This window comes from Cibotium barometz, chromosome 31 (assembly GCF_041138505.1).
Source record: "Cibotium barometz isolate CiBa-2024 chromosome 31, ASM4113850v1, whole genome shotgun sequence".
NCBI classification, from domain to species: Eukaryota; Viridiplantae; Streptophyta; class Polypodiopsida; order Cyatheales; family Cibotiaceae; genus Cibotium; species Cibotium barometz.
Window position 1 is genome coordinate 10,255,352 of NC_141076.1, and position 144,179 is coordinate 10,399,530.

At 43.2% G+C, this 144,179-nt stretch overlaps 3 protein-coding genes and 1 pseudogene across 11 annotated transcripts; 2 read left to right on the plus strand and 2 right to left on the minus strand.

The window, feature by feature from the left end:
- Positions 1–11,370: 11,370 nt before the first annotated feature.
- LOC147620500 (uncharacterized) lies at positions 11,371–12,337 on the minus strand. Its single transcript, XM_086825324.1, has 2 exons — positions 11,709–12,337; positions 11,371–11,398 (listed from the first exon to the last, which is right to left on the minus strand). Exons 1-2 carry the CDS (start codon positions 12,335–12,337, stop codon positions 11,371–11,373), a joined length of 657 nt encoding a protein of 218 aa, XP_086681450.1.
- A 6,779-nt stretch (positions 12,338–19,116) lies between these two features.
- On the minus strand, positions 19,117–66,997 carry LOC147620501 (putative sulfur deprivation response regulator). Of its 5 annotated transcripts, XM_086824723.1 has the most exons (12): positions 62,959–63,120; positions 62,420–62,719; positions 32,943–33,160; positions 32,174–32,436; positions 31,468–31,711; positions 31,070–31,239; positions 25,842–25,953; positions 25,567–25,731; positions 22,422–22,547; positions 22,051–22,314; positions 19,943–20,056; positions 19,117–19,605 (listed from the first exon to the last, which is right to left on the minus strand). In XM_086824723.1, exons 2-12 carry the CDS (start codon positions 62,634–62,636, stop codon positions 19,462–19,464), a joined length of 2,037 nt encoding a protein of 678 aa, XP_086680849.1. In that variant the 5' UTR covers positions 62,637–62,719; positions 62,959–63,120; the 3' UTR covers positions 19,117–19,461. The 5 variants fall into 5 exon arrangements, with proteins under 5 accessions (XP_086680849.1, XP_086680850.1, XP_086680848.1 ...); XM_086824724.1 differs by lacking the exons at positions 62,420–62,719; positions 62,959–63,120 and adding an exon at positions 66,857–66,985; XM_086824722.1 differs by lacking the exon at positions 62,959–63,120 and having other exon boundaries at positions 62,420–62,757.
- A 12,572-nt stretch (positions 66,998–79,569) lies between these two features.
- LOC147620502 (alpha-galactosidase-like) lies at positions 79,570–109,203 on the plus strand. Of its 4 annotated transcripts, none has more exons than XR_015269941.1 (16): positions 79,570–79,952; positions 80,091–80,149; positions 80,284–80,340; positions 80,450–80,484; positions 82,934–83,037; positions 83,137–83,209; positions 105,392–105,450; positions 105,566–105,631; positions 105,794–105,877; positions 106,121–106,185; positions 106,275–106,357; positions 106,666–106,756; positions 106,824–106,882; positions 106,981–107,121; positions 107,635–107,864; positions 108,060–109,202. XR_015269941.1 is itself a non-coding variant. In XM_086824729.1 (16 exons), exons 1-16 carry the CDS (start codon positions 79,762–79,764, stop codon positions 108,064–108,066), a joined length of 1,242 nt encoding a protein of 413 aa, XP_086680855.1. In that variant the 5' UTR covers positions 79,570–79,761; the 3' UTR covers positions 108,067–109,203. The 4 variants fall into 4 exon arrangements, 3 of the variants coding, with proteins under 3 accessions (XP_086680855.1, XP_086680853.1, XP_086680854.1); XM_086824729.1 differs by having other exon boundaries at positions 107,635–107,702; positions 108,060–109,203; XM_086824727.1 differs by lacking the exon at positions 108,060–109,202 and having other exon boundaries at positions 107,635–107,924.
- LOC147620503 (uncharacterized) lies at positions 91,231–94,164 on the plus strand (annotated as a pseudogene). The gene is made up of 4 exons (XR_015269940.1): positions 91,231–92,729; positions 92,841–93,186; positions 93,292–93,453; positions 93,559–94,164. The product of XR_015269940.1 is annotated as an uncharacterized LOC147620503 (transcript).
- Positions 109,204–144,179: the final 34,976 nt, after the last annotated feature.

The window sequence follows — 144,179 nt, forward strand, 5'->3', positions numbered from 1 at the left end:
TTTTTGGGGTCTAATTTGATCATGTAAGAAGTCGAAATTAGTATTTTTGAGTGTTTTGAGAGCACCTAGATGCATCAAAACACCTAATTACATCAATTTCTTCATCAATTAGATGAATTTCTCTCTCTTTTACTTAATTTTGCATAATGAGAAGAGACATTAATTAAGAGTTTAATTAATCTCTAATTATATATTAATTTATACATTAATTGATGCACATAGCTTAGCAATTCCGTGCTCTATCTAATGATGTGCTCAATGGTGTGAATTAATTAGTGATTAGTAGTTAATTAGAGTCCTTAATTTATCTAAAAGGGGGACATGATTAATCTTTGATTAATTCCTAAACACTTTTTTACAGAACTCATTAAGGCTAATGAGCATTGAATGAGAAGATGCCAACAATGAGTTGTCAAATTGTTCATTTTGGGAGACATTTATGAAGGGTGTAGGGGTGTCATAAAAAGGTTAACTTTTTTTATTTCCACTTACCTTTTTGGGAAAATGCCCATATCTCTTTGATTTAAAAATTCAAAAAATATTCTCCAAAACAAGGAAATTCAAATTCAAAAAAAAAACGCGTGAGCCATATGTTTCATGTCTTAAGGCTTTCACGCCTTAAGACCTTCACATCTTAAGACCTTCACATCTTAAGACCTTCACGTCTTAAGCCGCGCACCTGAACTTTCACGCCTTAAGGTTTCATGGCCTAGGGGTTCACGCCCAAAAAAAAATAATCCGTGTGAGCCACGTGTTTCATGCCTTAAGACTTTCATGTCTTAAGCCCCGCACTTGAACTTTCACGCCTTAAGAATTCATGCCAAAAAAAAATTTAAATTTGATAAAATCCGTGAAATCCGTTTCACGCCGTGAACTGCACTCTGTTGTTTCACGACGTAAAAGGGGTCCGTCGCTCGACAAAAAAGAAAAGCCCTGTTTGGAGGCTCGTATCTCCTAAACCGTGAATTCGATAAAGGCTCTCTAATGCTCATTGAAAAGCTGGCATTGAGCTCTTCGAAATTGGTCTTGAGTGTCCAAGAGCAAAATTAATCGTTTTGGCCTCCAACCAATAGTCTCAACCCAGAAATTGAGGCAAAAAACGACCCTAAAAGCACTAAAAATCGCCCACGAAAACGATTGTGAACCATTTTTGGGCTACTTTTTGAAGGTCTAAATCCCCAAATACACCTTCCAATACCATTTGCCATGCCGACAACAAGCGTGTCATCGGGTTTTACACCCCCTGTCACATCAATCCCACTCGGGATTTGGTCCCTTACCTAGCACTCTCACAAGTCCTCAACCCTTTGAGAGCGTTGGGTACCAACCCTTTGCAACCCCCTAGATGCCCATACCTTGGATATACTAACTAATCTAGGAAGGGGGGTTTCCCAAGGATTGAGTGAGTCCTTACCCACATTAGCACTCACACGCGACCTCAGTGATTCATACAAAAATACAGCCGTACAGATTTCCAAAATCATGGGCAAATACGATGGAATGACTAATCATGTTCAATTCATACAAATGTTTGAACAACGATGCAAGGCCTTTGGAAATCCAAACTACCGCACCAAGGTACATGCGTTGAACCTATGCTTAGTGGAAAAGGCTAGTCGATGGTTCATCACACTGATGCCTGCGCGATCAAGACAAACTTCAGGACTTTGAGAACAGCCTTTATCCACAGCTTCTCAAGATAAGGTGATCGGTGGAGTGCAGCAAGAGAACTCTATTCAATTGAGCGTAAACCAAATGAAATCATTAGAGACTTTATCCTTCGGATAAAACTCTTGGACTCACGATATGAGGCATGGGAAAAATTAAACGATATGAGGCATGGGAAAAATTAAACGATTCTCAATTGAAGACATGTTTCATAATGGGCTTAAAAACTAACAACTTACAAAACTTCATCATTGTATCCAATCCGAAAACATTTGATCAATGTTGTAAAGAAGCGATACGGTTGGATGATAACATGATGGAAGATGATCACGATATTAGATGTTCCTCATCTAAACCAAGTGAAGCAATGGTTAAAGAAAAATTGATCTCAGATTTGTCATTCCTCCCTGAATTCTATGCAGCCTTGCTTAAAACTTACAAAACTGACATCTCTAGGAGGGGATAAAATCCTCCAAAACCGAATATCCTTAATGTCTCTCCAAGTGGTGAGTGAAATGACTTGTGTCCAGTGCAATCACTATAACCATCCCAATCCCCATTATTGTGCATACAAAGTGCCTATTTTTCTGTACTACATATATTGCAAAACCTTTGGTCATGACACTACCCACAGTGTTCCAATTCATCTACAATCAACTCAAAACCTCTATCTCCCATGCCTATTTTTCTGTACTGCATATATTGCAAAACCTTTGGTCATGACACTACCCAATGTCCTAATTCATCTATAATTAACTCAAAACTTTCATCTCTCCGGTGCACCAAACAGAAACAATCCAAAGGATAGAAACTGCTCAGGAAGCAATTAAGAAAACACTTCAATGTTTCTATTGTCGTGGACCGCATAAGGTGGCATATTGTACAGTTTGGAATACATCCATGCCCACAATAATTGACACCTTGCAAGCCATATGTGAACGATGTGGCATCGATCACATATTCCAAGATTGCCCAAGGTAAGTTACTTCCCTACTACAACCTGTCTCACAAAATACAACTCTTAACATCTTAAGTGTGCAAAACGGGCAATTGTCTACGGTACCTTTGAATGTGCTTACACGCTTACAAGCCAAGGCACGAGATACAGTAAAAAAGAATGCAAAAGAAAACACTTCAAAATGGATAGAAGAACATGCTTTAAAGCAGAAACTAAAAGAGAAAGCAAAACCTTCTAAACCCAAGAAAAACAAAGGGGCAACAAATTGTCGACACCAAGGTTGAATTAAAGAACATGGAAAAGGAGCCTGTTTGAGGACATAAACCGAAACGAGCCAAAAGCTACACATGATGACCTCACAGGTTACCACTCAAATTGTCAACACCAAGGTTGAATTAAAGGACATGGAAAAGGAGCCTGTTTGAGGACATAAACCCAAACGAGCCAAAAGCTACATATGATGCGGAAGCATCCACCTCACAGGTTACCACTCAAACCACAAAACCCATGGGTAAGACAGAGAAAAAAAAAAAGCAAAAAAGAAAGTTCATTCTCATCGCATGGGCAAACATAATGAAATCCTCACGATCCAAAGAAAGTCAGAAGATGAAACAAGTTCTAGTACGTCACCAAGTGAGAATGAAACAAGTTCTAATTTGTCACTCAGTGCACCAAATAGACCAATTAAGAAACTAGAACCCGTACACTCATGATCACGTGTGCGCTCTTGCCGCACGTGTCGGAGCTAGGGACTAAGACAACCATATTCCAAGGTTAACTAAAGACATCATGCATTCCCAAGAATTTCTAAAATAAGGTTAAACTCAATTAATGATTTACACTAACACCTTAGGCAACTTCAAAAACTAAGTAGTGCTTGACAAATTCCATGTGGTCATGCATTATAGTTCATGCAATTAATTGAACAGTAAAAATGAAAGAGAGTGGGCATGGAAGAATTACACCTGTATTTTGGAGATCTCCTTGATTCGATGAGAAATGCCCGCAATTTGATGTAGATATCCATGTATGAACATTACGGCAGTCCCAGGACTATGGAAGCAAACCCACCTCAAACTTTTCAACCTGTACAATTAACTAACAAGCGCTATACCTCGAGAGGCACATCACTGGGAAAAAATAAGGACTCGTTTAAGGATAGAAAACTAGAAACAACTTGAAAACACTAACCTACCTACTAGTCACCACACTAATACTGAGGATCAAGGTAAGAGGATGTTGTAGAGTCTTGGCTGTAGCCCTAAGGCTAAGCCTCTATCCGTATCATCCAAATAAATAAAATCAGCCTCGGTAGTGCCATGAGTCTCATCCATCCATTCATCGTCAGATATATCTTCTTCGTCCTCCCATCCACATAGACTCGTCAAGAACGTAACTATGCGAGGATAGTCATCATGTGAAAAAGTAAAGACTTGGGCTATCAGGAATACGTCCTCTACACGGAGTAGGGGTCAGTCGTGGTCAATAGGCGAATTAGCCATTCTAATTCCTCAACATTTCCCTCGCTGGCTAGTACATCTATATGACCCAATTCGATTTTAATTACAGGATAGCACATGTGAAATATCTGAGAAAGGTACAGATGATACCTCTCACCAAAGGTGGGAGTGGATGAAGTGTGTGATGCTCGTGCATCTACCATATCTGCAAACACAGATATAGCATGAGTAGGTTCATAAAGACACGTCAATCTTGTTTCTAATTGTGTGCGGATAACTCTCCTCTCTATGTGCTCTTGCTCTTTTTACTATATTTTTCTTTTCTTTTCTTTTCTTTTTTGTGTATGAAGCTATAAATATACATTCCCTCAAATTTGGAAGTTACATGGTCAAGGGAGAAGGTTAGGGAGGAAGCAATAGAATGTCAAACGTGAGTACATGCTCCCCCCTTCCTTGGGTAGATCATTTTTTTTGCAATGATGTTGTAGCCCCTTGGAACCAATTTGTCCAGTGGGTTATAGGTGGTGATGTGGGCAGATAGCTTTTTATGACCCTTGTGGCCACATCAAGTTGTAGAGATGGTAGTGTACGCTCCCATGAACGAACGGAGGATATGGCTTCCGATGATACATTTACAAGGGGAGACGTAGACTCATTGGTTTCTTGGTGGGTATTGACAAGGGTAAGTGTAGAGCGTGCAGAAACTTCTATATCAACGTGTGAATGGCATGAGGAGCTAGAAGCTTCCTGTGACTCCCCCCTCCCTGAGCTAGGGTGGTATCGATCGATATCATTTGGGAATCCAAACTAGCTCTGGAATAAGTGGTGTGGAGTACTCCGTTACCTTTCCCTTACCACGGTCTTGAATTGTCATTGGGGTGGAAACATTTGGCTTACAATATTTTACAGGCGATGCAGAGGAATTCAGCTTATGTTTAGGGACCCAAATCTGGTCATTCCCTTCGTAGTACCCTTGGGCTGCTAATAATATTTTAGGAATCCAACGCAATGTTACCTTGCCTTTTCTAGGGCGGGTAGCTGCTTTCCTACTACAAGGCTTCTTGTCTAAACGAGATTGAGCACTAGAGGTAGCCGTTAACGAAGCTTTTGGGACCCATTTGTATGTACTCTTTGGTAAAGTAAGCGGAGCCTTGGGGATCACACTGCCTGTCTCCACTCTTGGCATTGAAGCGTTAGAGGGGTGGCAAACAATAAAAGATGGTGTAGCCACTTGACTTTGTGATTTTTCCTTATCTAGCATTTTGTCCAGAGTTGATGGCTTAGGCGCGCGACCCTGAGTGGTCAGGCTGAGTGCTGGTTCTTGCGTTGTAACTCGCCTGGTTGCCCAATCAATATTGCACTTGGTGGCTAACATCCATTTGCGCCCTAAGTTTACAGTTTCCTCCATGGTACCAGCAAGCATAACCAAAAAGCTTTGAACCACCACTCCTAGTAGATTCTTCTCACCTTTTCACAGGTTCTCTCACAGTTACACATTCTCTTTTACAGCCTCTAGGCAAGGGCTTGTTCTCGCACACACTCTATTCACTTGTATATTTCAACACCTCCCCTCAAGTGAATACTCCTAGCACACCTGGACCCTATACCAAGTTTCCCTCTTACTTGATAGTCCGCGACCAGTGCCTCAAGTCCCTAAACTCATAGTCCTTGACACTCTCTCTCTCTATGTGTCCAAGGCTACTACAAGTGCCTGCGACCTTGACTAAAGTGCTCACACATACATCTACCACGTGGCCTACATCATCGGTGGCTCAGCGGTGGTTTTACTCTGTTGGGGCAGGTTACATCTCTCTCTCTCTCTCTCTCTCTCTCTCTCTCTCTCTCTCTCTCTCTCTCTCTCTCTCTCTCTCTCTCTCAGAAAAGATGATTTGACTCCTCTTCCTTAGGATCCTCCATGAAGTTTACCGATGTCGTTCCTTCTCCACTGGGTTTGCTGTAGCAGTCTCTTGCCATGTGTCCTGGCTTTCCATAGTTGTGGCAAGTGAAGGTCCTTCCTCCTACTCTGCCTCTTCCTTGTCCTCGTCCTCGAGAGAATCCTCCTCGGATGAAGAATGCTTTTTCTTCTCCTGCTGTTGAGTCGAGCCATTTCTTCTCTTTGCCTCTGCTCTCTTGCTCTAGTAGAGCTCCTTCTATCTCGTGTAGCTTCAATTCAGGTACATTCTTTAGTGTTGCTACAATGTTTTCATATTCACCTTTGTCCACACTCTTCAGAAGCACTGCTAGTGCCTCATCATCTTCTACCTTTTTGCCAATAGCTGCCAGTTGTTGCTTAATGCTTTTATATCTGTTCAAGTGTGTGATTAAAGGTTCACTTTCCTTCATATCCAATTTGTAGAATTGCATTAACAGATTTATCTTTGAATTTTTAGCTTGTGTGCCAAATAATTTATTTTCATCCCATGCATCTTTTGCCCATTGTATCCCTGTGATGTGATGAATGATTTCATCATTTAAACTGAGTGCAATAAGTCCCAATGGTTTTTCATTCCTCCTCTTCCACTCATTTTCCCCTCTCACCTCTGGGCATTCATCTCTTCCCTCAACTAGCCCCCACAGATTTTTCCTCATGAGCAGATACATGGTTTTTGTCTGCCATGTGTAAAACTGCTCCCCATTAAATTTGGCTATCTCTTGTGCTGTACTCATGATGATGTGAAGGGGATCTTACCTCTTGATCCAATTTCAAGATTCAAGGGCAGTGTCTACCCTTTTACAACTCAATCTGGTGTTTAGGAGATGATTACAACAACAGATTTATCAGCATAAAATCACCAGAAATTACATTAAATCAAGGGTAACCAATTTGTACGAAATGGTTGGAGTATCAAACCATCTCCGAATTGCAATCTGAAGTTATAGGGATCTGTATCAAATACCTAATGGTTAATTTGAACCCTCAATTGTACCAAAATATAGTGATTAGCATTGATTAATCATTGATTAGCAAATTAATCCTCTGTTTTGTATACAAAAAACAGAGTATGCGGGGAGCCCAGATCTGAGGCCTTAGAGTTCAAATGAGCTCAAATCCTTTCAAGGCCATCAATAGCAATTAGTCTAGTAGAGGATTAAGCTAAGAAACACAAGATTTGACCAAACATTGAATGCTTAATCTCTGTTTTACCAAAGTCACTTGCAGATTTGATGAAGAGCTTGGATCTCACTGTAGACTTGATCAAATCAAATTCTGACTTCACCAACTTGTAGAGCATGCTTGAAAACCCCCGGGCTAAGAGGAATTAGGCCCATTTGATTCGATAAAGTAAAAATCACTGATTTGCTGCAGAAAAATGATACCCACTAATCAACGAAAATTGATTGCGTTTCTTGGTGGTTTGCACTTCTGATTAGCTTGGCTGGAGCATGAGTGAGTTAGCTATGTTGGGCTAGAAGGGTTTGAGCTAATTTGATGTGTGTAAGGAGATAGAGCTCCTCCACCGATTGGGGGTACAGAGGGTTAGTTGAAAATAACTAAAAAAATTTGATTATTTCTTAATTATCTACTAATCCTAATTAACTAGATAATGGACTCATAAACTTGATGGATTCTAGGCTTGGCTCTGATACCATGTTAAAATTATAGCAATGTGATGAGCTATGGTGGATTAAATGCTAGAATCAACATCATTAACAAAGTGATTAGATGATAATTAAGATGTGATTAGTGAGTAATTAACTAATAGCTTAATGTAGGCATGGATAATCAAAAACCAGCAAATTCTCATTAGGCCAATGCCTCAATTTATAGTGTTTACATCCAAGCATCAAATCCCACTAATTTCTCCTTGATTCACTCCACCTCTTTTGCTTGATTCTCTCCACCTCTCCCAAAATATCTCCACACTTCCTAAATCTTCTCATGCTACCCTTTATTCTCTCCCAGTAGATTCTTCTCACCTTTTCACAGGTTCTCTCACATTTACACATTCTCTTTTACAGCCTCTAGCCAAGGGCTTGTTCCCACACATACCCTATTCACTTGTATATTTCAACAGCTCTTTGGGTGGAAAACCATTAACCAAGAAGTTAACAATCTTCTCACTCCATTCAGGCATTGTCTCCACCATGAACAAGGAAGTGTCAGGTAAGTCATCATCAACTCCCGTAGGAGCTTCACCATTAGGTATGCAAGACAAATGATCAGCCATGACATGTTTTTTGCTAGGTCTCACAACAATAGTGAAATCAAACTCAAGAAGAATCAACCATCGTGTGATTCTTCCCGTGGAGCATGGTTTATTCACCATATACAACAATGCTTGATGATCCACATAGAAAACAAACTTGGTGGCAAGAAGGTAATAACTAAATTTCTTTACTGCATATATCATTGCCAACCCTTCTCGCTCCGTAGTAGTGGTGTAGTTCATTTTAACATCGTTCAACTGGCGAGACTAGCAAAGCTAATGGGGTAGTCTAGTTTATGTTCTCCAGGTTGAGTTAGTATACACACCCAATAGCAAAGTTTGATGCATCAATATGCACATGGAAGATTAAATCCTAGTCAGGCATTTGCAAGATTGGAGCACTCGCCCAGGGCCTTCTTTAATAACTCATATGCATGGTCACAATCTTCGGTCCAAATAAACTCGATGAGAAGCTTGTACAATGGCCAACCACTGGAAAGTTGAGATCCTGCGTGCCTGTCGACTAGCCCAGAGCCTGGTCCAAAAATCCTCCAGGAACTCCTGTGAAAGTCTCTGTAGCCGCCAATACTCCGATGCAGCTAGAGAGACCATCCTCCTTGCTATCAAAATGTCACTCCAACTGAACAGTATACTGGAAAAAGGTGATCTTTGTGGCCTCAGGGGATGCATAAGGATCATGCCACTCGTACTTGCCAAGGGGCGCGCTGCATATGCCCATATGCGCCACATCTACAGGGTCTGGGTCAATATGCCACTTCCGAGAAGCGGCGGCCACTACCCGTATCCTCTGAAAAATGCACTCTGCAACCAAAGGCGACTCCACCTCCACTCTCTGAAGTCTGCCCTCATCCTGGATCTCATAGTAGAGGCATCTACCATCCTCAATGCAAGCTCTGACAGCAATCAGGATCTCCAACTGTGTAAAGGCTCCCATCCACCGTGGGGCCACTGGCTCAAGAGGCATGAACCACTCCTCTGTGAGTGCCTCCTGAATGTCATCCCTCATAATCAGCCCCCCTCTGAAGTGACTCAGCCTCTCCACCTGGATCTCCTCTGGGAGGCTGCAGAAGGCCTCTCCACCTGGATCTCCTCTCCACCTGGGAGGCTGCAGAAGGCCTGCCAGTCTCCAAAACTACGTGTTGGGCCTGCCGCCAATGGTCCCCAGGCTAGACGAGGCCGAGAACCCAGCATATGACCTTGCACTGTGCGAACCGCTGGGCTCCAGATGAGCGGCTGTCTGGCCCGCTCCTCATCACAAGAAGAAGGTCTTTGAGAGAGTCCCGGTCTCTCAGCAACTCCCAAGCTCGTAGGATGCTCAAGGCAAATCTATCTTCCCATCCTCTACTAAGGCCTGTCCTCCTCGTCTCTATGAAGATCCATCGTATCTCTGGTGCCCAAGTGCCCTCTGCTGGGGGAGCCCGAGCCTGCAGCCTGCAAAAGAAGCTCTTTCCAAGGCTCAGCGCCTGGAAGCAACCCCCGAACAATAAGCTTCCCCAATAAGGCTCTACTCTGATCAACTGGATCTATTATGCCCAAGCCCCCTTGGGGGCCAGCGGAAGTGTAATAATTGCCCAAGCGACCTTAGCCCGGGCTGGCTGACCATCCTGCCCAGACCAAAGAAAGTTCTTGATCAGCCTTTGTACCTGGCTGACGCAAGAGCTCGAGAAGATCCAGCAAGATGTGATGTACCACATGGTCGCTAAAAGCACTTGATTTGCCACCACCACCCTCCCAGCCAAGGATAGCCGAGCTGTACTCCAATACAAAAGCTTCTTCCGAATGCTCAGAAGAAGCGGGGCAATCTGCTGCTCAGGTGACAAATCTAGTCCAATCTGGCATCCCAAATACCGCACTACTGTGCCAGGAGGAATCCATCTAAAACCCGGGTCTGGGCTCCATGCCGGAGTGGGAGCGCTACTGATCCAAAAGGCCACTGTCTTGCGCCAATTGATCAATGCTCCCGAAGCTGCACTAAAAACCTGAAGCGACTGCTCTGCCCTCTGAAGATTGGCCTCCTGGCCGTGCAAAAATAAACCCGTGTCATCAGCAAACTCAGCATCGAGCAGGTCCTCCACCCGGACTGGGAGCTGGAGTCCTCTCAAACCAACCTCCTCTGCCGTCAGATACATGCTCATAGCCTCAGCAAAGAAGAGAAAAAGAAACGGGGCGAGAGGACACCCCTGACGAACTGATCTGGTCAACTCAAAACTCGGCCCCCGTCCTCCTGCCATTAGCACCTGGCTACGAGCTGTGGAATATAGAGCCGCCACTCCTCGAATCCAAACTGGCTCAAAGCCCAAGCGAAGCATAGTGCCCTCTAAGAAACTCCAATCGACTCGATCGTATGCCTTCTCAAAATCGAGAAGCATCACGACCAGGTCCTCACTGAGAAATCTAGCTCGGGCTGTCTCGCCTCCCAGAAGGTGAAAATGTTGTCAAGGATACTATGCTCCTTGACGAATCCTGTCTGGGTAGCATGAATCAACTCCCCCAGGAAGGGCTGGATCCTCAAACTCAAGGCCTTTGCTAAGACCTTGTAGACAGTATTGAGGATCGTAATAGGTCTCCAATGCCGAATATCATCTGATACTCCCTCCCCCTTGGGGATAAGAAAGATCAAGCCCTCTGAAAAGCTCTGTGGCATCACCCCAGTGTCCAAAACATACTGAAAGCCCCTGCGGAGGCCTGGCACCCAATAGCACATAAAAAAGGCAGGCGTCAATCCGTCCTCCCCAGGGCAACTATGGCGCAGAAGGACCCTCAAGGCCTCAGCAAGCTCAACCTCTGAAAGAGGCTCACCCAGAACTATACGCATACGATCTGTGACCCTCCTCTGCACATGGGCCCACACAGTCTGTCTGCAAGCATCCCGAGCCTCAGTGGTGGGGCTGGCTCCGCTGAAAGCAGGTCTCTGTAGAACTCAGTGGCAATGGCTCTGATCTCCCCGGGCTCAGTGGCTACCGATCCGTCCTGCCTCCTGAGCTGGCGGACTCCTGCTCGAGCATGGCGAGGTCCAGTGATCTCAAAAAACTCCCCAGTCACTCTATCACCAAGCTGCGTCCACTGAGAGGCCTGGCGACGATAGTAGAACTCATGTCTCAACCGACGCTCCCGCTCACGTGTCTCTCCCAACCGTGTCAAGGCTGCAGCATGCAAAAAAGAGCTGAGCTCGATGAGTCCCTGGGCACACTGGCCTCTGCTGCATCCTGGTCAGAGCTCTGGCTATCATGCCATATCCTCTCAATGTCCTCAGCGAGACTAGGATCTGTAAGTACCCTCTCTGGGATCCTCAACTGCAAGCTGGTCTCCCGTGTCCTCTCCTCAAGTGTCAAAATAACTGGCGCATGGTCTAAAAAAGAGGTGCCAGCAAGAATGCCAACGGAGCCCCCTCGCTCCCCTAACCTGTCGCCCACATAGAAGCGATCAATCCGTGATAGATTAGTCCCTCCCTGCCGGCGATCTGCCGACAGAGAGAAACTAAGACTGTCGTGAGAGCGGGAGAAAGCCTCATGCTGCCATGCATCAGTGATCCTCAGTGTCATGCAAAATCGCTCCCAAGCTGCAAGCTCCGTGCCGTGCACTATAACATGACTGCCTCCCACCCTATCGGCTGGGTCCTCAAGCATGTTGAAGTCTCCCCCAACACACCAATGTGCGGCCTCTGGCAATGCATTCATAACCTGGGTCCATAACTCTGCTCTGGCACTAGCATGGTTGGGTGCATAAACATTGAGCACGCCAAAGAGCTCATCATGCATCCTCAGAATGACATACTGTGCTCTACCAGGCACAATGATCCCGCGATCCACAATGGCCTGCCGCCATACATCCGCAATGACCATACATACTCCTCCCTGCCCACCCAAGGGACCAAACCCTGCGGACCAAAAGGGTTCCCATCTACTAATCATCACAGAACCGTATCTCCGGATCCTGCTCTCACCCAAATGGTGCTCCTGCATCATCAAAATATCAATACTGCCCCCAACCAGGCATCTCTGTAGCTCCTGCCTCAAGCAACCACGATAACGTATATAGTGTGCGTCGCCAAGGCCCTGTACATTCCATGAGATGATCCTCATGGATGGCCTGCTGAGGTGGAGGCTGTCTCAGCCGTACGGCGGGCCTTCGCAAGCGGCTTGGATGGAGAATAGTCCCCATCCAAGCGGCTGCGAATCTGCCCACCCGGTGTGCTGCAAGAATCCAAGCGGCTTGGATGGAGAATAGTCCCCATCCAAGCGGCTTGGATGGAGAATAGTCCCCATCCAAGTGGCTGCGAATCTGCCCACCCGGTGTGCTGCAAGAATCTCGGACCAGGCGCCAGTGGTGGCTGTGTCCCATGGCGACTGCCTCCCGCTCAGACAAAGCAACCTCGTGTATGCATACATATCCAGGGTCGCGTGCTAAGTCTGCCACTATGCGAACCACCAAATGTCGAATCCCAGAGGCATCCACACTCCCGGGATCAAAGAAAAAATGAGCCAACTCCCATAGTTGGCCTATCACGTCTGTCACCTCCAGATCGCTCACATGGTGAGAAAACTCAACTGCCTGAGTCTTCAAAGTGCTAAGAGCGAGATCCATAGTCCACTCCCGGTCGCTAGGGCCACAGAGAGGGAATGAGAAGGCCACCGCTGAATCAAGTGCCTCCTCCCTTCGGGCCGGAGGTATCACTACATGAACTCTGATGGGTGCTGGCTCATGGGGGCCCTCCGCTCCAAAAAGCCGTGTGAAGGAATAATCAAAAGCCTCCGAGCGCTATCTAGTGTCGAGACGACTCAGCCGACTGCGGATAGAGGATATCCGTGAAGCCCGAATCGGCATGGTAAGTCTCCTCTGCGGAGCTCGAGCAAGGTCGATGCTCAGTGTGTCCACCGGTGAGCGCCAAGGAACTGCCAGGGCCTCCCGGGAAGCTGAGGCGCGCAGGGGTGGAGGAGGGGGGGGAGAAGGGGGTGGAGAAGGAGCCGCTACCAAAACCAGAGCGAGGACGGGAGGAGGCGAAGGTGGAAGCGAGGCGGGAGGGGGGGAGGGGGGAGGGGGGGTGGGGGCGAAGGAGGGGGTGCTGGCATCTCCTGGTCCTCAGTCGGCGCTGGGGTCTCCTCCTGTAGGGGAGCAAAGTTGTTCCTCACGGGAACCCAGTGATGCTGAGACTGTGGCTGCTGCTACATCGGTCTCTGGGCGTGCTGCTAGGGCTGTCTCCCTCGACGGCGCCCCTGTCCAGGCTGCCATTCCGAGGTCTCTGTGGGCTCAGCAGGTGTCCCGGAGGCTGCCTGCCGAGCCGCATCTGTGGGCGGGCCATCGGGGGCTGCTGCGGTGAAGGTCGGGGTCTCTTGCGAGGGCAGGCCTTGGCCAGGTGGCCGACCTGCCTGCAGATAAAGCACTGGTTCGGGAGCCCCGAAAACCCCACTCTCTGATCAATCCATCCCCCCTTTATCCTAAGTAGCTGAATGACCTTCAGAAGGGAGGAGATGTCCGGAACCAAAACTCTGACCGAAGGTAGCCCAGCTGCTCTGGCCACCACTGAAGCTGCTGCTGTGGGGCCAGTCTCAAGCACCGAACCTACCAATGCTCCTAGCCTAGAAAGGAGCGAAAGGTACTCACGACGGAGTCCAGGGAAGCAAACTGTAACATGGAAAAGGCGCTCTCCCTGCTCAATCGCTGCTGGGTCAAAGCCATGCTGCCAAGGTCTGAAGAATGCCTGAGCACCCCTGATGTCAAGGGGACTCATGGCTAGGACCTTGGCCACGCTCTGGGCTGTCTCGAACTCAATTTGGTAGTGTCCACGGCCTAGTAGCTGAACGTCCAGGATCTTGCCCACATCTGCAAGAAGGCGGGCCTGGAGAAGATCCCGGATCTCCCCTCTGCTGGGGCGAGTGCCGACTATACGGCAAATGGTGGAATGTGCTTGGAGGCATTCCACCTCTGCGGGGGGCGAGGCTCGCTTCCTCTTCTGGCGAAAGAGAAAGCCTGATGGGGGTATCCTCAGGGGGGGCGGGCGAGGGGGCTGCGGGAGAGTCCCTCTGAGGTGGGGCGAGAGGAGCCTCCATTAGAGTCTGAAGCTATGTCGAAGGGAAATTCCCACCATATTGAAATTCAAATATTTAAATGAGGAAAGTGTAATTCCTAGTGTAAAGGAATTAATGGAGATTTTTATTTAAATTTTAAGAGAAAATTTAGTTGAATTTATCTTTTTGCATAGATAAGTTTAAATAATGAAAGAGGAATTTCCACCATATTGGAATTCAAATATTTAAATGAGAAAAGTGAAATTTTTAGCTTAAGAAAATCAATGGATATTTTTATGTAATTTTTAAGAAGAATTTTAAATAGATTTAATTTATGGTAAAAGAGGAATTCCCATGATAATTGGATTGCACTCAATAAAATGAGAAAAAGAGGGATTTCAAGTTTATTCCAAAAAAAATAGGTATGATATTTAATCAAAAAGAAGAATCTTTATGATAATTAAGAAAAGATGGATTTAAATTAAATTTCAGTGTCAAAAGATGAATTTCCACCATAATTCTACCTAATGAATTAAGGTTGAGAAATTATGTGATAGAAAGAATATCTTTGGATATTTTAATTGGTAAAATCACTCAATGGATATTTACTCAAAACTAGATGTTTATCTGAAGGGAATCCTTGTAGAACTAAACCGAATGAATTTGGTTAGACTACGAGAGGGACGGACAGTAAACCTACTTGTCCATCTCTCGATCTGAATCAAGTAAAAACTTTGTGACCAATTCCAGTTCTAATCACAAAGAATAGACTACCGGAACTAAACTAGTTTTTCCTGACCGAACTCACCATGAATCTAGTTGGACAATCAGACTGAATGATGAGTAGATTACCCTGATGAGAGATCAAGGATCCTCATTATGAAACTGGGAATTATGGAAAAAGGATTTTTGGAACCAATCTCAAATTGGAATTTTACTTGTATTGAAACCTCTGTTTTTTTTTTATTCAAAGGAGTATTTTATGCCAGAATGCTGGAGGAAGCATTTAGCTTATGTTTTTCTAAGAGGAGGTTCGTTGGAACAGCTGGCAGGGAGTCGTCAAAGGACGTCGCTCGCGGCAAAGCCTGCCGAGGTCTTGACCAGCCTCAGTATAGTTAAAATGGTGCGCTTCCCGGTACGATGGACGAGGACCGACGATGCGATCCCTGAGTGAAGTGCTAGGACACCTAAGGAGGATCCTAGAGGGTTCTGACCAGGCGATGCACGGACTCGCGGTTGCTAGGACACCCATGCGTACGTCGAGGAAGATTTCGGATGGACTAAAAGGAAAGATTTTCGAGAACCAAATTTTGATACTGGATCTCATTGGTTGGCCAGGTGGTCCTCAACGGAGAGTCCAGAGGATATTATTGTAATACAATGGACTCGGAATTTTGAAAAATGATGATCAGAAATATTATGATTTCTATTGAAGGATTGTTTTAAAGCCAGTCGAATCTGTTATAAATGGTATTTTCATATTAGGTGTGTACGTGGTATGCCTACCATAATTTTTTGCATGAATCGCCGGCTTGGGGACTGGGAACTCTTTTCCTCGGTACCCGGGCAAAAACACAACCAAATCTTTATAAAGGAATCCCACCAATACAGTGGTCAGGTGGTTGGCTAACCCATGGGCCGGATGGGGTTAGGTTGGATCGGAGGATTCCTGAGAAACAACTAGATACGATTAGTTACGTTAATTAGTTTAAATCCTGAGAAGACCTTGTTCTGTGGGAGGGTGTGACTTCAGGTTCGGTCAGATCAGTTTATCTAGTTAAGACTTTGACTCGTTAGAGTAATTCCTCCGTTAGAAGATTTTTTTCCTTGGCGGAATCGCCCATGCCTTCCGGGTGAGGGGAGTCTTCCAGGCCCGGTCTCGGAGGGACCGCCCGGGCTAGCCTCTCGTCCCGGACATCCGCGGGCGAGGCCCCGAGTGTGGATCCCCGCCCCGTGAGGGAGGCCGGCGCCGCTTCCGCCACCGGGGCAGGGCACCGCGGGGGGTAGGGACCCCACAAAACACATGTAGATATGTAGAGAGTAAAATGGTATTATTATAGAGACAAATGATAGTATTTCATATCATTCAAATACAACCTAGGATGTCAATTGAAACAATTGAGGGGGTCACCATGATATTCTACACCTTCTAAGAGGCAATTGCATGAATTGAAAAGGTCTCCATGATACCCTTTTCAATTGGATGAATTGAAAAGGTCTCCATGATAGCTTGCAACTTTGAGGCAAGAAAATTTCCAATGAACAGTGACTGAACTCATTTAAAATTTTGGCTACAACCACAAGTAGTAGTGCAAGATTTGTAGATTTTTAAATTTCTAAATTTTGGTTTCCCTTCTTTGCAGTAGGATTTGTAATGCTTCTCCATAGGCGAATCCTCTTCTATCCTGCTTACTAGAATTAGAGAAGTATTATCTATTTGAGAGAGAGACAAAAAGAGAGCCTTTCTAGACAACTTTATGCTTTGCTATGGTAAGCGGCTGCCTGTACACAAAACAAACAACTATAGCAAGCTTCAAGTCGAAAGCCCCAAAAGGCACCACTAATCCTTCCATGAGGAATGTAATGCTTTGTGCCAAAAAAAAAAAGAAATCATAATCACCCAATGCCAACCACACATGGGAGTTTCTTACAAAGCAAGCATGAATTGCTGGATCTCTACAACAATAACTCCAAAGACTATTACCACACATGAGAGTTTCTTATAAAGTATCCTATTAGACATAAGAAATGAGTTTCTTACAAAACAAGCGTGAATTGCTTGACATTCTCTACAACAATAACTCCAAAGACTCTTATATACCACTTTTTGGAAAGGAAATCCTCCTCCCCCCTTAATGACCCTACTATTTGTTGGCAAGCCTACATAACTAAACTATTCAATGTCACTAAGTGTATCTTCTTTACTAGTGAGTTAGTTATTTGTGTTGCCCATAGACTTAAAAAATGGTAAGGCATAAAAGGTATAAACTTCTTCTAGCTTATCTAGGTGCTTTCAACCACCATGTATTTGTATTTTCAATCTTTTGACTGTATACTTATTTTTTTCATAGTTAATATAGAAAAGTTTTTAAAGAAAAAAATATATATTTTAAGTTTGGAAGTTGCTTAAAAAGTGCACTTTCTAGAACCAACTCTCTCTCATTCTTCTTTGTGGGGGGTGAGTTGTAAGGCAAAAACAAGCTAGCCTTTATGCCGTCCTCATGGCATATTGGCTAGCTCATCAAACCTCAATTCATGCCCACCTGGATTGGAATCTTGGTTTGCCTCAAAGGGTTCTTGGCATAGTTGCTATGACATCAAAATAGCCTTCTTCTTCTTCTTCTTCTTCTTCTTCTCCTTCTCTCTCTCTCTCTCTCTCTCTCTCTCTCTCTCTCTCTCTCTCTCTCATCTACCCTCCTCGCCCTTGCCTCTCGCCTCTGCTCATTCACGCCAGGCCATGGCGGTTACCTCAGATAGGGGGCCCGCCTTGTCATACGTGATGCTACAGATGCAGGTGGTACAAACGACCTAGCCCTACCAGCGATCCACGATGCCAAAGAAGTCGTACGCTCGTGCCCTGATAACACTGACCAAAACCCTAACCAGTCAAAGCTCGAGCTCATGGGAGGTGTTCCTCCTAACACAAATCAATAAGTTGCGAGAGGAGAATGGCAAGCTGAAGGATCAGCTCACTGAAATTGAAACCCGACTGGCCTCCCTTGGAGGCAAGCCTGACCCAATTCAAGCAATTCAAGAGCAGATTCATGCAGCCAAAGGCAGAGTTCATTGAAGCTACAGAAGGTATGGAGCAACATCTTACCGCCGTAGATATCATGTCAACCATCAAGGAAGAAGAACTCCGAGAAAGTATTGCTGAGCATCTCCGAGTAGGTGGACTCCCGGAGGGTTGGGACGAGCAAGAAGTCAGAGAGCAAACGGAAATTGATGAACATGAATACATCTCAGACATGGAGATTATGAGGAGGCGACTCCGTAAGGCCCTCCCCCTCATTGATATAGGCAACCCATGGACCATTGTCAAGAAAGGGAAACATGCCATTGCAAAATATCACAACAAACAGGACAAGATCCAAGTTCTCCGACAGTCCAAATCATTGCAGGGCACTCGGCTCTGGTTAGCTGACGAACTCACTCCCCTACAGCTTAAAAACAAAAGTGCAGAACTCGCCAAAGTCCGAGCAGCCTGCCAAGCTAGAAAGTGGGCAGTCTACCGCGATGGAAGGGCAATAATCGAGGACTTCCATAAGCCTAAACCCAATTGACTAGCATTCTAATGTGCCATCGGCATTTTTTGTATCACAGATAGTTGTTTATCATCCTAGGGTTTTCATTAATCTTTTACTTGTGCCTAAGTGCACCCCGAAGTGCATTGTAATGACTGTGAGGTACTGGTTTTTGGTCCCATATGCCTTCAAGGCATTCCGTGGACGTTAATATGACTTTCTTTCTTTCTTTCTTTCTCCCGCCCGCCCCCCCCCCCCCCCCCCCCCCCCCCCCCAATTCAAACATTGTCTTGTTCAATGATTTCTGTAGTATACTCTAATACATATTATCTGTAACATATATACATACATTTATATATAATAAAATTATGCATCTCAAATGCATCTTGATTGAGTATCACAATGTAATATGCATATTGTTTTTATCCATACTCATAAAAACACACAAAGTAATAACAAACATTTAAAAGCTTAAATTGATTAAAGGTGTGAAGATCGAGAATCTTGGGTCTATCTTGCAAGGCTTTAATGAAGTAATTGTCAAGTTGAGTATCCCTTTAATCATGTCATGCCTTTCGGTTCATTTTCTTTCAGATGCTTCAATAGCTCATCTCCATTTTGGTTAGAGAAAGTGTTTGTTTTGATGACTCCTTTGCTCAAGAAAGGGCAATTCTTCCATTCTCTGATAAAGCTTTTCCTCGACTGTAGCACATCTGAAGGCCATCAAAGTATGAATAATGTGACCCTGAATGCAACAGATGTGACGGATGAACGTTACAAGCAACTAAGACCTACCTTTCGCGAAGGCAGGCCAAAAAAGAAACCTACCCTATGTCCCTTCACACCTCTAAAACGGGATCTGTGATTGCCATTATCCTTTTCCAGTTGTATAACCATAATCGCCAGAGCGCACGTGCATTCATCCATGCACACCATCAACCCAGTAACATTGTCAAATCAAAAAGATGAAGCCATAATCACTGCAGAACTGCTCATCCCCGCTTTGTTATGAGCAGAAGGTTCCATTTCCTCATCATGAGGCCTGGCTTCACTGCTTGTCTCTGGAGAAGAATGCTTCCTGTAATTTAAACTGTTCCAGTTCTGGAACAAGAACACAAAACCGTATCACACAGAACTCATCTTCATGATTACAGCAGAATGAGGAAGATTTTGGAATTTCATAACCAACCACGGCTGGTTACACAGTGTGAACCCATCATGACACCCATGAGTCTTGGACAGGCAATCTTGCCTGTCCAAGCCCTGGCCCATGCCAGTGTAACCAGCCTCAGTAAACAATGTCATGCTCTACAAGAACAAAAAAAAAGGAAATGCATTACTTTTCATCACTGGAGATTTCAAACCACAGCGACGGTCGATGGCAACATTCAGAAAGAAGCACAAACATTGAGAAAGACAACATTAGCAAACTGCTCACCAGTCTAGCAATAAGAGGGGTGGCACAAATCATCATGATGAAAAGGATAATCCACCATAACCACCACCATTCGAGTGTGATCGTAACACCAACTGTGACAAAAAGCAGCACAATCTGACAATCACAAAGTTTAAAGTCCAACTTTTTGATTTCAAAATCTCTCTCTCTCTCTCTTGAACACACACAAGATACGGCTTCCTCTCCCGATTCTAACTATTACCATGATATACATCCTACCTATTCTTTCTACAGTCTTGTTTGACACTGAAACTGTACCCAGTCTGAATGCTAGTGTCACCCACTCCCACCTCCCCTGAGAGGCAACAAACGTGCCCCCAAGTGTCTCCAAGTGGTGGATTATGGATTCTTCAGGTGTCTCCAAGTTAAGACGAGCGACTTCGTCGAGGTGGTAGCACCTCTTCGTGTCTATGTGGTCGTGCATCACTCCAAACCCAGCAAGTATGATGTTGGAGCGCTTGGAAGAGGGTCTCATTTGCCTGATGGTGGTGACCACCCTCCGATCATCCTCTTAGGGACAGCCTTTAAGATCCTCACCAAGGCGATCAGTCCCTGCCTCCAAACTCACCTCCGTACTCTGATCCCATACATGTTTTATCTGAGATTGGAGTATCTTGGATAACATCTTCACTTTTTGGGAGGCTATTGTGACCACCAGGCTCGGAGGAGAGGACATGGAAGTACTGCTGCTAGACCTAGAGAAGGCCTACGACAGGGTGGATTGGGTCTTCTTAAGGGGGACTATCATTCGCCTGGGCTTCTCCGCCTCTTGGATTCAGGGGGTATCCACCCTCTATTCTAGAGCTCAACAGCCAGGTTCTTACTCAGGGGGCACACAGCGAGACCTTTTCCATCTCCCCCCCACCCCACGGCTTGAGGTTGTATGAGCACGTGCTAAGGCACCTTCTCCCATGCAAGACGTCACCACCTGACCAGAGATTGTTGCAGATCAATCTCTGAATCTGCCTGGTGAAAAGTCCAGCAAGAGGTAATGTACCACGTGGTGGCCAACAGAACCCAGTTCACCCTCCCTGCTACTGTGGAAATATCAAGGCCCACGTGGCAACCCAAAGAGCGTCCTGCTGCACCTGGTGGAATCCATCGGAACTCGTCAACCAGATGCGAAGTTGGGCTGGGTGTTCTGTTGACCCAGAAACCACATGAGTTGTGCTTGTTGATCCTCAGCAGGCTCGCCTTCCCGGCATGAGAGGGACCTCCATCATGACCCTGGCATCGTCCTCGACATCGACACAACCATTCCCCCAAACAGGCTCCTTCCCAAGACTGAAAGGAGTCCTATTATTATTATTAAAGATGGAATGAGAGAATCCACCCGAGATCAACAGACTCCAAGTTAGGAGCAGTGAAAGGTGAGTAGTTGAAAAAAGGTATTCCCCAAGAGCAAGACATAGCCATGAACAGCCGGAATAGTCACCTTTTTAGATGTTGCATTAATGCAGATAGGATCGGAGCCAAAAGTCTAGATCCCAGTTTATCAGCCTCAGATGATTCAAAGCAAACAAGAGGCTGGCTGCAAATCTGTCCTCAAATGCAGGGCTAAAAGACACGAGCCCACATCCCCATGAAGATCCATCTCATACTCTGGGGCCAAGGGCCTCCCAAAATCGGGGTGCGGGCAGAGATCCTAGCCAGGAGGATGTCCTTTTAGGGCTCTCCGCCCGGAAGAAGGCCACGGACTATCAACTTGCCCAAAAAGGCGCGGCTCTGAATGGAGGGGTCGATGATGCCGAGGGCCCCCCTGCATCGTGGCTGAATGTTCACTCTCCAAGCCACCTTGGCCCAGGCGGGCCTAGCCCACAGAAAGTTGTGGATCAACCACTGAACACTGCAAGCTGATCCTAGATTAGACAGGATCAAACTTGTGTATCCAATACTAGTGGCACCCTCCAGGGAAGGGGAGGGGGAGGAGGGAATGATTCAACTCTGGCCCCAAGTGCTGTGTCTAGGCCAAGTGTATTGTGCATTCTTTTATAACTTTACATCTATCCATGCATTCTTTCTTCCCTAAATGCAAAATTTTGAGCAAATATCTGACCATTAGAAAAGTGCAAGAAAAGTTTGTCGCTAACCTGCAATGGTCCTCCATATACAATGTAATCCATAAATCTATAACCTCCAGGCCCATATACCATGAGGTTTGTCGGACACCCCGTTGGAGTCATCAATCCAGCAGATGCAGCCAGCATCAATGTATATGCAAATGGACGGAAATCCAAATTTCCAGCCTGTGCTGCTGAGAGTGCTACCGGAAACATGATGGTGACTGCTGCATTGTTCGTGATAGCCAAGGAGAAGAGGGTTGTAGCAATATAGGTCCACGTAATCAGACCAAACTGTAGCATTGATAGAGAAATAAAAACAAATAGGGTTCACTTTCTAGTTGAAAAAAGCATTTGAAACGGATAGATACTCAATCACACAAGATGGTACCCTGCTATACCTGAGATTTGCCTGCTAGGCCCATAAGAGCTCTAGCAACCAGGTCTGCCGCTCCACTCTGTACCATGGCCTCAGATATTCCAAAAGCGGCCGCTATCATGATTAGAACCGGCAACTCCACTGACTTCTGCAAGTTTTAAGCACAGGATTAAAGCCCAGAGGCATCATTGAAATAAAAATGTATGATATCACGTCAGTGCACACAAGATGGTCTTTATTTTTAGTCTTTACATTTACACGAGGTGTACTGCTCATTAGCTGCTGATGGATCGGACTTACAGGATATCAATAAATAAGCTAACAAAACATGTAAAATAGACTTAATTTTTATTACTCTCCACACACAGGTGATATGGAGGTTTTCTTAGAAAAGTGTGTGTGTGGTCACCTGCTGTGGAGCGTAGTGGTGAGGGGGAAGATGATATGGAGGTCTTCTTAGAAATGTCTCTGGGTGTGTGTGTGTGTGTTTCTACTGTTTTTAGCTTTCTTCCTTGGATGACTTCTCTCTAAAGTACATACTCCCCATGTATACTGTTTCTTGGTAATAGAAAACTGGTTTTTACAAAAAAAAAAAAAAAAGTGTGTGTGTGGCCACCTGCCGTGTAGCGTAGTGGTGAGGGGGCAGGTGATATGAAGATTTTCTTAGCAAAGAGTGCGTGTGTGGTCACTGGCCATGTAGTATAGTGGTGAGGGGATTGGGAGTCCCGAGTAGGATTTGTTGAGCTTAATCCCTGCTCGCTTCCGCTGGGGTGCAACATTGCAAGAGGTGGGGTGAGGGCCCGCTCGTGGGTACATGGGTATAAGTGTGTACCTGTCCCACAAAAGAATAGTTTGTGTGTGTGTGTGTGTACATACATAAATAGACCGGTGGGAGGAAACCACAACTTAAAATGCCCCATCTACGGAGCTCCAAGAGCTGTGCTATTATATCTGAGCAAGAAGGGGAAAAAAAATGGGCATGTTTTCAAGGGGACAAGACAGCAAGACTAGCAGGTTGAGCAATAGTCACAAGAAACATTTTAATGTTTTTTTTTGTTTTGAGGCTTTTTAGGTTTCATGTCGAAATGCCGGAACCTTGGTCACAAGGAGCGGGTTGAGCAATAGTCACAAGAAACATTTTAATGTTTTTTTTTTTTGTTTTGAGGCTTTTTAGGTTTCGTGTCGAAATGCCAGAACCTTGGTCACGAGGAACATTTTGAGATTTTTTTTTTTCCCTAAGGTTTTTTAGGTTTCGTGTAGAAATGTTGTATCCTTCTAGAAAAAACCAGTATGTTTCAAAAAAGCAGAATATTACTAAATTTTTAAAATATATAAATCTTTTAGAAACCATTACACACATATAGATGACCAAGAAACAAATCAAAAAACAATAAATATAGAAGTTCGAATTCTTGTTTTTGCAAAAAAGAGACTTCTATTAAGTAAGAAAGAATCAAGGAGATCCTCAGCATAGAGTGTAAGATAGCTGCAGTCAATCAGGGGGCGGTGATGCCAAGAAAGTGCTGTGGGAGTCGATGAGAAGAAGATCCCCTAATCCCACTCTCTCATGAAGATAGTGCGCTTCGCTTGCGTTGATCTGGACGATCCTATTTACAAGCCCAAGTGGCCATATGATATCTCCCCAAATAGTACAGATGCACTGGTTTTCATAAATCAATCCCCTCTATGCATCTGGCTTTCCAGATCTGCCAGGTTGTGATGCTTGTGATAATCTCCCAAGTGGTGTCAAGCCTTCCAAAGGGTGATGTCACACGTGTAGTGTGACCGAGGAATATCCATAGTGTGCAATTCTCAGCTAGTCCTTTATCAATCATAATGGCAGTGTCATGGTCCCTGCCCTCAAAGAAAATCTGTGGTCCAAACTGAGCAAGCCATGCAATAGAGCCCCATGTCTCTTAGATAATGCCTCTCCTCAATCTGCTTATAAGGTGAGCTATTAAGCTCCAGATCCTCTGAGCAACTACAATCTGGTATTCCATACAGTGTAACTGAAGAAAGGCACTCAATCCACTCCCACTCACTAGGATCCCAATGAAGAAATTTGATGGGGCATCCACCATACAGCCCAAGGCACAAAGATCCTTGAGTCACAGACTCAAGAAGGGGTCAATAGACCAATGCTTCCCTAAGCAACCACTACTCTCATAGGATGGCTAAGTAATGCATCTCATCTATCTCCATCCTGGCAAGATAGAGTAGAGTAGTCTCCCTCCTCCTCCTGGTCCGGCATGGCTGGTATCTGTGATGTTACACCTATCTTGGAGAAAGCACCGGGCCATCCAGGGTGATACTCAGCATGGAATGTGCCAAGTAAGCAACTCATAAGGGATAGCTACATCAATCTTCTCAATCCTCCTGTGACTTCCTTTGAGATGCTAAGTGAAGCCCTCTCTTTGATCCATAGGAAGAATATTAAGAATCTTCCAAATAGAAGCTTGAAACATAGAAACTTCAAATCATAGACTTCTAGACTCCAAGATGCAAGTAGAATCTCTTAAACTTTGGCAAGGCACTGTGGGAAATTATGAGATTTAGGGGGAGGTCTAAAAATTTTGGAGAGATGGGAGATGGTATAATGCGTTGAAATTAGAGAACTGAAGAATGAAGAAGCAAAGGAAGAAAAGGAAGTGAAACAGAAGGCAAAGCGCGAAAAGGATGAAGAAAGAAAGAGAAGTAGAAGAAAGGAGGAGAAGAGGAACAAAAGAAGAGAGGAAGAAGGGAAGAGCGAGGAGATAGGCTGTGGCAGTCATGGGCTGCATGAAACAGGCTGCATACAGGGGGATGAACAGGCTGAAATGAGTTGAAAACAGCTGTATGAAAAGGAAAAAAAAGGGGGTAAAAAAGAATAACAATGACCTCAAAATTTCAGATAATTTTTTTACCCAGAGGTTTCAGAAATGCTTCAGGCCCCAGGATAGAAACGTTTCACAGGTTTCTAACCCACAAAATGCTTTTTTTTCCCATGAGTTGACCTTAGCTGTCATAATTTTAGCTTTCATCCATGAGTTTCTTTGGAGCTTCATTGTTCCAGCCAAAAAATTTGAGTTTGGGGCTCTTAAATCAACTGTTTTTCATGGGGGCAAGTTCTCAACTCATGTTAAGAAAGTAGAGGGATAGTGCAGGAGAGGGCTAGTGCGGGAGCAAACCATGGCATCTTTAGGAGAGAGGCATTTTGTAAGAAGAAGTCCAGCTGCCGAGAACAATGCTGCCGTAATCAGCTCAACTCCAAGCCCACTCGCAACAACCATCAGCAGAACAAAAGCCGCTGCTATACCAGCCTTTTGCCTTTGAACAGGCTCAAAACCTGGAAGCTGCATAAAATATATCTTCAGAATCTGTTACTGCAGGTTGGCAAATTAAATCCAATCACTGGGTTCATGCCAATTTTCTTAAGGCATTCTAAGCTCTTCCCATTGGCTACCTGAGAAACCAATGCAAATGTAGAATTATTCCTGTGTTTAGACACAAACTCTGAGCCATCTGCCACCATCAGTAGGCAATCACCAGCTTCGAGCTCAGTATCCCCAACGGCCCTATGCATCCATTTGAAAATAAAGCTTCAAAAAACATGTCTTTTTATATTTAGTTAATGCCATGTCTTAAATGATGTAAGACTCAAGCATGTGCTGCTCAGTTGAATGTTGAGATGCAGCCATGCATGCGTGTGTGCGTGCACGTGTGTGTGTGTGTTGATGTATTTCTAACATTGTGGATATGGATGAAAACGGCTGATTTGGAGTCAATGTTTTCAGCTGTGGAACTAAACAAGGCACTAAAGGCGCTTGGTAAATGGAAGACTTCAGGATGGGATGGATTAACTTTGCAGCTCTAGCCTATGTTTGAAGAATCACTTTTTCTTATGATCAATGAGGCTTGGAATTCGGGCATCATTCCTTCTGCTTGGCAGGAGGGATTGATAAGATTGGTGCCAAAAAAGGATTTGTGTCAAAACTTTATGACTGGCGACCTATTACCTTGATGCTAGTAATCTATAAATCGATTACTAAAATGATCACTATCGACTCAAAAACATTTTGAATAGGAGTATCCAACCAACGCAATATGGTTTTGTGCCTCGTAGACAAATAACACGTAACATTGCTAATGTCTATGTTGACATAGAATATGCAAAGTATACGAAGGAGCATGTGCTCTTATGTTTGCAGATTGATATTGCTAAGGCTTTTGAAACAGTCCAATGGGATTACATTGTAGAAGTTATGCCAAAATTGGGCTTCAGTCCAAAAATGCAAAACATAATGGCTATATCGAGATAGCACTACCAGATGCATTTTGGGAAAAGGCTTATCCTCTCCATGGGTTTTGGGTAGATCTGTTCAACAAGGCTGCACTCTCAGTGCCTTGCTCTATGCTATTGCTATCCATCCCTTCTTGACATATATGGATAAGCTTAGTAGCTTACCGAGATTGGCAGATTACATGGGCTTCATCTCCCTAATGGTCGCCATTTAGTTGCTCAAGCATATGTTGATGACTCTTTCTTTTTTCCTTAGAATATGCAATCAGATCTGCAATGTCTCATGAACACTTTGCATATGTTTCGATTGGCAACAGGTGTTTTTATCAATTTTAAAAAATCAAAACTGTTGCCTCTCAATGAAGTTCAATGGCACAGCATTCTATGGCCTGGGCGAATCATATCACCTACACAACATGTCAAACATTTGGAATATCATGTGCGATGGAATCTTTCACTTCGTGTTGGGTGTTGCAAAAACTCATGATTAAATTGGAATATTGGAAACTCTCTACTTGGCCACTTCATGTCAGATTGAGAATAGTTCAATTGATTTTGATAGCATACATTCAGTTCTGGCATGGTCTAAAAACCAAATCTCTGGTTTATGACAAAAAGTATTGAACTCTTTTGGAAAAATTCTCAATATAAGAAGGCCTTGCGACTCCTGAAGTATGCTTGCCGAAAATGAAAGGAGGGCTTAATATTCCAACTTTTATTGCGCAGCAACAACCCTGGACACTTATGCTTGCAGCTCTTTGCTTTGATGCAAATACAGATGCATTTGGCAAATGGCACCTAACTCACTGGGAACTTTTATTTGGCTATGTGGAGGGTAAAATTTCTCGATGCCCTTATGTCTCTCGTCTCCTTGCAGACTCGAAGCTTGTTCTACAATATATTCAGTGGTCAGGTAGACCTCCTAAGATTGGCAATACTTTGAGACAAGAAAATATCTTTTGGAGCCATGCATTCCCTACTCCTTTAGCTCTCTGTTCCCCTCGGCAAGCTTACTTTCTTTCTACAAAAGGCATTCGGGTTTGCCAAGATGTTGTTGATGCTAAAGGAAATGTTTTGTCCTTTCCTCGAGCTCAAAGCCGTTCGCACTTGGGTATGCACTACAGACCTTTATGGCGTATGTTACGGGAACAATTGCAGCCTATATGTTGTTGATGCTGAAGGAAATGTTTTGTCCTTCCTTGAGCTCAAAGCCGTTCGCACTTGGGTATACACTACAACAGACCTTTATGGCGTATGTTACAAGAACAATTGCAACCTTTTACTCCTCTTAAAGTTGTTCCAGATGGTGAAAGAACGGAGGATTGGATTTTCCATAGGAGAGATCCTAGACCTTATCCTGGATTCTCTTTCCCTCAGGTTTCGGCTGCTTTCATCTAGAGGTTGATTATTCCTGCGTCTTGGTTTGTCAATCGAGTTAATAAGATTTGGCTCCTCACTGAGACAACTCGTTGGTGGAAACAGTGTGACATGTGAGGGATTTGACCGTCGTAAACACAACCTTAGGCTAACTAAACTGCACTTAATGATGCTTAAGAAAGACAGATAGTGTCGATGCAATGCAATGCAGCTATATTAGATGAATGGGTTACAATGAGATCTAAATAGATCTATGATGCTGTCCTAGATGAATATCCTTCTCGGGATGAGAGGAATAGGCTGCATGCTGATGCTAAGGACTGTTCCTTGCTCCAACGCTGAGGTCCACCCTTCAATGCCAGCTTCCCTCTATGTAGGAGATAGGAATGATGAACTATATGCTGAATATGCTGCCTATGTGCTGAATATGCTGATATGTTGGATGAACTGCTGTCCCACTAACTTTCCCTTGTCTCCTGGAAAGGAAACGCTGAAGGGATGGCTTTGGAACTGATGCGATGCTGAACTAATGCTGAAACGCAGATGCTCTCCTTGTTGCCTGGGAAGGAAACGCTAAGGAGATGGATGAGTTTGCTGAACTGAGATGCTGGTATGCGTTGAACTGAGATGCGATGATGTATGCTGAAAACACTGATGATTCATGGAATACATGCCTGACTAATACTTATGATACATACCTAACTAATACTTAGATGTCTTGATTAATGCTTGATGATGCCATGCCACTTGTACACCTGATGGGTGTGCACGTGACATTCCCCTCTGCTAAATTGTTGCTGGGTGGTATACCTGGCAACCTTTTGACTCCTCTAGTGATCCTGCTCCACTGAACCACTGCCCCCTTCTGACTTCTTGTGCCAGGATTGTCGATTGTAGGAGTTGAATCCTTTGAGCCAAAGACTTATCTACTGCAGGAACTGAATGGCAAATGCTGCTAAAATTGCTTGGAAATACCTGTGTCACCCCTGACCTGTCTGTGGAAACTTTTCACCTACCATCTCTGTCGTTCCTAAGGCTCTAAACCTCCTGAGGCGATGTTGGAGCCAACTTCCGTCTTCTCCTGTGGAAGAGAACCCCCTGTTTACTGCCAGTTGAAGCCCAAAACTTATGTACTCCTTTGATGAAGGATGTCATTCTTCCCCAGAGAATTCAAGAGCAAACATGTATGCCTCGCAGATGCAAGACTGACTGCTAAAATGACTGCTATGCAAGCCATATGCAACCCTATATGCTGTGCAAGAATGTAGATGGATGGGTTGCTAATGCATACCTAAGGGAAAATCCCTAAGGGTGGCCTGCAAGATTTTGAGAACTGGGTTTAACTGTGCGGAAGCAATTAACATGATGTCTGACTGAATGACTGATGGAATGAAAATGATCTTAGAGTGGTTACCCTGTAACGCTCTGATACCAATGTGACATGTGAGGGATTTGACCGTCATAAACACAACCTTAGGCTAACTAAACTGCACTTAATGATTCTTAAGAAAGACAGATAGTGTCAATGCAATGCAATGCAGCTATATTAGATGAATGGGTTACAATGAGATCTAAATAGATCTATGATGCTGTCCTAGATGAATATCCTTCTCGGGATGAGAGAAATAGGCTGAATGCTGATGCTGAGGACTGTTCCTTGCTCCAATGCTCAGGTCCACCCTTCGATGCCGGCTTCCTTCTATGTAGGAGATAGGAATGATGAACTATATGCTGAATATGCTACCTATGTGCTGAATATGCTGATATGTTGGATGAACTGCTGTCCCACTAACTTTCCCTCGTCTCCTGGGAAGGAAACGCTGAAGGGATGGCTTTGGAACTGATGCGATGCTGAAACACAGATGCTCTCCTTGTTGCCTAGGAAGGAAACGCTGAGGAGATGGATGCGTTTGCTGAACTGAGATGCTGGTATGCGCTGAATTGAGATGCAATGATGTATGCTGAAAACGCTGATGATTCATGGACTGAATGGATGCGCCCCTATTTATGTGTGTGCATGATGCTGGTCGGCCAGCCTTACTGCAGTCGGCCAACTCCTGAATGCTCATGACTGGCCATAAATGCCATAAATAACAGTCGGCTGGTTATAAATGCTGTCGGCTGGTGCTAAAATGCTGTCGGCTGAGGCTAACACTGCTGACCTGATGTAGCTAAATGCCTTACAATGCTCATGAGACTAAAGTGCTGATGTTGGTGATGAAACACCCCCATATACATGCTCATGCTGATACATGCCTGCCTAATACTTAGATGTCCTTATTAATGCTTGATGATGCCATGCCACTTGTACACCTGATGGGTGTGCACGTGACAAACAGAACCTAAAGAAAATTTGGCATAGTAAATTGCCACTCAAATGTAGATTGTTTTTATGGTGATGCTTGTTGGGAGTGCTCCCAGTTGGAGAACTTCTTGAAAAAAGACACATAGCTGCACCGAAATGTCCTTCTCGCCCTTGCATAAAGGAAACAGTGATGCATCTTCTTTGGTCTTGTCCGTAGACCAAAAGTTTCCTTTGCTAAATTTCTCATTTTCTTCGGCTCAGATTTCCAGGGTATTCCTTCTCCAGATTTTTATGGCTCTTTGGCAGGTGACCTTGTACATTGGATCATGCTCGGTCCATTCTAATTATTGGGCTTTATGGACAATTTGGCATGCAAGAAATCACTTGGTTTTTCATTCCAAAAGGATTGAACACTATCCTTACTATCATCAAGCCTTGCGTCAGTCTTTGTTTGATTCCATCCACCTGGATCTGATAGATGATGGCCAGTTGGCTTTGTTTTTTCAATGCTTTTAGCTTCTATGACTGCTTTTTAAGAAGTTTGCTTCTTTTTTGAGGACTTCTTCCTTTGTACAGTGAAGCAATAGAACATAGCCTTTTACAAAAGAGAAGTTTGTGTGTGTTGATGTACCATATAAACAATACATATTATACACATAAGTGTAACTGTGTCTAGTCTTAAAGGGACAGTTAAGAGAACATTATTAACCTATCCAGCTGGGCACCATGCCTATGGATGGCAACAACAGCAGCTCTGTATCGTGAACAGAACTGCAGGTCTGAAACCTTTTTCTGCACCATTGATGACTTGCTTGCAACCACGGCCTCCACGAGATACTGATTCTTCTTCAATCGGTTTAGATCAACTTGGCCTTGGCCCTGCCAAAATCAAAGGACTCCCTCGTCATGCAAAACAACACATAAAGCCGGATAACCTTTGCGAGAAACATGTCTGAATGGAAGAGTAAAAAATTCCCATATGGGTTTTAGCATGGCAAAAACAAGTCTGGTATGGCCACCCCAGAACCCAGGGAGCTTAATTACAATTTTGTTGACTGATTACAGATAAAGAGAGCCCAAATGGATACTTAAAAAAAGGAAAAATACTTCATCTTCTGAAAGAGCCAAGCCATCAAGTTGCGTGAGAGCAAGAACCGCATCTATAACTCCTGTAAAGTAAAGGCGATCTTTTGATAATATTACTAGATCTCCATTAAGATTGGAGATTATGTTTCCTTCTCTTTCAATCTGCACTAAGTTTAGTCCTGGCATTCTCTTCAATCCTGACTGCTCGATTGTTTTTCTATTTAGAGAGGAAACCGATCTCACAACCAATGCAATGTTATAGTCCCTGTAAGACATGACATGTTGAAAATATACTATGTTAGGGCCTTCACACAACTGTCCGCCAACTGCGGATGGACAAGCTACGAACGGGCTTGATTGCATGTCCATAAGCAGTCCCCCCTGCTCACCCTTGCCATCAAATGATCTTAGAGCCAAGGATAGGCAGCGTATCGCTGTAAAGACCCTTATATTGCAGCATTTCCCACGTGCTATTGGAGTGTATTCCTACAGAGATTTGTTATTGATACCACTGCTATAGACATATCCAGTGGATTTAATCATTGTTAATTAAAATATAGATAACTAGATATTAAGTTCTTATGGTACTTCTCACTACACCCACAAGATGGTCAATTCTACATTAGAACTGTAGGGACACCGACACACACTTTGCTGACTGGTGTTGATGCTCGTGGGTTAGTGCTACATCAATACAATAGGACATGCATGCATATGCTTTTCTGACCTGGCATTGATGCTTGTGGGTTGAATTGCAAGACGATCCGGTAGAAGCTTTCCAGAGATAGCCAGGATATAGAGAATGCCAGCAACTGTTACGGGCACACCGACCACCCCTATTTCAAAAAGGTGCATCCGTAGCTGCGGAATCTTTTTTGCAGCAAGTGACACAACAACAAGATTTGTGCCCGTTCCAATCAATGTGAGCGTGCCTCCTAAAAGAGCTGCATAGCTCAAAGGCAGCAGCAACTTTGATGGTGCCAGGTTGACCTGCACAACTAGCACTTGAGTTAGTGAAACACAAAATGTGAGTGCCCTACAGAAACTTAAATTGGATAAACATATAGGCCCTCCTTGCATGCCCACCATATAGGCAGGCATGAGTGGAATGGACGAGTGGGCCCTCTACGATGCTTATGACAAGCCCTCTGGCTGGTGCAGGTTCAACTGTGCAAAAGAAGAATTAGGGTAGCACTAGGTTTCTTTGATGCAGTTTTGGCATGTGCTGATCAGGTAGCCCAGAATCATAGACAAACGATGTCATTATTGGTTCATTTTCCCCTTTTCTTGTTCATTTGCACTCAACCTATCACTTCCCCGTCCATGAAACTCCATGCTGCCGGGCATCCACCTCAGATTGGGGTGGGACAGGCACTTGTGGATGTGTGTATTTGTTATGCCTGCCCATCCCACACAACAATGGCTCCTGGTTGGCAGGCAACCATGTGTGTATCCCCCCTAAGAGAGAAAAGACTGGAGGAAGAATAGCTCCTTACCCTGCGTGAAAATTCCACTATGGGAGGTATCATCATTGCCACCAAAGGAATGTTGGCTAGAAAAGCACTGAAGATAGCCACTGGTACAGTGAATTTCAGAAGTATCCAAACAACGCTATTGTCGCTTTTCCTGGAAGGTCGGCCGGGCCTATGTTCCGCATTTCGAGCTTGAAACATGAACTTTGAAACATATTCCAATCCTCCAGAGAGCTCTATTCCTGTAAAGAAACATACGAGGTAAATTTACCCCATTAATAAACTAAATTTACAAACTCCCATCCTCTCTCTCTCTCTCTCTCTCTCTCTCTCTCTCTCTCTCTCTCTCTCTCTCTCTCTCTCTCTCTCTCTCTCTTTATTTTTCATTTTCTGGGGTTTTTTATCCAGACATTGTATCAGATCCACCATGATGTAACTTTTGGTCTCATAGGTCATTATGGCCTTTTGAAGACGTTAATATAACATTTCATTTCATTTCATTTCTCTCTCTCTCTCTCTCTCTCTCTCTCTCTCTCTCTCTCTCTCGCGCGCCTGTCTCTGCTCCGTTCCCTCCCCCTCGCTTGCGCCTGCTCTCTCCCGTCACGCATGCCTGCTTGCCTGCTCTCTCTCCCTCGCATGCATGAGCCCCGCCTGAGCCTCACCTAACTGCCACTTTCTGCTGCTCGCGTGCCTGAGCCCCGCCTGAGCCTCACCACGCTGGGCCTGGTGTAGGGCACCACCAGGCCATAGCGGTCACCTCCATGCTGTGTCCTGCCCTGTAACAAGACTGCAGTAGGTTGGGAGAGCCAGGCCAACAAACGCTGGCCATCACCACAATGCCGAAGAAACTCACCTACGCAAGTGCCCTCGCCACACCGACCAAGCCATTGACCAGTCACAGCTCGAGCTTGTGGGAGGTGTTTCTCTTAGCAAAGATCAACAAGCTACGAGAAGAAAACGAAGCCTTGAAGAAGCAGCTCAGCAAAGTTGAGGCCAGGGTGGCCACTTTCGAGGGCAAGCCTGACCCAGTTCAAGAAGTTCAGGAGCAGATCCAAGAAGCCAAGGAGTTCATTGACGCCACCAAAGGTATGCAACAACATGTGAACTTAGATGTTATTTCCACCATCAAGGAAGAAAAACTTCCAAGTGTCGGTTGCCCGAGACATTCGGGTAGGGGGGCTCCCACAGGGTTGGGACAAGCAAGAGGTAAGAGGAGAATCAGCAGGGTTCTCCCCGCCATTGACATAGGCAATCCATATCTCATTACCCCGAAAGGGGGACAGGCCGTCCTATGCTATGAAACCAAGAAGGACAAGATCAAGGTTTTGCGACAATCCAAGGCACTCCAAGGCACCAAGCTGTGGCTAGCAGACGAGCTTACACCTATGCAGCTCAAAAACAAAACTGCAGAACTTGCTAAATTTCAAGAAGCCCACCAAGCTGGAAAGTGGGTTGTCTACCGTGAAGGAAGAGCAATAATTGAAGACTTCCGGAAGCCTAAACCCCATTAATTGGGTCTCTCCTACGTACCACAAGCATTTCATATTACACATGGTAGTTGACCATTAGCTTTTTTTTTATTTTCAATGTTCGCGCTTATGCGCACTTGCACCTAAGTGCACCCCAAAGTGGATTGTAATGATTGTGATGTCATGTCTTTTGGTCCCATATGCCTTCAAGGCATTCCGCGGACGTTAATATGACTTTCTTTCTCTTTCTTTTTCTCTCTCTCTCTCTCTCTCTCTCTCTCTCTCTCTCTCTCTCTCTCTCTCTCACTGAAACTCTAAAGGGGGAGCGAGCACAGTGGACTACTTGATGGGATCTCCTTCATTGATACCTGATGTGCGGGGTTTCACGATTTCCAGTAGGCCCATTGGCATAGCAGCCGATCATGCATACCTGAGTTTCACACTAGTAGGTAGATCCCTGAGAGATGGGCCAGCCACTCATCTACCTAGGTACCCGAGATATCACTTTACACGTGAGACAGTTGGGGTTTACCGAGATGCAGTATCTGATGGCTTGTTTGCTTTAGACCCACATAGCCCTCTGGACGAGATCCTGAGAGCATTGGCAAGTGTACTACATGCATCCGCCTCATATGCGTTTCCCTGCACTATGATCCCTTCCACCCACCCCCGCAGCATTGCCACACAGAACAGTTGGTATGATGATGAGTGTCGTGAGACACGAGCACAGCTACAGCATGAGATTGCCATTGGGTCTCACACGCATAGACAGGCCAAGATGATCTTTCAGCGCCTTGTGCAGAGGAAGAAACGAGCCTATCTCGCTAAGCTAGAGGAGGAGATCTACCAACTCTTCCTGGGGAAGGACAGCAAGAGAGCATGGAAGATGTTTCAGGAGAGACAGCCTGGTACTCCGATTACTGCACCTGAGGCATGGCATACTTATGCTAGAGAGCTATATGATGCACCAGGACAGCCCCCCACCCCCCCTCCACTGGGAGCTAGACCGGCTAGCAGCACCTTTTTTACTATGCGGATGGTGCTAGATGCGATAGACAGGTTACAGAATGGAAAGGCACAGGATCATGATGGGCTAGTTGGAGAGCACTTCTCATATGCACGAGACACTTTGGCTCCGCTCATCGTACATGTGTTTAATCGTGCCATTTGTGAGGGTTTCCGGACAAGCTAGACAGAGCATATCATTGTACCACTCTTTAAGAGTGGGGACCCCATGGTACCAGGCAACTACAGGACGATCATGATTGGTCATTACTTGGCCAAAATATATGGCTCTATATTGGAGTCGGAGCTGAGTCGATGGGCAGAGAGGCATGGTCATCAAGCACATGGACAGGCTGGCTTCAAGAGAGGATTTACTACCTTGGATCACATACTGACACTTTGGGCACTTATTGAAGAGGGCAGGGCACAGAAGAGAAGGATATATTGCTTCTTTGTGGACTTCCGCAAAGCCTTCGATACCGTACCATGTGCCAAGCTTATGCACGGATTGCATGACATTGAGGTACCCGAGGATATGCAGTGGGGGATATATGCTTTGTATGAGTCTGTGACAGGAGAGTCCGAGCTCCAGGCGGACTATCTAATAGGGTGACCAGCACGATAGGGGTGAAGCAGGGATGCCCACTATCTCCCACCCTCTTTGGACTGTACATTGATGCGGTCTCTGATTATGTAGACAGATTGGGAGGCCCAGGGGTATGCCTGGCAGGGGTGTTGATACCCATCTTGTTATATGCTGATGATATTGTTCTAATCTCAGACTCTCCGGAGGGATTACAGAGACACCTGGATGCATTACAAGCTTTCTGTGCGGATAGAGATCTTACAGTGAACCTTGGGAAAACCAAGGTTATGGTGTTTAACACCACACAGGCATGGGTGACGAGATCAGAGCCTCAGTTCACTTTCCGAGGGGAGCCGGTAGAGTACGTCACGTCATATGTCTACTTGGGAGTTACTTTCACAAGACCGCGTTTCTCCCTAAAGGAGGCAACAGCAGCTAGATTAGCTCAAGGGCATGCAGCCTTGGGGGCACTTGAGAGGCAGTGTGCACACATACAGTTTCAGGAGCCACGCATCAAATTGTGGCTATTTGATACGCTTGTCACACCGACCCTCCTGTACGGAGCTCCAATTTGGGGGCCCAATATACATCACAGATCTCAGAGAGGGACAGATGAGGGATGGAGGCAAATGGAGAGACCACTGATTATGATGATTGCCCACATGATTCGGAGCAAATCATCAGTACCACATGAGATTGTTCGGGCTGAGCTGGGTGCCCCACCAGTAGTAACCGAGGCCCTATTCCAGGCAGTTACCTTTTTACAGCGGCTATGGGAGCTCCCTCAGCAGAGGTACTCCCGATTGGCATTGACCTCATCCATACAGTTGGATGAGGATGGAGATACTCATTGCCGGTACGCTCAGATGAGATCATGGTTTGACCTACATGGTTTACGGATAGAGGCACTACCACCCTTTCAGTACAGTCTGGATTGTCCATTTTTGGATCTCACTTGCTCAGAGCAAAACCGCGTGATCAGGATGGATATCATCAGAGAGGACATGGACTAGCCCCCTTGAGCCCTTAGGCAGCCATTTTCTACACCTCTCACCAGATGATTTTATCACCCGCCCGGCGTACATGGATGTACACCTATCACATGGGATACGTTGTGCCATTAGACAGATCCGGACCTCATCACACCAGCTGCGGATTGAGACAGGGCGATATGTGCATCAGATCTTGGATGACCGCATTTGTCAGCTATGCTACCAAGAGGTAGAGACAAAGGAACACTACATTTGCCGATGTACAGTCTATTATGAGATCCGAGGGAGATATCACTGCCTCTTCCGAGAGGGTTTTGGGCTGTTACGCAAGGTCATGGAGTTTGAGGATCAGAGATGCCTGGGATTGTTTCTACTTGAGCTCAGGAGACACAGAGAGACCCTCTTGGCAAACAGGAGGCCGAGCCATGATGTACCTAGACAGAGGACCCTGACAAATTTCTTCGGCACACCAGCACCAGCAACCCAGCCCACACACCTCCTGATACCTCCTCCATTGGGCCATTAGGGCACCGACCACGCTCCCAGGGAGTCACCCCTGATAGAGCAGTTATCTTATGTCGTGCTCGTTGGCCACGTCCACCAGTTCCCGACCACGGCATCCTCACCATTGGCAGATCAGAACCATTATTGCTCGGCATCGGAGGCGCCTACGTCGCTTCTACGACCTCTCCATTCCAGACAACCCCATGGCGGGGATATTTGATCTAAGGAGAGGGCAACACTTCAACTGATCAGCATACATGGATCTACCTGATATACATTTTTCAGTATTTTCCAGTATTTTCTACCCAGTATCATCTCGGAGTCTTATAGTTCTGTTCTTATAACTGTAGGACAATCAATTTATTGTACTTTTTAGTCTCATTTAGTTGTTCTCTTTGATGAGACACCAACTTCAGATGTACTCTCAGTTTTGATCTCATAGGCCATTATGGACTCTTAGAGACGTTAATATATCATTTCATTTCTCTCTCTCAGGATGGAACATCATCTTCTACATACAGCAGGAACGGTGAGGGGATCACGAGGAGTAGCCGTTTTATTCAGGACATACTTACAACCCATGGTTAGCATAGTCAGAAGGGATGAGAAGTCCCATTACATGTGCGTTTGGTTGCAGATTACAGCCTCGAGATGCATCTATGAGGCGGCATGCTATTTCACCCTGGATTCATCACAATATGCCCTACAAGACTTTGGAGCCTTGAAGCTCACATGGTGTGCTAGAGTCGGAGACTAGTGTGATAGCGACTCAAAGTGAGTGTGAGAGTAAAAAGCGCAAGAATGATTGGCACAAGTGCTTCTTTGATTAAGTTGAAATGAAAGTACAAGGGTCCTTTTTATAGGCTTGACTCAGCTAACTTAGAAGGCCTAAATCATAGGAGAGAATATCTACCTAAGAGGTGTTGACATCACTGCTTAGCTAAAGGCACACTTACCCGACAGGGTTTACTTTCTTGTTATTTAGGAGGAACACATACACACACATAAAGGGCAGACACTCGACGGACTACAGCGGACACAAGGCGGACTACGAAACCCAACAGACCCCCCTTTGGAGTCAAGGAGGTCTTATGTGGGTAGCCTTCATATCCATGATGATTTGGGCTCACGATTGTACCCGTGATACAAAGATCACAGTGTACCAACACCTGGAACTCTCATGTCAGGCGTGATAGGAGCTTAATCACACATGAAATCCCTCAGCTCCCAAAACTAGTCCCCTCTTACTCTATACAAAGAGTAGTTTGACATCATAGTGGAAACACACAGAGGCTAACAAAGAAATACACATTTTGGGTGGACTGCCCGTGCAGAGGACCCATTATTAACCTGAACAGAAAAACATAAATGAAGGGGAAATTACAAGGCATACTTGTCCTCATCATCGAGGTCGAGTTCTTTGATTGTAGCAAATAAAGCATTCTGTGTTGCGGATGTGGAAGCTTCTAGAACAACTTCAGATTCTTCATCATCCTCTGCAACCAGGTTGAAATGGTCCTTTTCCTGTTCCTGTGTCATGTTTTTAAAACACGTCCTCCGTGTGACCAAGCTTTCTGCAAAATGTGCATTTTACGGCCTTGCCTTTGCCCTTGCTCTTCGAAAAAGTGGTTTTAGAGAGGAAAGATTTCTCTAAATCAAGCACAACCACTTCTTCTTCCTGAAGTCTCCTATCTTCATCGATGAGGATAGTTACCATACTTTCGTATGGCATTTCATGGGACACTTGAAGTGAAGAAAGCGTTTCTTTGTACTTCTTGATTTCTTCTAAGCTAGAGAACAGCACAACTTTCTTGTCGTCATTGTCGAGATGTGAATTTAATGCACCAAGTTGTTGCAAGAGAGAGCCGATGTTGCTAAGATGTTCTTGAAGAGTTTGATGCTCTTTCATTTTTAGATTGTAGTATTTTTGTTTGAGAAAAACTTTAGACTTATTAATGTTGTTACCAAATAGATTCTCAAGCTTATCCCATACCTCTTTTGCTTTTTTGTCCAAATCAAGATGATGGATAAGATTATTGACAACTGATGTGAGAAAGTGCCTTGTCATTACGCTCCTTCCAGGACTTTACTGGAGGTGACCATAGTGTGCCTTCGGGTTTTTCTTCATTTTCATTGACAATCCCCTAGACCCCATCTCGCATGAGAAGAAGTCTTATCTTTGTCTGCCAAGTAGGGAAATTTGTTCCAGAGAATTTTTGTAGAGAAAAAAGCTTTTCCAAAGATTTGGAAGAATCCACTAGTGCTTAATGGATAGGATGAACTGAACTGCACTTGCTTACAAGTTGATTCCTAGAGCTGACTCCGAAAGAGGATTCTGACGGCTGACTCCAACAGCTGAGTCCAACATCTAATTCGGATGGCTAACTCTGACAGGTGACTCCGACGGCTGACTCAGACATCTAATTCAGACGGCTGACTCTGCAAGTCGGAAGCTGACGTGCCATCAGCAAGTCGGAAGCTGACGTGGCATCTGCAGGTCAGAAACTGACGTGGTTTCCATATGTCGGAAGCTGCAACCCAAATGTCGAACTCCGAAGGCCGAAGGCAGAATGCCGAATGCCGAATGCCGAATGAGGTTGATGCTGATGCCAATGCGCTTGATCTCAGGCGCCGAGCTGAATTGTGTGCTGCAGCACGGGCAGCAATGCAAAGCATAGCTGACGTAGCAGTTGTGCAACGGCAACACAAAGCAATACGGCTGTAGATCTGAGATGGCACAGATCTGCACAACTGGGAGATGGCGTTAGTGGTGGAAGCACCACCCAGAGATTTGGATAGCAGCAAACCAGATCACTAGAGGTTGTAGATGATGCGGAAGGCAGGAGATGGCCGATTTGTGCAAAAGCTCTGCACAGGAGGTCCAAGATGGCAGCCATTATCGACGCTCGCTGAAGCTCCCGCCCACCTCTCCCTGCTCCCGCTGTTGCACTGCGCCCTTCACCTTCCCGGCCTATTCGCCCCCTCGTTTCCTCCTCGCTTCCTCCTTCTCCGCCTTCCCTGCATTGCCCGCCGCCAGCATTGTCCCCCGCCTTCTTTTGACCCCCGCCGCCTGTCGTTTAGCCCCCCCGTCTACATCCGCTGATGCGCCCCCCCATTCCGCCTGTCTTCGCTGCTGCCCATAGCTTTGCTCGCCGCCCTCCTCTCCCCTTACGCCGCCTTCCTCCTCTCTGCAGCGCCTTTTCCCCCCCCCCTTCGCCAGTTGGTTTTTTTTCCGCCAGTTATTCCCCCCCCCCCCCCCCCCCTTCGCTGCTGCCCATAGCTTTGCTCGCCGCCCTCCTCTCCCCTTACGCCTCCCCCCCCTTGTCTTTGCGCCTTCCTCCTCTCTGCAGCGTTTTTTTTTTTTTTTAATCTCTTTCGCCTCTTCCCCCCCCCTCCCTCCTTTTCTTGCTTCCGCCCCCTGGGGGTTTTGATTTCTTTTTTCGCTCCGTATTCCGCCTCTCTGTGTGCAACTCGTTTCCAGCAGGTTCCCGCCTTCGCCGCAGCTTCAGACTCTGATGGAGGCTCCTCCCGCCCCGCCTCAGAGGGACTCATCAGCAGCCCCCTCGCCCGCCCCTGAGGTCACCCCCATCAGGCTTTCTCTTTCGCCGGAAGAGGAAGCGAGCCTCACCGCAGAGGTGGAACGCCTCCAGGCTCATTCCACCATCTGCCGTATAGTCGGCACTCGCCCCAGCAAAGGGGAGATCAGGGATCTTCTTCAGGCTCGCCTTCTTGCAGATGTGGGCAAGATCCTGGATGTACAGCTCCTGGGCCGGGGCCATTATCAGATCGAGTTCGAGGCCGCCCAGAGCGTTGCCAAGGTCCTTGCCATGAGTCCTCTGGACATCAGGGGAGCTCGGGCTTTCTTCAGACCTTGGCAGCATGGATTTGACCCAGCAGCGGCGGAGCAGGGAGAGCGCCTCTTCCATATTACAGTTTGTTTCCCTGGTCTCCGCCGGGAGTATCTTCCGCTCCTCTCCAGGCTCGGAGCATTGGTGGGCTCGGTACTAGAGACGGGCCCCTCAGCAGCTTCAGTGGTGGCCAGAGCAGCTGGGCTACCTTCGGTCAGAGTGTTGGTGTCTGACATCTCCTCCCTTCCTAAGGTCATTCAGCTACCTAGGATAGGGGAGGGGTGGATAGATCAGAGAGTGGAGTTCTCGGGGCTCCCGAACCAGTGCTTCATTTGCAGGCAGGTCGGTCATCTGGCCAAGGCCTACCCTCGCAAGAGACCTCGACCTTCACCACAGCAACAGGCTACTGATGGCCCGCCCACAGATTCGGCTCGACAGGCTGCCTCAGGGACGCCTGCTCCGGCCACAGAGACCTCGGAGTGGCAGCCTGGACAGGGGCGCCGCCGAGGGAGACAGCCACAGCAGCACGCCCAGAGACCGCTGCAGCAGCAGCCACAGTCTCAGCCTCACTGGGTTCCCGTGAGGAACAGCTTTGCTCCCCTTCAGGAGGAGACCCCTGCAGCGACCGAGGACCAGGAGATGCCAGCTCCCCCTCCTTCACCCCCCCCACCCCCGTCCCCTCCCACCGCCTCGCCTCCTCCCGCCCCCGCTCCGGTTTCGGCAGCGGCTCCCTCTCCACCTCCTTCGCCTCCCCCTCTTCCCCCTCCGCCCGCCTCACCTTCCCGGGAGACCCTGGCAGTTCCCTGGCGCTCACCTGCAGTCCGGAGAGCGCTGAGCACTGACCTCGCTCGAGCATCATAGAGGAGACCTATGCCGATTAGGGCCTCACGGATTTCATCTATCCGCAGTCGGCTGAGTCGCCTTGGCATTAGACAGCGCTCGGAGGCCTTTGATTATTCCTTTACACGGCTTTTTGGAGCAGAGGGCCCCCATGAGCCAGCGCCCATTCGAGTCCATGTAGTGATACCTCCGGCCCGCGGGGAGGAGGCACTAGACTCAGCGGTGGCCTTCTCGTTCCCTCTATGTGGACCTTGTGATCGGGAGTGGACTCTAGAGCTCGCTCTCAGCACTTTGAAGACTCAGGCAGTTGAGTTTTCTCACCACATGAGTGATCTGGAGGTGACAGATGTGATAGGCCGACTTTGGGAGTTGGCTCATTTTTTCTTGGATCCCAGGAGTGTGGATACCTCAGGGATTCGGCATTTGGTCGTGCGCATAGTGGCAGACTTGGCACGCGAGCCTGGATACGTGAGTATACACGAGGTTTCTCTGTCAGAGCAGGAGGCAGTCGCTATGGGCCACAGCCACTGGCGCCTGATCCGGGATTCCTGCATTACACCGGGTGGGCAGATTCGCAGCCGTTCGGATGGGGACTACTCTCCATCCAAGCCGCTTGCGAAGGCCCGCCGCACGGCTGAGACAGCATCCACCTCAGTAGGGCATCCATGAGGATCATCTCATGGAATGTACAGGGCCTTGGCAGAGCACACTTTATACGCTATCGAGGTTGCTTGAGGCAGGAGCTTCAGAGATGCCTGGTTGGTGGCAGCATTGACATTTTGATGATGCAGGAGCACCACTTGGGTGAGAGCAGGATCCGGAGATATGGTTCGGTGATGCCTGGTAGATGGGACACTTTTTGGTCTGCAGGGTTTGGTCCTTTGGGTGGACAGGGAGGAGTATGCATGGTTATTGCAGATGTATGGCGGCAGGCCATTGTGGATCGAGGGATCATTGTGCCTGGTAGAGCATAGTATGTCATTCTGAGGAAGCATGATGAGCTATTGGGTGTGCTCAACATCTATGCGCCCAATCATGCTAGTGCCAGAGCAGAGTTCTGGACTCAGGTTACAGATGCATTGCCAGAGGCCGCACATTGGTGTGTTGGGGGAGACTTCAACATGCTTGAGGACCCGGCAGATAGGGTGGGAGGCAGTCATGTTACAGTGCACGGCACGGAGCTTGCAGCTTGGGACCGGTTTTGCATGTCACTGAGGATCACTGATGCATGGCAGCATGGGGCTTTCTCCCGGTCTCAGGACAGTCTTAGTTTCTCTCGGTCGGATCGCCGGCAGGGAGGGACTAATCTATCACGGATTGATCGCTTTTATGTGGGCGATTGGTTAGGGGAGCGAGGGGGCTCCGTTGGCATTCTCGCTGGCACCTCATTTTCAGATCATGCGCCAGTTATATTGACATTGGAGGAGGGGACGCGGGAGCCCAGCTTGCAGTTGAGGATCCCAGAGAGGGTACTTGCAGATCCTAGTCTCGCTGAGGATATTGAGAGGATCTGGCATGCTAGTCAGTGCTCTGACCAGGATGCAGCGGGCCAGTGTGCCCAGGGACTCACTGATCTTAGCTCTTTTCTGCACGCTGCAGCTTTGACACGACTGGGAGAGATTCGCGAGCGGGAGCAACGGCTGAGACGCAGGCTTGCTTCGCTACAGCGCCTTCAGGAGCAGCAGCCTGCATGTGAGTGGGTGGCGTCCCAGTTGAGCCAGGCACGCCAGGAGGTTAGAGAGGTAGAGGAGCAGAGACATGAGTTTTACTATCGTCGTCAGGCCTCTCAGTGGACGCAGCTTGGTGATAGAGTGACTGGGGAGTTTTTTGAGATCACTGGACCCCGGCATGCGCGAGCAGGAGTCCGCCAGCTTGGTAGACCGGATGGATCGGTAGCTACTGAGCTCGGGGAGATCAGAGCCATTGCCACTGCTTTTTATAGTGACCTGCTTTCAGCGGAGCCAGCCACTGAGGATCGAGATGTTTGCAGACAGACTGTGTGGGCCCATGTGCAGAGGAGGGTCACAGACCATATGCGTACAGTTCTAGGTGCGCCTCTGTCAGAGATTGAGCTTGCCGAGGCCTTGAGGGTCCTGCCGCGACATAGTTGCCCAGGGGAGGACGGACTGACGCCGGCCTTTTTTATGCGCTATTGGGACCTTTTGGGGCCATGCCTCCGCAGGGGCTTTCAGCATGTTTTGGACACTGGGGTGATGCCGCAGAGCTTTTCAGAGGGCTTGATCTATCTTATCCCCAAGGGGGAGGGAGTATCAGATGACATTCGGCATTGGAGGCCTATTACGATCCTCAATATTGTCTACAAGGTCTTAGCAAAGGCCTTGAGTTTGAGGATCCAGCCCTTTCTGGGGGAGTTGATTCATGCTACTCAGACAGGATTTGTCAAGGAGCGCAGTATCCTTGACAACATCTTTACTTTCTGGGAGGCGACGGCCCGAGCTAGATTTCTTGGCGAGGACTTGGTCGTGATGCTTCTCGATTTTGAGAAGGCATACGATAGAGTTGATTGGGGATTCTTAGAGGGCACTATGCTTCGCCTGGGCTTTGAGCCAGGATGGATCAGAGGGGTGGCAGCTTTGTATTCCACAGCTCGCAGCCAGGTGCTGATTGCAGGAGGACGGGGGCCGAGTTTTGAGCTGACCAGATCAGTCCGTCAGGGGTGTCCTCTCACCCCTTTCCTTGTTCTCTTCTTTGCGGAGGCTATGAGTATGTATTTGACGGCAGAGGAGGTTGGTTTGAGAGAACTTCAGCTCCCAGTCCGGGGGGAGGATTTGCTTGATGCTGAGTTTGCAGACAACACGGGCTTATTTTTGCATGGCCAAGAGGCCAATCTTATTCGGGCTGAGCAGTCGCTCCAGGTTTTTAGTGCAGCTTCGGGAGCATTGATCAATTGGCGCAAGACAGTGGCCTTTTGGATCAGTAGTGCTCCCACTCCGGCATGGAGCCCGGACCTCGGTTTTAGATGGATTCCTCCAGGCACAGCAGTGCGGTATTTGGGATGCCAGATTGGCCTCGATTTGTCACCTGAGCAGCAGATTGCCCCGCTTCTTCTGAGCATTCGGAAGAAGCTATTGTATTGGAGTACAGCTCGACTATCCTTGGCTAGGAGGGTGGTGGTGGCAAATCAAGTGCTGTTAGCGACCATGTGGTACATTACGTCTTGCTGGATTTTCTCGAGCTCTTGCATCAGCCAGGTACAGAGGCTGATCAGGAACTTTCTGTGGTCTGGGCGGGACGGTCAGCCAGCTCGGGCAAAGGTTGCATGGGCAGTTATTTCACTTCCGCTGGCTCAGGGCGGTTTGGGCATTATAGATCCAGTCGATCAGAGTAGAGCCTTATTGGGGAAGCTTATTGTTCGGGGGTTACTTCCAGGCGCTGAGCCTTGGAAAGAGCTCCTCTTGCAGCGACTGCAGGCTCGGGCGCCCCCTGCAGGGGGTACTTGGGCACCAGAGATTCGCTGGATCTTCATAGAGATGAGGAGGACAGGCCTCAGTAGAGGATGGGAGGACAGATTTGCTTTGAGTATCCTGAGAGCTTGGGAGCTGCTGAGACCGGGGCTCTCTCAGCGGCCTCCTTCTTGTGTTGAGGAGCGGGCCAGGCAGCCGCTCATCTGGAGCCCAGCGGTTCGTACGGAGCAGGGTCATATGCTGGGTTCTCGGCCTCGTCTAGCCTGGGGACCTTTAGCGGCAGGCCCAGCTTGTAGTTTTGGAGACTGGCAGGCTTTCTGCAGTCTACCAAAGGAGATCCAGGTGGAGAGGCTGAGTCACTTCAGAGGGGGGTTGATTATGAGGGATGATATTCAGGAGGCACTTACAGAGGAGTGGTTCACACCTCTCGAGCCAGTGGCCCCACGGTGGATGGGAGCCTTTACGCAGTTGGAGATCCTGATTGCTGTCAGAGCTAGCACTGAGGATGGCAGATGCCTCTACTATGAGATTCAGGATGAGGGCAGACTCCAGAGAGTGGAGGTGGAGTCGCCTTTGGTTGCAGAGTGCACCTTCCAGAGGATTCGGGTAGTGGCTGCCGCTTCTCGGAAGTGGCATATTGACCCCGACCCTGCTGATGTGCTCCCGGATTGGCGCATATGGGCATATGCAGCGTGCCCCTTGGCCCGGCTCTACAGTGGGACCCCGGGGAGTACAAGTGGCATGATCCTTATGCATCCCTTGAGGCCACAGAGATCACCTTTTTCCAGTATACTGTTCGGCTGGGACGGCATATTTTGACGGCGAGGAGGACGGTTTCTCCAGCGGCAGCGGGGCATTGGCGATTGCAGGGACTCTCACAGGAGTTCCTGGAGGATTTCTGGGCTCGGCTCTGGGCTAGTCGGCAGGCCCGCAGGATCTCGGCTTTTCAGTGGCTGGTCGCCCACAGGGGCTCAGCAGTTGGCACTTGGCTTGTTTACAGCGGTCTTCCGACGGCCTGCGTCCGATGCGGCCACCCTATGGAGACACAGAGACATTGCCTTTGGGACTGCCCTCAGGCACAGCAGATTTGGCTGCGGATACTGCGTATTCTGGCCCCCCTCTCTCCAGAGGGTATGTTTACGTGGGGTGCCGCTGCTTGGTCGACTTCGTCAGGGCCTGCTATGGGCTATGAGATGGAGCAGGGCAGTCAGGCCATCAGATTTATTAGGGGCCAGCCTCGCCTGGTTCCGGCACCGGATTTCTCGTCCGCCAGCTGGACACAGGAGAGGGATTTACGATGGGAGCTCCTCAGCAGCCTCACCATCTGGTTCACCTGGAGGGCCCGGTGCTTTACGGCCTTTGAGGGGAGATTAGAGCCACCAGCAGAGACTGTTCGGGGGATTTGGCAGGAGTTGATCCACACCCTGCGAGGACAGTACGACCGCATCCGCCGGGGAGACTCGGATGAGGCGATCTTACGGCGCCAGGCCTTTCACACCACTTGGCGCTGTGGCCCGTTCTACACCTTACACACGGGATCCCCCCGTTGGCACTACAGGCCACCTGTTTGGCTCTTCCCCCCCCCCTATTGTATGATTTAGCCGCTCAGTTTTTTATACTGATGCTTGTATTTTGCAGCACCTAGGGAGAGTCTCCCGGGCTGCCATGATGTATTCACTGCTCTTCTCTCTCTTAGGAGCAGGAGAGATCTTTTGTAGCCCTTCGGGCGTTTTTATATAACTAATGAAAGGATCTTTTCTCGGGGAAAAAAAAAAAAAAAAAGGAGGTCCAAGATGGCGAGGCTAGGAGATTGACGGCCAGAAGAGCATGAGTGCTCACAGAGGTGGCTCAATGCGCTGATGGAGCTGCAGGTGAATAGCACAAAATGGCACCCATAGGTAAACAATGCGCACAAGGTGCAAGGCCAGGGTAGTTGCTACGCGTGATGGGCGGAGCTCACACGCGGTTTTGATGCGGGAAAAGGGGCAGGTTAATGTGCTTACACCATCAGTACAGGCAACATGCAACAGGAAACCTAGGGTGGGAAATACCATGTTGGAGCCTTGGAGCTCACATGGTGTGCAAGAGTTGGAGACTGTGCAAAGTGTGATATCGACTCAAAGTGAGTGTGTGAGAGTTAAAAGCACAAGAATGATTGGCATGAGTACTTCTTTGATTAAGTTGAAATGAAAGTACGAGGGCCCTTTTTATAGGCTTGGCTGAGCCTTATCTTCGGCTAAATTAAAGGCCTAAATCATAGGAGAGAATATCTACCTAAGAGGTGCTGACACATCACTGCTTAGCGAAAGGCACACTTTCTCAACAAGGTTTACTTTCTTGTTATTTAGGAGGAACACATACACACACATAAAGAGAGGACACTCGACAGACTACAACAGACACAAGGTGGACTACGAAACCCAACAAAGATAAAAGGGAATCTCCGTACACAAAATTCTTTGAGGATATCACTAAACTCTTGGGACTGGGCAAGGTCCTCTTACTTGGGGACTTCAATGCTAGGACCAAGAGTGAGCAGATACATATGTATGATTTTGAGGACCCCATCAGGTTGCAGGTGATAAGACCAACCGGCACCTTACTTGCCGCCACAAGAAAGGAGCATATTGTCATAAACAACATGAGGACTTGTACCAACTCTTCCTAAGTGGGAATTTTGAGGCAGCATGGCATAGGATCTGGGAACAACACTTACCCACCCCCATCATAGACCCACACATCTAGTACTCATTATACCTCCCCTCCCACATCCACCTCACACGCGTCCCACCACATCCACCTTCTTCACAGGAGACATGGTGGTGAAGGCTATACGCAAGCTTCAGAACAACCGATCAGGATCACGAGGGGCGTATTTTTGAGCACCTCTCTTATGCAAACGACACCTTGGCACCCCTCCTAGCCCATATGTTTAATAGGACCCTCTCAGAGGGCTTTCCCCCCACTTGGTCGTCACAAACTATTGCGCCTATTCATAAGGTGGGAGACCCCATGGATCCTAATAGCTACAGAACCATCATGATCGGCCATATCTTGGCCAAGTGAAACCGGCCCTCAGAAATCTGACCGGCGGTGAAACAAACACTCGCACAAAAAACACTTCAACACCATTGAGGACCTAGAAAAGGAAAACAAACAAGGGGAGCTAGAGTGCTCCTGCAAACAGCACACGGACACTGATTGGCCCCAAAACGCAGTGGCGCCCCTTGCGGTATTTCTTTAATTGATTATAAGAGCTTTGATTACAATAAGGCTGGGAACTCAGCCGTCACAGTAGAACTCTTGAAGCCTGCAAATACCCTGCATCATGGCTTCATATCCACTCGGCATCCACAAACAAGTCCAGCCATTGTTCACATCAAGAGACTCTCACACATTGAGTCCTACATACAGAAGCTTTCTCCCATGATCAGGGCTGCCACAACCATCCATAGCCTCTCACCCTATGAACAGCATCACACCCTGACACATCCAGTGCTTCTGCATCACAACACAGACTCCCAAACTGTCTCTCAAAAGAGAACGCGCATCATAGCACAGCATACCATACAGTCGACACACCTGTACCAACCTTCTCTACCTTCCAAGGGTACTATCCATCTCTGTGATGGATTCCCTGTCCTCTGCCCAATCAGTAGCAAGGCTGTACCAAACATGTGTCCATTCCTGTACCTTCTGCCTGCATGTGACCTATCTCCTGGAGAAACCCAAATACATGTTTCCTCGAGAAACCATGGACTTGTTTCCACTTGAAACCAAAGACCTGTATCCCATAAACTATAGGCCTGTTTCCATGAGAAACCCACAGAGACACCATCCAAACACGGTGCCAAAACCAAGGCTGTTTACCATAGAAAAACTCTGTGCTTTTTCCATAACAAAGAGAGAGAGAGAGAGAAAGGAGCCTCTTGGCGGTCAGGTCGCCCAAGACGTGACGTATGTGTGCAAATGTCCAGAGCAGCAAATCTCCAAGTTCTTCCATTTCCACGTGCTAGAGAGAAAGAGAGAGATGCCTCAGCCCTGCACCAACAGACACACACACACACTCTCTAAAAACAGCCCCTAAAATCCAGTCTCCACGATGCCAATCCCCTCCTCTCACGAAGGGCTTCTCTGTATCCTCCAAGCTGCACCTGCCCGACCAGCCCCCTCTGCAGACCTGCCCTCTGCTGTCCAGCTGGACCCAACGCTCCCTGCTCAGCCCTCTTGTTTTCTGCAGCCAGTCGCCTGCCTTCCCAAGAGAAAAGCTCTTGTGGCACTGTAGCAGTAGCTGGCTCTAGTATGAGAGAGAAAGTGTCCACGTGCTGCTCAGCCCTGTGCGCCTGCAGTCCAGCCCATCCAGCAGTCAATTGCAAAGAGAGAGAGAAAGCCTGCGTGCTGCAGTCCAGCACACGCGCCAGCCTTCCCTGCGTGGGAGCGAGAGAGAGAAGTCCCACCTTGCGCTTGCAGCCCCGTGTCGCCAAAAAGCACACCCGTGTAGATGCAGCCGGCGCCTCCCAAAAAAAATGCATGGGCCCCCCATAATAGCATATGGGCCACATAAAAGGTGTTCTTTTATTTTTAATGCTTTTAAAGCTTTGTCCCCTCTAACCCTTTGTCCCCTTGGATTATGTGAAAGGACTTTAATTATTTGGCCCCAAACTAGTGTCGTTCACACTGTCCACCATATCCCCGTGCACACCTGCATACTGTCCAGAGAAAAACACAGGGTCGTAACACCAAGCTCTATGGATCTATACTTAAGTCTGAGCTCAGCACACTGGCAGAGAGAGATGGATACAGGGCATAAGGGCAGGCAAGATTCAGGAGCACCTTCTCCATGCTAGATCACATATTCACGCTTCATGCTATCATCGAGCATGCCAAAGCAAATGGCCACCGACTATACTGCTGCTTTGTGGACTTCCGCAAAGCTTTTGATACAGTGCCTTGGGCCCATCTCCTACAACGCTTTACAACATCTCGAGGTCCCGTCTAACATGTGCCTTGTATGAGTCAGTTATTGGTAGGGTGAGATGCCCGGGAGGACTCTCTGAGAAGGTCTCTAGCACCATCGGAGTGAAACAAGGATGTGCACCATCTCCGACCCTCTTTGGACTTCATTGACAAAGCCGGAGGTGGAGCAGCCTCTCTAGGTGCACCATCTCCGACCCTCTTTGGACTTCATTGACAAAGCCAGAGGTGGAGGAGCCTCTCTAGGTGGCATTCTTGTTTCCATCCTTTTATATGCTGATGATATTATACTCATTGTAGATTCTTAGGAAGGGCTACAAAAGCACATGGATGCTTTATAGGATTTTTGCACACAGAGGGGGCTCTCAGTCAACCTTAAGAAAACCAAGGTTATGGTATTCCACACCTTCTACCCAGTTGCAGGCCATACAGAGATCACTTACATGGGTAGCAGGGTTGAGGTGGTGCACTCATATGTAATCTCGGAGCTACCTTCACTAGTCCACGCTTCTCTATGAGACAGGCAGCAAAGGATAGAGTCACTAGAGTTTTTGAACCCTAGCCCTATTGGAGAGGCAGTGTTTCTAGGCACATTTTTAGGCACTGAGGACGAAGGGATGGCTTTTTGACACCCTAGTCACCCCGGCACTTATGTATGCAGCTCCCCTCTAGGCACTAGATTTATCCCCAGCAGATTGGCAGTGCATGGAGCGTCCTCAAATCATGATATAATCACGGATGATACACAACAAACCATTTGTCCCCACCAAATCATCCAGGCAGAGTTTGTTGCGGCTCCTATGTTGATGGAGGCCCTGTTCTAGACAGTCACTTATATACAGAGGGTGAGGGAGATGGATCCACTTCGACTCCCCTGCTTGCACTACAGCCACCACAGCAGATAGTAGCCAAAGGGGAGCATTCATCTTGGTATGGCACAATACTCACTTGGTTTCAGGCACATGGACTACAGATGGACTGAAACCCTCCATTTCAATATGATCCAGATTCCCATACATTAGGCTTACACATGAGGACAGGAACCCGGTGATCCAATACAATCTACTGGGACCATGCACACATAACACATGGATCACATTGGTAAGCTCATGCCTAACAAGATGCAGTACTACATATATCGTTTCGTGAGATTCACAGCAAATGGTTTCATACAGAGACCAGTTATCTCGATGTCTTCATGTCCCATGCTATGAGGATAGCCATTGGCCAGCTTAGGGTATCATCCCATATACTGAGGATAGAGACTGGCAGAGCTAAGCCGATACCCAGAAAGGACAGGACATGTAGATTCTATCAAACAGGGGTTGAGTTGGAGGAGCACCATGTTTGACTACTATGAGATCAAAGGGAGATTTCATTGTCTATTCAAAGCGAGCTTTGGACCCTTATCGCGGATTATGGAGTACCCATTTTAAGTTGCTTATGAATACAACTAGGGCTTGCTCCATACAAAATGCCTCATGGCCTCATCTTTAAATAGATGAGCTAGTGGACCTTAAGTCCATTCACACTTACATCCTTCTCTTCCCCTTCTACATAACCTTAGTCTCTTAATACCCCCCCTCAATACCAACTATGAAAGAATGGAATAGGTGGTATTGGACATAGGATGCCTTTATAACATTAGGCGTACAAGGTTTGGAATATAGGTGTGGTTATCTAGGATTTACAAATATGTTCCTAGAGCCTTAGAGGCTAATACAATGATGCTATCTAAGTCTTTATTTGTTGTCGATGAAGATGTACACCTCAATGATGGTGCACCCCACTCTTTGTGTTTGCTTGACTTCTTGTAGATGACATGCTTTAGACATACATGCCATTGCTGACTTGGACTCTTCCTACTAGAGCTCAGCCGACAAAGAGAGTCACTACTCAGAGATCCTCACCCCCAACACTCCTCTCAGCTTACCATCACCAGTTCTTTCCAACCTAGAGGGGTGGATAGGGAGGCATCAGAGCCCACCACAGTGGATATAGGAGCCTATACCACAATGCCTCCTCGCACCAGGCCCATGGGAGTTACATCAGATCGAGCACGCACACTACAGAGTGTTGGTAATCATGGAGCTTGAGCTGCTAGCCTATGGGGGCTGATAAGGAAACACAGCTAAAGCTAAAGCATAGATAGTGAAAGCTTAAAGAGAAAGAAAGAAAGAAAGAAAGATATATTAACGTCTCCTAAAGGCCGAAATGGCCCATGAGACCAAAACAAGGTACAACTGATGATGATGATGATGATGCCTCATCATAACAAATCTGAAAGAAAGAATGAAAATAGTAACATCCTAAGAGAGCTAAGAGCTGAAAGCTGAACTGCTGAATCGTCACGGTAACTCCTCCGGTGGCGGGCAATGATGGCTCGAATCTGCCCGGTGGTGAGGGAGTCGTGGGCGCGATCCTCGTGGTCGTGGGCATCTTGCTCTACGGATGGCAATGGCTCTGTCCAGGGTGACTCCTCTGGAGGGTGGTCTGCCAGGTAGGCCTGTAGATGGGGGAGTAGAGGTTGGTGGGGTTACAGTGCTCGCTCTGAAAAAATCTGTGAGGGCTCTCTATCTAAGCGGCTATGGTCCCACTACCCTCCTGTCCCTCAATAGGCTCTCTCTGTGGTGTCTAAGCTCAAGTATGAAGAGCCCTAAGCACCTTTGGTCCTTAAAGTCCATGATCCGACGCAAAGGTCCAAAGCCTTCACGGAACAGGCAGTGGTACCTCCCTCGGATCTACCTCCTGATGGCAAAGCTGGCAAATGTGGTCCTCTAGTGATATATCCTCATATCGACCTGTCTCTATCCTCAGCCAGAGTGTGAAGAGGTGCGAATCTGTCCAATAGCACTCCGAATACCATGTGAGAGGTGTGTGTCCATGTAAGCATGGCGTATAATAAACCCGTCCGAAGAGAGGTGTAGAAAATGACTATGGTAGTGTGCCATTTTCGTGCCCAACGGCTGTGGGGGCCTGACCCATGTCCTCTCTGTATCTAGTCTCACAATGTCCATCCTGATTACCCGATTCAGCTCTGAACGGCTGAGATCTAAGAACGGGCAGTGCATTCAAGTGTCTCTGTAGTCCCTCAGGAGTGTCTGAGATAAGCACAATGTCATCTGCATATAGTAGGATGGGTATCAACACCCCAGCTAGGCTTGCCCCTAGGCCCCCCTGGGCCACCCAATCTATCCACATAGTCTGAGACCTCATCAATGTATAGCCCAAAGAGCGTGGGTGAAAACGGGCAGCCCTGCTTCACCCCAATAGTATTGTTCACTGCATCCGACAAGCCCCCTAGGGCACGTACTCTGCCTATCACTGACTCAAAGTGTATACTCCCCACTGCATCTCCTCAGGGACACCAATATCCTGTAGTCTCCTCATAAGCCTGGCACGTGGTACCATATCAAATGCTTTGCGGAAGTCCACAAAACAACAATATATCCTCCGTCCTTGTGCTCGTCCCTCCTCAATAAGAGCTCTGAGGGTGAGTATATGATCCAGTGTGGTGTATCCCCTCCTAAAACCAGCCTATCCAATTGCTCTCTGTCCCTGCCTCTCTGTCCCTGCCTCTCTGCCCACTGGCTCATCTCATGCTCCGAGATGGATCCGTATATCTTAGCCAGATAATGGCCAATCATGATCGTACGATAGTTACTGGGCATCATGGGATCCCCGCTCTTAAGCAACGGCACAATAGTGTTATCTGTCCAACTAGCTGGGAAACCTTCACACGTAGCTCTATTAAACATGTGTACAAGGATCGGTGCCAGAGTATCCCGTGCATATGAGAAATGTTCAGCTGCTAGACCTTCATGATCTTGCGCCCTCCCTATGTGTAGTCTATCAATTGCATCTAGCACCATCCGCAAAGTGAAGAAAACGCAATGATCCGGTCGAGTTGATGGTGGGCACGGAATGGGAGGCTGTCCACGTACATCATATAGGGACATCGCATACTCGTGCCAAGTCTCAGGTGCCGTGATCGGGGTAGGTGGCTGCCTCTCCTGGAACATTTTCCAAGCCCTCTTACTATCCTGACTCAAGAATAATTGGTACAACTCTGCCTCGAGCTTTGCCAGGTAATCCCGCTTCTTCTTTCGCACAAAGCGTCGGAAGAGCGTCCTGGCCTGTCTGTGTGTACGTGCCCCAAGGGCGACATCTCTCTGGAGCTGAGCTTGAGTCTCTCGGCATTCGTCATCATACCAGCTATTCTGCGGAATAGTACTGCTCAAGGGCTTAGAGGCAACTATAGTATATGGGAAAGCATAAGCTGCCGAGATATGTAGTACCTCTGTAAAGCCTCTCGTAAGCTCCTCTAAAGGGCTATCTGGGTCAAGAGTGAAAAGGCCATCGTAGACTGCACTGCAATAAACTCCAGCAGTCTCGTGTAAAATGGTATCTAGGGTGGCGAGAGAGAGGTAATGGCGATAACCGTCTTTGGTTCCTGCATACCACTATGAAGCATAAGTATGCATGATCTGCCCCCATCCCAATCGGCCTGTCAAAAATACAGAAACTCTAGATATCTGGCATCAAAGTAGGGGATCCCATCAAGTAGTCCACTGTACCAGCGCCCTTCTTGTTATTCCAGCATGTAAAAGCACCCAAACCGGGCCATCGTGACAAACCATTATAAATAAGCAACCCATGAGCACTCCCCAAAGCCAAGAGATGTGTCCCATACTCTGTGATCTCACCCATATCCTGTGATGTCCTCTGTATGCCCACTTCATCCGCTTCAAGCTCTCTATATAAAGGCTCCTCTGTGTCATAAAGTGTTGATTGCTCATTGCCCGTACGAGCATTGAAGTCCCCCACCAAAAGAATGTCTCCCACGTTAGCAAAGCATATGATGTCCTCATACAATGGGAAATAAGGTGACTCACCCTACTGTGCATATCTTGATTAGGCAGGAGGAAAATAGCATGCGGCAATACATGTCCTGTAGCCTCTCTGTGTGAACTCTAATCCACATATATCGTGCATCTGCGTCTCTATGTACTACATGAACCATATCCCGAAGCTCCTCTCTAAATAACACAGCCACTCCGCCTGATCCTCTAGTACTACCTGGTGTACGTGGGTGGGGGTGATAAACCGACTCTCATGTATGTCCGCGCACTGTTGGGAGGCGACTCCCTGCACACTAATGGGTCTCCGTATAGAAGACAATGTCTCTATCTCTGAATGTGTCTTCGAAGTATCCTGCATCTAGACGTAGAGATCCATTACAATTCCATACTGTCATCTTTAGGGTCCCATGGGCCGCGCACCGTCATGTGGATCGGCGCTCTGTAATAATCACCCTACCGTCCCTGTACACTGCCCACTTCCCTTCCTTCTGTGCTTCATATACCCGAGGCATATGCTCTTTTTTGTGTGCTACTTGTGTTGGCGTTAGATCCTCATCCAGATAAATCTTCTCTCCCTTGAGAGCCATCCTTTTTGATAAGAAGGCCCTCTTCGATACCATGTCTCAGAACTTCAAGATCAATGCTCGTGTCTTTGTAGCATCCTTGCCTGCATCCACTATGGGGAGCTCAGATACTCCCATTTTAGTGCCAAGATCTTTTGCATCCTCTTTGGAGGAGCTTTTCTCATTCCATCCAGTAACTCACACATGTAAAGCCCTGGCACGTCTCTTAGCCTCCTCCTCCAGAGTGGCATTCATTACCTTGACTTTATCAACTGACGCACCCTTGTGTTTCTTCACTACATCAATCCATTTGGTAACAATAGTACACAAAGTCTAGTCTTTCTTTGCATACAAGTAGCTTGGAGTGATGTCTGCTTTAGGGTCCGGTGCTGCTGCTGTTGCTATTCCAGTGTTGCGCATCCGTCAACCTGCCTTCACTGAAGGCAAGATAGATGAGACAAATTACACTCTTTGGAAGTTCAAAATCAATGCCATCCTTGATTCCTATGAGTTATTGGAGACCGTTCTAGGAACGGCCGGTGGAAACCATTGACCCCAGCGATAACACAAGAATGATTCCACCAGATGCTGCTCTTCTTCGGGCATGGAAGCGGCACAATGCAGATGCACTTTGTGCCATTGTTACTAGTGTAAGTGATTTTGTTCTTACTTTGATTCAACACACAACCAAGGCGTCCATGGCTTGGACCATACTGAGAAATCAGTATGACACCCGGAATCAGACCAGGATTCAAAACCTGGAGAATCAACTTGCTGCTAAAAAGTTTGCGGAAGTGTTTATCTCTCAGATCAAAAATCCGCGAGACCAGATGGCTATTGTGGGAATCATAAAGACCAGCGAAGAGTTTGCTCGGAGATGCATCCAAATTCTACCGCCGAAGTATGATAGCTTGGTTACGGCACTAAACACCCAAGTTAGAGTACCACCTCTTTCTTTTGAAAAATGTAGTGCTATGCTATTTGAGGAGGAGATGCCGTTCAAGACCCGTGACGGTGGTGACACCGCATTCACAGCCAATGCAAAAGGCAAAGGTGGGACTACTTCTGAAGACAAGAAGAAGAAGCCTAAGAAGAAGCAGTTTTCTAGTACGTGCTACTACTGTGACAAGAAGGGTCTCGCCGTCAAAGACTGCAGAAAGAAGCAAGCTGATGAGAAGAAGGGTACCATGAAGACTTCATGGAAGGGAAAGGAGTCAACCAACAACGCCCAAGCTGAGTTGGAACTCTGGGTCTCCATAGAAGAGGTGTGCTCATCTGCTCAGGCTCCAGTTGTTAACTGTTCATGGATTTTGGATAGTGGGACATCCTGACATATGACCATCAAAAAGGATTGGTATAGTTCCTAGCAACCTTTACAGGAATCTATCAGTGTTATTGTTAGTAATAATGCTAAATGTCCAGCCGAAGAGTCTGGAAACATCTCATTTGTGGCAGCTACAGGTGAAGAAAAGATGTTGTCTGATGTGCTCTATGTGCCTTAAATAAAGAGAAACCTTCTCTCAGTTACTGCAATAACAGATCGTGGCCTTGAAGTACGCTTCAAGAAAACACGAGCAGAGATTCTAGATGTTGATGGAAAGACAGTTGGCAAAGCTATGAAGAATAAAAATTTGTATAAGCTGAGTGCTCTTACAACTATTGCAGACAAAGGCACAAGCAAACTTTGGCATGAGCGATTTGGTCACATCGGATTTGCTGTGCTAAAGGAGATGCAGAAAATGGGGATGGTGGAAAATTTACCTACATTTACAGAATTGCAAAAACTATGTGAAGCTTGTATGATGGGCAAGCAATAACGGAAGGCATTTCCACAAGAGAGCAGCAATCGGGCAAAGTCTCCTCTAGAGCTGGTACTTGCTGATCTTTGTGGTAAGATGTCTATTGCTGCATTAGGGGGATCTTCTTACTTTATCCTGTTAGTCGACGATTATAGTAGGAAGATATGGATTTATTTCATCCATGATAAGGCTGAAGCTTTTGGCAAGTTTAAACAATGGCAAGAATTTGTGGAGAATGAGACAGGACAAAAGGTGAAGAAACTCCGGACGGATTGAGGAGGAGAATTCACTTCAAGTGAATTCAATGAATATTGCAAGGAGCATGGCATCAAGCGCCAACTCACTGCTCCACATACTTCTCAACAAAATGGAGTTGTGGAATGCCGCAACCGCACCGTCGTGGAAATGGCAAGGTGGATAATGAAAGGGAAAGAGTTACCATACTCACTCTAGGCTAAAGTAGTCAACACTGCAGTTTACATTCTTAACAAATCCTACACAAAGATGCTCAAAGGGATCACACCATATGAGGCCTATTCGGGTAAGAAGCCTTCCTGTTCTCATTTTTGAACATTCAGTTGTGAATGTTACATGCATATACCAAATGCAAATAGAACTAAGCTTCCTACCAAAAGCAAGAAATGTATCTGCCTTGGATACAGTACAGAGTCGAAGGCATATCGACTATTTGATCCAAAGGTTAAGAAGATAATGGTTAGCCGAGATGTGGTGTTTGTGGAGCATCCACTTTCAATGGAGGACAGGGATTCGTCCACTTTATCATCAAATGGAGAAATAATCCACCATGTGCTCAGCCCAAGCACCGGAAAACTAAAGGAGGAGGAGTTTTCGCATGATGAAGACTCTCAGAAATCACACCAGCCTGCCCCTGCACCTAAAGGACAGTCACTTCCTACGTGGGTAAGGCAGCTCTTTGATGATCGCAACTCCCCACCTGATGTTGCAAAAACTTCAGCAGATGGCTTACAAAGATCAAAGAGAATAGAGGAGCAAAGAAGGTCTTCTGAACACATTGTCAATATGGCCTTGATGGCTGAGATAATGGATTTAGTGAAGAAGTCCACGAACGTAGAAGAAGCTTTTGGCAGATCCAAAATGGAAGGCACCAATGCAGTCCGAGTATGACAGCATCATCCAAAACAACACTTGGGAGCTGGTTGATCAGCCACCAAAATGAAAGGTAATTGGCACCAAGTGGGTGTAGAAAGCTAAGTATAAATCTGATGGTTCATTGGAGAAATATAAAGCTAGGCTAGTTGCACAAGTTTTTTCACAGGTTGAAGGTTTTGATGTCAGTGAAACCTTTGCCCCAATAGCTCGAATGACCACTGTTCGCACAGTACTTGCCTTGGCTGCTAATAAGAAGTGGCCAGTTTGTCAAATGGATGTAAAATCAGCTTTTCTGAATGGACATCTCAAGGAGGAGGTGTATGTCACTTAACCACCAGGGTTTGAGCTGCCCGAATCAAAAAATAAGGTTTGCAGGAAGGCTTTATACGGGCTGAAACAAGTCCCAAGGACATGGTGCCAACAAAGAGATACTTTTTTAAAAAATATTGGTTTTTCTAGAAGTGCATCTGATGCTAACTTGTATGTACACAAAAAGGATGGCAAATATGTAATAGTTGCTCTCTATGTGAACGACTTGATTATCACTAGCAGCCATGAAGACTTGATTCAGCAAACACAAGAAAGGCTTGTTGGCTCTGAGTTTGAGATGACAGACTTGGGACTCTTGCATTATTTTTTGGGAATCGAGGTTTGAGTCTGACAAGATCTTCATTTCTCAGCAGAAGTATGCAACAGAGATCTTAAAGGCATTTCGTATGACAGACTGCAAGCCAATAAGTACACCGATGGAGGTAAACTCTAAGCTTTCTTCTTCTGAGGACACTTCACCTTTGGTTGACATCAACATGTACAGGAAGCTCGTTGGGAGTTTAATTTTCTTGTGCAATACTAGACCATACATTTGCTATACAATTGGTGTGTTGACCAAGTTCTCCAACAAACCAAGAAAAAGTCATTGGAATGCAACAATGCGTGTGCTCAACTGAGTACATCAAAGATACCATTGAGTATGGAATTACATACATGTATGGTGACTCCTTAGTGGGATATTATGACTATGATTGGGCTGGAGATTGTGGCACCAAAAAGTCAATTTCTCGATATTGCTTCTCACTTGGATCCGTGTGTTCTCTTGGATTAGTAAGAAGCAACCCATAGTGGCACTTTCTTCAACTGAAGCAGAGTACAAGGCCGCTTGTTTTGCTACCTGTGAGGCCGTATGGTTGAGGAGAATTCTAGCAGATATGGGAGTTCCAGCTTTCTTGTGAAAGTAATTCTTCTCATTGTGGTTGTTTTTGCCACAATGTTTGCAAGGGTCCTTCCTGTAACAATCCTTCTCTGCATGGTTATTTCTACCACAAATAGAACATTTTTTACCTGAGAAGTTCTTCTTTGTGAAGAAAGAGCTGTCCCCTTCCGCTTTGTTCTTCATCTTCTTCTCCTCTTCCTTGAAGGAGGTTATGACCCCTTCTAAGGTAAGACTGAACCAGTTCTTCAATGTGGTGATGAGATTTCTATAGAGATCATCTGGCATTGATTTGATTAGAATGGCTACGGCCACATCTTTCTCCACGTCAGCTTTGAGAGTAGCAAGTTGGTTCATGAGGAACTTCATTCACATGCACGTCGACGCTCTCATGTGGTTTTGGAGGATAAGTCCAAAGAAATCTATCTACATTGAAACTTTAGAGTTCTTACCCCGAGCTCCGAAGTGCTTATCCAGCATTTCATAGGCCTCTTTGGATGTCATGAGATCTGCTACATGATGGATAAAATTGTTAGAGAGGCCAAGGGCTATTAGGCCAAAGACTCTTAGATCCCTTAGTTTCCAAACCTTTTGGCCTGCATCTTCATCTTCAAGCATCTTATGTTCACCCTCGATAAAAGGCCAAAGACCTCTCATGAGACTGAATTTCAGTTTTGTTTGTCATGTGTGAAAGTTTTCTCCATCAAACTTCTCAATGAGCATATGGGAAGCCATATTTGGCAAAATGACGCGAAGGTCTTAACAAAGGATGGAATCCAATGTTAATGTCTAGTCCCTTATAGAGAATGCCCAAAAATTAGGGTCTCCAAAAATTAGGGTTTTTGGAATTAGGTTTCAAAATTTAGGATTTTTGAATAATGATACTTTAAAAGGCTATAGCAACATTTTAATGCAAGGAATGCACCTTCAATTTTGAAAATTTATGAAGTATTAGGGTTCAATGATCTGATTTAGCAGAAGAAGAGAAATGCCCAAATTGCTCTGTTGAAATGATGAAAAGCCCCAAATGTACCTTTAGCAATGAAATTTGTACTTGCTTTGTACCTTTTTAATGATTCTTGTTGAATGTTGAGTTTGCAGGTATAGAAACTTGCGTGGACAACTCTTCTTGCTTGCGTGGACTACTCTGATTCTTTGTGCAGGTTCTTCTCAGGCAGCAGGGGCTGTAGCACACCAGCAGGTACGGACAGCTTCACGGGCTGCAACCTCGTCCCAGCTTCTCCTCGGTCTTGCAGATCTAGGGGTCCTCCTCACCCCCTTGCCGATGCTGGACATCCATTATGGACCCCTACTACACATTCATGGATAGCTCTCTCTCCACACTCACATCCCCGTATCCTCTACACCCACTTTGTATCCGCGATGATGAGGATGGCACTCTCCATGATGAGGATGACGATGACGATCCATACATATCTACATTTACCTAGGGATTAGTGTTAGTTTTTTTTGTTATGTTGTTTTTTTTTTCCATGATGAGATTCCATGGACACATTGTACACCTTTTGTCTCATAGACCCATTGGGTCTTTTGCAAGACATTAATATATCTTCTTCTTCTTCCTCTTCTCTCTAAAACACACACATAAGTGAATGTATCTGATGCTGGGCATCGTAGCTCTACTGATTGTTGATAGAATTTTTCATTTTCGAGTGATTCCTTTTGCTAGACCAGAGATTTGGTTTAAGACCTTCATAATCTTCATGTTATGTATTTGGTCTTTTTTACCACACAAAATTAGTGAAGAGTTCCTTTGATGAAAAAGGAACTTCAAATTATATGCAAGTCATGTAATTCAAGAAAGTAAATGTGCATATACATGCATGCATGTGTGCTGTGTATATATATGCATGCATGTGTAGCTTAAATAACAATAATTCATATTATTACATATAAAAGTATTTATAATTATACTATCGTTTTACAATATATTTTCAATGTCTGAGTGTGTCAGTGTGTTATATATCACACACACACGTGTATGTATGATGTATGCATGTGCATCAATACACATTTTTAATGCAATAACAATTATTAGCATGTTGAACTAAAGGTTATATAAATTACATAACGTGATATGTTTCACCAACTATGTTACATACACACCCCACACACACACACACACACACATACCGCATATAGGTATGTATGTCTATGTATGCACGTTATTTATTTTGAATTTACATGTATTATCTACAATATATATATGGATAATAACAAGTGTTGTCCCTAATTGCTTGAAAGAGAGACTTGTTCTGAAGAACAAAGCACCTGCCTTTAGCAACGATGAACAGAACGGCAATGGCAAGGACAGCTGTATCGTTGAAGCCATGCAGGGCTTCTTCTAGATCAAGAATACCAAGAGGTAGGAAAAGTATAAGTGTCCCCATCATGACCAGATACGGAGGGGCAAGCTCTGCTACAAGTGCCACTAGCATGAGCATTATTAATGCCAATGTCACCCATCCTTCCCATCCAACATCGGTAACCATGGTGCATGGGTAGGCCTTTTACAGAACAGCTTCTTTTTTTGCTAATGAAAAGCTGCAATAACCATATCCATAACAAAGCCTATCTGTAAAAAAACACAATATTATTTAATATTAGTTTCCTTTCCACACCACATGAATTGACACGCTCATGCACATGCCAGTTCAATCCCCCATGCACCCCCCGCACCAACCCCCCCCCCTCCCCCCCCCCCCCCCCCCCCTACACGCCTTCCTCCCCACTTCCTTCCCTGTGGGGAGGGTTTGTAACTTTGTACAAACTTTTGGTTTTATGGGTAGAAAACGTACACTACTGGATTCTTACATGTTTGAAATGTGTTTTGTAATCAATAATTCTAACCAGTCTGGGCCGTCTCTTGTTGATGGATGTGCTTTGGCATGCACTAGGGACTCCAACTCCATCTCTTCAACCCTCCTCCTATCCGTCACCCTGACATGCTAGATTCCCATCTGGCTCTCTCTGAAAGTGAGCAGCGTCTTTGGAATTCAACATGTACTCTTTGTTAAATTTGCAGGTCTGAATTGTGTTCCTTTGCTGGCTGATTTGGACTGGATTTGAATTGCAATGGGGGGCTAGTATTTGCTATTTCACTGGGCTGAAGGGCTGAATGAAGAATGTTGGAGAAATGGGAGAGGGGATGTCATGCTCGTTACCCTGCTGCCAGCTGTAGGGCCCAGGCGTCCCAAGTGAGAATCGCTGATTTCTGCCCAATCTTGGCTGTAGGGCAATGCCAGCACTGATTTTCTCATCATGAGCATGCATCCCATGTGAAATTCCAATCTGCTTTTTTTCTCCATGAAATTAGTTGAAATAAAAACAGCGCTCATAAGCGAGCTACAACCCTCTGAGGAGGTCAAGAATACAATGCTAAAAAAAGAGCCGCTATCAAAGCGAGGCCTCCTTGGGAAAGAGGGGAGGGGAAAGCCTCTTTGGGGGAAAACAAAAGAGGCTGCTGCCCCCACAGACAGGGCAAGGACCCGGGGAAAGCGGCTGTGGCTACAAGCGCCAACTAGGCAGCAAAGGGTTCCCCATAAGAGGTTGCAGGCTCTAATCGAGTCCCCCTCAGCTCGCAAGTTTTTCAGAGGGGGTTTGCATGAGCAGTAGTGAAAGTCCGTTCAGACACGGGGAGGCAGATGCACATCTCCAAGTAAGACCACTCGGCACTAGCTTGGCTCCGGGAGACTGTAGGATAATCGCCCTCACAATGTGGGTATCTAAAAGTCTCCTGCTATGCTGCAAACATGATGTGGAAAAAAGGCAAAGAGGTAGGCCACTTACGCCTCCACATCATACAAGCCATCCCGCTCTGTGTACCTAGAGCAATCAAGCACCATCCTCACCTCTGGCCAGGCCTGGTTGAGGGTGTCCATGAGGTGTAGGTTGCCAACACACTGGGAGAATCCAATGACCTCATCCTGGACAAAGGTAGCCACTGACAATCTCCCACTTCCATGCTCAGTGAAAAAAAGGCCCCAAACTCATGCTCAATGGGGCGGGAGTGATCCACACAACCATATAGACACGAAGAGGGGCTACAACCTTGGCATCAACCAGGAGACACCAGAAAAAAGAAGGCCCCAAAATCATGCTCAGTGGGACGGGAGTGAATCACAACCATATAGAAACACAGAGGACCTTGACATAGGAGCACCAGAAGAATGCATAGTCCAGTGGGTGCCCCATGATCCAGGGGGTAGCACAGGCTACCTCCACAAGTGTGTTATAAATAGATTGTTTGAATTACTTCTATGTTGAGAGGACTTACGTAAATTGATCAGATCACTTGAGGCACTGCCCTTCATAGTTGTTGTGGCCTACAGTAACTTACGTCATTTCCCCGCACATTGAACTCTTGTTGTGCCATAGGCTACCTCCACAAGTGTGTTATAAATAGATTGTTTGAATTACTTCTATGTTGAGAGGACTTACGTAAATTGATCAGATCACTTGAGGCACTGCCCTTCATAGTTGTTGTGGCCTACAGTAACTTACGTCATTTCCCCGCACATTGAACTCTTGTTGTGCCATCTTTAGAAAGGGCTCTTATTTCCTTATCCATTTACTGCAACGAACATGCAAGTCATGCACATCTGTCACAATCTCATTCTAAGTTTGCTTCAGAGAGAACTTTAATGGTTGGATGAGTAACACATAGATGGTGACCTACAAGGAGTGGAGTTGTAGAGCTTAAATCTCGGTCTCTCTTTTTTAAAGAAAGTAAGAAAGGAGGTGATATACACAAGCAGTGAGGCTTTACACTTGGCCTTTGTGTTGCTTATCAGCATGTTGCCTTTTGTCATGCATCCATTGTTTGTGGAGTTGGAGCATGAGTCAACCACTTTTGTGGGGGTGCCAGGGGAAGGAGGGGAAAGGGGGTCTTTGGAGCTGATCCGTCTTGCCAGTTGTTGATCGGTGCTGGTGATGGCAGGCCAGTCCTACTTTCTGTGAGGCTTGAATGGATGTGCACCTATGAACTTGCTTGTGTACAGAGGCAGCTACCGGATTCCTTGGGTGCTACTTATTGTTGCTTTAAGTGCTGGTCAGAATGTCCCCTTCAGCAGAGCATTTTGCAATGCTGAGATGATCACCAAGAGATGATTTCATTCTTCTCTGTGATATTGGCATTGTGAGCCAAGTGCAGAGGTGGTGAAGAAGGACCAGACTGTTGAGCGCTGGCTGAGTGCTCATGCTGTGGTATGGAAGTTTGTGGCAAAGTGATAGATGAGGAATGTGCAAGCACATTTCCCCCCCTTTAAATTTGATACTTTCCAGGTTTGGCAAGTTGCTAATGATGTCACTCCACCCCTGCCAAGCATCGACTGTGCTGAGTCCTGACTGCTTTACTCTCAATTTCCTCCTTCATAATAATACACTCCCCCCTCCCCCTGCCAAATTGAAACCTTGGAGCCATGTATTCTCACCTAGACAAGCTGCACAAGCTTACCACAGCTAACAAAGGAGCCGCCCTGGCCCTGGCCCCTGGCATGTCACTTCCTGGTTGTGGCCTATTGCTGTTTGCTTCTTATCCAATGGCTGACAAAATCTTACTGCAAGCGGAGATTACAACATGCAGCTAATCCCTAACGATCCAGTAGAACAAGTAGAAGGTAGTAGATTTAAAGGTTACCCCTGGGTGCCTCTAACTGCAACAAATAAGAATGTGAAACACAATACAACTTCCTCTGGGTATGCAAAAGAGTTACACACTTCTCTGCATCCTTCTAATAATTGTGCTTTGATTATGCATGATGGAATGATATTTTTGGCACACAAGAACAGTAGACACATCAGCACATTCAGAACAGATCACATGGCATGCTTGCTCATCCAGTAACTGTCAAGTCTGCTGACAGATCAATACAAGGTTAAGCAACATGTCTATGAATCACTCCACCCAAAGACTAAAGGCATAAAGTAACAGTCTTGTGTCTGGCATTTGGAAAAGTAATTTCGTGTCATCGTTTTTGTTCATCCAGTAGCCACCTGCAGCCCTTCTGCCTATTGCTGGCATGTTGTAAAGAGAGATGGTGTACCAGACATCCATTCCATCATAAACTGACATGTTGTGCAGGGTGTTGCTCTACTGAGATACCATGACATCATGGAAATGTTATGGGTCTGCTTCCCTTCTGCCTAAATCCGTCATGTCGTACAAAGAGCTGCTGTACCCAACGTCCATTCCATCATAAATGGACATGTTGTGCAGGACATTGCTACTGAGAGACGATGATGTCATTAAAAAGGTCATGGTTCTTCCCATCGAGACATGGCGACCAGTGGTTACCTGTAGAATGGTCATCCACATGACCATTTTGTAGACCGTCTATGGTCTCCGCCTTCAAGGATCTCCATTTTCCATGTGGGTTCTAAAATCTCCAGGGGCATCCCAAAAGGCAGTCTTTCAATCAGCCCACATCCCAATATATTGGATAAGCCACATACCGTGCCCTGCATTCCCGAAATGACTAGATACCAATGAAGGATCAAGGGCTATTGTGTCAGAAAAATAATCGGACGGACCAGATCTTCTCTCTGTCATCCTTATGAGCATAAGCTTGTCGTACAAAATCACCCAAAGAAAGCGTAACGTAAACTCTCGCTGAAACGTGTCTAGGTTTGATTCGCAAGCCTGCTTCTATCACTTTGTGAAGCAATCAATCCCAGCTGTTAAAAATGTGCAGATAAATTCAAAAAAATTTACATGCAAGATCGGGAAAGGGCTTCGTATCTGGACGATTTTGCACCTTTGAGAGGGAGTGAACGGGAAAGGGCTTCGCATCTGCACGCACGATAGCTTCGATGGCATCTTCTTCTGCTGCTGTGATGAGCTCGCGGATTGAAGAGATGTCATTTTATGCGTCGGTTGGCAAAGGGTTGTAAGTAATATAATCATAATAATAATTAAACTCTCTTTTTTTTTAACAAATTCTATCAAACCAATTAGAATTTTAAATTAGTTTACCCACACAAGGAGATGTCTCATTTAGAAGTTTGTAGACAAATATCATCTATATTTGTTGAAGGCTCTTTTAGCCTTTACCTTAGTCTCCTAGAGGAATATTTTAATGGATTAAACCATTAAATATCATATATATTTGTTGAAGGTCCGTTGGAAAGATTATGTTAGTTTTAACTCTGCTGGAGTTTTTAAGAGCCTTTACCTTAGTCTCCTCTAGGAATATTTTTTGTTATTTAATGGATTAAACCATTTATTTTAGCATACCATGCATGATAGAGGGTTCAAAAAATTGGACCCTATTCCTCCCGTCAAGGCCTTGTCATTTGAATTAGGCACTCTTATTGGACTTGGACTCATCCTTGGCCACATATTAATCCAGTTGGACTTGCCACATAACACCTTTCCTTGACACTGACCAAGGCACACCCTTTTTCCCTAGAAATGACGAATTGGTTCTTGGCCACATCACATTGTTCCCCCCATAACTCCATCCTCCTTGGTGACATGTCAATCCAGCTAGACTTGCCACATAACACCTTTCCCCGACACTGACCAAGGCACACCTTTTTTCCCTAGGAATGATGAATTCAATCAATATAATCATAATAATAATCAAACTCTCTTTTTTTATAAACAAATTCAATCAAACCAATTAGAATTTTAAATTAGTTTGAGATGTCTCATATAGAAGAAAAAGAAAAGAGTAAGAGAGAGAGAGAGAGAGAGAGAGAGAGAGAGAGAGAGAGAGAGAGAGAGAGATTTGTAGACAAATATCATCTACTAGTAATCAACCCGCGCATTGTTGCGGTATGTAAAAGACATTAAGAAGCAAAACGCAAGAATGGAAGCCGCAATACAAAGGGTCAAATCGAAGGGATTTTTTCCTCTTATTTTTTATAAATCTATGATTTCTTTTTTCTCTCCTCTCCTTGGGCCTTGGTTGTCCATGGTTAATATTTAATAGATATTTGTTGAAGGCTCTTTGGAAAGATTATGTTATTTTTAACTATGCTAGAGTTTTTAAAGAGCCTTTACCTTAGTCTCCTCCAGGAATATTTTTTTGCTATTTAATGGATTAAACCATTAAATATCATCTATATTTGTTGAAGGTTCTTTGGAAAGATTATGTTACTTTTAACTGTGCTAGATTTTTTAAAGAGCCTTTACCTTAGTCTCCTCCATGAATATTTTTTGCTATTTAACGAATTAAACCATTTATTTTAGCATACCATGCATGATAGAGAGTTCAAAAAATTGGACTCTATACCTCCCATCAAGGTCTTGTCATTTGAATTAGGCACTCTTATTGGACTTAGACTCATCCTTGGCCACATGTTAATCCAGCTGGACTTGCAACATAGCACCCTTCCCCGACACTAACCAAGGCACACCTTTTTCCCCTCGAAATGAGAAATTGATTCTTGGGCACATCACATTGTTCCCCCCATAATTGGCCAAATAACTCCCAACTCCTTGGCCACATTTCAATCCAACTAGACTTGCCAGATAACACCTTTCCCCGACATTAACCAAGGTACACCTATTTTCCCTAGAAATGACGAATTCGTTCTTGGCCACATCACACTCTTCCTCCCATAATTGGCCAACTCCCAATATATATTTATCATGTGTTCTTTATTATTACCTTGCTTTTCCACACCCAAGTTTAGTAAGAATAAAGAAGGCAGTGGTGGTGAACTTGGCTAAGCATTTATAATGTACTAAAATTGGCACAATTACAAATCTCCTCACAAACTTAGCAAGCCACATAGGTGTGATGATAGCTTTACAACATGCAAACATAAGAAAGTCATTTAGCATTCAATGCATATAAATATATCGGTACCCAATTAACTCAGTTTGTTGGAAAAGGCACTTACAAGTTGGCCATGATGATGTCTTGTCTCATTTGGCATTTGCAATTGCATTGTGGGGAGATAGCATATCTCTGTATATATGTACCGTTCATTGGAGTTTTTATTGCCCTTGTGTTCGCCATTTCATTATATCTTTTCATTTTCCAAACTCAAGCTCTTGTTATCATGTTGTTTGCTATTCTCTATAAAACCTATGCATTAATCCTTAGCATTTCTATCACTTTACATAATCCAATTGATCTATGTGAAGATAATTTAATCAAATGTTTTTTCTAACAAGGTAATGGATCGACACTAGCTCCCCTTCTTTTTTAATCCTTCTTGCCTCAAAATATTTATTTTTTCTTGCTTGTGCCTTTGACAAATTTTGTGATTTATAGCTTTTGAATCAATAGTTGTATCTCTAGGTAAATATGGTCATACCACCCTATAGCAGCATGGTATCTGCCCTACATTTTTAGTATTGGTATTCTAGGAGTAAATCTTAGATTTCTCTTATATAAAGCCCAAAATGGTAATAGTTTTGTTCAATGTTGAATTAATGTTCTCTATGTATGAACCACCTCTACTGAGGTGAAGATGCTCCTTCAGAGGAAGTTGAAATGAAGGACTTGGCTGAATTAATGTTCTCTATGTATGAACCACATGTTGAGGTGAAGATGCCCTTCAGAGGAAGTCTGAAATGAAGGATTTGGGTGAGCTACGATACTTCTTAGGTATAGATGTGGTTAGATCACATGATGGGATTTGGATTTTGCATAGGTAGTATGCTTTGGACATGTTGTCCAAGTCTAGGGGATGACAGGTTGTAAGCCAATCTCCATGCCATTGGAGCATAACACAAAATTGGTTATAGATATAGGTGACCTTTTGGAGGACCCTATATGCTACGCCATCTCCACAACACTACAATTCTTACACTCTCCAACACCATTTTGTTACAGATTATGAGCTATTGTTATCAAATCTCTCTTGATCACCTGCTCTTTCCAATAGGCGTTAAAATCTCTTTATGTGAATTCTCCTTCTCGATTTGTTCGAAACTTCCTTATTCTATTTCTATCTCATTCTCTACCAAGCTATGCCATATTTTAAATTTTCTAAAAGCTTCAACCGTAAACCCAAGAAAATACACTCACATCTTTCTACTAAAGCTATCAATCAATAATGTAAATGATTTATGCAAATGAGATTCCTTATACATAGAGCTCGTGTGCATATAGCTATCATACAGAAGAGAGCTATTATGCATGAGAGCTCTTACACTCTATGTAAATGATTTATGCAAATGAGAGTCCTTATACATAGAGCTCGCATGCATAGAGCTATCATGCATAAGAGAGCTACTATGCATAAGAGAGCTACTATGCATAGACCTCTCTTGCATTGTGAGAGCTCTTATGCTCTTATGAAAAACTCCTGTGCTACAAGGTGTGCGGCATTGTGAGAGCTCTTATGCTCTTATGAAAATCTCCCATAGCACCCTAGGGTGCACCAAGGTTGTGTGGCATTAAAAAAGAGCATTGGATTTACAGCTTAATTCAAGAGAATGGAGGTCCCTTATGCAATAAACAAAACGGCGGTGAGGACCTACACGAAACAAAGGTAAAAAAATAAGAGAATATTATTTGCATACACTTGTTCATGTGAGAGCTCTCATGCATATAGATCTCCATGCATGACATCCCTTCTTACACTCTTTACAAATGAGAGCTTTCATGCAAAAAAGCTCTCAAGAAATGAGATCTCTCATGCATATAGATCTCCATGCATGAGAGCCCTTACACTATTTGCAAATGAGAGCTTTCATGCAAAAAAGCACTCAAGAAATGAGAGCTTTCATGCATATAGAGCTCTTATGCATAGATCTCTTATTCTCTTTTCAAAAACTCCCATAGCACCTACATTTGCAACATATAAAGAAAAGGAGCATTGGGCTTAGAGCTTACGGGGCTAGAGAATGGGGAGCGAGTAGGGATGGTGAGGATCTTCGAAGCACATTGAGGACCTTGGAGAGTAGCAAAGATAACAAAACAAGAGAATATTATTTGCATACTCTTATGCATGTGAGAGCTTGCTCTTATGCATAGAGAGCTCTCATGCATATAAATCTCATGCATGAGAGCTCTTACACTCTATGAAAATGAGAACTCTCATGCAAAAGAGCTCTTATGCATGGAGAGCTATCATATAAATAGAGCTCTCATATAGATTTCTCATGCATAGAGCTCTTGCACCTAGATCTAGAGCATTCTCATGCATAAAGCTCTCTTGCATTGTAAAATCTCTCATGCATATAGACCTCATGCATGAGAGCTTTTACACTTTATGCAAATGAGAGCTCTAGAGTTCTCTTGCATTGTGAGAGATCTATGCAACATGGAAATTAAAAAAAACTCCCATAGTGCATGAGGGTGAACCATTAATAGAAAGTTTTTAGGGTTAAGATCATACTTCAAGGGAAGGGCAAGGTGTTGGGAACAAAAACAAAAGCTATGTTAATAGCTCTATGCACAAGCTTTTTCATAGCTAACAGAATATGGCTATATGCACAAGCTATATACATAGATCTAAATGGATATGACTCTATGCAAATATATCTATGCATAAGCTAAAGGAATAGAGCTTTGCACACTTTCTATGTAATGTATTATTGTTTGAATGAATGTCAACAATGTTTCTTGACCAAAGGTGTGAATTTTTGTAATCAAGAAAACCTTTAGTTAAGCTTAAGGGTTTGATTGATCTCAGGTCTCACGATTAGGTCTAGGGTTAAACAGCTTAAAACATGTGAGTCAATAATGTGATGAGTTAACTAAGCTATGGTGAGAAACTCTCTAATAATAAGAACAATAATATAAATAATAGAGGTATACACTTTTAAAAAACTTCTGAAAGGATGAGGGACATGCTAGATAAAGCCTTTTTTTCAGTTTAAGTGAAAAAGGAGATGTCTTGACCTTGGATGTCTTTTTCTCCATAAATCTACAAAAGAAAACGATTTTATAACTAAGAATTATTGAAATCTTAGTCCTAGTAGCTAGTCTTTAGAATTATTAAAATCTTAGTCCTTATAGCTAGTCTTTATAAATCTAAAGAATGATTGTTAACATTACTCCAAAACGTGCGACAACGTCTTTAAGCCATATATTTTATACCGTGCAATGCGCTTTTTTATGTAAAATGTATGGGAAATCTCTGAGCTTTTATGACATGTAAATTTGCCAAAAGATAGTAAAAAATAAACCTTACGACTTATGTAATGCCGGTAATGTGCATTTATACTAGGAAATTAGCCTAGATTAACTTATTGAGCCCCCTAATATTATATGGGCAGCCGGGCATTCTATAAATGAGCCTTGTATATTCAACATTTTGACTAATGAGAAAACACACAATCCCATTCTCACAATTGAGTTTAAGCCTTTGTGCTCTTGTGGTTGAAGTAGCTTGTATTCTTTTTCTTCTTCTTGTTGCATGCATGCTTAGGGATTGTGTGGGTGAGTGATAGTGCTTATGTATGTTCTCTTTTCCCCTTCTCCCTACTCTCTCATTCTCTCACTTATTGTGGCATCAAAGTGGAGGTTGAGATTTCCATAGCTCTCTCTTTGCTCCCCCACCCATTTGTAAAGCTCCTTTATGGTGACAATGAAGGAGATCCCTAGCTCTTCAAAAGAGAGAGTTACTCTATCAAGAGTGGCTTGAGGTGCAAACCGGTAAGACCCTTGCATTCTCTTCTCCTTCTCTCTATGTTTTAAGGCTCAAGTGTTCTCAAAATTAGTGAACATATTTGGTGATGCTATCAAAGGAAGTACCTTTGCTTAGGAGTCCCTTGCTATACTTTGCTTAGGAGTCCCTTGCTATACTTTGCATTTGGAGTATTGACATAGCCTAGTTGGAGTGCAAATCCACCGATATCACTTTTGTTTGTTTGTTGTTTATGCTTTATTTTGCCCACCTTGATGCAATGTAGCATGGAGAAATCCTTTGAGCTCGAGTTGCATCATTACAAGCAAGTGTTCGATTCAATTTTCTTCAATTTTGGTTAGTTCCTTCTTGTATTTACAATTTTTTGAGTTTTGTCCATTTTAGGACTGAATCTCGCCATTAATCTTTATAAAAAAACCATTAGGTTGTAGTGTGTACATCATTAGATAGGATAGGGAATACTATCATATCAAAGATCCAAAAATATACACCATTAAGGAGAAATCAGAGGGCAAAATCTAGATTTTTAGACCAAAGCGTAGAAAATTGCTCTCTAGTTTGCCTGTGTACATGCTTGATTAGGCCTACATATGCATGTTCACAGGTGGAAATGCACATTCCTAAGTCTAACAAGGGGATTTGCACAATATTCTCATTAAGAGAATGGACACCAATATACTATCAGACCTATATAAATCACAAAATTGATGCCCAAGTTCACTGGGACTAGAGACCCCATTATGCACTTGAAAGTGTTTAATCAAATAAGCAACACATGTGGTCAGCTTAATGACCTTGTATGGGTAAGTTCCTTTGGCCTTACTATGGAAAGAAAGGCAAGTCAGTGGTTTTGATCTTCAAAACAACCTGATGATGTGATAAGGCTATCTTTGACACCTTGAAGACTACTTTCATAATTGGGTACTCCCACCATGGAACCTAATGGAACCTAGTTGATCAACTTTACCATGTCAAACAGTAAGAAAAAAATCCATCGGAGACTACATCAACAAGGTGAGATACCTCCACTCTTGATGCTCTGGCAATGACAAATTACCATTTGAGAAATGGGGCATTGACACCAATTAGTCCAGCAACATGAGGTACTCAAGTGCGATTTATCATCATACTCAAGCCTGCACTCCACAAAGGCTAATGCGAGGGCAATAGCCAAATTCTTTCACAAAAATATAATTACTAGATTTGGATGTCCAGTCGAACTAGTAAGTGACTAAGGGACTCACTTTAGCAATGATGTAATCAAGTTCATGGTAATGTATCACAAATTCTCACCCTACTACCCCCAAGCCAATTTCAGCATTGTCCTGAGATGAAGACAATGCTGGAAGCCTCACACAATGACTGGGAACAAAAGTTACTAGCTGCTCTTTGGGCTTATAGAACAGCCTACAAGCCACATGACACCTTTCAACTTGACATATAGAATAAATGTTGTCATGCCATGGAATTCTTAGTACCAAGCATAAGAATTTTCGTCAAGGAAAGGTTGACAAGAAATGTATTGATAGATTGATTATTTGAGCTTAAATGCTTGGAAGAAACCATATTGCATGCCATCTATGAAATGATAGTCAAAAAGCTGAGGTACATATGAAAAGCTCAAAGACAAAGATATTGAAGTTGGAGACATGGTTCTCACGGACAAACACACAAAAAACAAAAGCACAAGCTAAAGTATAAAGGGATGGGACCGTTCCTTATGTGCGAACTCACCCTGCAAGGATCAGCAATGCATTGAAACACTCAGCGGTGTGGAAATGCAAAGATTCTTCAACAGTAGCAAACTTAGATGCTACTATGTTCCTTTAACTGCCTTGAAGGCCATTCATCACAAAAGAAAGAGGAGAAAAATAAAGAAGCCATACTAAAACATGAGGCCTAGTGAGAAGCTAAGGCTAGAAAAGAAAAGTTACACAACCACCACATTTACGTTAACATGGCCCAAGTCGTTGACTTAGAAGGGAAGGATTGGGAGGTGGAGGTTGCTAGTATCTTCTAAGTCATTGACTTAGAAAAGGAGGACTAGGAGGTGAAGCCCGCCAATCTCTAGCTAGGCGTAGGACCACAAAGACTAGCCTAGAACACAAGCTCGCCCTCATCGACATGGGTGCCAGCCATAACCTAATTTCCCATGCAACTTGGTGTATGCTATAACCAACAACCGCGTTGTAAAAGTGAGAATTGGAAGGAGTAGACACATTCAAAACCTCATGCATAGGATCGTTCACTTTTACAACCGCATTGTAAAAGTGAGAATTGGAAGGAGTAGACACATTCAAAACCTCATGCATAGGATCGTTCACTTTTATGTTTCACATTGGGAATACCCCCTTAGAAAGGAAGTTCTATGTTATGCCTGTAGGTACCATGCGTGAAGAAGTGCTCCTCGGAGAAGGATGGATGGCTCGCAAACTGTTACCTTGCAACTAGCCGTTGGATAGACAATTGTCCTAATGATAGATGAGGAGCACATTTCTTATCAATCTTCAATACCATAATACCATTCTCCCATCAAAGAAGTCCTCCAACCCATCGAGCATCCAAAGGCTTGACACACTCCCCAGCCATGTGGCTTAAAAAGAGGGCTTTTCTATACTTGACTGTAGGGGTAAGTAACCAAGCTCCAATAAAAGCTCTACCTAAATATGATCAACGAGTATGACAAAAGAAAAAGAACTCTGGCAGCCTAGGGTAGCATAGTCAAAGAAAACCCGTCAAATAAGGCAACCCAGACAAAAATGCACTACCCAAGGATGGTGGGTGCCCGCTGACACCCTCCTAGTGGCCCAAGGGTATTATGAAGGTAACAAAAGCATTTGGGTCCCTAAGGTCACACCATTGGTTCCCTCAACCTTCTTAGTCACAAAAAGAACCAAGGAGAGCAACCCAAGGCTACCAACCACACAAAAATCCCAGGTGCAACCCTAGTAAAGGGTAAGGAATAAATTGATCAATTCATGAAGCCCCATGACCATCTCTAAACATACCTGGGACATGATATTCCTTCTACCTCAAACTCAGAAGCACATGATGCAGTTGAAGGCCCTACACCACCCTGCAAAACGGGCCTCCCTCTCAAGCCTCACTAAGTGGGCCAAAAACAAGTACCTCACCCTTGCTAGATGAGGAGGGATACCCATTAAAGAAACTCATGAAAAATGTCAAATAAATTTGAGAAAAGAGTCGAGAAAAGAAGTTGAGAAGGGGCCAAGAAGAAAGTAGAATCAAAAGAAAGCAGAGAGAAGGGGAGTTATGAAGGAGAATCTCCAAGGAAGCTAATACATTCTATAAAAATGGTTCTCTAATCATTGACCTTCTAGGTACATTTCAAGGGATGGGGGGGCATGGTGGGTGAAAGCTTGGTCCATGGTATGGCACATTGCCCTAATTTTCTAGTGATTAGAACACCACTAAGTAAGGCACTCTATCATTCCAAAAAAGAAAAAAACCTTGTATAAGATATGCACACACATTCACATCTACGCATGCACGTTCACATATACACATGCACATTCACATCTTTGCATTCACATTCGGAGTTGAGAATGTACGTATGCTGTTCTGCATATGCACATTCCCAAGAATAGTCTGTGAATGTACATACCCACATCATATGTGCATTGCCAGCAGGTAAAAGCCATAAATATAGAGAGCCCTCCTCTCATTTTCTACTATTCACTCTCCAGCTAGCCAAACTATTGCTAAATTTATCAAGAATCCTCTCTGCCTCTCCTGGCCTTCTACCTCCTCCACTATTCTTATGGTGACTACGAAAGGGGCCTTTCAGTCCTCTTCAGATACTGTGCTCCTCACACCACCGAGAAGAGTAAGGCCACCAAGGTCACCAAGCTGCTAATTGAGACTTCTCCCCACTAGGAGTGGAGTTACTTCATGAAGTCTTCCCGTCCACATGATTCATAGCCACATCCAGTCTAACAAGAAGGTGGAGCACAACCTCACCTACCACACTTAGGAGTGCAACCAGATTACTAGGAGACCAAAAGTCATGGAGCACCTACACAGACTTGGTGGGATGGCACCTCTTCATGCTTGGGGCCTTGACCTCAGTACTTGTTTTAGACTCATCTCCTCTTATGATACCCACCTCAGTGCTGGAGTGCTCCTCTTATGTTAGCATGACCACAGGGACAAGTACCGCCTAAGACTTCAAAGAGCTAGCACAATTTAGAGGCCCCTCCCATATATCCGTCCTTGCTCAGACAATATCAAGAAGTGCCAGGTGTGCAGTTCACTTCGAGGAGGGTAGTCGATTATCTACTACACAACAAGACCAGAATAATAATGAAACCAACAGGTGGATCCAGGATGGAAATCACAACTCAAGTGAAAGCTTCTCCCAAACCATAGTACACTCTTAAGGCCGCCTTCCAAATTTTCCCATTGCCTTCTTTTCTATGATTCATAATATTGATGGGTACATGATCAATTTTATGGCGCGACAAAAGGTGTAGGTGGATGCGGTCCAACGATCACTCCTCTTGGCGCATGCCACCATTATCCAGCTGGAAACTCAAAAAGACGCTACCATTGCCCTCAATGATAGGCTGTAAATGCAAGCCCTTGAAGTTGACTCCTGAATCACTCGTCTATACAATGAGAGTTGGAGGTACTATAGATCAAAGTGGAGGAGGCCAAAGTAGCCAAAGCGCAGACATAGGAGGAACTCACCTTGGCTTCAGTGAGCTGAGTCCATGACACACAACATGCAACAACTTGTGGACGAGGTCCATGACCAAATGTCTGATCATCGCAAGGAATTTTGGAGGGTCGTCGATGCAAATAAAATGACCATTAGTCAACTTGAGCAACACATTACAGAGCTGAAGGCTAGGCCCCAACATGAGCAAGTTGTCTTTGCAATCGAGAGGAAGGTGACAACCTGATGGATGTGGCTACTGACCTTCCCAACCTCGCCATCTCTCCCCAACCACACCCTCTAGCCTCCTCAAACTACGGCATCAGATCCTCTTGCTCAACCTCCTCCAACACAACATCTTCATCAACGAGGAGGTTCCCACCACCAACTTTTCCACAATCCTCTCCAAAATCCCTTATGCCTCCCATACCACCCTCGCCATGCTCTTCTTCCAAAATGCCATCTCCCTTACCGAGCCCTCCACCATCTTTCAATTCCCTCACCACGTCCTTTACAATCCTGGTGCTGCAGAGTCCTCACCTTCTCCAACCACCTAGATGAGGGTGGCTTCATTGACCTTTTTCTTCCCACTGAGTAATGCATGTACCCCACTTCCACTGACATCATGCAGGGCCATGCATCACAACTGTGGCATGAGCTATGGTGGATGAGGCCTCTCGCCATCTCACTGCTTCCATTGACATCATCAGCAAGGCCATTCAGTGGATGCACACACACGGCTGGCGAAGTTTATCACCATCTCACCGCAAAGGCCAGCAGTGCCTATGCACCCAGCGACATCCTTGTCTTGTACCATAAGAATTTGGAAATAGTTACAATTGATGCGCACCAGTAAGCGTGCCACCTATTTGACACGATGCATGTGGCCTACCCCTAAGACATCTCCGAGGAAGAATACATATAGGCACTCGAATTTTATCAATCCATGAAGCCAACACTCGAGGTCAAGGAAGAGGAAGAGGACATCACAAACACTACCAAGGACAAAGATAATGATGATGCATCTAATAGCAAAAACAAGTACGAAGAAGGCCCCTCAATAGGATCAACGGTAAGTGGCCTTAGAAGGGCCTAGGGAAGCTTCCCTAGGCCCTTAGCTTCCCTAGGCCCTTCAACATTAGGCCCCCAATAGGATTGACGGCCCGGTAAATGGCCTTGGGTAAGCTTCCCTAGGCCCTTCAACATCAAAGCCCCTCTTCAGTTTCCCCTGCTTTAGGAACTTCTGCCAAAGGTAAGGAGAAAGAACATGCCTTGACACCCCTTCCCTTGGACCAACCCTCTACATTAGCTCTCCCTCTCCTTGCCTTCACCTCACCACCTACTACCACTCCTCCTTGGATTTCCCCACTTGCATCTCTAGCACCGCTATCACCCCTCTCATCTCCCAAGTTGCCCTCTCATGTTCTCACTCACACTGTGACATTTAGGTGGAGGTTGAGCTTTCCATAGCTCTCTCTTGCCTACTCTCTCATGCTCTTACTCACACTGTGACATTGAAGTGGAGGCTGAGCTTTCCATCTCTTTCTCTCTCTCTCTCTCTCTCTCTCTCTCTCTCTCTCTTCTCTCTGTCTCTTTGCTCCCCACCCATTTGCAAAGCTCCTTTGTGGTGGTGACAATGAAGGAGGCAAGGTTGAGGACCCTAGCTTTCCACAAGAGAGAGTTTCTCTACTAAGAGTGACTTGAGGTGCAAATTGGTAAGGCCCTTGCATTCTCTTCTCCTTCTCTCTATCTTGCGAGGCTCAAGTGTTCTCAATTAGCGGTGAACAAGGATTTTTCTCTAGCTTGTGCTTGTTATTTATTCAAGGTGCAAGTTGCATTGATTGACAAGTATACACACTTTATGTGAATCTTGGGAGACATTGCTTGTTTATGCATGCATGCATGAGTCACACCCATGTTCAAGCATTTCAATCGTTTTTTACATTGGTTTTTTTCCCCGATTTTCCCGTGCACATGAATACATGATACCCCTCTCTATACATACCCTTGAGCTGAGAAACACTCTCTAGCACTCTACACCTAGGTGTGATCTTGTAGAAAATCCTTGCACACACTAAGAATTTGAAAATGGAGGGGGGTGAGCGAGGTAGTGAGTGAGTCACGTGCACACTGTCAATGCTCTACTCATACTAAAGGAATCGCCCAAGTGTGAGAAAACTCACGTCCTTTTGGAGTAGTGGGTTGGGTGACTTTTGCAGGCGGGGAAATTTTCTTTGAGTCACCCGATGTTGCAGTCGCCGTAAGCAACCCAGACGATACCTTCATCTTGCCAGCATTAGCAAGCTTCTTATTAATAATACACTACACAACACCTTCGAATTTCTTACATTAGAGCAGCATACCTTCCACCAAGCTTAATTAATATGACCAATAATCATGCTCTCTTTGCTCGCTTAGTTGTACTGGTGATTTGCTTAATCAATACCCAAGCCATAGTCATGCAGGCTGCTAGCTTGCCAGATTTTGCGAGCTCTGCAAGCACCGCTAATAATTCTATCCTACTGCAAACACGCAATTTGATCGACAATGGCCTCGGCGAGACACCTCCAATGGGGTAGTAATTAATACTCTCTACTAATCTCAATTACATCTCCAAAGGGCTTGCTAATCTGGATTTTTTTAACATCTTGATTAACAATGTGTTTATGATCTCTTCTGCTAACAAGTCTATTTTTGTTGTTTTGCTGCTAAGGTGGAATAGCTGGAATCACTACAATTGCCACATCACAGAGAGCATCATCCGCAGCACAGGCATAAACTTAATTTGTGTCAATGTCTTCATTAATGTTTTCTGCACAACAGGGTCAAGCATCAATCTGATAACTTGATTAATAACTAATTAATCACTTGATTAACAACTAATCCTTCTTTCGTGTGCGGAGCAGCTGATGCAATGGTTTCCACTGGCCTCTCTGCTTTGGGTTACCAATATATTAACATTGGTGATTAGCATCCCTTGAACATTAATTTATAGTAGTGATTGTTTAAAGCCTGTGTGATTAATTAACTCAGATTTCATGTATGTTTGTTGTTGTTATGGATCCATCGCAGATGATTGCTGGGCGGAGATGAGGCGAGACAAATGGGTAAGTTTCTATAACATTTCCTGCGTTTTGAAGTTAGAAGTAGTGCTCCTCTCTCGAAGGTGTATAATACTCTTAACTCCAAAATGTGGGTTTATTACTAATATAATTTGATTAAATCTAGAATGTATAATTTCTATCATTATTATATTAAAAAGTTAAAATTTTTTGTTAACGTTAAATTTCAAATCCTACTCTTCATGCATATTAATTAATTGATTTTCTTTGTTTTTACTCATTGTACGCCTCGCATCCAACCAAAGATTTTTTTAATAAAATGAGACAATTTTATAGACAAGCTTGATGTACTCTTCAACTTTACATTTAGATTTTTGAATATGGATTCACATTGATGGGCTTCCCTAGCTATCGAAAATTGAAGGGGACACTTGAAAACAGTTGTTTTTTGCCTTTTTAGGTAATACCTTTTCGGTAGGTGTTTATAAAAAATGTTAAGTATATATTTTTCATAGGTGTTCAGAAATTTTACAAGTATTTTACGACTGATTCACCCAAAACAGATAAAACGAGCATAAAAAACGCAACTTTGTTTGAAGCTCCATATCACATGACTTAGGGTTGTTACACACAGGCGGGGGCTAGGCCAGGGGGGAATCTCTACAAAAAGAGGAGATCTCCCTTGCCCATTCTCATGGAGGGGGGAGTCCCCTCTTGTCGATCTCCGCACCTAGCCAAGAAAAGGGGGGAAGAATCCCTTCAGTCTGTAAACACCCTTATTGTTCACCGCCCAAGAAACCTCCTACTATCACCTTGAAAGGGTTACTAGGTGTTGAAATCCTACATAGCAACTATGCTTAAGGGTTTATCAACTATTCTTCAAAAAGGCTTAATAGGTTATATTATATTCCATAATTAGACTTAGAGATTGGCGTGGATCATAATGGTGGAGTAGCTTTCGACAATGCCTTTGTGTTGTCGCCCATAAAAAATCCACTTTTCTTTAATGTATGAGATCTTAGTCGGGGGTGTAGGTAGTCAAATATACAAGATATCATGTGAGTCTTTGATGGTAAAGAAAAAGGATCCATTTATAGGGAAAAATTTCATGCTAATGGGCTTTGAGACAACCCTCTAGATACATGTGATATACATAAAATTTGAACTTTGAACCACCCAATATCTTATAGAGACGGCTTTTGTAGATATGAAGTTGATAAAGTTGCCACTTTTGTCAAAATTTCCTCTTTTTTCATTGAAAGCTCTCATGTGTATTTGACTCCATGCAAAGAAAATCCCTTTTTGTTAAGTGGACACATCAAGGCCACTTTTTCATTAGACTTTTACTTTTTTCTCGTCGTAAAAGATAAATTTCATAAGGCTATGTAAATGTGTGACACATCAAGGCCACTTTTTCATTAGACTTTTACTTTTTCCTCGTAAAAGATAAATTTCATAAGGCTATGTAAATGTGTTTCTTTACAAATTTCACTAATCCCAAGCAACGAGTTCTCACTTGGGCATGACTTGATGGTAGCAATAATGGATCCACCATTGAAATAGTATTGATACTTTTACTATTTCTAAACTCTTATAAATAATACAAGCTCAGAACTCTAAGTTAAATTATGTTCACTTTGGCATTTTTTTCAACATCTATGTACTTGCATTCTGGCATGAGTGCCATAAAAAAAAAAACCCACCCATCTCAAGTTTTGTGCTTTGTAATTATACTCATGGCATGAGAGCCATGCTAGAGAAAAATGAAAAGTGACCTAGTGGCTAATATCAAGACAATCTTAAGCTATTTTTTGAGAATATTTGTCAAATTTAAAGTATTTGGTTTTACTTTTCAAATAGTGAAATATTTATTAAACTCGTCAAGACTTGTAAGGGAGGGCTAAACTGTTTGCTTTTGTTAAATAAGGTAAGGTAATGAGTTAACTAGTGTATTATTTCATAGTCATTTTTAGAAGTCTATTTAACTACTTTTATTGATGAATGAGAGAAGGGATGATAGAAAGAGAAAAAACAAAGATATCAAAATCATATTTTTGAAAAACAATGTAATATAATGTTTGTAGATATGGAGAGAATTCTAATAGGTTGCCATGCCCTTCCTTTTGCAAAGGTTTTTTGTTTTTCGAGCCGGGGTGAGGTTTGTTGTCCAGGCAGGACAATAAAACACTGGGAAGAAGGGGGTTGGGCTTTGAAATTTGAATAAATAGCCCCCGAGGAAAGCACTCGAGAGTCCTAAAAGGGACTGGGTGCGTAGAGAGTCTTCCGTGTGCAAGCGATGGCACTTGTGTGTGTGTGTTGTTCTTTCAAATTTCGAGCCAACTAAAAAAAAACAAAAATAAAATTCGATTTTGTAAAAAAAAATAAAAATTGAAATCCTTGTTCTATAGAGCACGGGTAAAAAATAAATAAAATAAAATTTGATTTTGTGTTTTAAAAAACAATTTGAAATCCTTGGTGGGCTCAAAAATGGCAGGGGTCGCTGGTAGCTCGGAACTCAACGTTCCCCTCCGGAATCAAAGCACTGTCGGATTACGTGCATGCCAAGGGCCTCAAGCTCGGGATCTACTCCGACGCCGGGTAAAAATCAGTCACTCTCTTTCTAAATAATAATTTTGTTTAAAAAAAAAAGCAAAATAAATTCCTCATTATCTCTGTTTTCCCCCCCTTTCTCCTCAGCACCCGTACCTGTCAAGGACAACCCGGCTCTCTCTTCTATGAAGCACAAGACGCATCCACATTCGCTGCTTGGGTACTTAACCTAAACCCACCCACCCACCCATACATACATTCATATCTACATGCGTTTCGTTACATGCATGTGGCATCACATACATTCATATACACACGTGTTTCCTTGCATTCTATCTGGCATCACATCTCTGTTTGCATGTCTGCATGCACACATTCATATGCAAGTGTGTTTCGTTACATTGTATGTGGCATCGCATCTACGTTTGCATGTATGCATGCACATGTGCCTATGGAGAGATGAGTTGACATCATAGCCAAGCCAGTGGATCATATATGATCCACATTATTGGCAACAAAATGTAATTCATGATGAGGAGTATAACCATAGTTATCAAAACGGCTCCTATTCAAATGTATGATTACAACAATTCTAAAATTCAATACTAATTAATACGCCATGCCATCAGGGCACATCATGCACATGAATAGACTTATACACAAGGAGAAGAGCCACTCTAGAAGTAGTTACTGAATAGGTTGTCAATATAGATGAATACACCATGTCATCATGCTATTCCGCACGTGTAGAGTTTTCATTATAAAATGCCGTGTTGATGCAACTTTGAGTAAAACATGTAGTTCAATGTCAATAAAGTAGCATCCCCATCATATCCAATCTAAAGATAGGATCAAAGGAAAGAAATGAGGATGGAGCCAAGTACAATAATGAGATTTGAACCATGGAAACTCCCTTGTATTTTTCAATGTGTGTGCGTTGGTAGGTGCACTCTGTATTTAGGGCTTCTTTTGTAATCTACGCGGTGCCTTGTGGTGATGGGTGTACAATGATGCTCCTTGGTATCTGTGCTATTGTGTGTGAGGTTGGGCTGGACTCCAAGAGGCACACAAGGGCTTAATGCCCGTGTCTGAGCTCAGATATGGATGTACAAGGCTTTGTTGCAAACATAGTCACAAAAAAACCCGTTTCGTCATTTTGAATCCTACGAAATGTTTCAAAGAAAAACGTTTGTAAAAAACCTTGAAACCTCTTGGTCAGGAAGTTTCGAGAATTTAAAAAAACACATTTTTAAAACAACTTTTTGTTTTTTTGCTTTTTTTTCCTCGAGTAGATCCTTTTGTGGTAGCAACGTGGTGCCATGTGCCCTCTCCTCTTCCCCTCCTTCCTTCTCCTCCTCTTCTCCTTCCTCCCTTCTTCCATTTCCTCTCCTTCTTTTTCTTAGTCTTCTCTTCCTCCTCTCCTTTTTCCTTCTTCCTCCTCTTCTTTTTTCCTTTTCACCTCTTGTGCTCCCATCTCTTTTTCTTCACAATCCCAATTCCTTTCTTCTTCATCTTCTTAATCCCATAATTACAATCCCACATTCTACAATTCCTTGCCGAAACAAAAATGACAATACTTGGAATGTGTGGGATAACACCATATTCTAGTCGTTTCTGAAAGATATATATACATAAGGGGTTGCATTATGTGACATTGTGGTAACTATGGCTAGAACCTTCATTTGGTATTGTGGTGTGTGTGTGTTTATATTTCACTTGCGGGTGTACACACTCATTATTGAATGGGCGGACACCTTATAAATAGGGTGTCTTATTCATTTATGAGTGTGGCTGTGTCCACACAAGAGTGTGGGCAAGTGGTGGGTGCATTCACCCACCACTTGGCATTCACCCACCTTGGGTGAGGTGCATATCCACCTTTCCTACGTTAGGGGTCTCCAATGCCTTGCTCAAGGAGGTGAGGGCATCATCTGTGTAAAGGAGACAGCTGGCATGGTCATCACTAAACCATGCCCAGCACTCTACCAGTGCGACTGTGTTCCACCACTTTCTGAACTAATTTGCTCGTCGGCCATCCTGTTTGCTGGTTGCCTGTTGTTCCTCCAGCATAGCTGCCCCTCAGCACTGCTACTTGTATAGCTGTCCTGCCACTGCAGCGCTGTTCTCAGCCGCTTTCTGTGACACACCTCACCTGTAGGTGCATGTCGCTGGCCCTAGGGCACACCTGGCTGGCTTGTAGGAGCCAGGCAGCATAGGCAGGCATCAGGAGCAGTTGAGCAGCAGGCATAGCAAAGGTTGGTCTGAGCATGCTAGTGCCCAGAGGTATCAGCTGTTATAGTGTTGATGCAACAGTTCTAGAAGCTGTGGGTTTCTGTTTGATTCCTTATTTGGTAGGGATATGTGGGGCTTTTGGAAGCCAGGGATGGTGGTCCATATGCGGAGTTTGACAGGTGGTTGGAGTTTAGATCAGGAGTGTTCTCTACAAGAGGCAGTTTTGCCAAATTTTGGACATGAGGTTGCTCTATAATTGAAGGAGTAGTCTAAGGAAGAGGCTTCTTACGAACTAGAGAATGAGTGTGAAGGAGAGGCATGTGTGCGCATATCAACTTTTTTCATTTCTCGGGTTGAGTACACAGGAAGGGGGCTTCATTGCATTAGGCCGAGCCTCGAACATAGGAAGTTTTCGGCTAGGTTATTGAGAGAGAGGAGAGTCTTCATAGTTGCCGTCTACACTAGGGAATCTTTGCCTTCAAGGGCAGTTTCTTCAGCTTCTAGGCTAGTACACGAGGATTCTTGTCACGTGTTGTTTGCATTGGGTGGAGTATCTTTAGTGTCTAATGTCATGGAGGCACCATGGGAGGACATATCTTCATCTTGGAAGTATATGTGAGTTGGTGTGTCTGATTTCTTGGAGACTGGAGATTGTATTGGCAACAACTAGAGTTTTTGCTTCGATGCATGAGAGGAGCTATTACTTGGAGTATATTCCATAGAGATGGTGGTCTAGATATACAGGTGCCGAGTAGTACTAGAGGATACAGATTTGGTGCAGCTCTTGTAGGAAGTTTTATTCCTTCTTCCATTGGAGCTGGTGCAAACCGGTATTGTGATCCATTTGAGTCGATGCATTAGTGGTTGGAGTGTGGATAGTGGAGTTTGGAGTTTTGCCAGGCCTTTCGTTCTTCCCATGGGCTAGGTGTGCAGTGTCTCTTCATGTTACATTGGTATTAGAGCGTCAGGTTTTGATGGAAGAAAGGCTGTAAATTTTTTTCTCTCTCATGAGAACGTGGCGATCCATTGCGAAGAACCCTACCATCATTAGCATCTTCATTCAGGATTGCATTTTTTTCATTAAGGTTGTGTTTTGCAAATTCTGTACCAAATAGCTCTTGTGTGTGCAAGGGGCGCTCAACCAAAGGGCAAGAAAGAGGGTCAAACACACCAAGTAGAGGGTGGACAGAGCAAGCAAGCAAGGCGGCTTGTTGGTGCTTCAAATCAGCTAGACAAGGGTGGAAGAAGGTGCATGAGCGGGTATAGTAGTGGCAAAGGCTAGATCTGGGAGAGCATAAGGGCAGCTTGTAACATGCGTTGCAAAATCATGTTTGCTAAGAAAAGAAGATTAATGCTAATAATCCTATGTTCAGCTACCAGCAAAGACACAGAAGTGAAGGAGAGATAGACCTAATCTATTGTATATTACCAACACATGCTATATATACAATGATCTTGCTAATTCACAGATTCGTGCAAATGATCTTGCTGATTCACAGCTTCATGATGCATAACAAAGATCCGTGCAGCCCGTTACTTGCAATCGGACAAGAGAAGCTCCTAGTGATCCACCACTATTTCCTTGCTACCTTGTAGACTCTGACAAATGGATCCTCTTGATCTTTGAATGATGATTCTAATGAATGCCTAATGATCCTATTTATAGAAAAAAGGTATGAATTCGTAATCAAGTCGGTTTTGCCTATTTTTGCCACAAAACATCGTCCAAAAAGTCATATTTTGTGTCCAAACTATGCCCCAAAGGTGTCCCAACCATTGGGCCATGTCTTGGACACTTTCGGGAGCATGTAGGGTTGCAAAATCCGCTCTAAATCTGCCCATATATTTGCTAATATCGTGCTAAGCTTGGAGCACTAGGGTAATCCATACACCTTGGCTCCAATTCTGTTCCGGTCCAATTGAAGAATCCACTTCATATCCATCAGCTTGATTTCCAAGCTCTTTGAGAGTTGACTTGGTCTTCAAATCTTCTGCCTCACATGTAGTCTCATCCTCCTCTTCATAGGATTTGGAAAGACTCACTAGAAACTCCTCAGAAAATGTCGAGCTAACCTCATCCTCGTTCACATAGGATTCAGAAAGATGTACCTGCTCTAGAATCTTCTCTTCGGGTTGTGGCTCTAGCTTTGGTTCGGCTCTGGACAACTTGAGAGCTTGAGAGCTTGAGAGATGTGTCGCAAGAAGCCCGCTTAAGGAAAATATATAGGCGTCCCCAAAAGCTAACTTTAGCTTTTGCTTTTGTGTGTGTGTGTGTGTGTGTTTTTTTTTTTGCTTTCGTTTTTTTTGCTAAACCTTAGTAAAGGGTTTAAAAACCCAAGTCTTGCTTTATAAGTGTTTTTTTTCTTTTTTTTAAAAAGAAAACAGAATATATATATATATATATACATTCCAACCTTTCTCAATCCTAGAAAGATTAACTAAGGGATTAATTAAACTCTTCTTATTGTTTACTCTCTTGAATTTAGAAAATTATGTAGATTAGGGTTCCATAAATCTAATTTGGATTAATTTAAGTGAAATAAAGAATGAAAAAAATGAGAAATGGTCAGCCATACAAAGGAGGTTATGGTAAAATTTTCTAAAATTTTGTGAAAAAGAAAGTTTTATTTTATGTTATTCCAAAAGAGTTATTTCCACCATTTTTGCATCTAAAAGAAATATTCTAATTACTCCATGTACATATATATATATATATATATATATATATATATATATATATATATATATATATATTCTGTTTTTTTTTTTAAAAAAAGAAAAAAAACACTTATAAAGCAAGACTTGGGTTTAAATATATATATATATATATATATATTCTGTTTTCTTTTAAAAAAAAAGAAAAAAAACACTTATAAAGCAAGACTTGGGTTTTTAAACCCTTTACTAAGGTTTAGCAAAAAAAACGAAAGCAAGGCGTGGGTTTTGTTTTTTGTTTTTTTTTCCCAAAAAAAAACAAAAGCTAAAAAAAGCTTACGCAGGTATGCTTTCGCTTCTTCTTCTTTTTTTCTGTCACCCGCTTGTAATTAGCGCCGCTTGCCTGCGTGGACTTCCTGCGCACGTGCCTGCGTGTACCCACCTGCCCACGCAGACGTTTGGCTGCTTGCGCCTGCACACATACCCGGTGGCCTGTGCGTGGAGATGATCGATTTCGCCTGGTTGCGCATACAGCCCGTGTGCCAGACCCTCCTGTCCACGTGCGCCCGCCTGTGCTGACTGCGCCCGACTACCTATGTGCAAGATCCACCTGCCCACGTGCGCCAGCCTGTGTGTACCAGCCCGCCAACGACGACTGCAGATGACCACCTGCCCTGGCTGCGCATACAAGCGCTACACAGCTACAGCCGGCGACCCTCTCTCTCTCTCTCTCTTACAAAAACACAACCAACTGGCTTTTTCTTTTTTCTCTCTTGAAACTGTTTACACATTTGAAAACACATCTAGCCCTTCTTCTTGCTAGGCAAACCAACCCATACAAGACCAACCCTTCTTCACAGATTCCCACGATGAAAAAGCAACATACTGAATCTGAAAAAACAGCAGTATGCACAGAAAAAATTGCAATCTTCTCGAACTCATACCTTTTCTTCGACCTCTTTCTCTCTACCTACCGACTTGCTCGTTCACGAGGCTTGCTCTGATACCACTATTAAATCCCCATAGGATCTCCTCGTAGAACACTCCCAGTACAAGACTAGAAACTTGCAAACAAACCAAACAAACAAGACGGGGGTGCAGGCCTGACTCACCTCCCAACCTCAACTGCCGTGGGCAAGCCCACAAGACTTGGCTGTCCCCACCGAGCCACGAGCTGAGCTAACTAGATGGACGTACCGACCAATCTCTACCTCGTGACGTCCCATACCGCCACGAAGCTACCCTCGTGGGCCTCGAGACTGCTACCAGCCTCGGCTGCATGAAGCAGGTGCACGCTAGATCCAGGCTCCTAACCATAGAGCTCTCACAAAAACACACGAGACTCTATATGACTAATGACAAACCTTGGCCACCCTTTTATAGGCTCTTGGTCGGTCATCGGGCGTCCACACTTGGGCGCCCGCCCGTTAGTCTATCGCTAACTCAGCTCGCCAATCAGCTTGCCTAGCTCCAAGCTTCCCCAACCGTGCGTGTAGTATACGGTAGATACACACTGTGCACATGACAATGAGACTATGCAGAGTCAGTGGAGACAGGAGATGAAGAACGATACAAAAGGAAACAAGAACGCCAAGCCCAATACGAACAAATCATTGCCGAGTATAGGCAACAACTCATAAAAGAGGACCTTCGGCACATCAAGTAAAGCTTCAAGAAGAGGCGTGTCAAGCCATCTTCTATACGAGCAAAGTTGGGCACAACATAAGGAAATATGGGCACAATTCATGGCAACATCAACAAAGACCAAGGAGGAATCACCTCAGGTTGTGAAGCAACCCAAGACTAAAAGCGTTTCTAAGACCAAAATTCTTGGGAGACCTGATCACACAAAGAGGTGTTTCCAAGGAGGTGCCATTACCCAGGATGCAATGTGCAAGATCAATTTTTTCTCTCACCTTGCTTTCTTCAAGATTTCGACCCAAGAATCCGAGTTGGAGCCCCTTATCGAACATGAAGACCTGTCGGCTACGGAAGGCACCGATGCTAATCTTTTCGACGATTATGTGTCAAAATCAAATTTCCAAGAGTTTAAAGTTGCTCTCGAAGCTTCTTCCTCGAAACGTCAAGCACAAATCGCCGTGCAAATGCAGGCTTTATAGAACTCCCATCTCTTTGTTGACCACTACCCTATCTACTCTTTCGGGTATGGATACCTTGGCATCTGCTTTAGGCCCCAATATTACTCCGAAACAGTTTGGGGGCGAGCAAAAGCAGCGTACCAAGGAGATAGTGGACACTTGGCTACATAAGTCCATTTTCAGTTCCATCCATATGATGATGGGAAAAAGATCCAATTAGCAGTAGGTTTTCTCTGAGGCAAAGCTTTGCTTTGGTGAAAGGAACTCAATCCTAAACCAACGACTTGGGCACAGTTCGAAGACGTCTTCAAGAAAGAATTCCTCAAGAAAGAGGATGACTATGATGTTGTTGCCCGGTTTACTACTTTGACCATGACCTCGCAAAACCTCACTTATGAGGTCTATCTCCAGAAATTTAGGGACTTGTAGATGAAAGCTATGAAGATGGATCCCACAACTCTTTTGGGTTTTTTCGTAGCCGGTTTACTTGACTCATACCGTTTACAGGTTAAAAACAACAAATGCAAAACTTTGGACGAGGCCATTCATTCCACTCGTATCTATGATGATACAATGGTCTCTTCCAAGTCTAAATCCGTTATCGAGCAGGGGAACAAGCACAAAAGGAAGTTCTCTGTACCAATGGCTAGCACGACTAAAGGAAAGTCTTCGGACCAACCTTCGAAGAATTCAACTTCGACACCATCGAAGAAGAAACGTCTCCTTAAGGCTTTGAAGCTCAAGAAGGAGGGACGTTGCTTCATCTGCGAAGAAAAAGGACATATACGTAATGAGTGCCCGAAGCAAAAGGGTGCAAAGACTAACGCAGGACCCAAGCCAAAGGCAGCTAACCAGCTGTCTTTGACAGGTACGTCAGTTACTGTACTTTCTCGCCCTAGTACATGTTCTGATTGTCTGTTCAACACCAAAGTTTTTGGCTTGCATGATCTTCTCCAAGGTTGATTCCGTACGTACGTACGGATCCGTACAGTACGGTACAGCCGTACGGTACGGTACAGTACCGTACTGTACGGATCCGTACGGTTTTTTTTAAAAAAAAATAAATAAATAAGTGGCGTGGCGTGGCGAAACGTGTGTGGCGACCATGCGCTTGCGGATAAGCGACCAGATTTTGGGCATTAAGCGAAAAATTTTTTGGATCCATGTGAATACTTGCACAATCGTGTGTACCTGCAAAACTCTGCAGAGTAGCTTCTTCGCTCTTCTTCGCTCTCTCTCACGCCCAGGCTTCATCATGCCGCGCAAGACCAACCCGAACTGGGCAATCCACACCAATGTCTTGAGGGTTGTTAACACCCCTTCTCAGCAAGGGTCAGGTACTCGGCTATGGGCATGCAAGTATTGCGGGGAGCAGTACACTAGCACCATAACTCGCGTCATCAAGCACATGACAGGTATCGGGTGCACCAATCAATGTGGTCCATGTGATAAAATACCACAAGCTGTGAGGGACCAATTGATTGCGGAGAATTGTCCTGCAATGGGTGGTGCAAGCAGTGTTAGAGGTGGTGAAAGTACACAAGATGCTCTCCATGATGCTTTTATTGGAGATGTTACAGGTTCAGGTACAGTAGATGAGGGTGAAAGTCTTTCGGCTTCAGCCCAATCCACCACAGGCAGGAAGAGGGCACGTATTGCTGATGATGAGGACCTCCTGCCACAAGATGCGAGAGGTACAGGGGAGGCATCAAAGCAATCCACTCTGCGTTCTTGTATCTCATCACAAGCTTGGGTAAAAGAGCGGCAAAGGGTGGCAGAAATGGAGATTTGTCGCACTCTTATTGAGTGTAATATATCCTTCAATGTGTTAAGGACAGACCAATGGAAAAGAATGGTGAAAGCAATTGCGCAGGTAGGGCCTACTGAGACATGGACAGGTCTTCAGTATACGAAGATGCGTACATCCATGTTGGATGAGCAGAAGGCCTTGATAGACAAGGCGCTCACACCTGTGAAAGCAGGTTGGCAGGAGTTTGGATGCACTATTATTTCAGATGGGTGGGCAGACATTCGCAAGAGGCACATAATCAATATCCTTGTGTCATCTTGCTTGGGCACCTATTTCTTGCGTGCCGTGGATGCAGGGAGAGCAGGCGACAGGATCACAGGGGAGTTCATTTATGACCACATTCGACAGGCTATCCTTGAGGTTGGGGAGGACAATGTTGTGCAGGTGGTGACCGACAACGCCTCTAACTGCAAGGCAATGGGTCAAATGGTCGAGGCAGAGTTTCCACATATAGTGTGGACTCCATGTGCTGCCCATTGTCTTGATTTACTTATGGAAGACATTGGGAAGCTTGTTTGGGTGCAGCCCATTGTTGCAGATGCTGTAAAGATCACCACCTTCTTCCGCAAGAAGCATCAGGCTCTTGCCATCTTTCGGAGCCATAGCCCTTTGGATATGGTGAGACCATCCAAGACCAGGTTTGCCTACATGTTCTTGGTCTTGGATAGGCTCTACAAGATAAGAGATTCACTATCATCAACAGTTGTGGATCCAAGGTGGCGACAGATGCATAATTCAGAGGATGAGCGTACAAAATACTTGCAGAGGCGGATCCTGGATGATGATTTTTGGCAGCAAGTTCATAGCCTTTCAGTTGCACTTAAGCCCGTGTATGTCCTTCTCCAACTTACAGACATGGTGGGCTCAACTTTGGGGCTGGTCTTTCATTTGTTTATGCAAATGAAAGACCATGTTGCTCAGTGCTCCATGATGACTGCTCAACGGTAAGCAATAGTTCTAATTTCTTCCTCTTTCTTTGATTTTTATGACTTCTCGATTCTCGATTCTCTTAGCACTATAACCTAAGACATGTATGTTCAATCTCTCATTTTCAGCCGAGGTGAGATCCTGGACATTGTAGACAAACGGTGGACATTCATGAGCCGTCCCATCCATGCGATGGCTGCCATGCTCCATCCTCTCTACAGGTCGCCAGAGCTATGGAATAATACTGCTTTGAGCATGAAGCAGTCAGAGTATGTGGGAAGGATGTTCTCAGAGGAGGAGCAACTTCAGATTGATAGAGAGTTCACCACTTACATGAGTGGTATTGGTGCTTCATTTGCGAGACGTGTGTCATTGAGGAAGGAAGCCATGAAATTCCCTTTGACATGGTGGCACTCTTATGGAAGGGTTGGTCTTCCCAACCTTTCACGAGTTGCTCTTCGTGTTCTATCTCAGGTAACTTGTAATTAATCTCTAAAGTATAATCTTCGGAAATGAAGATTGATGTTTTAGCATTGAAAGATTTACAAATTTGCTCGCATTGCACTCATTTTTGCACAGGATTGCTCGGCTGGAGCATGTGAGCGGAACTGGAGCTCATACTCCCTTATACACACTAAGATTCGGAATCGCCTTAGTACTTCTCAATTAGAGAAGTTGGTGTATTGCAGAGCTAACATGAGGCTCGTGCGAAGCTACCATGCTTTGGGGTCACCGAAGCAGGTATACATTGAAATTTGGACTCAATAAGAACTTAGAAGTAGAAATTTTTTTGTAGTTCAATGGATGTCCATTGTCCAATATGCAATTTGTGGCATGTTTAAACAGGTTGATCCAACACTACTCAAAATGGTAGATGAACCCAGCCCGGAGCTTGTGGATCGGCAGATTAGAGATGAGCAAGAGGAGATTTTGAGAGCTTTACATAGAGAGCTTGAGAGCGTGGATCGTTGTGTAACCCGCTCACGTGCACGATCTCTCAGCATTCCTCTACGCCCGGCAGCTCCAGATCCAGGCTCTGCGAGACGAGAGAGCATTCGCAGGGGAAAGCTTCCAGTTCGTCGCACCCAGCAGAGGCGTGCAAATGAGGCTGTCGAACTCATTCACACTCAGATTCCCGAGGCACATGATGAGGATGCACTGGAGCTTGTTGCTCTACTGAGCCAGAGTTCGATGAAGAGGGCAATGGTATCAATGATGGAGGCATGCTCTCTTCAGAAGACTCATCATCTTCATCTGATGATGAGATTTGAGACTCTTGCGTCTAGACTCTAGAGTCTAGACAACTGTGTAGTGTTTCATTGTTTTGCTTTTTGCACTTGTGGACCAGGACATGTGCTGGCAGCTGTAGACATGATATTTGTACTCTCTTTTATTATCTATGACTTTCATGGTTCTTGCTTATATCACTATGACTGTTTAATGTTAACATGAGGTATTGTGTAATGGGCTTGGTAACTGATAATTGATTTAAACTTTAAGTAATGAGGTTCAGTCTCTTTATTTTAAGTATTTTGGTTGCTATGTCTACAAAATATTCAGGTTTCTAGGACTGTTTACAAATGGTACGTACTGTTTACGTACCTTAAAATTTGTTCCGTACAGAAGTACGTTCCGTACGTACTGATACCGTACCGTACACTACGTACCTTACCACCTTGATCTTCTCCGAGTTTATGGAGAAATCAATGGCCATAGAATCCACATTCTTCTAGACCCTGGCAGCTCACACAACTTTGTTAATTACAAACTTATGCAGAAATTGGGTCTTGACACAACACCCAACGATCATACCTATGAGGTACGCCTACTTGCGGGTCGGCAAGTATGGGATTGAAAGGTGGAGACACTACCGATCCGGATTTAGGACTACAAAGATACTCTGAAATGCTATATTTATGCATCTAGAACATGTAGAGTTGTTATTAGGGATTGAGTGGTTTAAGACTCTTTAAGTCCAGATAGATTGGTCTAGTCATATTTTTTCTTTTAAACATAGGAACACCCAGTAGACTTAAGGAAGTACTGGGTGGAATAGACCAGTTAGTTAGTCCTCAAGAAATCATTGATGTCGAGGACATGACATTTGTTCCACACAACCTGAAAAGAATCTTGGATTTCGTGAAAGAAAATTGCGTAATACGCTTATCACGGAATACAAGATCAAGTGGAAGGATCGTGTTGAGGAGGACGCTACATGGGAGACATTGACTACTCTTCAGAGAGATTACCCTGGCTTTTTAGTGAGCTCATGAGTGAGCTCTTAGAGGAAGGGGAGTATGTCATGTGCACAGTGTGTATCTATCGTGTACTACACGCACACAAGACTAGCTTCGAGGTTGGGGAAGCTTGGAGCTAGGCAGGCTGATTGGCGAGCTGAGTTAGGGATAGACTAACGGGCGGGCACCCAAGTATGGACGGGCGGGTGTCCAAGTGTGGACACCCGATGACCGGCCAAGAGCCTATAAAAGGGTGGCCAAGGTTAGTCATTAGTCATATAGAGTCTCGCGTGTTTTTGTGAGAGCTCTATTGCTTCATGCACCCGAGGCCGGCAGCAGTCTCGAGGCCCGCGAGGGTAGCTTCGTGGCGGTATGGGACATCACGAGGTAGAGATTGGTCGGTACGTCCATCTAGTTAGCTCAACTTGTGGCTCGGTGGGGACAGCCAAGTCGTGTGAGCTTGCCCACGGCTGTCGAGGTTGGGAGGTGAGTCAGACCTACACCCCCGTCTTGTTTGTTTGGTTTGTTTGCAGGTTTCGAGTCTTGTACCAGGAGCGTTCTATGAGGAGATCCTATGGGGATTTGACACTCATACTCATGCTATAACTCTTCTTTTCAAGCATCATGGCTCTCCATCGAAGTCGAGGGAGCAGCAAAAAGAAGTCTTTTCCTACCTAGGTTAGACCTAGGCTGAGTCTTGTGCAATTTCTACGGTACATGCAACCTATGCTACATGCCAAAATAGAATGAAACCCTAAAAACAGAAACCCTAATTTACTCTCCACATTGAATCTAGGACTAAAAACACTATTGCTAGGACTAAACTCATGCAAAATATGAAAACCCTAATTTTGGCTTGCAAACCCTAAAACACAAACCCTAATTTAGCGTGCACAAAACGTAAACCAAGGGTTGTCCTTGTTAGAAGTCATCTCCTGTCTATTTGTATACACCAGGGCCTCTGTTGTGGGTGTGCCCGCCCGTATATCATTTTTCCACACTCCCCGTATTTTTTCCCTATTTTTTCCATTTTTTTCTAGTGGCTGGAGGGCTGCCAGTTGATGCCAGGAGCACTTTGAAGCTGGCCGACTGCATCTGTAGCAGTCGTGGGCTGTCTGAGTGCTGGCCGACTTGTTCTGTGCAGACGTGGGGCACCAGATGTTGGCCGACTGCTGTTTTTCAGCAGTCGTGGACATTTACCTAGTCGTGGGCATTTTTAGTGCTGGCCGACTACCCTCATGGGCTTGTATATATTGCCCCCCATCCTCCTCCACTTTCTCATTCAGTATCTTCGGGATCTTGTGTATAGAGAAGAGTTTACACACATCTCTCTGTGTTTCTTGTGCTGATTATTTTCTGCAGTCTACTTGCTCTTGTCTACCCAAGTTTGGATATCATTTCCGCTGCATATTCTGACATGGTATCAGAGCCCTAGGCTCTAGCAGATCTTGGGCGTTTTTCTGAGCAAGAGGGGGAGCAACAGGTTGCTGATCGGTGGACTGTTTCGGGCTGAACGGGAAGTGAAGGTGCAAGAGGAAGGCGGGCAGAGGGGCTCGACAGCCACTTGCATATATTCTGATTTTCAGATTTTTCCCACCCACCCACCCTTTCAGGTTACTCTCCGAGATGGCGGATTTACTCGAGATGGCAGAGAAGCACGTGAAGATTCCGACTCTTCCCACGTTCCCAGTGGATCGGCAGTTGGACGGGTCCAATTATGGCATCTGGAAGGTCATGATGGAGTCAGTTCTGGAGTCATATGATCTTGCTGATTTTATTATCAAAGGGGTGCCAAGGCCGGAAGCTGAGGAAGGGGAGGTTTTATCGACGAGGAAGGACCGAGAGGCACAGGCACAAATGTGGGACCGTGTCAACGCCAGGGTCCGGTCATTTATATTCCTCAATTGCACACCACAGGTGATCAACCATGTGAAGCACATGACGCTGGCGAGAGGCATATGGGAGCACTTGGCTTCTTTGTACAACAGGGTGTCACCCATGAAGCGGATATCCTTGGAAGTGCAGATGCGGGTTATGAACCCTGCAAAGTCTTCGACGATGCGGGAACACATTAACAAGCTGCAGGCCCTTCAGCAGGAAGTCCTTCAAGCTGGGAAAGAGATATCGTCCGAAGATATGGCCATCACGTTACTTTCCCACTTGCCTGGTCAGTATTCCGCTTTCTATTCCTCGTTGATCATGAGTGGCAGGCTCAGCACCATTACTTGGGAGGAGCTTGTGCCAATGGTCTTGGACCAGGAGGAACGTTTCACGAACCCTCCTCACGGCGGAGGTTCGGAGGCCTTAACTGGCCAACGGTCGAAAGGCCGTAATACCAACAAGGGCAAAGGGAAGGCTTCACCAGATAAGTCTTCCGAGAAGAAGCCTGATCCAGAACGAGAGAAGTTGAAGGCCGAAAGATCTTGTAATGATTGTGGCGAGAAAGGCCACTACTGGAGGAAGTGCCCTAAGCGGACAGGGAAGAGTGCTGAGTCCTCAGCTTTAGCTGCGAAGACTCCGGCATTTGTGCACTTGGAGATGGTGGACTCCGATGATTCATCGTCTTCGAGCGAGGAGGCAGTTGGCTTCACCGCAAAGGATACTCGGGAATGGATTCTCGACAGTGGTGCTTCCAGGCACATGACTCCATCCCGTGACTTCTTCCTGGATCTGAAGCGGCAGTCATGTCGTATCTTTATTGGTGATAACTCCACTATTCCGATTCATAGTGAGGGCCGGATGGAGATCATTCCCGATGGCAAGGGGGGCAAGCATGCTTCCCGTGTTCTTTATGTCCCTGCTCTGGGCTTTCATCTTTTGTCAGTGCATGAGGTATGCAAGACTGGCTTTCGGGTGGAATTTGAGGAGCATTCAGTTGCTCTAAGGGACCGTGAGACAGGCAAAGTTGTTTGGGAAGGCGGTGTGGAGAACGGTATCTACAAACTCTCTGCACTCTTCTCAGGTCGGGAGACTTGTGGCACTTTCGTTTTGGCCACTTAAATGTGGATGCTTTGCGGCGTGCCTTCCGGGACCAGATGGTGGTTGGCTTGCCAGATGTTGGTAGTAGGCAAGGACGCTGCAGTTCTTGCATACGTGGTAAGCAGCACAGGGAATCCTTTCCGAAGCAGGCTTCCAGGCGGGCTTCGAAACCTTTGGAGTTGATTCACACTGACTTGTGTGGACCACAGCAGATACCATCCTTGGGAGGATCTCTCTACTTCATGCTGCTTGTTGATGATTGTACCAGATTCACGTGGGTCTACTTTCTTTCACAGAAGGACCAGGCTTTTGCTCGGTTCAAGGATTGGCACGTGATGGTGGAGAAAGAGTCTGGATTTCAGGTCAAGACTCTCAGGGCTGACAAAGGGGGGGAATTCTCCTCGACTGTATTCTTTCGGTTTTGTGCAGATCATGGCATCAAGAGGGAATTGGCCAATACCGGATCGCCTTCGGAGAATGGAGTTGTTGAACGTAAGAACAGGATTGTGGTGGAGATGGCGAGGACCATGCTGGAGCATCGAGATCTTCCTCGTCCACTTTGGGGTGAGGCTGTGGCGACAGCTGTCCATACCATTAACCGCTCTCCGACGACTTCTGTACCCCATATGACTCCATTTGAGGCATATTTTGGCAGGAAACCCAATGTCTCGCACTTCCGTGTTTTTGGGAGTGACGCGTATGTACATATTCCGAAGAAGCAGAGGGGGAAGCTTGACTCCAAGTCCCGCAAGCTGGTATTTGTGGGGTATAACTCTCTTTCCAAGGGATACAGGTTGTATGATCCAGAGGAACGAGATTGTTGTCAGCCGGGATGTGGTCTTTGACGAGCATGTTCCAGCATCCACTGTCGAGGAGCCGCCACTTCTTGGAGATCCAGAGTCTGATGATGATTCCGAGTCTACCACTCCAGTTGATCCACCTCAGTCATCACAGGAGGTTGAGCCCGCAGCTGGAGTTGAGCCCCCGCGACCACAGGAGGCTCCACGATCTGTTCGAGTACCTAGGTGGTTGATGGACACCCTTCGGGAGTCAGGTGTCACGGAGCTACCCTCCGAGTAGACCACAGAGGACGGCCCTCGAAGATCACATCGAGTTCGAGATAAAAGCAACACGGCGGAGCTTCTTCAGGTGAACTATGCTCTTATGTCTCGTATCATGCGGGATAAAGAGCCCACTTCCGTAAAGGAAGCCCTTTCACAGGATACTTGGAGGGAAGCCATGCGGGTGGAACTTGACGCCATCGAGAAGAACAACACTTGGGAGTTGGTACCGAGGCCGTCGAAGCGGTCAGTCATTGGTGTCAAATGGGTCTTTAAGACCAAGTACGCGGCTGATGGGTCGGTGGACAAACACAAAGCCAGGCTCGTGGCTAAGGGTTATGCTGAGCGGCCAGGCATCGACTACGAGGATACCTTTGCACCGACAGCGCGGATGACCACGATTCGGACCGTTCTTGCCCTTGCTTCTTCTCAGAGGTGGCCCGTGTACCAGATGGATGTAAAATCGGCGTTCCTTAATGGTGACCTGCAGGAGGAGGTGTACGTTGAGCAGCCTCCAGGCTTCATTGTTCCAGGATCGGAAGGGATGGTTTACAGGTTACGCAAGGCCTTGTATGGTCTTAAGCAGGCTCCGCGGGCTTGGAATCAGAAGATTGATTCCTTCTTTATTCGGACTGGATTCCAGAGATCGGTTGCAGATCCGAACCTGTATCTCTTTCGGGAACGCGGCATGGTCACACTCATCATCCTTTATGTGGATGATCTCATTCTCACCGGCGGTCATGTGGAGCACATTGGAGTGACGAAGGCTGCCTTGTCAAAGGAGTTTGAGATGACCGACTTAGGCTTACTCCACTTCTTCTTGGGATTGGAGATCTGGCAGACCCAGAGGGGGTTTTTCGTCTCTCAGCAGCGGTATGTTCATGAGTTGCTTGAGGCCTTTGGGATGGAGAACTGCAAGCCTATTACTTCGCCGATGGACCCGAACACAAAGTTAACCGTTACAAATCCTTGTGAGCCAGTTGATGCCTCGCAGTACTGGAAGCTGGTTGGTTCATTGATCTGGTTGCTGAACACCAGATTGGACTTGAGCTTCTCCGTGGGGCTGTTGAGCTCTTTTATGCAGACGCCATTGAAGACTCATTGGGACGCAGGATTGCGGATCTTGCGGTATCTGCAGAGTACGAAGGATCTGGGACTCTTTTACACAGGAGGGAATGGAGTCAAGCTCCAAGGTTGGAGTGACTCAGATTGGGGAGGAGATCCAGACACGAGGAGATCTACTTCAGGATACACTTTTACCCTCGGCTCAAGAGCGGTTTCTTGGAGCAGCAAGAAGCAGCCAACTATTGCCCTTTCTTCGACAGAGGCAGAGTATCGGGCTGCTTGTGGTGCTGCTTGTGAGGTTGTATGGCTGCGGAGGCTGCTTGGCGAGATGGGGTTTCCACAGAGGGAGCCCACAGTCATCCAGTGTGATAACCAGAGTTGTATAGCTATTGCTCGGAACCCGGTTTTCCATGCCCGGACCAAGCATATAGAGATACAGTATCACTTTGTTCGTGAGAAGATCTTGGCGGGTGACATCTTGCTACTTTATTGTTCGACGGAGGACAATGCGGCGGACCTCTTCACGAAGTCTCTACCTCAGGCTACGCTCAGGCGGCACTCGAGCTCCCTGGGGTTGGTTACACAGCCAGGAGCTGAGAGGGGGTGTTAGAAGTCATCTCCTGTCTATTTGTATACACCAGGGCCTCTGTTGTGGGTGTGCCCGCCCGTATATCCTTTTTCCACACTCCCCGTATTTTTTTCCTATTTTTTTCATTTTTTTCTAGTGGCTGGAGGGCTGCCAGTTGATGCCAGGAGCACTCTGAAGCTGGCCGACTGCATCTGTAGCAGTCGTGGGCTGTCTGAGTGCTGGCCGACTTGTTCTGTGCAGACGTGGGACACCAGATGCTGGCCGACTGCTGTTTTTCAGCAGTCGTGGACATTTACCTAGTCGTGGGCATTTTTAGTGCTGGCCGACTACCCTCATGGGCTTGTATATATTGCCTCCCATCCTCCTCCACTTTCTCATTCAGTATCTTCGGGATCTTGTGTATAGAGAAGAGTTTACACACATCTCTCTGTGTTTCTTGTGCTGATTATTTTCTGCAGTCTACTTGCTCTTGTCTACCCAAGTTTGGATATCATTTCCGCTGCATATTCTGACAGTCCTAGGATGACCTAAGCTTTGATACCAATGTAACATGCGTTGTGGAAGCGTGTTCATGATTAACTCTAAGCAAAGAAGATTAACGCTAATCCTATGTTCATCACAGACATAGAAGAGAAGGAGAGATGGATCTAATCTATTGTATATTGCCAAAACATGCTATATATACAATGATCTTGCTAATTCACAGCTTCGTGTAAACGATCTTGGTGATTCACAGCTTCATATGCATACCAAAGATCCGTGCAGCCCGCTACTTGCAATCGAACAAGAGAAGCTCTTGTTGATCCACCATTGGGTCCTTACTGCCTTGCAGGCTTTGACAAATGGATCCTCTTGATCTTTGAATGATGATTCTAATGAATGCCTAATGATTCTATTTATAGGAAAAAGATATGAATTCGTTAATAAGTCGGTTTTGCCTATTTTTGCCCCGAAACATTGTCCAAAAGTCATATTTTGTGTCCAAACTATGCCCAAAAGGTGTCCCAATCATTGGGCTATGTCTTGGGCACTTCCGGGAGCCATTAGGGCTGCAAAACCCACTCTAAATCTGCCCATATTTTTGCTAATGAGAATATCCATGTCTATGAGCATCGGGATTACCGGATGCACATGACACGACCAGATTCAGGTTGTGGGACAGCACACAGTATGCAGCTATCCACAACGACAAAATGCATCAGAAGGGTGCCTACAAGGGGGTTGTGGATGGAGGCAGTCAGGGTAGTGTTTATGTATTTGAAACCACTAGGGGACCCAGAACAATAGAATAGACCAAACACTTCAGATACCAAACACAGAGCACAGAAAACACAGCAAAAGATGGCACAAACACTATAAATAGACACTGCACTAAGCTGGAACGGCTGGCCCCCGTAGGAACTTCTTTATTCACACAGAAGCTTTTACAAGATACCAAGGTGCGGGTGCATACAACACTGGATTTTCCACAAAGCATCAGCACAAATCTTCCCCAGATTTCTATCCAGTGCCAAGATACAAACATCTCTAGGAGCTGTCCAAAACTGTCCCAAAACAGTCCTCAAAAATCAGCTCATAAACCATCCATAAATCAGCCCAGTACAGAGCCAAAATTGCCCCGAACTCCGTGCCAAATCAGCGCCAAAACTGGGCCTCAAATCAGCCCCCGAAGAGCTCTCAAATCAGCCCCCGAAGAGCTCTCAAATCAGCCCTGAAAACAGTCCATAAAAACAGCCAAAAATAGCCCTTTGTTGTGGAAACCTGTACCGCCTTCTGCACGGCTGCAACATCACTGTATAGCTGCTGTACCATCCGTATAGTCAGTATAGAGAGAGAGGAGGAGGTGCTGTCCAGCCTCTGTACGGCCTGTGTGTGCAAGAGGGAAGACAGGGATGTATGCTGTACGGCCAGCGCAACAGAGAAGAGAGAAAAGTCTGCAGTCAGCCAACCCTGTCAGCATCTATGGAGGAAGTCGACCAGCCCTATAGCATCTTCGGAGCACGTCGGCCAGCAGAGAGGAGAGAAAAACTCTAGGAGGGATGCGCATGATGATAAAACAGCCGAAACCTGCTTTAATAGAGTCGACTAGCTCTATTTTTGAAGTGCTTTTTCCCTTTTTGGCTAAAAGTGGCTGAACCAGCCCAAAATATCCACTTTATGCTTTCTTTGGCTTGTACTCCAAGTTTTCGCCCAAAAATATGAACTTTATGCTTTTCTTGGCTTGATGCCCAAGTTTCATCTAGGCGCCTCCTTTTGTTCACCTGTCAAAGTCCAAAAATAATAATATGTCCAGCCCATCATTAATGATATGTGAACACACCGACTTATAAATATTATAAGTCACTTTGATGAATAAAATCCCATCTTGCTTATGTTGTATGGCCATCTTTCAGGCCAAACCATGCCAGTAAAATGCTCTAGCTTTCTTTTGTGTGGAAAAATTCCCGTTCACACCTTGGTTCCGTCTACTGTATAAAACATTGGTCGAGATGGGTGAGGGACCAAATGGTGACAGTATCTCGTTATGTGTGGCTTCCTTACCCAAGACAATTGGCTACACCCACCCTTCCTTCATCGCGCAAGGATGAAACCTTCACCTAGTCCTTGACCACAAAGGTGTGTGTGTTTTTCATGTACATGTTACGACCCTTACACATGGCAACACGTGGGACGCGTACATAGTGTAACGTGGAATTCACATGCCAGTAATACGTGCGACACGCGGACGTTGCGTGGGAAAACCAATGGTGGCATACTATTGCACATCATCGCTTATAATAATAAGTGTGAATGGGTAACGTTTGTGGGTGATGGTTGTGGGCCAAAGACCCAATGATGTGTAGCATGGGGGTACTAGCGGGGATGCAGGGGGCGCGTGAGTATGGTGTGTGGCCTGTAAGATACACATTGGATGCCCGGGGTCACTGGTATATATAATGGTTGGGTGGTTAAACATGTTATGCCAAGTTAGGTTTACTGTTGCTATTCTTGAGCTCATCTTCTTCTCTCTCACGTTTTTTGCATGAGACTAGAAACAGAGACCTTGATTACCTTGCATGGAGGTCTTACATTTGGTATCAGAGCCTAGCCTTTGGTTCTTGGCTATGGGGGGAGCTTTGCAGCAGATTAGAGCCTCTCTTGAGCTTGCAAAAAGGAGAAGACGTCGCTACAGCCGTTTTCTTTTTTGTGAATTTCGTTGATGCTGCAGTTCTGTCCGTCCATCGTCGTCGTCGTCCGTCTGAAGTGCTGTTGTTGTGGCCAACCTTTTATGTGGTGGCCAAGCCACACAACAAGCTATTTTCTTTTTTCTCCATGAGAGCTTTGTTGTTGCGCAAGTCGACACTACCACAAAGTTAGTCAGCTGCCGCTGTTCCCACCGAGCCGTCGCTGGTAGGCCTTGTGGCTCTTGCTTGTACACAACAACCCAGATCTCCTCCCTCTTGTGCAACCGTGCAACGCATCACACCACATAGCTGCCCACGCCATCGTCATCAGCCGTCATCGTTAGTCAACAGCCAACGCAACAGAAGTCGACGCCATCGCCTTGGTCGCCTCCGTATGCAGCGTAGCATAGAACAAAAGAAGAAAAGCCATGATTTCTTTTTTTTTTTAATTTTAATATCAAAGCTCTAAGATTCTTCTTTCAAAGGTTTTTGGAGGTGGGTCACACATAGAGTTTTTCGGCCACAAATTTCTCTATTCCGGTGGACTGTTTCTTGAAGCTCTAGGTCCAATTTTCGAAGCTGTTGCTCTTCGCGGCTTTCGTCTTCATTGGCTTCGATATTCAGACGACCAAGAGGCTCACTTATCCCTTCTCTTTTATATTTTTCATCGTTTTGGTGCTTCTTGCATATTTTTGGTTAAAAAATGGATTCCGACCATGGGCTTTTTTGAATTTTGAACAAAATCGGGCCAGTGTGCCATCTTCTATTTCATAGTCAAACCTCTTCCATGTTGGCATGTATGTAAATCAAACCCTTACACAACTTGGCTTTGGCTGCCAAGAACTTGCACATAAAATGGTTGCAATCAGAGATTGACTCTAGCCTTCACAAGGGCAAAGAGAACTGTGGCCCAAAAGAGGTAACATCATAAAAAATAGAGTACAAGGATGCCAAGAAAGCTGAAGATGATTACTCACAATTGTATGCTTGAGAAGCATGTCAACCCACTCCAATCATGCATATTCGATCAACAAAAACCTTCATGCGTGAGTAATGCGGTAGCAAGACCACCTAGCTTCCACATAGCTTTGGCAAGCCTCGTGATGGTAAGGCCATGTGAACGTAGTGCTTTGTGTGCAAGGGAACACTCGACATTCAGCTAAAGCCAAGAAGATATGCAAAGCTTGGGGAACAATCAAGATATAGTTGGTATTGTTTATGTTTGGACTGCACCACTGACAATTTCATCTCTACCCAGATGGCTGCAGCCTTGGGATTGGAAGTTGGTAATGTGGGAATAGAGATGCATGCATGCTTCAGTTTTTGAAGGCAAAGATGTGAAAGTTACCCTTGTGATATGAAAGCTTCGAATTCGTACATAAAGGTGCCTAGACCATGAGAACTTTTTGATTGCTCCACTTCAAGGATGTGATATTGCTTGGTATGCTATGGCATGCGCGCCTTGACCCTTGCAAGGCTTACAAATTTAAGAAAAACAAGAAACGCCATGAGAGAGAGAGAGAGAGAGAGAGAGTGAGTGTTCAAATGTGTGACGTTTGATCATTATTGTGGGATTGTTTGTAGGGTATTGATTACCTCAAGTATGACAATTGTCATAATAGGAAAATGGAAGTTCAACCTCGGTATGCTCAATTTCTGAGTCCAACTAATTTTTATTCAACAATTTTTGGACTCCCTGTGGGGTCAAATATCAATAATTTCTTTATACACTTAGAACCATTGGTGGGTTTTCTTTAGGTATCAGAAGATGAACGATGCATTATCGAAAACTGGACACTCCATATTCTTTTCATTGTGTGAATGGTAAGTGGACATACATCAATTACGACTCTTATTGTAGTTAAAGATGTCCATTCATCCTTTTTTCCTTGGGATTGAAGATAGCAGGAATTTAGAGGCTTACATTTAAAATGATTTTTAAATGTAAAAATTGTTTAAACAACACAAGTTTGTTTCAATTCAAAGGGGTCGAGAAAATCCTGCAACTTGGGCCCCAAAACTTGGCAACAGTTGGCGGACAACAAAGGATATAAGGGACACTTGGACCAGGTCACTAAGCAAGTTAACTTATTGTGTTATTCATGTACCTTGATTAAGTTGGTGGTGATTGGTTAACGTTACCACACACACACACAAAAAAAAAAAAAAAACCCGCATGCACACACGCATGGGCAAGGGCCTGCTGAGGACTGTGTCTACTTATTTAACCATATCACATGCACATGCTTCATTTGTTAGCATATTTGTCAACATTGCATGTTGGCCTTAACTTACATTTTCTTGTGGTGATAGCATGAGGTCTACAGCTGATAAGAATAACTTATGGGCAGCTTATGCTGGCCCAGGAGGCTGGAATGGTAAGTTTACAGCATCTTTGGTCCTTAATTTTTTATGCTTAAGCATCCAATTATGTCCATGCAAAGTGAAGATTTGGATTCTCACACAGATCCTGACATGTTGGAGGTTGGAAATGGTGGGATGACAAAAGACGAATACCGTACACATTTCAGCCTTTGGGCTCTGATGAAGGTCTTTGAAAGTAGTGTCTTGCAGTGGTTTTCACACTGGCTCGTGTTTTTGTGTGTCTCTGTGCATGCATGCCTTTTTTTCCAAAGCTTAACTTTAGTTGTTAATAGAGAGTGGGTTTTTGAGACACAAATGCACAATAACCCACATAAAAAGGCTCTGATTGGGTACTCGTGTTAAGGATGGAATTGTTTGTTTTTTGTGCATCTCTCATGAAGTTCTTATGCTGAGGCTTGGTTCTGTAACCAACCCAAAGGCATTAATTTTGTGCATATCCTTGATGGGGTTTTGATTCTTAAAAGTGAACACAGGCACCTCTCCTTATCGGATGTGATATCACAAATATGGACAGTGACACTTTAGAGATTCTGAGCAATAAAGAGGTCATTGCAGTAAATCAAGGTAATGTGAACCTCTTGTATGGACCTATGCTATCATGTGTTCAGCCATAATAATGCTTTCATTGCAGACCCTTTGGGAGTCCAAGGGAGGAAAGTGAGTCAGCTTGGGCCTTCAAGAAAGCTGGAGGTTTTTTCTCCAACACATCTTTGCATACACATTTTGATGGAAAATCATGTATTAATTTAATCTAATTGTGTTTTAACCTTGTGATAATCTCTTTCAAGGTGTGGGCTGGCCCCCTTTCAGATGAAAGGATGGTGGTCTTGTTGTGGAATAGGAGACTCAAGCCAGATGTAATTAAAGCAGAGTGGAAAGACCTGGGTTTGGATAGTAATACTGCCTATGAAGTTCGTGATTTGTGGGAGGTGAGTTGAAGGTTTTTTAGTGGAGTTCGACACACTCATACACGCATGCACACGAATGTGTACGGGCGTGCACACACATACATGTTTACACACACACACACACACACACACACACACATATATATGTGTATATATATATGTGTGTGTGTGTGTGTGTGTGTGTATATAGATATATGCATGTATGTATGTATGTGTGTGCGTGTGTATAGATATATGCATGTACGTATGTATATGTATAAACTATATATATATATATATATATATATATATATGTGTGTGTGTGTGTGTGTGTGTGTGTGTGTGTGTGTGTATTATATACATATACATATGTATGTATGAATGTATATCATATACATACCTCTCTCTCTCTCTCTCTCTCTCTATATATATATATATATATATATATATATATATATATATATATATATATATATATATGAAGTTTTCTAGATTTGGTTGTGCTGGATTTTTCAGGGTTTTTGTTCCTCATTTTTTTAAGTTTTTCGAATGTAGCACAAGGATCTTGCAGGGGAGTGGGCAGGCAGCTTTGAAGTTCCAGTCGATGCTCATGCTGTTAAGATGTACATATTGCAAAAGGCACAGAATTAAGATAAATTTTTTGTCAAATGGTTTGATTCAATTCTAGTTTGAATGCTGATACGTATTTAGAAGAGTCCAATCATGGGCCAGCATTGTCACACAGAGAGCTCAAACATTATTGTAAAACAGAAACATGATTCCAGGTAAAATATCATGATTCGTAAAAGTTAAGTCATAAAAAGCCTGTATATGCAAAAGTAAATATGTATTATCATTTGATTTAGGATTTTTTTAATATTTTAGATGTTTTTTTTTTGGCTTTTGCCCAACGGCAATGTGTCAGGCACATGCACGCTCCTAAAAGGACTTCTGTCCTTTCTGTGGTGTGTTTTTCCCAGGTGGTAGCCTAGTGTTAAAGATCGGACGATATGCAACTGAAGGTGCAGAGATTGATTCCACCATTAGCACTTAAATATATTCATGTATTGACATTTGCACACCACAAACCACTACTTCCTTGATGTAAGCATTCACTACTTTAGGAAGGCAAATGGGAGTGATTGCCTTGTGAACACCAATTTAGGGAGGCAAAGTGCTTACCATAGCACTTTGAAATACATTCACAAGCTAATATTAAAGTAAGGTTTGAGAAATCTCTTTCTTGCTCCCTCCCTTTCTGGCAAGGACTACATATTTACAAGCATGATGTTTTGCTGGCACCGTGAAGCCAATTTTGCATACCTTTGTTATTAATAGTTCCCAAGGCTAAAGAGAAAGCACAAAGGTAGTGTGAGTAGAATTCCTTAGACTGGTGCATCAGTAATATCCCTTATCCTTTTTACAAGGCAGGGTGGGAAGTCTAATGAACTTTTGACAAGTGTCACAAGAAGAACACAAAGATCCCAAGTTTGGGGGTTTGCTACATGCAAAATACTGAACATTTTGATAGAAACACAGATATTAAACTCGATCAGGTTATGAAAAGGACTTTGCTCAAGCCTTTGAACAAAGAGACTTTGCTCCAGCCATTGTACATTTTAAATACTAAAATTGGAACAGATTTTGCTCAAGCTGTTGGTAGATTTTGTGGAGAACTCACAGTTTAGATGCAGTGTAAGAAAGACAAGGGCGATGTCCATCTCAGAGGAAAAGGATATGAATGTGCCCATTATGGTTACCGACTGAAGCACGAGGGAGGTGTTTAGATGCTTTGGATTTCCCATGGAGGTGTAGGTTACCTCCAATGACCTTAGAATTTTTCTTTTTAATGTATGAGTTGCTAACATGAAATCAATCTTGTTATGATGTTTACAGTTCTACATTGCAATTTTGCCTTGGAATAAATCTCATTGGACGAGGTCTGTGGCAAAGACTTATGCCTTTCTCTATGCTTAGGTGGTCTAGATCAATTAATTATTGGTGGGAATGGGCTTTCCAAACATGCATTCTTACATGGCTATACTCACTATATTGCATGGAGGCCAACCATGGGCTAACATGATGGAGGTCTAGGTGGAGAGAATTTCGGAGAACAATGGAAGGGTTTGAGTCCCACATATAAAAATTTGACAAAAGCGTTTCTCTGTTCAAGTCTCAGAACGGTTCTGAGACTTGCTCGTTTTGACCTCGGCTCGAAAAACAAAAACAAATATAAAATTTGAGTACCTGTTACATCCAGGACAGGTCCATACTAGGTGTCCAGTATGGACCTGTCCTAACAGTACAAAAGTGCTAACGATGTGATTAATCACTAACAGTACAAAAGTGCTAACGATGTGATTAAGCGCTAAAAATGATAATCATTGCATCATCATCCAACATCCGATTAATCGCGTACGTAATTAGTACTGCGTCGTGTATTAGAACGTTATTATTGAAAGCTTACTTCTTCCCTCTCGATGAAGCGAGTGTTGTTTTCTCCTTTGTCGCAAAGATGGATGGAGTCATCGCATCAGAGAGAAAGTCGCTGAGTACCACACTACCATCGCCCACAACCGCTCAGCCGTGCAATCATTTTCCAATGTAAGATCTGCACCATCATCGTCACCTGCTTGACCCTCTTGGATCAACAAGGGAACAGGGAATGGCTAGGGCTGGATGGGTTTCTGTTGGTGTTGATGGCGTTTTGCTTTATCATGGTGGTGGGAGAGGTTAGTGATGAAGCGATCAGATGAAGCACGGGCTCCGAACGTCCTCACCGACTTCCAAAGTCGAATTGGTTGTAATGTTTAATTTTTTTTTTTAAAATCTCTTAGTAAGGTGGTTTAGGAAAGGTTAGCTCAAAGGTTTCTCTTACTAAGTAATTGATTTTCGTTTTTACTCATTGTAGGTCCTATTAATTTGTCTTGGAGCACTTAAAACTATGCTTTAAACCTTGAGTTGACACTCGGTTGTCCTCAAGCACAGCGGATTATGTTAATGTTTTAAGGTGTTCCTTTTTTTTGGAGAGAAAAGGGATTGATGAGATGTCAGTTGGGAACTGGTTGGACCAATGGACTACTTATTTTGAGTTGATAGTTGCACTCGATGATCGTAGGATTTCCTAGGTCCAAAGAACATGGCTTATGTTTGGTGGCGAGATCTAGTGACTTTACAAGAGAGTGTTTTGCATTTAATAAGTAGTTCGCAGAGTGAAAGACACTATGGTTGCCTATTGGAAATTGCACGATGGTGACGTGAAGAGAAAGACCTTTGATTGATCTAGACTACCAACTATAGGTGTATAGAAATCACACTTACACAGTAGGTGACATCTTTATGGCACTAATTGAAAATCCTTTGGGAAGAACTATGGTAAAGATTTGGACCAAGGGGGGCTACTTTCTCTTATTAATTAATTGATTTTCTTTTTTACTCATTGTAGGTCCTATTAATTTGTCTTGGAGCACTTAAACTATGCTTTAAACCTTGAGTTGACACTCGGTTGTCCTCAAGCACAGCAAACTATGTTAATGTTTCAAGGTGTTCCTTTTTTGGAGAGAAAAGGGATTGATGAGATGTCAGTTGGGAACTCGTTGGACCAATGGACTTCTTATTTTGAGTTGATAGTTGCACTCGATGATCGTAGGATTTCCTAGGTCCAAAGAACATGGCTTATGTTTGGTGGCGAGATCTAGTGACTTTACAAGAGAGTGTTTTGCATTTAATAAGTAGTTCGCAGAGTGAAAGACACTATGGTTGCCTATTGGAAATTGCACGATGGTGACGTGAAGAGAAAGACCTTTGATTGATCTAGACTACCAACTATGGGTGTATAGAAATCACACTTAAACAGTAGGTGACATCTTTATGGCACTAATTGAAAATCCTTTGGGAAGAAGACCTATGGTAAAGATTTGGACCAAGGGGGACTACTTTGAAGAACGTACTTCAAAGGGCTTTACTTCAGAAAACCTTCTTATTGCTTGTATGGAGTTGAGCTTTCACTTAGTATGGGGAGAATCTTCATATGTTTGGGAGGATGAGAGTTGGGACTTGATATGTGATCTTTTCAACAGGGATTGGGAATACTAGGGTTGCGGGGGTGTTGTAAGAGGATCTTTTTGTAAAGGATAGTTCTTTATAAATACATAACTATTTTTTTTCCCAACAAAAAACATTAAAGGATGCGATCTAGTATATGCTTAAAATTTTGATAACATGCACGGCAATAAAAAGAACCTTCAAGTAAAATCCCAGCAACAACAAAGGCCCCACAAAGGTGGAAAGCAAAGCTCATCCGATCAACCTCATCCGTCGTCAATATAATCTCAACAAAGTAATGAAAAGAAGAGAGCGGAATAAAAAGTGGCACGAAAAGCTGAAGCAAAGAAGACAAGAGCGTGCTTCGAGTGAAATGAGTCATGTTATAAGTAGGCAATGCCAATTATACATGTTATAAGTAGGTTATAAGTAGGCAATGCCAATTATACATGTTATTGGGAAACTTTGGATTCATATGTAGGGTTATGTGGAGTATGAATGCTTTCTTATTTCTCCTTTTGCAAATTCTGGTGTTTTGCTTGGTATGCATTGGCACTACAGATTGGATGTCACCATGACTCCAAAGGATAAAAAGATTAGGTTTACTCATATGAATAGGGAAATTTGTGTCCAAGCTAATGAGGTAGGAAGCGCCATGTCTATTGTATCTCATATTTTCATTAAGAAAGCAATGAAAAACTCTATTTTCTTGTACTTAGTTTTTATGAGAGATGCACTTGAGCATGACATGGTTGATATACGAGTTCTTTGAATAGGGAATGGATTGCTTGCTTGAAGCAATTCTGTTATGGGAATATATTTTAAGCTCTTAAAAATATTATTTTATCCTCTTAGATAATTTGGGGACACTTGGATTATCTTTGCATCAAGCCAAATCATGTTAATATCATGGGTGATACCATTATAAATATTAATATGTTTAGTATACATTAACGTATGATTGGGGTCTCCAATGTTTGTTACAATTTGGTTTGTATGGAAGGGTGATTCGAGGGTTACTTATGTCTGGCAAACATGTGTGTGGTTATGGCATGCATACTTATGACATATATGTTTACCAATTTATTATTGGTTATTTTATAGGTGAAGAGGATTCAAAAGATTGAAGAGAATTCGCACATTATTAATTATTAGCACACATTGTTGTAAACAAGCTTTGTATATACATGTGCTAGCTTATGCACATTTTGATTTATTTTGGAAAGCCTTGGTTTATCAAGCTTAGACTTGAACTTTAATATTTTTGTAAAGCATGCTTTAACCATAGCCTCAATTTATGGATACTCTATTTTGAGCATGAGAGAGTGTCATGCAAGTAAAAGTACCTTTTTGTATTTTTGGAGGCTATGGCCTATTTTGGAAGAAAAGATTTACGTAAATACTTATGTGTGGGGAGAGGCCACACACATGAGGGGGGGTGATTGCACCCAATGCTTGAGCTATTATCTTATGCTAAGTAAATACTTGTGTGGGGAGAGGCCACACACATGAGGGGGGGGTGATTGCACCCAATGCTTGAGCTGTTATCTTATGCTAAGTATTTTTATTTGTTATTCACTCAAATCTTGAATATGTTGAATTTGTGGTCTTTTGATGAGTTATTTGGTATGAATAATCTATTTTCTTGCAAGTTCTTATTTTCTCTATTTTCGTAGAATTGGATCCCTGTGAGTGGTATCTGAGCTATGGGTCTAGGAAGATGGAGGAAAGATTTAAAAGTTTGAAGGCTTTATTCAAAGGTTTGAAGAGTTGCAGACATTTAACCAAAGGGAAAAGACCAAGAGATAAAGGGGATGACAAACCACTCTGCAGAAACCACCAAACCACCCTTGTTGCGCTTGAAAAGTGGTTTTTCCATATTCATAGCCTTTCTTTGATCTAACCGTACGGATGAATTCGGCTTTTGAAGGAGGTTTGAGCCCAATCAACGTATTGCTGAACCACTGTCAACACGAGAAAACCTATAATGGATGGAGCATATTCATCTTTAAATTAAATTTGTTGCAAGGAGAAGTTCTTTTTGGATTTTTTTTTAAAAGAGAAGAACTTAAGTAATTGGAGTAAGCCCGAATTTGTGAAGTGGCAATCGTTTATTTGCTTCTTTCTTCTCCATGAGCGATGGACGGCAGAGCGAAAATGGCTCAAATTTCTTTCTCTACTGTTGCGCTGCACGAGTTCGACCGTGAGAGAAGACGTCATTCTCTTTTAAAGTCTTTGTAAGCTTTAAAAAAGCTTAATATTATAAGCTTAAAAAAAGAAGAAGAGACAAAGCTTTAATTTATAAGCTTATAAAAGCTTACATAAGTTTATAAAGCTTCTTTAAAAAGGGCTCAACACTCGCTCAACAAAAAGGAAAATTTCAGGTTTGTAAAAAATTAGTAAAAAAGTTACAGAAAAACACAACTCTTTTTCAAAAAATTGGAAGGTCGCTCGCAACTAAAATTTTGGGCATCAAAGGGGATTGAAACTGGAAGTTTTTGCAAGGTGTTATCTTTGGCGCCAGTTTCTTTGGCACATCAAGCTTTGGCAAGATTTTGAAGTTGCTTTAAAAATCTTGCCAAAGTCGACCAAAACTCAAGCTTTTTGACCACGCTCAGATTTCATTCGGAATTGGAGTAAAAGGACGGTGTCAAGATCATTCATTTGACGACTTTAAACCCGAATTCAACATGGTTCAAGAGCTAATTTTCTCATCTTTATTCATTTATATGTATTATTAAATTACACTTTCTTCATTTATTTATTTGCAATGGCCAATCTACCTACACAACCCACTCTGCAAGAATAAATTTTTGCACTTCAAGAGAAAATTGCAAGTGAGCGTGAACTCTGATGTAAGCTAGAGTGTCAAGTGAAGCATTCAAAGCGTAAGCGTGACTCTTCCGACTCTGACAAGCTACTTTGCGCGCTTAGAGTTCTCGAAAAGATTCAAAGATTAGCCGAAAGGCGTTCACTTCCAGAAATATGATGGCAAGAAAGATGCACAAGTAATTATTGCATGGCTTAGCTAATTGGATGATTATTTTTATGTGATTTTTTTTCGAAAACGGACAAGATTAAGTGTACTTGTAATCACTTAATTGAAAGTGTTGCTTTATGGGTGGAATGTATCAAGCAGGGTAAACATCAATCTATGACATGGAAAGAGTTTCAAAAACTCTTAAAGAAGCACTTTCTACCTTCTTAATACAAGGCTAAAGCATGTTAATGATGGGATACTTTACACCAGGTTAAGAAAGAGAATCTCCAAGCCTACATCGACAAATTCTTGGACATTCTATTACATGTTCAAGTGATTGAAAAAGTCAAAGGAAAAGAGCAATGAAGAATATTCATTGTTGGACTTAATTCTACCATTAGGGTTGACATTAATATGTTTCATCCTCATGGTCTTAGTTCTGCTATGGATCTCACTTTAAATTCTAAACGTAAAATAGATTCCAGGATGCAAGAAAAGTCTTTTATGAAGTCTTCTAAACCATCTTTTCCTTCAAGTACTTTTTATAATCTAGGATGCACACAAGGATAAAGATATGGTCAAAGGAGATGCTCAAAAAGACAACAACAACAAACCCTCTAATGGACAACAAAAGAATCGAATTATCAAGTGTTTTAGATGTCACAAGGAAGGACACCTCGTGCCAGACTGTCTTGAGAAGAATAAATCCACATCTGTGGCTCGTCTTAACGTTATTGAAGAAGATGACGATGATTCTTTCAAGCAAGAGGGGGGTAATTTTGATCCTGATTATTCGGATGAAGGTAAGCTTTCAATTCATGCTTTATTGAGAATACACGAAAAAATAAAAGAAAATTCAATTTCTATATTACATGATGATGGTAGCTCGCATGACTTCATTTTTTAAAACACTTAACCTAGATGCATTGTACTATAGTTACAAAGTAAAAGCTGCATTTCAAGGTACTACGTATAACTGCACACTAAAGAGGTTAAGGATTTAAACTTAGAAATGGATTCATTTAAAGAAAAGAGAACATTCCTAGTGGCTCCTTTGCAAGGTGTTGATGTTAATTAGACGAAATCCATCTTCAAACAAAGAAACATCAAAATTAAATTATCAATACCTCTTGCTGAAGATACTTAAATGGCTTCTTTGGATCTGCAAGATCTTCATAATTTTTCTCTAAATATGCTAATATAATTTTGCAAGCACTGCAACAAAGAGCATATCAAATAGGTGCAATGTTTGTAATGATAGTTGATGAAAAGAGATACTTACATCTTGCATTGACCATGGATACCAACTAAGGAGTTCATGAAAATAACCTCTCTATCAAAAACATCAATGAATATAAGACTCCAATGGTGACTACAAATAAAACAATAGTCTGAAAATATCTACTCACATGAGTTATGAATTTAAAACTAATAAAAAATACTACCTTAAAACTAATAAAAAATAATACCTTTCATTATATGGGATGAATATATAATAGTTTCTCAGGCTGTCATATGTCCTAAAAAAACCGTCAATATTTGATCCTGTCTTTGAAAAGATATCACTTGATATTAGAGGATCAACCACAAATATGTTGCTTGAAATCTCTGTGGGTATTTTAGAAATGTATGCCCTGTAATCAAAGACAGTATTAAGTATGGCAAAAGGAGAGAAAAGGACAAAACTATGGCTAAAGAATGATGCTTACCTAATGCAACAGAATATTACAGCATCAGATATTTCAATATCTGTCTTCTCTAACATCACTTTGTCCTCAGGTGAAATGCTCAAGTAATATTCAATATCAGGGTTGGAGGAGACATTGATAATAATTTGACCATACACCTTGATCATTCTATCATAATTCATACCACCAAGCCTCTTAACTTCCTCTTTATAAAAATTATCCTCCATCTCGAAAAGCATCTCTCTTTGGTCAAGTGCTTTTCTTGTTTCATACTCATGTGTAACATCTTCAATAATAGGCCCTTCAGCTTTCTGAGACCTCTTGGGAGGAATTGTAAGGATATCAAAGGCCCTAGTATCTGTGGTGGGAAGTGACTTGAGAACTTTATCAAATCTATACCTGAGCTTTCTCACCACATTGACAAATCCTTGTTCATTAAAGTGACTATGTGTGCATGTGCAGCAGCAATATAGGCATCATTCATGAAATCTATAAGAAAGTCTTCAGATGCTTCTTGCAAGCACCACAATGTAGAAGCTTGCCACTTTTTGAATGGGGTATTAATTTTAGTTAAGACACCAATCTTGTCACATATTTGCTTTACTACACGAATGAAGGTAGCCCTTGGGATAAGATGATGAGTGTTAGTTTGGGCCTTTCTGATCTCTAAAAAACACCTCTTCATATAAAAAAATATTGACTTTCTTTTCTTCTTAAGATTGGGTGCAAAAGCAACCTGTGCTATCTTTGGATCTTCAGTATATACTTTTCTTGCAGTTTTCTTTGTCCTTGCCATAGATTGCACACTGAGAATATTTGAGAAACACTGCAAAAAACAGTGAAAATATTTTCAACATTAATACACGACCCTCAAACAAGAAGAAATAAACAAAGTGTACATGGCCAGTGGTTTCAAAAAAGGCACACAAAAGTACTCTCTTTGGCTATTGTAAAATGGTGGACAAATAGAAGTGAATAAAACAAACTAGTAGAATAGTAAAAGATATGAATAAAGTAATCTTTAGAAATAGACATTATCAAGAACTATCCCTGTCATGTCAGTCCCCATGAACTTTCTCATAGTGCTATCAATGACACTACTTGCAAGCTTTTGAGTACCGACTAACAAGATTATGCTTCAAGAACTAGACGTGCCACCCATAGAAGGATATCCGCAACAGCACACAAGGGAGTAGAATGGCATATTGCTTTGGATACGATCACGCCATTGCAGATAGTGACGATGAACTATATGCTAATGCTATCAATGTCCTCAAACGACGCTCAAGGGAGTAAAATTGCATAGAGCATTGGATATATTCACGCCATTGCGGATTGTGAAAAGCCGGATGTGTCACTCATTGAAGGACGTCCGCAACAGCACAAACCTATACCTTGTTGACCGCAACGGCGCGATAGAGGCAAAACAGCATGTTGAAAGCATTTTGAACGCGCCGGTAAAGAATCAAGGTCCATAAGTTACAGACCTATACCTTGTTGACCGCAACGATGCGATAGAGGTAAAAGAGCATGCTAAAAGCGATCTGTTTGCACCGTTAAAGAATCAAGAAGGTAGCACAAGATGACCCGAAGGCAAGTGGAAAGTACCCTAGAGAATGTCATGGTTGTCGCGGACGAAAATGGATAAAGTGGTCATATATCTCTATATATACCCGACAGACCATTAGACACGTGTCAAAATTCTATTCATTGTCTCCAACGGCTAGTGACACGTAGCGTGTTCTCACTAGATCGTTCATTAACAATACCTTCCACGTGGCGTTTCGTGATTTGATGTCGTACAAAGTTCAGATGTATTTAAACGTTTTCGCTCATTTTTTTTTCCTATGTATCCAAAACGGCACGACCTCCTGAATTTTAGTAGTTTAATCCCTCCACTATCGCACCATTCCCGGATGGCTTCTTCTCCGTCTCAGCAGCACGTGCCTCATCATCGAGGTCACCATCCCTAGTTGTTTTTTCAAAGCCACCAAAAACACCTATTGGTTTGCAGTCTTAAAGGGTATCTCCATCCATATCCAATGTTTCAAAAAAGAGAGAGCTTTCTATATCTCCTACAGAAGTTACAAAGTTATCCAAGAAAGTGAAAAAAATAAGCAAACCCTCTCCAACAAAGCTATTGGGCACTCTAGTCCTTCTCTTAGTGCACTAATCAATGTTAAGTGTATCTGAAGCACGTGGAATGCTTATATAGTCACGAAAGGCAAGTCCTATGGCATCAAAAAAGTTTAAGTCATCACACATGGCTCCTGGTCTTTCTGAGATAGTAGTGGTGTCACCTACAGTGTTGAGAATGTTGGATTTTCTTATTGAAAGTGGAATTGAAGCCTCTTTCTTCTCATTTGCCAAGAATATTTTCAATCTAGAAGTTGATGTCTCAATGATTATTAATCATGCCATGCCATTTATCAAGGAGGACTTTGCTGAATTTGAGGAAACTACAGGGCCTTCTATCTTGATTAAAGGCAAGGAGTATGTCCATGTCCCTGTTGGGACCTCCTCTATCTAGAGACAAACATTTACAAAGAGGTGTAGTATGTACAAACTTCAAAGGTTTTTATTAGAAAATGCAGAATGCTCCTCTCATCCAAAAGGTTGTAGGAGAATGGTTAAAGATGCTGCCTTTATAGTTTTCTCCATTGTTAAATATCCTCTTAGAGGTGAAGAGGAGAAACTTGAGGATATTGAAGGCTCTTAAAACTTTTTCTTTCTCAGAGATTTAGAGGCAAAAGATATAGAGGAGGAACTTGGACCTTAGGAGGAGGAGAGGCTTGCCAAGAATATTGAAATCACAGAATTAAAGGCACATACAATTATTCAGTCACCCAAGGAAATTGGAGATCCATTGCATAAATACATTGTTCCTTCAAATTGCCAAGTTTTCTTATCAAGGATAAGGAGTATTTACTCCTTTCTGATATTCAAAAGGTATGTAACTTGAGGGAGGACTATTGTCTTGCCGTCATTGTAGAGGGTTGTGAAGCTGCTGAAGGACTCATTGATATTGAGAATGAGCATAATGATGAATTTGCTACTTTAGATGTGTATACTTTAGATGACAAGTTCATTGACTTAACTCATGCTTTATCACTATGTATTAAGAAATGTATTAAGAAAGCACAGGAGTCAGAACCATTAATCTCCGATGACGAATTCAATCAGCTTCAAGCTTCACTTGGTATTGCTAATGTTGGAAGGGAACAGAGTGATTATGTCCAACTTAAAGACATCAAAAAAACCTCAATCTCACTCTGGACATCAGATATACTTGAACAAGATGAAAATCAAAAGGTAAGTGAATATACATTATATTATTTTAACTTATAATAATTTCACAGTGTTCCTCTTGTTTATAGTTGGAGCTAGCAAATGAAGACAACTTCTTGGGGAGAGGTAAAGAATCAAGACAAGCAAGCTCCAGCAAAAGAAAGATTCTGAACTTGAACACTATTTGTCCAAATGGATGAGAATATTTTCCATGTGTTGCATAGCCAGTTCTCTGAGGATGCAGACTGGCTTATACTTTGTATTAAAGATCTCTGCAGATTGTATGCCTTCCCAACTATACAAGCCAATGCTAACAAAATCATGTTTCTTGAGAAGACAGCCGCTACTAGAATTTTTGGTTATGGCCCTGGGTTTTCCGCCTCTAGAGTAAGATATTTTTTGACATACTCTACGTATGCTCTAGCTGTAAATAAAACCGATGTAAACACACTAGGTGGCTACAATAGAAGGAAATTTCTATGCTCTAGGGGAGCACTAACAAAGGATGATGATGTGAAAACTTTGGAATAGACTTTTTGTACATACTCTGAATTACAATAGATAACTTTTTGTACAAAGTTATGAATACAACAGTTCTCTTTTTTGACAGTGTTATGTTTCCAAAATGTCATTTTTCTGCATTCTTTGTAGTTGTCTTCTGAAAAACCAGCTGAATAACTCTACAAGAGCATTGCTTCTTGTAGCCCCTCCACCACGTCTTGTGCTCCGAAAAGAATGATCTGCGTGCCTGGTAATGTGACTTTTCTATCCCTTGGTTATTGTATGTTGTTAGGGGTCCATGCTCCTCAACAAAATATGGCCCATGTACATGGAGGATGTGCTGCATAACAAAAATAAATAAATTCAGTATATGTCATTTCCACTGAGTGTATCATGAATACAAAGGAGTCTTACCAAATAGTATGTGATATCTTTTTCTCCCCATGCTTCTTTGATTATTTAAATGAGATATGTAATAGAAATTTTGTACTCTTGCGCATATGTAGCTGATGTCTTCTATTGTCTAAGAACATTTAAAAATATGTCAAGATGCTTCCAAACCCCCATTCTAAGATTTGCTGGCCGGGGGGTACTGGCAACATTTGTCGTGATCTCACACAATTCTTTCCAATAATCCCACGTAACATTCACTTGTTTTTTACTATGGTTTCCTAAAAATCTTTTGGCTTTTGCACCTCCCATGGAGACATCTGCCAAGACATCTCGTGTTTTCCCTGAAACTGTTGGATCTTTCCTTAAATGAACCTGACCCCCATGAAATCCCATTTTTTATAACAATGCTTCACATTTATCAATACATTGATCTTTTGCACCTCCCATGGAGACATCTGCCAAGACATCTTGTGTTTTCCCTGAAACTGTTGGATCTTTCCTTAAATGAACCTGACCCCCATGAAATCCCATTTTTGATAAACAATGTTTCACATTTATCAATACATTGATCTGCCAACGATGTTGGTTTAATAGAATATGCATAATCAAGATGCAATCTTAGAAGCTTGTTAATTATGCTCATCTCTGCATGCAAAGTGCATATGTGAACATTCTTAAGAGAGAGGAAGAATGGGATCCCAAATGTCTTCTTTATTCTTGAACTTACTCAGATCTATAGAGTCTCTCATTTTTGGACTCTTCTTGTTGTTGGTCGCAAACTCCTCCACTCTTTTGATCCCATACCTTCCATACAATAAATGCAAGGATACTTTGCATTAGCCCCGTTGCATATTCCAAGCATACATTTGATAGTCTTTAAGTCAGCACCCAAATGCCATTCCACTTTGAAATTGCCAACTCCATCAACTTCTATCATATCTCTAGTACTTTGGGATTGAATGATATTAGGGATACCTGTGTGGGAGAACAACCATTTGAGGGTTTGATGATTTTCAGTTGGTATCTGAGCTGCACCAACCCACCAAAGCTCCATCTGCAAGACTGGATTTTATGTTCTGGTTCCTCTCCTCTACCATTGTTGTACTCAATTGCTTTGTTCATGAGTGATAGATATGCTCACTCTTTCCATCTTTTGTCCTTTTTGGATCTGTGCCTCATCCAGCTTCAACACAAACTTTAGCACACCACCACATTCTTCTACATTAATTTTATACATATGCACCATTGCAATTTGTACTTTTCTAAGATGCACCCATATATTGTTGAATGTATTATAGACAAATGTACTCTTTTTCTTCTACTTCTCATAAGGCATTATCCCTTCAATATTCTCCAAAAATACTCAAAATTTTTTGATTCATAGCAGTCCTAGCAGTAGAAACTGAAAGGGATCTAGGCAAACCAAAAGCTCTTATTTTCTTGCATCTAAGATTTTGGAACCATAATCCAAAAAGAGCTTGGTAACCTTTGCGAGGACTAATACCCACAGTGTCACAAGTCTCTACTATTTCATCTGGTTTCACAATGGTCCTTAAGTCTCTTACCAACTCTTTGAGAGTAAGATCTCTCAAATTTGTATTCTCTGGAGATTGAAGAATTCTGACCAAGTCTGCCTTGTTCATGGTTTCCATGAGAAGCTTGATTCTCTCCTCATTTTGACGGATATTAATACCTGAAATGTGAGAGACACATTTCTTTGCAAGGTGGAGTCTCCTCTTCGTTGCAAGGTGGAGTCTCCTCTTTTTAGCCCCACTACTTTCACACAAATCACTTATATTCTTTAAAATTCTCTTCCTCTCTCTGAATCCTCCTGGGTTTCTTTCAAGTTTACTAGTTTCTCTTTCAAGGAGTGGTTTACAACTTCTAGCTCTCTAATCTTATCATAAAGCTCTAAAATAGTTTTCTGAGATGTTAACAAAGTTTCTTTCAGTTGATGCATTTGGACTGAGCACATAAAAGATGCAGAATATAACTTTATACAATAACCAAGCAAACCATCAAAACGATCTCCAACAAATCTTATCAAATTATGAACATTTACGAATGGAGGCGGTCTACCAGTTGAAGGATCATTGGGATAAATACTTCCATCCACCCATAAATCAATGTGTTTTCTTCCCTCTAGTCGTAGTCTGTTTGCCTCATCTTTGTCCAACAATGCTCGGTGATGAATACTTCTCCAAGATGACTAGACCTGATCTATGTTAATAGCAAGTTTGTATCTGTGTTCTCTTGCATTGAGTAAAGAGTTAGCGATAGACATTAGAGCATAATCCACTATGCAAGGGTATAATAACAAAAAAGAATAGAAGAGAAGAAGAAGAGAGAGAGAGAGAGAGAGAGAGAGAGAGAGAGAGAGAGAGCACTCAATTGATGATGAGATGAAAAATGGATGTGTTTTGGTGGGAATATTTGTACAATAGACGTTTCAAAAGTTCAAATAACATTGAGAATAATGACTGAAAAGTAGCTCTGACATAATTTAAGGAATGTTAGCATTTATTGTGCCCGTCTCTTAAATGCTCCAAAAGTACCTCTAAACGGCCAAATTTGGAGGTCTCATTCTACTAAAACCTTAGCTAATTAGTGTTTTAATCAAAACCTTAAAGGACCCTTTTTTCTTCGTTTTTGGCCCTAATGAGGAACCACCTCTTATTGAGGGTGAGGAAGAAGTTTTTCTTTCATATACTATCATTGATCATTAGATTACATCAACTGATAGTACTGGAAATCAATATATCAAATATTTGGTGACTTTCCAAATCATTCTCATGAAGACACAAGATGGGTGCCTGAGAAATACTTTCGTGTCTTCCCTGAAATCCTTTGATCTTTTCAACAAACCCGCAATTTGAGGGCAATTGCAAACTCAAGCAAGAGGGAATATATTTTAACCTCTCTTAAAAATATTATTCTACCTTCTTAGATAATTCGAGGATGCTTGGATTATCTTTGCATTAAGCCAAATCATGTTCATATCATGGGTGATGCCATTATGAATATTAATATGTTTGGTATACATTAACATATGGTTGGGGCCTCCAATCTTTGCTACGATTTGGTTTATATGGAAGGGCGATTCCTGGGTTGCTTACACCGGGAAACATGTGTGTGGTTATGGTTTGTATACTTATGAAATATTTTTTTACCAATTTATTGTTGGTTATTTTATAGATGAAGAGGATTCAGAAGATTGAGGAGAATTCACACATTATTATTTGTTGGCACACATTTTTGTAAACAAGATTGTGTTAGCTTGTGCACATTTTGATTTATTTTGGAAAGCCTTGGTTTATCAAGCTTAGACTTAAACTTTAAAGCGTGATATGATTTAACCCTAGCCTCAATTTATGGACACTCTATTTTGAGCATAAGAGAGTGTCGTCCAAGTTAAAGCACCTTTTTGTATTTTTTGGAGGCTACGACTTATTTTGGAAGAAAATATTTACGTAAATACTCATCCTTACACATGAGGGGGGATGATTGCACCCAATGCTTGAGTCATTATCTTAAGCTAAGTATTTTTATTTGTTACACTCAAATCTTGAATATATTGAATTTGTTGTCTTTTGAGATGAGTTTTTTGGTATGAATAATCTATTTTCTTGCAAGTTACTATTTTCTCTATTTTCCTAGAATTGGACATTAGGAAAATTCTGGACTCAAAAGAGGACTGTTTCAATAATAATATAATAATAGACACATAGATTGAGTGACACGAAATCTACCAACGATATTCACCGGTGGTGGGACCTCTGTACAAACCCACCTAAAATGTGGAGAAACTCTTATCTTCATGAAATATTTAAAAAACCATCACCTTGTCTTAAAATATTTTAAACCGTTTTTTTGTCCGCACCTAACACAATAAAAGAATGTTTTCCACATTCCTGTGTTAGACGTGGAGCACTAAAAAATTCTTTCCACCACCCCTAGAACTAATGATTTTGAATGCTTGGAATAGATAGATACCCAATCTCTTGGTTATTTCCTCAATTTGGTTCTACTTTTGAAACTCGAAACATCTTTGGTGCCCAAAAGAACACACCGTCCCTCATTTCTTCTTCCCTCCTTGATCCACAAAAGTGGTTAGCTCAGTCGTCCACTTTCTGCTACTTCTTCTTTCTCATACGTCTGTTAATCTCTCATGGCACCCGAAAGTGGACTGAAACGAGCAAGGAGCAATATCTCATCTGTTGTGTTGTATAACATAAAAGACGAGAACGAAGAATGGATTCCCCAAGTATACAGAAAGTACTCTTGGGCCACTATGCAACCAGGAAAATGTGGCCACTATCGAGTGAAGGGAAAGGCATCTGAAGACTTGGCCAAACATTGGAAAGGAAGGATCCTTGACTTCAAGATGGCACTAGGAGGAAAAATTGTCAAAGAAGTGTTGATCCAGCATGTATTCATGCAAAAATAGATCAACGTGGGACCATTGGAAGGACTTCCAAGACACAGACCACATTGTAAGTGCTTGTGTTTTGTATTCCAATGTTGCAAATAAGGTGATTGATATACATTTTTCTGCCTTGCACAGATTTGTACCCATCCAATCTCCAGGAGTGGGAGCCTGCACAATGCTTGACGGGATTCTTGAATGTCGTACATGGTGAGGTGGGGGAACTTCAATATGAAGGTCGTGCACCAAGTGATCTCGCAAGAAGTAGAACATATTTCTATGACTCATTTTATACCTTGCCCACTCAATCGAGTCGACATGGAAGTTGGAACATATTCCTTTGCCTGCACTTGATAGTCCTGAGTGGCCATTGCTTGATACAGAAGTGAGAGAGTCATACAGGACCAAAATGTTTAATGATATTAAATGTGCTATGAAGCCTAGCATTGGTGCAAGAAATGCCCACTTAAGTTTGTTTGTTCCAATTGCATGCTTTGTTGATTTATTTTCTGATTGTAAACAATTGAGAAAAACTAGAACAACTTTTATGTGTAAAGATATAGATGAAGCCTGGCTTGATCATTTGTTTGACAAAGGTTGGAGAGTGAAATCATCAAAGGGAGATGATTTGATCGAATGTCGATTGAACACCTCCGACATTGCATTTCGGTGAGTGTTATAACATTCAAATGTCTTTTTGTGAAACGGTTACAAAGCTTATTTGATTATACTCGAAAAATTATCCTAATGATATTTTGGAATCAGATACTATATTGCCAGGTAACATCTATGCATGTCATTTACTTATAGAAGGTGGTGATGGATCAACAACAACTGGGAAAGCATGGACCAAGATACAAGAGATGGCAACCACTTCAGAGCTTGATGGTCAACATGGTAGAAGACTTTGTTAGCCCCAAGAGATATTATTTAAATTTCTGTAAAGAGAACACCATGCCCAAAGCTTCTCTCTCTGTAAACTGAGTAATTCCTCTCAATTGAAGTTAGCATTCTACTTGCATAGTAGACAGGTCTGAACCAATTCTTGATTTTTTCCTGTATAAGAACAGCTCTATTTTTACATAGCAATACAATTAAATAAACCTTCTCAAATATCAAAACAAGCATGCATACCATATCCAAGATTCTTATCACATAAGCAAAGGATCATATAATCTCAAACAGACATTCACATAGTATAAATCTCTATCAATTAAATCATAGCATCTCAATCAATCTCCATGTATGTGTCCATCTCAAAGATTCTGTTGACGCTGCCCCGTTCTTGTGCGTGTGTAGCCGGACGGCGGAGACGTTAGTAAGGCCCGGAGTTGGCCCATGGTATCCCTCATACCATCAGGAGAATGAGGTTTGCCGATTCAGGCAAGTGATTGTGATGATGCTGCCTAGTTCTGAGGGCCCAGGCTAGTGCGGTGAATTAGCCCACCCTAGGTCCACACTGGATGTCATGGTTCACCTCCTCGTCCTCTCTGGGTTCTACCAGAAGGCTCCCAGAGGACTTCAATCTTGTTCACAATCCGGTGTTCCCTGTCTAAGAACGGCCAGTCTTTATCTCATTCTTATGTTGAGTCTCATCATACACACATATATATCAATCATTCATTCTAAAAAAACAAAGAAATCACAAGTCATACATATTATCTTACACTCATCTCTACCTCATGATATTTCTGAAAAGCATATTCAAATTAATCGAAATCAACTTTAAGTATTAAAATAAGCTTTTAATTCAAACAGTCCTTAACTTCTCTTATTCTTTTAGTTCTTTCAAGTCATACGGGAATCTTTATTTTTAACATAATTAATTATCACGTTCTCTCACCAGCGAGATAATCTCTAGTCGTTATAGCTAAGTCATAACTATGCTTACGCATTAGTCCATCTGATCTATATCGACAAGATAGTCAATCTTGATAGCAATTTCTAAGGCAAAGCTTGACAACTGGTCTCTTTTGGAGAGTAATATCTTCCAATCTATTTAGAATTAGAGAAAAGTCAAAACTATAAAGTTTTAGAAATTATAACACTCTATAAAACATATCTCTGTGATGGTTTTCTAAAAATGAGTTCTAAACTGTTAAAAACAACTAAGTGCCCCACTTTGCACTTGAATAACTCAAAAACAAAAGGGATTTGGCTTCTAGAGTCTAGGCACTCTTGTAGAGTTTCCTGTCATCTAAAACTTTCATGTGTATGCCAAAATCTGATTCTACATACACAGAAAGATAAATGCTTCACAAAAATAGCCCCTCATGAAGGTTATACCTAAAACGTAGTAAAACTAATCAAATATTCTATCTTCTAATTCATTACCACCACCAAAAGTGTTTATTCTATGAGTTGTATAGACTAAGGGGATGATATATAATTAAGAAAGTGAAGAATTACTCATCGTTAAGCGTGCCATACATCGACAGATTCTCTCATATACACGCTTATCGATTTATTTATTTAATCTCAAAAGAATTTAAAGCAAAATAATGAAAAAAGAATTTATGTACTTCCTCGATATATTTGATGATGCCTTGAGTGATTGGGATCCATGTCTACTCTCCAGAAGTTGTGGAAGTGCTGTTTGCAGATTTGGCAAGCCTCTCAGATCTGTTGTCAATTTCCAATAGGCCTAACTTCGTGCTCAATTATCAAAAACTAGTCATGTGGGTATCCAAAATTACCAGAACATGCGTGGTCTATAACCGTGTATAGACGGAATCGCCAAAATCGGCTGCATGTGAAAGTCAACTCCAAAAATAGGTCACATTTAAATTTTTTTATTTTTGGTCAAATTTCGATTTGCATGTCCATATACACACTTAAAGGCTGCCTTTGAGCATATTAACTAATAGAAAACTCAAACTTGAATTTCACTTATTTTTTCATGCATAGAATTTTTGCTACTAAAAAACTACTGAAAACATGTTGGAATTCATTATTACTGAAATTTGTAGTATCCAAAACTTAATATTGTCTCGGAGGTATGTTACATTCTCTCCTCGTTAAGAAATTGTCATCCTAACAATAAAAACATCTTATCCTCAATCATTCGACCTTGAGAAATAGTTTTTTCTTATTCAATTATGATACTTGATATAGTAGCTTGAGAAGTGGTATGCTTTTGACTTTCAAGAAAACTATAAATATCCATTTGTCGTTGTCTCGAGATTTTTTCAAGTAGCCTTGGAACAAACAACTTGATGACTTGTTTATCTAAGATCTTAACTTGATATAATAAGTTCTTAACTTGATTCTTCATTTCTTACCTATCTCTTGGCTAAAATCAATATACTCGGTAATCACTGCATCTATTAGACTCTCAATACTATAGCATTCTTTTCTCTCAGTATTGTGCTCTATTTCATTCATATCTCCGATAGATCTTATCTTAGATAAATGATTATATATGTTAAGCTAGTCATGCATATGCTAGAGTTTAGTAGGCGAGCCATTACACAAGTCACTATCCATGTTATAAATAAGCCTTCTTGGAATCACAACTTAGTAAACCATAATAAATCTGATGAAAAATATTATCATCACACTGTCTTAAACTTCAAGGTAATCAATCAATTTGAAAACTCTTATTTTCACTTTGCTTGGAGCTTTAGACTTAGTCAAATTTCTCAAATTTCTTCCTCAAGATCGATCCTCTGTTCTTTCTTCAATTAAGGAGCTTACAAAGGAAACACTTTCAAAATTTACGACAAATGTGGTTAGATAATCTTTCTATTGATGGACTTACAACCTCCACAATAGATATAGATTTTTCAATCTACACTTATTTACTTCACGATGATAATTTACTATTTAATAAGAAAATAGTATATTTCATGAAATCGTTTTCTTACTGCTTTAACAAGCTGCAAAGCAGACATCATTCTAAATTATACATCACATATTTAACCCTATAAGCAATAATCTTTACCATCATCTCCAATCATGCAAACTCGCTTCTCATGACACAATAATAAGCACTAATCAATCCATCTTCCTAATATGGCATCATATCTTCCCGAGGCAACACATGAAAATCAACTTTTAACTTGAGGTTGCCTATGATGAAAGGCACATTCTTGACATACTCCTTACATGTCTGTTGATTTCCTAAAGCAAGCTCTACTATAAGATTCTTTTGGTAAAATTTAGTTATTCCTAACTGTTTTACCACGTGAGGTGATTGAAAACTATGTGTGCTTCCCGAGTTAATTAACACTTGAAATACATTATTCGCAATCTTGGTAAGAATATTAGTAATTAAAGCTCAATTTTCGACCTTACGTGCATAAACAGCAGCATTGACATGTGCATATTCTTTAATCTTCTCGGCCACAGTTGCAGTAGCTTTTCCTCTTACTCCACGAGTGTTGTTAGTACTTGAAAAATCCATGTATGTTCTCTTGCATACTCTACCTTGGTTTCTGATCTCCTGTAGTTTATCCCTCACGTACCTCACATGATGCTGGCTTATTTTTGTACTCAAAAGTTCTATGACCCTTTTGTAGACAATGAAAACATAGACCTTCACACCGCGCCTTTCTTACTATCTCTAGGGAAAAAAAAGTGAAAGGCTGGTTACTATTCTTCTTCTCGCCCATCTGGATTCTCTTATTCTGCATAAAATTTCCCTTCTCATCATAAAATGGATTTGACCTCTGTCTTTTATTTACAAAGCTTTGTTTATTCTTTCCCATTTGCTCTTATCATATGTCATGGCACGCGGCGTGGCATCATGGACTGTAGTTGGCTTGTTACCCTTAACTAAAAATTTAATTTACCTATTTAAGTCATTCACAAATCAAGAAAATCTTTCCTTCTCTATTAAAGAGGGTGAATATTTCTGCAAGTCCCAAAACTTGTCTCGTGATATTCTACAATACTAAGTGCCTTTTGTTCCAAGTTTAAAAATTCATTCATTTTCTCCATGTGATATTCTGGTGGACAGTAATGTTGAATCATACGCCTTTTTGATTAGAGGCCATGTGATATTCTCATTCCGCAAGTCCTTGCTACACATAATAGACTTCCACCATAATTTTGCGGAAACTTCAAAATGAAGTATTGCCATCTTTGCCTTAGCTTCATCACTGAAGTTACAGGTTCGAAAATAATCTTCAATCTATTCAATTCATGATTCCGCTTCTTCACTCTTCTTCCCCTTCTAGATCATTAAAGGTTGATATAATGACCTTTTCTCCGTAACTTGTTTGAGGGAAAAATCATCTACATGGCTAGATTTGAGACATGTTCCCATAGCAATTTTCATGGCCTACACTGTATCCTGAAACTCCTTAATAGATCGATGTATTGAAGATCAAACCCAACTTGTGCAGTAACTCTTAGTTGTGGGCTTATGGAAACTTCACCAGGTTCTTGTTGCCGCTCATTTTAGAATTTCTTGCTCCTTGCCCTTTTCTCGATGAAGAGATGCAAGATCGTCTAACATCAAAACATAGATGATCTTGCATCTCTTCATCTTCTTGGGCCACCCTCTTCTTCTTCATTCAAATCCATGGAAACTCGAACACGCATGGCTCTTATTCTTTCCTCCAATTCTTGATTCCTGTGTCAATAAGTCTAATAACTTTCTCTAGAGTAACACCCACACGTAATAATTCCTATAAAAGCTCCTCTTCTTGCCCTAGATTGACTACTAAATTTGTTTGATGTGCAGCCATCTTGTGACTGTATGTACAACAAGATTGTAAAAGATTTTACAAAGAAAAGAAACTCGTTGGCTGTATCACAAAAATAAAAAATAATATTAGTCACCCCAAGACTTGCAACACCCGCAAGTAAGTGCGGGCTCCCCAACCTATGCTTGGATACCAACTATGACGGTCCCAAATCTAACCGTCTTAATCGTACAAGTTAATCTAAGAAAATGTTAAAACTCACTTAATCATGCTATTTTTACATGGTAATACAATCAAATCAACCCTCTCAAATAGCAAAATAAGCATGCATGCCATATCCAAGACTCTTATCACATAAGCAAAGAATCATATAATCTAAAACAAACATTCACATAATATAAATCTCTATCAATTAACGCATAGCATCTCAATCAATCTCTATGTATGTGTCCCATCTCAAAGATTTTATCATCATCACCATGCTCAAAAGCACATTCAAATCAATTGAAATCAACTTCAAGTATAAAAACAAGCTTTTAATTCAAACTGTCCTTAACTTCTCTTATTCTTTTATTTCTTTCAAGTCATGCGGAAATCTTTGTTTTTAACATAATCAATTATCACGTTCTAACCAGCGTGAGCATCTCTAATCGCTATAGCTAAGTCATAACTATGCTTATGCATTAGTCCATTCGATTTATATAGACAAGATAGTAAATCTTGATAGCAATTTCTAAGGCAAAGCTTGACAACTGGTCTCTATAGGAGAGTAATATCTTCCAATCTATTTAGAATTAGAGAGAAGTCAAAACTATAAAGTTTTAGAAATTCTAATGCTCTATAAAACATATCTCTATGATGGTTCTCTAAAAATGAGTTCTAAGGTCTTTTTGAGAGTGTTCAAAATGGCCAAAGTTGTGTTTTCAACATAAAATTGTCAAAAATAGCCAAGTGCCCCACTTTGCACTCGAATAACTCAAAAACAAAAGGGATTTGGCTCCTAGAGTCTCATGCACTCTTGTAGAGTTTCCTGTCATCTAAAAATTTCATGTGTAAGTCAAAATCTGATTCTAAATACACGAAAAGATAAGCTTCACAAAATAGCCCTTCATGAAGGTTATACCTAAAATCTAGTAAATCTAGTCAAATATTCTATCTTCTAATTCGTTACCACACCATAAGTGTTTATTCTGAGTCGTATAGACTAAGGAGATTATGTATAATTAAGAAAGTGAAGAATTACTCATCATTAAGCATGCTATACATCGACTCAGATTCTCTCATATACATGCGTATCGATTTATTTATTTAATCTCAAAAGAATTTAAGCAGAATAATAAAAAAAGACCGTTTGTGTACTTCCTCGATATATTTGATGATGCCTTGAGTGATTGGGATCCATGTCTACTCTCCAGAAGTTGTGGAAGTGCTATTTGCATATTTGGCAAGCCTCTCACATCTACTGTCATGGGCTGTAACTTGCAATAGGCATAACTTCGTCATGTGGCTATCCAAAATTACCACAACCTGCATGGTCTACAACCCTACGTGCGCGGAATTGCCAAAATCAGTGATATGTGAAAGTCAACTCCAAAAATAGGTCACACTTTATTTATTTTTGGTCAAATTTTGATTTGCATGTCCATACACACACTTAAAGTATGCCTTTAACTAATCGAAAACTCAAACTTGAATTTTCACTTATTTTTTAACACTTATAATTTTTGCTACTAAAAATTTGCTGAAAACATGATGGAATTGAATCTGTAGTAGCATCCAAAACTTAAGATTGTTTTTAATCAAACTTGGTTAAACTCGGAGGTACATTACAATGTGCGACAAAGTGGTATCGTTCATATCCTATAGCAGGAGATTAAGTTAATTGATTAGAATCCAAGTTGTAAGCTCCAACCACATACTATAAAAAAAGATTAGCTTAACAAAGAGATTCCAAATGCAAGCTATGTACTTTCAAAACCAAGAAAGTAATACTTACCCCTACAAGGCGCTTACTCCAATGGGGATGTCTAGTATGCCACCAACTAAGCCAACAATCCATGGGTGGTAAGTTTGTATCAGTGACTTTACTGTTCATCCACCATGATCTAATGTGTGTATAGTCTCTTCTTCACTCAATGCACAATGCCACTGATGGCATAGTCGCTTGCGCTCTTCTTGAAAATTCATGACTACATACTATACCGTATGGATGTTCAAGCTTTGTTCCCAATGAAAAAGACTCGATCGCTTATGACCTTCCAATATATTATGTGGTCCATTGCTATAGACTATTATTTTAAAAAAATACAAAGTCCTAATAAATACTCCTATTAAGCAAGGTCTTCTAAAATTGAGCTAAGATAATAAGTTTACCAATCCATGATATTGTATTCAGTGTGCCATTCATAGTCTTGCTTGCACACAAGGCATAAGTGCACTCAAACAAGCCTCCACAAGAACTCTTTCTTCAGACTACTCCGCGGAACTTTACGTGACTCTCCATAGGTTTCACCAAACAATGGCCATCATGTGCTTGCTCTATTCCTTGCATTGGAGAGGCTTAAGGATCACGTACATTTGGTAACTCAAAAGCCACATTGCCATTGTAAATTTGAGGAATCTCTTCCACCTTCTTAATATGCATGCTTGCTAATATTATTCTATGAAGAACACCTGCATGAGGTTCTTCACATAATAAGTATTTGACCACACTCTTCTTATAGGGTGTGCTTGTGGGAGAATCTTCTATTGTAAGATCAATAATTACTTGCTTTTGTATGCTTGTTGTAGTGTCGCTTGACTCTCCTATTATTGGAACAACAAGGTATTGTGTTATTATATCTTTATCAAATATATAACATGGTTCCTCTTCAGAAGGTCTATATGATTGAATAGTTTTAAATGATCTACGCCATCATCTTGTGGTTTGATTGCAAAAACTTTTAATCCATAAAGAGTACATAACATTCCAACATAATCATTAAGCTTAGTAATATAAAAACATCCCTACATAGTCTTAACAATAGGATCACTCTCTAAACCTTCTACAAAAATGTGAAAAGTTGATTTCTCCATGTCAATAAACAAAAACAGAGGCTAAAAGAAGATAGACAAGAAAGAGATCAAAGTACTATATCTCACAAAAACAACTCACAAACACACAACAAACTAATGAAAATGAATTTTAATTTTAAATACTAAATCTACACATGTTAAAATAAATTTAAAAAATATATTATTTTTGACAATCATAAAAAAAGTATTCAATCATTATAAATAGTGTCATTAATACATAAAATCTAAAATTTATTTTTAATAAAAATATTTAATAATAAATACTTATATAACTAACTCTCATAAATACTTATTTGTTTAGCTATCTTGGCTTTTCATCACTACATGTAGTTTGTATGTGGTGGCCATACTATTGTGATTCAATTCATAATTCTTGGACGTGGATAGTGCATTATTCTACTTAGTACTTGGAATTTTGGCATCTCCTCTTTTACGATCACTCTAATGAATGCTATGCGAGGCCTAGTATAAGAGTTTGATTTTCCTTGTAGTACCTTGAATTTAGACGCAACTATCCTCTAAATGCATTAACTTAGTGTAAAAATCACACTTGCTAATTAGGAAGTCATGTAACAAGTGTCCACTCTACCGTTACATGGTTCTACTTGGCCCATAATCTTGTAGATTATCTTCACTCTTTAAGTAGGCCAGTTCAGTGATGATTAGGGTTTTGATTGTCTTGATCAACTAGTGTACATATTTCTTCAATACATTTTTCATTGATGATACATCATTGTTGGATTGAGCATCTTGATCCATGTAGGGCTATGCTAATTTATACCCACCATTGTGGTTGGGTTTATGGCATTACTGCCATTGTGGGTTGGGTTTATGACATTGGTGTCATTGCATGAAATTTACACATCCATGACACCATAACTAATATTATTTGTAAACAGTATAAATTATTTTAATTATAAATAATATTATCTTATCCTTGATAATTTAATTAATAATTTTAATTATAGAATTAACATTATTAATGAGGGGGGTGAATCGGGTCGCTCTTAGTGAGGGGGTTGACCCCCCTCACTAAGGGCCACCCCCTCACTAAGGGAAAACTGGCTTGCCCTTGGTGAGGGGGGGTCAACCCTCCACTCCCCTCACTAAGGGAAATGCCACCCTTAGTGAGGGGGTTGCCTTAGTGAGGAGACTCCTCAATACGGGTGACCACCCCCGTCACTAATAAGGGTGATGCTGCCCTTAGTGAGAGAAGGGCGACCAGGGCAGTTGCCCCCCTCACTAAGGGGAGCGACGTCGCCCTTACTAAGGTTTCCCCTCACTAAGGTGGACCACCCCACTAAGGGGACTACCCGCAAGCCTAAACCCTCCTCCCTCGCACTGAATCTCTCTCTATCTTGCCCCCTCACAACCCTGAACCCTCTCTCTATCTTGCCCCCTCACAACCCTCTCTATCTTGCCCCCTCACAACCCTGAACCCTCTCTCTATCTTGCCCCCTCACAACCCTGAACCCTCTCTCTTGCTCTGTCGAAGGAGGACGAAGAGTCTATAACTCATTCGTACTCTCTAGAAGTCGAGAACAACACACCACCACAACACCCACCACCTCCCCCACCCCCATCACCCCCTTCTCAATTTCATCACTTCAACATGCTTCCACGCCCAGCTGTCACGCTGAAGTATCCAAAATTCTCTAGGAAATGCTTGGAGGATGCACATGCCCACATTCTTCTTTTTGACAGTTCCTAGCGTGTGAATTTCCTCGGGCCAATTGATCAAAACCGAAAGAAGTCACTTGTTTTTATTGCCAAGCATTGGGTCATCGAAAACCAGACTATGTGATATGGAAGAAACATAGAGCCGAGGTGGAGAGCACTTAGACGTTGACCTCTGGCCAGTCGACACAGTGAATGACGTAGAAATTATAGCTCTCTGGCCAGTCAATAGTGAATGACGTAGAAATTATAGCTCTGGGAGGAGCAGGTAGTGGATAGGCCAACCATGGAGGAGGCCGAATCATCAACCATGATAGTGATAAGGTCAATGCAACCCGAGACTTTGGAGGTGGGGAAAGAACCGACCTTGGATAAGAAAGGAAAGCAAAAAGTGGTCACATGATAGAAGCAGCACAAGGTATAGACACAAGTGTCCGACTAGGTAGAGAAGCAGCAAGATTAAGAAGCATATCAGAAGATGGAGAAAGAAAGGAGAAGGCTGATAACTTTCCAAGAAGCTGAGGTCACATTACAAAGTGGTGGCTCGACCCAGAAAATAACGGAGGTAAGGGAAGTGTCGAAACACGGGACACAGTAATCCCTAGGGCACCAAAGATAGAGGTAGGGCTGAAAAGGGTAACGGAGAAAGAAACTTTGCAATATGATCAATGGGAAGATCTGAAGAAGCAGCAGATCCATGTGTCAATGGAGCAGATTCTTAACCCTAGTGCCAAACATTTGGGAGAATCTGGTACACCAAATCATGCCCCAGGAGGAGAGGACAGGTCCATCCGAGACTTTGGAAAAAATGCACATTTACAAGACGGAGACTCCGCTAAAGGAAGATCCAATCTATGACGAAACCATCTCGATGATCTAGGTCAAGTTGTCTGGAATAATGGACATAGCAGAGGTACTGTTGGATGGTGGATAATTGTGCATGTTGGTAAAGTGCCATTGTCTATGTTGCAGGATGGCAAAATGAAGTACTTAATAGATGTACTTCATGTTCCAAATATTACAAAGAATATGGTTTTTGTTCGACAGATGGTTGAGCAAGGTCTGTAAGTGAGGTTTAATCTGCAGGATGTTTTGAGGAACACTTTAAAAATAAGTGTCACTTGTTGGTTGCAAGGGTAATAGAAATGGCAAGCTATTTATGTTGGATGTGAATATGCCTGTGGTGAAGGATTTGGGTTTGGGGTTTATGCAACCCTAAACCCTAAATATAATAGATTTGGGCATGGCATGATGCCTGAAGATGTAGGTTACGAAAACCTTATCATGTGATCGAGCTTAATGGTTTTCCTATAACTGGAATAAAACAAGCTTATTTACTAAACCTATCAATAATTTTCCAGATATCAACATTCCCATGAGTTGAATGAGGCAACTTCATGATTAAATCCAGAGCAATACACTCTAAAGGCTAATTCTACACTAGAAGAAGTTAATGCAATACAAGTGTCTTTTTTTCGTCAAAATTGATCTTCTCACACACTAAATATTCCCTGACATATGTTTCTATGTCCATATACAAATCAGGCTGAAGAACCTCTCTAGCTCAAGTAGAAGAACCTCTCCAAAGCCTGAATAGCCAAGATTCCACAATGTCCTACATATGGAGGTGCATGAGACTCCTCTATAAACTTGAGCCTCAAATCCTATGTAAGTATCCATCATAAGATAACCTTCATTGATAGCATAACAAGAAGGTCAAATCTAGGTGAAGAGGGCACTAGTCATCACAGAGTAAATCTGTGGTTTGCGTGATAGATTATTTGCTGCCACATTCTTCTTCCCTAAAGTGTGAAGAATTTGAAAGTGAACATGGACAAAAAAAATTATTCCATCGCATATGCTTCTCTAAAAACTTGGTGGGATAAGGCAATATCGCAAACTCTAGTGACCCATCTTAACCATAAACTTAGCCCAAATCAAATAATGCTTCCAAACCGTAAGGGCATGAATCATGGCTAGAAGATCCTTCTCATAAACCTATATATGCCTTTTGGCATGTTGCAGTCGCGGCTTTCAAAATCCACCACATGTCCATCTTGATTCATAATAGCCCCAATGTAATCTCCACATGCATCACACGCAACCACAAATGGCTTGTGGAGATCGGGCATGATAAGAAACTAGTTTTATAATAATAGCTTTCTTAAACTTGTCAAAAGCATGTCTTTCAACTTGTCCTCAGCAAAAGATATCCTTCTTCTTAGTATAAATAAAGTCCAAGAAAACTTGAGACTTGGTGCACTATCTGTAGTTTCGGCCAATTTTTGATAGCTTGAATCTTTGTGGGATCCATCCTTAGACACAATGTCCCCCAATTAGTGTTACTTTGTCAAGAAAAATTCACTCTTCTTCCCATTGTTGATAAAGAGTTTATGCTTCTTAAAAGACTATCGCCACGTGTTTTCGATGTTCCTCTTCCGTCTTTAAAAACACAATGATGTCATTAAAGAAAGTTCTAGTGAACTCTTGATGAGGACAAAAAATCCAATCCATCATTATATTGAATGTCACGAGGGAATTTGTGAGACCAAACCGCATCACCAAATACTCATACAATTCAAAAGTGGTCATGAAAATTGTCTTCTTGTTGATATCGTGAGGTGCAACTCGAATCTAGTGTTACTCACCCACTATTTAAATCAATCTGGTAGTGCCTTCCAACTGATCTATGCTGTCATCAATCCTAAATATCGAAAACCAATTTCGGATGTTCATCTTGTTCAAAACCCTATAATTTGCACACATGTGAGAAGACCCATATTTCTTTTGCACCAAATGTAGTAGAAAACAAAGCAGAGAAGAGCTTGGTCAAATCAAGCAGCTAGAAGATCATTGACTTATGTCATAATCTCCTCTTGTTGAGTCACAGTCACCCTATAAGGGGGTTTGTTAGGTGGTGAACTCCCATGCACAAGGTCTATGGTATGATCCTCATACCTTTTAGGAGGCAATTCCCCTGGAATAGTATCTAGATAATCCTTGACTTGGCAGTGACATTAGGGAAAATTTGGACTCAAAAAGAGGCCTTGTAATAAGAGATCCCTTGGGATGGTGATGTGGACAAAGCAAGCCATCCAATAAACCCACATATAATATTGGAGGATAGGTGCATCATTTTTGAGTTCTTTATTCCATTAACTGACATGTGGGGTGTTTTTTAATTCAAAACACACCACTCTCTTTCTTCATTACACTTTTGAATGGAACCAAGCCAACTTTGCTTACCAAACTTGAACTAAACTTCGTCCCTGCAACCCATCATCTTGCATTGTCTCCCTCATTTCTTCCCGACTCCACAACCACAACCACAACCACTCCAAATCCGAATTGTTTTGAGCGGGAAGTTTTTTATTTTCTCTTCTTCTCATTCACATTCCTTCCATTTTGGAAGCTCATAGCCTCCCGCATCTTTCTCACGCCACAATCTTCCTCTCCATCTCATGAGTGCCTGCCTACCTCCAAGTTCGTGGCACATTCAATGGAACATTGATTCATCATACATCAAGGCTTGAGGAGAGACTAAGGCAGCAAGTTTTCAAAAAGGATGGAAAAGAATTTGTTCTTCATGCGCCATACCTGCTGTGCATGAATAACAATCCCATTTCTTACCTTTTTCAAGTGAGGGTTGTGCTTACAAGTATTGTGTACATTTTGGTGCATCCAGGATACCAACAAGTTTGTTTGATGGACAAGGAGATATTATTTAGTGATGTTATCTTTTGGTTTTAATGAAGCAATCTTCTTCACGGGAGATAAGTGTAATATCTTTGGTTTCTTTTGGTTAAAGTGTGAGTTCATGATGCTTTTTGGTATTGTTGAAGCACAGAACAATGCAATGGAACCTGTGAAACAAAAGAAGAAAAAGGTGGACATCCACTTCCAAGTAGAAGCCGATTATGCTCCCTGCTGTAAGAGAAATTGGTCTAGGCCAGCATGCGAAGCCCACATTATTGAACTTCAAAATGAAGGAAAGAAAAGTATGGACCTATGGTTGGATGGTAGTATTTACCCCCACCAGATCTAACCTCCTCTCAATCTCCATCATTCTTTGGGTTGACAAGTTTCTTCAAGTTTTTGTGTGAGGGTGAAAATGGATTGCTTGGATATTACAAAAGATTGTTTGGCCAATGTCAAAGTATCATTCAATGTAACTTTGAAAGACATTTGAGTGATAGAGATGCCAGAATAAAAATGCTTGAAGGTGAGAATTTTTACTTGGCATCGATCACAACAACTTTGCAAGCTTCATATGAGGACAAAGCAAAAGTTTGTTCTGGGTTACAAAAAGAGATTGATCATTTACAGCAGACTATTCGTAAGATGCAGGCCACTATTAAAGAGAAGAATGAAATTTTGGCAGTTCAAGAAATCAATAATTTCACTTTGGAGAGTGAGAATGCACACCTTAGAAAACAACTTGAAAAGTTCAACAAAAAATTATACTATTTGAAAGACACGCCATTGGGTGCTCGATTACGCAAGAGACAGTTCAAACCATTGGAAGAACTCAATGTTGGAGGTGGCCAATGGAAGCATCGTGTAAAAGCTTGTAGGTATTATGGGATCTATACTTTCTTTGAGCACACACTTTTCATTTTCATCTTTAGTTACTTTTTTGGAGATGGGGGATTGGGTGTGGGGGTGGTATAGTTAGATGAATGACGGACTGAAATAGCTATCGTTGTTGCTTCAGGATGGTCATAGATGTTGTGGGTCCAAAAGAGCAAGGTTCTGATATATTTGGCAAAGTTCTGACAAAAGACGTTGTGGAGTCAGCAATACATCATCCTAAGTTTGCAAGACTTCGATCAGACATAGCAAAGTAATCCTTGTAGAAGGTGAGTGAAGCATTCACTCCTACAGATGCACAAGGTATATGTGACATGGCTGGCATAAGCACAAAGTCTTACAGGATGTTTAATAAAGTTAAAGAAGGTTTCAATTCTAAGCTTAGGAAAAAAACAGTAATTCCCATTCCAAAACCATTTCACGTGAACAAAGCTCGAAATATTCTCAACTTGGGAATGGTCGAACTTGTTGGAGAGCCTTGTCACGTGTCTAGTACATTGACAGTGACTAAAAAGAGTGGGGAACAGAAAATCATAGAGCTTACAGAGTTCAACAATTTCATTATGGATGTTCGAAAATTACAAATGGCTATGGTGAAATTTTATGACATCAGGAAAAGAGAGAGAGAATGGAAATGCCTAAATGCAAACAGTAATAGGCATCAAGCCCCAAATCATGATGCTCCATGAGTGGATCCTAATTGGGATCCAATTCTTGCTATCCCTTTGATCAGAGTTCATATTTGTGTTTTGTATGTGGCACTGGTTAGAATAATTGAGAAACTAGTCTACATGTACATCGAATTTGCATGGATTATGAAACCAACATTAGAGAGTGAAAGAACTATTAAAAAAATAGAGCAAGTGCTTTTAGATGCAGGTTTACATTGTGGTCAAGTGAAGATTGAGAAGGACTTGAGAAGATCAGGGAAGACAGGAAATGTTCCTAGCAAACCATGTTTTGGAGGTGCAAAAGCCAGAAAGTTCTTATCTAATCATACCCAGAGAGGTCACCTGGGTACATATTTTGAGGTGTGGAGAAAGCTTCATGCAGCTGTACATGATCGAGGCTCTTCAGGACAAGCAAGGCAAAGGCCAAAGCGTGGTTGGCACTTGATCGCCTAGCACCTTTGTTGCAAAAAGCCAGGTTTGAAGATGAGGATGTTGAGAAATTTGAGGCAGTTGTGATAGAGTTCTACACTAGCTATGAAAAGGCATGGGGTGCGACAAAACTTGACACAATACATGGTTATTACTTGAATACCTACAGCTTTGAGTTTTTATTGTTGTTCAAAATATATTGTACGATACTAAATGTCTTGTTGTTGTTCAGCATTTGTAGCACATTTTGCATGCACATGGACCCTTTTTTGCGGAAGAGTGTGGAAGCCTTGGGATTTGGTCTACCCAAGGCATGGAAAGATCTCATTGTTGGCAAGCACGTTGTGCCTATCAAAGGGCCACTCAACATGGAGGAGGAGTGAAGAAAAGTAATCCCATGAAGCAACTATGTCAGTGGTGGTATAGGCGGATTCAAGTGAGGGCTCGTGTGAAGATCAAACAGTCTAAATCAGCTGTGTCATGTGCAATAAGAGAGATGCAGGCTGAACGGAGACGATCAATATATGTCTCCTCACAGGGGAGGTAGAATCATGCTGAATGGCTAAGACAACGACGACAAAGACAGAGCAGAGTGTGGAAGAAAATTGATCATTGAAATACATATTATAAAACAATGATGTAACTTCAAAAGATTTTAAAAGAACAAGAGCTTTCATCTATGTCCCATACAAATGTTTTCAATATATATACATTTCATAGTTTTTAATGGTAAGCAAGAAGAGTATCGAGAAATTTGAAGAAACTTCTTAACAACTGGAACAATCTAAATCTATTGTTGTGGACCAAAGACGTCCCCTAGTCGAGCCCTTTTTGATGAAGTTTCTACAACATCTTCTTCATCCTCTATCAATGGCACAACAGGGACCATTGGCCTTGCTGTTCTAAGAAGATGCTTCTTCCCGCAATCACTCAACAGATTAGGATCTATGATTCCACATGCCAAGCCGTAAGCAGCATATGTTAAATAATATTTACATCTCAATGAATATACTCCTGGTCCCTCCCCAAAAATTCAAACAGCTGCTTGCCGCTCCAGAAGTATTGCCTTGTTTGCATTCAGCCTTAAGTGAAAGCCACCTAAATACATGGATAGATTCTTTATCACTATCAGAGGAAAACTGGCATTGTCCTTGGGCATGAAATATTACAATTTGAGGGAATTTTAGGCGATGTATATATGTTCCTAGTGTCGAATCGTGGCCCAATCCCACTATACACTTGCTTGAAGAAGTACGAAAACACAACAAAAGAAAATAACCTCTTGGTTCTCATCTGCTGCTTCAAGCAAGGCGTCTTGCCATAAATTAGTGCTCGAACTAGGAACGGTTTCCGCTGTCTTACTTGGCACATCCCTAAACTCTCCCATGTTGGTAATATTCAGTCTTTCCCTTGCTTCTTGTAGCTCTTCCTCTCTGTGGCATCTTTTCCTTCATATTTAAGGGCATCAGCATAGATCATCTTTAGTGTTGCTGCAACAGATAGGAACTCGGTGTCTTTCACATGGCTATCCACTAGTAAGTACTTATCTATCCCGTTATCATCTACAAAATTGTCATCAACCTCCAGATTTTGGACTATGAAAGCTATGCAATGGTCCTCCCTTAAGTTAAATACATGTTGTATGTCTGTCAGCAATATATACTTTGAATCTCCTACTTGGTAGGAGGGGAGTAATGGCATTGGAATGGGGGAGAACTCATCTGATTCAATCACAGGCTGGCCTACATCAGTGTTCTGTTCTCTCACTGCCTCAATATCAACTGCCACACTGAGCTTCCTCTCTTCTTCAACATTGAACTCCTCAATCACATGAGGAGTGTCCTCCTCTTCAGCAACATCCTCAATGGTGGGACTAACCTGACGAGAAACCGTGTCTTCACTTTCATTTGTCGCATGTAGCTCTGTACATTCTTCATCTGTTAATTGCACGTTCATGTGCAAGAAGCATAAGAAGGCATAAGAGTATTCCATCAATTGGCATTTTCTTTTGTGAAAAGGGCATGGCAAAGCTCTCTTCTTATCACATGGTACCTTGTGCCAATCCCTGTTTAACCTCTGCTTCGTCTCCAGCAACACCTTGAGATTAAAATGAATGTAGTTTTTCCCATCAATCATCACTGTATCTTCATTTGTGAGCTCATCAAACTCTTGCTTTACCTCTTCAAAGTATTCAAGATGGCTAGAAAGTGTATCCTCCAGAGAAAAATCGCAATTGAACATCAACGAAATCGAAGGGTGCAAATCGTGAGACGTCCACATTTGTAGAGGAAGTCATACAACAGAGTTGCACGTGTTTCTTTAATCTCTTCGTCCACATCAAACTCGACTTGAACTTGCGCCATGTCTAAATTCAAGGGTGTAGATAAGACATGGAAATTATTAGTTCAAGCAATGAATCAAGAGACAGTCGGTCTTAAACACCAAATCTATGTGTGGTGAATGGATTCAACATAATGCGAGAGGAGATGCCAGAGGAAGCCATGTATTCCTCCTCGCGTTGTAGTGAATCTATTTTTCCTAACGCAAATAAAATTGCAGCTTTGTCAAGGACCTCTTCTCGCATTATGGTGAATCGATTCACCATAATGCGAGGAGGCATATTGTGCTTCCTATGGGACCTTCGCTCACGTTATGGTGAATTGATTCACCGCTACATGAGGACTTTTGCATCCTTTGGTGCCGCCTCTCACGTCATGGTGAATTACAAATAAAGATACTTCTCATGTACCCATACTGAGAGAGGAGGTGCCAAACTAATTAAAATAGTCTTCCTCGCATTGTGGTGAGTCAATTCACCATAATGCGAGGAGTCATAGGTTTTCAATTCACCATAACGTTTCATGAAAAAACAAAGCAAGGAGTTTTGCAAGAATGAAACCAAGAGAACGAAATAACAAAAGGAGAAGGAAGCACAAAAGAGAAAAATACCAGGAAAACGAATCGACGTTGGTCGTAGGAGATGGAGATGAAGGAGGTTGTTGTTATCTTTGATGGAGATGAAGGAGATGGAGATGAAGGAGGTTGGAGGTTTGTCTTTGTCGTTTGATACAAGACGATGATTGATGAGGAGGGTTGGAGGAGATAGTCGTTGATGGAGATGAAGGCCGTTGGTGGGGAGATAAATGAGAATACGACGAGATGGGTATCCAAGAGAGGCAATTAAAAAGTGTTTATAATGCTATGTGACACGTCAGCATCTCGTTTTCACCCGCCATTCCATGAATGCCATGTGGCAGCCTGCCATGTACCTAACACGTGTACATGCTATAAAGACTAATCAAAGCAAGAGAGGCAATTAAAAACCATTTTTAATGCTATGCGACATGTCAGCGTCTCCTTTTCACTTGCCATTCCAAGAATGCCATGTGGCAGCCCGCCATGTACCTAGCACGTGTACATGCTATAAAGACTAATCAAAGCCGTTAATCACACCACCTTTTTGTCCTCTTATCGATTTCGCCTTGTCCGTCCTCCTGTTTGCCTCCTTCCAACTTCTGACTACCCCTACACTACTGAGCCGATATTCCACCTCCTACACGACAGTCTCCATCCATTCCCACGCATGAAATGTGAGTTTTTGTATATTACTTGATTGTTTTGTGAGTTTTTTGTATATTCCTTGATTGTTTTGTTTATTCTTCGACTATTTGCCCTTTGCCATTGAAT

Coding starts and splice junctions, on each gene's coding strand:
- LOC147620500 (XM_086825324.1), bottom strand. CDS start 12,337: ATGAGGATCATCTCATGGAATGTACAGGGCCTTGGCGACGCACACTAT. Junction 11,399..11,708: donor TCTCTGTCGGCAGATCGCCG/GCAGGGAGGGAC, acceptor TGCATGCTGCAG/CCTTGACACGGTTGGGAGAG.
- LOC147620502 (XM_086824727.1), top strand. CDS start 79,762: ATGACCAATAATCATGCTCTCTTTGCTCGCTTAGTTGTACTGGTGATT. Junction 105,878..106,120: donor ATAAGGGACACTTGGACCAG/GTCACTAAGCAA, acceptor TTGTGGTGATAG/CATGAGGTCTACAGCTGATA. Junction 106,757..106,823: donor GGTCATTGCAGTAAATCAAG/GTAATGTGAACC, acceptor CTTTCATTGCAG/ACCCTTTGGGAGTCCAAGGG.
- LOC147620501 (XM_086824723.1), bottom strand. CDS start 62,636: ATGGTTACCGATGTTGGATGGGAAGGATGGGTGACATTGGCATTAATA. Junction 31,712..32,173: donor CCCACAAGCATCAATGCCAG/GTCAGAAAAGCA, acceptor CATGTCTTACAG/GGACTATAACATTGCATTGG. Junction 19,606..19,942: donor CCCCTCTTATTGCTAGACTG/GTGAGCAGTTTG, acceptor TTCTTGTTCCAG/AACTGGAACAGTTTAAATTA.